General features: G+C 41.9%; 2 protein-coding genes across 5 annotated transcripts; both read right to left on the bottom strand.

Annotated features, from left to right (window-relative positions):
• Positions 1 to 21,404: 21,404 nt before the first annotated feature.
• Positions 21,405 to 38,241, bottom strand: ttpal.S (tocopherol (alpha) transfer protein-like S homeolog). Of its 3 annotated transcripts, none has more exons than XM_041577898.1 (5): positions 38,158 to 38,241; positions 26,661 to 27,110; positions 25,249 to 25,442; positions 24,615 to 24,725; positions 21,405 to 21,952 (listed from the first exon to the last, which is right to left on the bottom strand). In XM_041577898.1, exons 2-5 carry the CDS (start codon positions 27,094 to 27,096, stop codon positions 21,677 to 21,679), a joined length of 1,017 nt encoding a protein of 338 aa, XP_041433832.1. In that variant the 5' UTR covers positions 27,097 to 27,110; positions 38,158 to 38,241; the 3' UTR covers positions 21,405 to 21,676. The 3 variants fall into 3 exon arrangements, with proteins under 3 accessions (XP_041433832.1, XP_018093620.1, XP_018093619.1); XM_018238131.2 differs by lacking the exon at positions 38,158 to 38,241 and adding an exon at positions 32,565 to 33,536 and having other exon boundaries at positions 26,661 to 27,112; XM_018238130.2 differs by lacking the exon at positions 38,158 to 38,241 and adding an exon at positions 32,561 to 33,534.
• Positions 38,242 to 40,369: 2,128 nt separating this feature from the next.
• hnf4a.S (hepatocyte nuclear factor 4 alpha S homeolog) lies at positions 40,370 to 104,240 on the bottom strand. 2 transcript variants are annotated; one of them, NM_001086601.1, is given in 10 exon segments: positions 40,370 to 43,195; positions 43,618 to 43,743; positions 43,902 to 44,138; positions 44,707 to 44,859; positions 45,101 to 45,188; positions 46,158 to 46,313; positions 47,273 to 47,379; positions 50,672 to 50,766; positions 52,937 to 53,111; positions 58,275 to 58,485. In NM_001086601.1, coding segments are annotated over 10 exon segments (1,395 nt in total). In that variant the 5' UTR covers positions 58,390 to 58,485; the 3' UTR covers positions 40,370 to 43,052.
• Positions 104,241 to 142,205: the final 37,965 nt, after the last annotated feature.

Raw genomic sequence — 142,205 nt, 5'->3', positions numbered from 1 at the left:
ACACGGGCCAATAAACTGCCGACTTGGTCTGTCGGCAGCTCTTATCAGCCCGTGTATGGCCACCTTTAGAGTAATATCACCCCTCCCCCCCAGCAGCCTAACAACAGAACAATGGGAAGGTAACCAGATAACAGATCCCTGACACAAGATAACAGTTCTCTGGTAGATTAGAGAACAGCACTCAATATTAAAAATCTTTACTACTACTACTACTTCCTATGCACCTGGGCTGATGCAGTGGTTCCGGGGGTAGGCAAGAAAGGGGCTGATTAGTGGCATGTCCCTGTGATTATCCACAAGCCAATAATCGCCACGTCTGGCATTATACAAATACTGCACTTGTAGGTACAGGTATGGGACCTGTTATCCAGATTGCTTGGGACCTGGAGTTTTACAGATCATGAATCTTACTTTAATTTGGATCTTTATAACTTAAATCTACTAGAAAATCATAGAAACATTAAATAAACCCAATAGGCTGGTTTTGCTTCCAATAAGGATTAATTATATCTTAGTTGGGATCAAGTACAAGCGACTGTTTTATTATTACACAGAAAAAGCAAATCATTTTTTTAAAATTTGGATTACTTGGATAAAATGGAGTCTATGGGAGACGGCCTTTCCATAATTTGGATCTTTCTGGATAACGGAATGCCATACCTGTATAGACTTTAAAATCAGATCACATGGCGGTTCCTATTTGCCATAGCCATGCAATAAATGGCCAATCCATAAACCCCGCGGCAACAAGACCTAGAGAAATGAGTGAGGAGTCAAAATGAGTTTCTGAATTTAGATCACGACTAATCTCTTTTATCTCTTTCCATTGTTGTGCTGAGGTAGATTAAGAGATTACAGAGGTTATAACGAGACTGGAAGTAAAATAAACCCGTTGGCTCGCTCGCTGCCCAGAAAATGTTGTAAATCAAGGGATCTGTCTCTTTGTGCTGTTAACCCCTGCACAGCACGCTGCCCAACACCACAGTGGCACATCAAAAGTTACTGAACTGCATTTACCTGTACCTTAACTGTGGGACTGGCCCCAAAGAGGGGGGCAAAGCAGTGGGAGCTGGGGCCTCGTCTGGAGGCTAGGTAGGGTGAGATTTGGGGTGAGTGCTTATTTGTACCCTGGGTACCCCTGGAACTATAGCAGGGTGACTGTTACCCCAATGTTTCTATGTATCTGTAACCTTGTTATGAGCTAAGTGGGCCCAGTCTGAAGGTCAGTTAGGGGGAGATTTGGGGTGAGTGCTTATTTGTGCCCTGGGTACCCCTGGAACTATAGCAGGGTGACACCCCAATGTTTCTATATATCTGTAACCTTGTTATGAGCTAAGGGGGCCCAGCCTGAAGGCCAGTTAGGGGGAGATTTGGGGAGAGAGCTTATTTGTACCCTGGGTACCCCTGGAACTATAGCAGAGTGACTGTTACCCCAATGTTTCTATATATCTGTAACCTTGTTCTGAGCTAAGGGGGCCCAGTCTCAAGGCCAGTTAGGGGGAGATTTGGGGTGAGTGCTTATTTGTACCCTGGGTACCCCTGGAACTATAGCAGGGTGACTGTTACCCCAATGTTTCTATATATCTGTAACCTTGTTATGAGCTAAGGGGACCCAGCCTGAAGGCCAGTTAGGGGGAGATTTGGGGTGAGTGTTTATTTGTGCCCTGGGTACCCCTGGAACTATAGCAGGGTGACTGTTACCCCAATGTTTCTATATATCTGTAACCTTGTTATGAGCTAAGGGGACCCAGCCTGAAAGCCAGTTAGGGGGAGATTTGGGGTGAGTGTTTATTTGTGCCCTGGGTACCCCTGGAACTATAGCAGGGTGACTGTTACCCCAATGTTTCTATATATCTGTAACCTTGTTATGAGCTAAGGGGACCCAGCCTGAAGGCCAGTTAGGGGGAGATTTGGGGTGAGTTTATTTGTACCCTGGGTACCCCTGGAACTATAGCAGGGTGACACCCCAATGTTTCTATATATCTGTAACCTTGTTATGAGCTAAGGGGGCCCAGCCTGAAGGCCAGTTAGTGGGAGATTTGGGGTGAGTGCTTATTTGTACCCTGGGTACCCCTGGAACTATAGCAGGATGACACCCCAATGTTTCTATATATCTGTAACCTTGTTATGAGCTAAGGGGGCCCAGCCTGAAGACCAGTTAAGGGGAGATTTGGGGTGAGTGCTTATTTGTGCCTGGCACCCCTGGATCTATATACAGTAGCTTAAGTTTGAGTCTGTTGGTTTTTTAATGCTGTTGGTTGGCTATAATACTAGCGATGTGAATGCCCTGATTGGGGAGATAGTGAGGTGCCATGCTTTTTTTCGGATCCCCTTCTCCTGGTCATTATGGAGAACTCTTTGCTTTGGCCGCTGTGATTCCACCACAAGAAAACCCTCTTAGACACATCCATTCCATAAGGGACATTCTAAATTTCACCTTTTACCTTCCAAGTAAATAATCAAGACAAATCTTTCCCCCAAGGAAGGAGAAACACAAATGGAAAAGCAAATCATCAAGTATTTATTTGCCTTAAACCCGGGCTGAGGAATTTTGTGCACAATAAGCTTTTGAGTGATCATTTCCAGATCACCACTGGAGATCCCAATCTAATGTCTTCCCTCATGTAGGACTTCAGTGAGACGGAGTCTGGTGGGAGGTTGAGCCAAGGATGAGCGGATTCCGGCTTGGTATAATATGCATGGAAATGGTAATGTATGGAAGTTAAAGGCAGAAGATCCTCAGGGTCTGCCTCTCATTTATTCTTTGAATAGACAGTCAAGTAAAGTAGACATGGCCTATAGAGTGCATCCAGTAAGGCAAACATGCATGTAAGGAATATTCTGTGTGTGCAATATGCAAATATGCTCAGCGAAACATGGCAGCTAACACGCATCTATATAGAATATATAGATAAACTGATAGATATAGATATGTTATTTTATATAATTTACAGAGACATAAAGATATATATTCCCATGCCCCAAACACAATTTAGCAGGAACCAGGGTCGGACTGGGCTGGCGGAACACTGGGAAAAACCTAACGGGCCCGGCCCCGCTCCGATCCCCCCCGGAGCTACCTCAGGCCACTAGGGTGGGTGTCGGCAGCCCCTGTAGGGGATGTGGGGGCCCCTAGGGGCGCATGGACCTACAAGTCCGACCCTTGCAGGAACAGTCCCTGAAGTTTGCTCACAGCTATTTCTTACAGTCAGGGCACACAGGCAGAATCTGGGAAATTAGTCGCCCAACGACAAATCTCCTCTTCTTCGGGGCGACTAATCTCCCCGATTTTTCTCCCCTCGGAATCGCTCCGAGTTCCATCCCGCCGGCGATTTACAATTTAGCCAGCGGGAAGGCAGGGGAGGCAGTTCGGGGAGATTAGTCGCCCAGAAGAAAAGGAGATTTGTCGCCAGACAGCAGGCAAAATCATTGTAGTTTTGGAGCTAGAGCAGCCTAAATAAACAGCCCCAAAACATTATGGGGACAACCTGAATACTGAAGCTCATTAAACAGTAAAACCTGGACTCTGTATTGATAAGGAGATCATTTTTAGGATATAAGAAACACTCAGGCTGCATTCATGGTGAACTGAACCACATTAATGCAAAAGGTTTGTTTCCCCTATCTATATCTATCTATATATATATCTATCTATATATATATCTATCTCTATCTATCTATATATATATATATATATATATAATGTGAGCCTTTGAGGATGAGTAATGAAGGCTTTTGCTTCTGTTTCTGTTTAACCTTAACCAGACTTACAGAGCCATCCATTTACTGTAGACAGAATCCATACGGATCCCTCTCCTGCTCAGTGTCACCCTCAACTCTAAACACTCGACCCGTTTGTTTGCGGAAAGAAACAAGGAATTCCGAGCGAGACAGGCAGCTTCTATACGAACACTGGAGCACAATCGGCACAGTTACCGACAGAAAACCGGCACATGCCGCACATATTTACTCCATATTGGCTGGTGCACCTTCAGGTTTACATTTAGTATGTTGACCTAATGGTTCATTCTTTGCAACTTTTCCACTCGATTTCATTTTTTCATTTTTTCATTTTAATTTTTGTATTATTTTTGAAATATTTCACTTCCTCTCCTGGCTCTTCCCAGCTTTTGCATGGGGGTCACTGACCCCCCCCCCCCCTGCAGCCAGAAAAAGATTGCTCTGTGAGTCTACAGTTGTATTGTTACTTGTTTATTACTTATTTCTAAGGCACTCCACTGTGTTCCTGCCTCTCTGGTTCCAACCTTAAATTGGACCCTAGCAACCCCATAGCTGCTGAAATTGCAGGAGGGCTGCTGCACAAAAAGGTAAATCATTCAAATAAAAAATGAAGACCAATCGCAAATTGTCTCTAAATCATGCTTTCAATTTAAAAGTTAATTCAAAGGTGAACGACCCCCTTTATCTGCTCTTTGGTGGCTATAGGATAATACACGGGGCACAGTTACTGCATTAGTCTGGGTACAAAGTGCTTTTTAAGTCGTAAAACACAAGCAGGGGTTCAGTTACTGTCAATTAAACAGTGGGACTAGTGCTGGGAGTCTCAATATAAAATGCAACGAGGTCCCTGCCCAGAAGAGTTTACAAATATTCCCAATTTTTGGGAAATAAAATCTCGTACCTGCGGTGAAATGGATAATTTCATCCCCATCTTTATTGGGAGAAATATAGAGGCGTTAGCTCTTGAACACAAACCAATCAGTGAATATTCCTCTTAACGATTTACATGTTTAATTCCCTTCCCTGAGCCCCAGTCAATAACACGAGTATCACTTTAGTATCTTCTAGAGTCTTCTAATCCACCTTATTATTTATTCATAGAGCGGCTCATTATCCTGTTAGTGTTTTTGATTCCTTGGATGGGGTTTATATTGTAAATGGGCTTCACTGTCACACTCGGCTGCTGTCATTTTATTGCCGCGCGTTTTCTGCCACCACCGAATTTCCGACTGGTAAAGGGGAATGTCGATTTCTTACTCTCTCTCTGTGGTCTGGTGCAGAGGCAACACGTGCCATTATATTCCATGTAACACAATTAAACAGTGAGGCAGAGCAGAATAGGTCCAGCTTCCACGAAGGCAAACACTTTAATAGCTTGTATACAGTTTAGGTTCTATATATACAGTAAGGATAACAATGGCAGATTTCTTTAAAACAATCAATCCTTTGATGGAATCAAAAAAACATAAATACCTTTGAAAATATATTATTATTATATTGGAAGCTTAATTTCACATGATTCACCTCCTGTATTGATACATGAATTCCATGATCTGCATTAAAGTACTCAGGAAATGGTCACAAAACCCCTCACTGAATTCTTATATCCTTATCATTTACAGTAGGGGGTACATTATCCCTTATAATACATGAGTGATACTCAGAGTTCCCTGTATAACTCAGCCTGCAGCCTTGTGCCATTATATGGTCACAGAACAACGCCTCAGTGACTTCTAATATCCTTATCATTTACAGTAGGGGGTACATTATCCCTTATAATACATGAGTGATACTCAGAGTTCCCTGTATAACTCAGCCTGCAGCCTTGTGCCTTTATATGGTCACAGAACAACCCCTCAGTGACTTCTAATATCCTTAGCCCATACCCATACACTGGCAGATATGCCAAAAGATCGATATCAGCAGCTTTTGAAGGCCCTCATGGAAGGCACAAGTTTATTATAAGGAAACCCTTCCAATGTTATTGGTGATAATCTTTGTTACCTCCAATCTCAGTGGATGCATTGTTCTGGGAGCTTCAAAACAAAACTGCTTTCCCCATAGAGGGTGGATTCTATAGGCTTTGCTGTAATCTCTAAATAAAGGAGAACTCAAGCCTAACTAAAGAAGTAGCTATAAATGTTGTACATTATGTTTTGTGCTTCTGTACCAGCCCAAGGCAACCACAGCCCTTTAGCAGTAAAGATCTGTGTCTCCAAAGATGCCCCAGTAGCTCCCCATCTTCTTTTCTGCTGATTCACTGCACATGCTCTGTGCTGCTGTCACTTACTGAGCTTAGGGACCCACTCACAATATACAGTACACATAGAATAGAAATGTCACAATATAAGGCTGATTAGTAATTAATACACATAATTACTACATGGCAGCACAGAAACCAGAGCAATTAGCATCAGAATTCAATAATCAGCAAACCTGTAGCATCAGCTTATATTACAGGGGAAGCTCATTTTTGCTGGATAATTAGTGACGACCCCTAAGCTTTGCTTCTCAACAGCTGCTCAAGAGTTGCCTTTTTTCTTGCCAGTTCCTTTGAAATATCCCTTGAATTTCCCCTTGAACGGCTCCTGCTATGACTTCAGGATGCTTCAGCAAATACAAAACAAGCCAAAAAGTGTCGGGCCGTAATTGCCCTACATAAGAATAAATACAACAGACACAACTAGAACTCTTGTCTGCAGAACTGTCAATCAAGAATACGTCTTAAACAGCAAGTACAACCGTTTGCTGCGGTTTATAGGCTTGTATAGGAGATACTTTGTTTAGAGTTACTGCATTCCAAATACCTAATTGCTGTCTTCAGCTTAACCACAGGCGGTGGCTCTGTTCTATTGTTTCTAATGGAAATGATGTGCCTCCCCACAGCAGGTGACTAGTGGTACTGCAGGTGCCACAACCAATGAAGTGCTCCCTATAGTTTGATTGAGATAGAACTAGGTACCCCTAGTGGTTATTGTCCCAAAAATGGATGAGGATACATCGGGTGATCTCGGAGCAGCAGGTGAGGATCAGGGGTTTTTGATTGGGAATAACGGTATATTTGTGGGTGTTTGTGTGGTTTGATTGAGGACCTAGGATTTAATTTCAGGAAGCTCAGTAAAACCTCATAATATATTGCTAGTGATGTTATACACTGAGACATGAATATGTTAATACATTATTAATAAGAGCTGGGTCCTCTCCAAAAATATAGAATGTGGCCTGATTGTTTGCTGTGCACCCGAGCAATGGATTCCTACATGAGCTCCTGTTCTGCGTCTTTATACAAAAATAAGTGTTATAGGATTTCAAAGCTTGTTGATTAAAGGGGGTGCAAAGGCAAAAAAATAAAATCCCATTTTTACTTCTTAATTTAATTAAAAAATCTGTACCAGTTTTTATAAGAAATCTGACTGTATGCAGTGAAATTTTCCCTTTGTTTAACTTGCTCTGACTGCTGTGGATATAGAAAACTTCAGACAGTCCCTAACTGCTCTGCAGGGAAACGATCTTACATATGAACAGCAGGGGGACCTTACTTCCCCGACCTTGGGTAGCTTTGTTTGTTTCCCTGTAGAGCAGTCGGCGACTGTGTAGAGATTTGTATTGGATTTTATTTTTGCCTTTACATCCCCTTTACTGTTTCCAACTCCAGCTGCAGGGACAAAGATCATGGAGCCAGATTTAAACAGATAAACTGGGATTCTATTTGGAGGATTATTTTGCTGCAGCCACTGGTTCTGCAGAGTTGGAGAAAGTTTGTATTAAACAATACAAAAACGATAAAATCCACATTAGATTACATGACAACACAGGAGCCAGTGCAGTCTGTATATTCTGATTATTAATCAGTCTTGCTGTATCGGCTTCTGGCAGATATTATTTGACTTGTGCTCTTTTGATCATTTATGACGATCCCTAAGCAGCCCAGACCACACTGAGCATGTGCACAGTCTTGGTCTTGCAAAGATGTATAACAAAGTTACAAGATGGTGACCCCCTGTGGCCAACTTTGAAAGCAGAAATCATTTGTTTGATTAGGCTTGTGGTGCAGTAAGTTCATGTTTATGTTTAGTATACAAAATACAACATTTCTAGTCTTATTCTATTTTAGACTTAAGTTCCACTTTAAAGGGGAGACGTGACAAGCCTAAAGTGTCCAGTGGCTCAGTTCTGCTGGGCAGCAGTTTAGGATCTAGAATGGGCATGGGGGCAAAGTTTACACCATAAACCTCATGTCAGTGATAATTTCATAAAGGTTTTGTGCACCTTGCCTGAAAGAATTGCTGAGGGTCTATGGGCAGACCCGGAATCTGGGGGTCCTGGCAAATGCCAGAGGGGCTGCTGTAAGTTGCCATCGACAGTTACTATTTATTAGGGATGCGTCCAATCCACTATTTTGGATTCGGCCGAACCCCCGAATCCTTCGTGAAAGTTTCGGCCAAATACCGAACCGAATCCTGCATATGCAAATTAGAGGTGGGAAGGGGATAAAATTTTTTTACTTCCTTGCATATGCAAATTAGGATTCGGATTCGGCTGGGCAGAAGGATTCGGCCGAATCCAAATCCTGCTGAAAAAGGCTGCGAACCGAATCCCTTATTCGTTGCATCCCTACTATTTATTGGTCTGGTGGTGGACTCTTTGGTCCCCTGTTTGGGTTGTATGCGCCTCTGTGAACATCAATTGCCAGGAATTATTTTGATTCTCAGTCCTGACCTGTCTATGGGTGTTGTTTCGGGGAGAACCCCCTATGGCAGGTGGAAAAGACACTGCTCTACACTTTATGGCACTTCTCTGTTACCCAATACAAGGTGCAGCGAAAACCAAGGAAGAGTTGCTTGTAGCAAATGTACCACCTCCCATCAGTGCCAGCCTCCCGCACACAAAAACACCATTAATGACCTCATTAACTGCCACAAACCAAAACCCATTTGACAGGGAATATTAATCATTCAGCATAACCTGCAAAATCCCTTTCCGGTAAGAACAGGCCATTATACTTCCAGAAAGACGGTCTGTGCCAACACATTTCACTCTTGTTAATTAAGGGGATGACGGGGAACAGATCGTGCAGCTTCTATTAAACATTATTTATCGACTACTTCAGCTGAATTTCCCTGTTTTACCCTGTACAGGTATGGGATCTGTTATCCGGAAAACCCGTTATCCAGAAAGATCCGAATTACAGAAAGGACGCCCCCCATAGATTTCATTATAATCAAATAATCCACATTTTAAAAATAATGTATCCATTAAGAGATGGGCATGAAAACAAATGTGAAATAGCAGTTCTGACAGATCTATTTTATCAATATATACAGGTAGGGGATCCGTTATCCAGAAAGATCTGAATTATGGAAAGGCCGCCTCCCATAGACTCCATTTTTATCCATCTTTGTAATAATGAAACAAATACTCTGTAAGGCTACACATGTTTAGTCATTATTACTCCTGTTTCTATTCAGGCCTCTCCTATTCATATCCCAGTCTCTTGTTCATATCAATGGATGGTTTCTAGGGTAGTTTGGACCCTAGCAACCGGATGGCTGAAATTGCAAACTGGAGAGCTGCTGAATCAAAAAGCTAAATAATAAAAAATGAAAACCAATTGCAAATTGTCTCAGAATATCCCTTTCTACATCATACTAACAGTTCATTTAAAGGTAAACACCCCCTTTAAACCAATTGCTACGTGCCCTGGACTATGTATAAGGTGCTTTCAGTCACCCAGAAATGGAATGGCTCATCTATAAAGAGAAGGGCATGAAAACTGTGAAATAGCAGTTCTGACAGATCTATTTTATCGATATATATAGAGGTAGGGGATCCGTTATTCAGAAAGCTCTGAATTACGGAAAGGCCGTCTCCCATAGACTCCATTTTTATCAAATTAAAAAATGATTTCCTTTTTCTCTGTAATAATAAAACAGCTTTTACTTGATCCGAACTAAAATATAATTAATTCATATTGGAGGCAAAACCAGCCTATTGGGTTTATTTAATGTTTACATGATTTTCTAGTAGATTTAAGGTATGAAGATCCAAATTACAGAAAGATCTGTTAACCGGAAAACCCCAGGTCTCAAGCATTCTGGATAACATACCATCAGATCCTGTGCTATATGTATTAGTCTGGGTAACCTGATCCTGATAAAAAAAATAAAAGGCATCCATCCCTTCCTTAAAACTATCAAGGGGGTCCGGCTAATTTGAAAAGTGCAGCACAGCCCCCCGATAGCAGCCCTGCTGCTGAGCATTGCAGACCTCGGGTTTGTGAGCCCCGGTGGATCCCGGGAGATTTAACCCACCGCAGCTTTCATTAAACTCTGACCTTTTCGGTCCCGTTGCTGCTGGCCAAAGGCTTGCAGTGAATTGATAAGGTTTTTACTTGACCTTTACTAAGTGACACTTGTGTTCTGAGCCTTCAGTCTTCAATTTTAAGGGGGCTGGAAATGACAGACTGAACCAATTCTCCCCAATACTAAAGACGAAAACAATTTTTTTTATCTTTTAATGGGCAAATATATCCCTTTTAAAGGGGAAGTTCACTTTGAGAATCATTTGCATTTTTAAATCTACTAGAAATCATTTACTTTCTGATGTGGCCTCTATCTCTGCACCGTCCTCCAAACAAGATGTTGTGTTTATATCATATGCTTCCCAGATGTCTGTATGACCCTTGTTATGACTATACTGCTAATATTTATTCCCTATAACAGTGTGTAAGGGCAAAATTTTTTGCAAGCACCAGGAGGGGTGGGGGTTTGGGAGGGGGTTGGGGGGGCCAGAGGCAACTGCGCGTCCGGGAGTGCTGGTGTCCAATTCGGTGAGCCACCTTAATTCTGGGCTAGGCTCGGTGCCCCAGTTCAGGACTGTCTGCGGCCCAGCAGTTGGGGACCCCTGCCCTATAATACTAAAGCTGCCTCCTAGAATATTTGGTTGCTGGGGGTAGTTCACTTAGCAACCAGGCACAGGTTAGAGACAGGAAGAATTTAAGGTTAATTATAAGAAAAAAACGGAAATATAGCAAAAAATAAAGGCCAACAGCAACATTGCTTGTGTGTACAAGAAGTGAACCTTGGGTGAGTCACAATGTGGATAAGAAGAGTCACAATTAGGGTCTGTGTTCTGGAAAGTGCCGGAAGCTGTGCAAGGCCTGACGCTGAACTCCCAGCAGCCTGTATATAATTGGGTTGTGTCTCAGACAGGAGCAGTAGAGGTGCCACAAGACCCGTATGACGTGGTTAGTAGCAGTAAATAGTGTGAGTTATATTGCGGGTCATTTATACCGTAGTCTGATAAACCGCCGTCACTGTGGGCCCGGCCAGGCTGCAATATGTTCTTATGGACCCCGTGAACTGGATTAGAAATCTAAAGCACCTTACAGGGGGAGGGGCACAGAGTCTGTGACTCAGGCAGTGGGTGGGACTAGGATACTGTAATGGAAGCTTACAGGTGGGGGGGACAAGGAATCCTTTCACCATAGCCAGCCTTTCCATAGAGAACAATAAAACTGCGCCACCAGTGTCTCTATATAGTGAACGATGTCTCTATATAGTGAACGGTTTCTGGTGCAGTTGAAGAAGGCAGCTACTGGTTTGATCTGAGTGGGGTTAGAGCGGTTGCATACGTTGCCCATAGCCCGGGTGATAAATAAAATATGTTTAAAATATGTTTATTAAGTCCTCCTACCTGGATAGCCCATAGGTGTAACACCAATGCTCTGCACTGCATGTCTTCGGTCGTTTTTATTTCATCCAGGTGCTGCTGGTAATACTCAAACCAAGAACTTTTACAGTATTTTCCTTTGTGGCTCTTCATGGAAAGGGGCTGTTCCTGCTGAATTGTGCTTAGTACAGAGGAATACCTATACTGCCATAGTTTTATGGGATCTCTCTGTACAGACTATGAGCAAACTTAGGGGGCTATTCCTGCTGAATTGTGCTTAGTACAGAGGAATACCCATGCTGCCATAGTTTTATGGGATCCCTCTGTACAGACTATGAGTAAACTTAGGGGCTGTTCCTGCCGAATTGTGCTTAATACAGGCGAATACCCATAGTTTTATGGGATCTCTCTGTACAGGCTATGAGCAAACTTAGGGGCTGTTCCTGCTGAATTGTGCTTAGTACAGAAGAATACCTATGCTGCCATAGTTTTATGGGATCTCTCTGTACAGGGTATGAGCAAACTTAGGGGCTGTTCCTGCTGAATTGTGCTTAGTACAGGGGAATACCTATGCTGCCATAGTTTTATGGGATCTCTCTGTACAGGATATGAGCAAACTTAGGGGCTGTTCCTGCTGAATTGTGCTTAGTACAGAAGAATACCTATGCTGCCATAGTTTTATGGGATCTCTCTGTACAGGATATGAGCAAACTTAGGGGACTGTTCCTGCTGAATTGTGCTTAGTACAGGGAATACCTATGCTGTTATAATTTTATGGTATCTCTTTGTACAGACTATGCGTAAACTTAGGGGCTGTTCCTGCTGAATTGTGCTTAGTACAGAGGAATATCTATACTGCCATTGTTTATGGGATCTCTCTGTACAGGGTATGAGCAAACTTAGGGGCTGTTCCTGCTGAATTGTGCTTAGTACAGGGGAATACCTACAGTATGCTGTTATAGTTTTATAGGAATTCTCTTTTATAGCTATGAAAGCCAAGGAAAAACACATTATTAATGTTTGATGAAAACTTTTATTAAACATATTGAATTTTTCAGCCGTCATTGCTCCTTAAATATTGAGCCCAGAAAAGGAAAGCAGAGTTCCGCCAACAAACAGATGGCAAATAGCAAAACACAGAACTCTGTAAACAGAATATTTCAGGAGCGGCTAGAATAGAACAGCGTGAACATGGGATAACAGAGACACCTACAGGCCCTTGATATTAGTGCAACAATCGTAACTTTATTAAAGGATATTAAAGGATAAGTAAAGCGTTAAAGCTATTCTAATCACTTTTGTAATTTACATTCAGTATTTATTTTCTTTTTATTCGAAGATATGAAGGGATAAATGTTCTTCTGCTTAGGAAAGATGTGAGAAAGGTTTCTGATTTTTTTCCTAAGCAGAAGAACATCAGAGCAGCCTCTTTCTTTCTCCTGACAACTTCCTTGACTACTTGCTGGTCAGACTGGTGGGAAACTGACCAGCAGGTGGCGCTGTTGGAACAAAATTCATTCATATTAACAGTATATGTATCCCTTAATATCTTGGAAGAAAAAGAAAATAAACACTGAATGTAAATTACAATAGCCCCCTCATCAATTTTACATTCACTTATTTTAAAGGTTTACTTATCCTTATAAAAATGATAAAGTGACGGAACTAGAAATTAGAGGGTGAAAAAAAAACATTTCCAGATCTCCCCTAATCTTGGAGGAGATGATCACCTTTACGTTACTTTTCTTGTTATTTGGTCATCACTTATTATAGTTTTTCAATTATTTCCCAAACTGTATATGTTCTGCCCTGATGGCTGGGGCAGCGAGAGGCTTTGATAGGGCAGAGATAATGGTTACACTGGTACTCCAGCCTATCAGAGCTTCTCTCCAGCCCCGAGGGATGACCCCTGGTCTGTTCCTATGGAATGTTGTGGGTCTGTATAAAGATGGGACATTCCTGAAATACTTGCCCTTATCATGTGAGTGGGGTTAATGAAGATGGATTAGGAAGGGGGTCAGACATATAAATCTCTCCCTCTCAGGTTGAGGCCTAAGGTTGGCTACAACTTTACCTGTACAGGTATGGGACCTGTTATCCAGAATGCTCAGGATCTGGGGTTTTCTGGATAATGGATCTTTCCATATTTTGGATCTTCATACCTTAAATCTACTAGAAAATCATGTAAACATGAAATAAACCCAATAGGCTGGTTTTGCTTCCAATAAGGATTAATTATATCTTAGTTGGGATCAAGTACAAAAGCTACTGTTTTATTATTACAGAGAAAAAGGAAATCATTTTTAAAAAGATAGATTATTTGGTTGAATTGAGTCTATGGGAGACAGCCTTTTCCGTAATGGGAAGCTTTCTGGATAATGGGTATCTGGTTAATGGATCTTAGGAAAAATTCATTTTTTTCGGGTTTATATCCCGTTTAAGTGAATATCAGCTGGATTTCATTGCACACAGAATCTGTTAAAACCAACGCAAATAAGAAGTAACCATCCAATAAAGTTTCCCGATATACTGTACCTCACTTCTAAGGGGAAGTAAAGCGTAAAATAGAATAAGGCTAGAAATGCAGTATTTTGTATATTAAACATAAACATGAACTTACATCACCATAAGCCTAATCAAACAAATGATTTATGCTTTCAAAGTTGGCCACAGGGGGTCACCATGTTGTAACTTTGTTATACATCTTTGCAAGACCAAGACTGTGCACATGCTCAGTGTGATCTGGGCTGCTTAGGGATCGTCATAAATTATCAAAACAGCACAAGTCAAATAATATCTGCCAGAAGCCGATACAGCAAGACTGATTAATAATCAGAATATACAGACTGCACTGGGTCCTGTGTTGTCATGTAATCTAATGTGGATTTTATAGTTTTTGTATTGTTTAATATAAACTTTCTCCAACTCTGCAGAACCAGTGGCTGCATCAAAATAATCCTCCAAATAGAATCCCAGTTTATCTGTTTAAATCTGGCTCCATGATCTTTGTCCCTGCAGCTGGAGTTGGAAACAGTAAAGGGGATGTAAAGGCAAAAATAAAATCCAATACAAATCTCTACACAGTCGCCGACTGCTCTACAGGGAAACAAACAAAGCTGCTTGAGTTCTGCATGGCTGGGAAGTAAGGCGGGGGCTCCCCCTGCTGTACATAAGTATGATTGTTTCCCTGCAGAGCAGTTAGGGACCGTCTGACAATTCCTATCCATAGCAGTAAATGAAGGGAGAATTTCACTGCATACAGTCAGGTTTCTTATAAAAACAGTATACATTTTTTAATTAAAGTATATTGGAGATAGGTTTCTTTTTCATTAAAGAAAGTAAAAATGGGATTTTATTTTTTTGCCTTTACATGCCCTTTTAGCAAATAAACGCTTATTTATAATGTTCCTGCTTTCACATCCCAGCAGAAGGGCCGATCCTGAGATGTCGGGTAAAGAAGTTTACATGGAAACATAGAAACACAGAATAAAAACAACTTGACCTTGAATCGTTACTGTTCCTTTATGGTGGAAGCTGCTGGACCTACCTGGTTCTGTGCAGAAAGTGGTGGCAACGGAAGGCAATAAAGAGAATAAGGAGCAGCAGGAGGAAGGCACCGGTCCATATTATCCTGTCGGAGATGGGGAGGGGATCCTGCTGAACTATGCACCCTGGTTGGGAATCTCCTTGGCTAAATAAAGGCATTGGAAGGGAAGGGGCTGCAACACTATTTAAAGGGGTTCACCTGGAGAACTGATAAGCTGAAGCTTCATCCTCCTCAATCTTATGTCAGTGAAATTATATCCTGTATGCCGGAAATGCATTCAAGTTCTAAAAAATGCTGGCGTTTTTTTCATATTTTAAAGTGGGATTGCCTTCAAAAGTCCTAAATAATAAAGATTTTAATGTTTACATTTTCTTTAACCAATTTGAGGGTCATGCCCCATTTGTTTTAGGGTGGGCTCATGTCTAGGGCATGTCTTTATTTTGCTTCCTTGGACACGTGTAATAATAAGCAGCCACTTCAAGCATTTTGCACCAACATCTCTAATAAAGACATTTATATGACCTATATGTACCCGCCCTATTCAAACTGACCTAAGCGTAAGTGTATTAACGAAGTTTCGCTAGGCAGAAATGAACATTGGCAAAAGTTGGCTATGAAATAACCAATAACCGCATAACGAATTAACGCTAGAGAAACTTCGCCAGCGTTCGGCTACAGAGACACAAGTTTGCATTTTAGTAAATTTGTGTAGTGGTAGCAAAGTTTGGTGGAGCCTTCTAAGGTGAAAATTTGTCCTTTAGTGAACTTGCCCCTAGGGCTCATCTATGAAGTGCAAACAATGGGTCCCCAGATACAGGGGCGCTCCACCAATGAGGCGAGTTGAGACACTCGCCTCAGGTGGCAGCACCCCCCTGGTTACCAGGGGCGGCAAAAATGTCGCTCCTGGTAACTAAGATCCGAATTTCCGGTTTTCAACCTGGAAATTCGGCTCTTCTAGTGCAGAGAGCGCAATTGCACTCTCTGCACTAGCGTCGTGCAGCGCCCCGACCCCCTCCTGCGCAGAAAATGTGAGCGCCGTGAGGAGGGGTCGGGGCGGCAACGGAAGGTCGCCTCAGCATAAAGGTGCGGATCGGCGCTGCCCAGATAATGGGGCAGCCACCATTAGTGCGGCACTGGGGGGACAATCGTCCCGGGCCCGATGGCTTCTGTATGTTAAGGGAGGCCAGCTGTGCTGAATTTCCCTTGAGCTGCTGAAGTAGAAGGAGAGTTGCGGTGAAATAGGAGCTGAGTTGCAGAGAAGCAGGGGTTGTGTTGCGGAGAAGTAGGAGCTGAGTTTCGGAGAAGCAGGAGCTGAGTTGCGGAGAAGTAGGAGCTGAGTTGCGGAGGAGCAGGAGCTATGTTTCAGAGAAGTAGGAAATGAGTTGTGGAGAAGTAGGAGCTGAGTTGCGAAGAAGTAGGAGCTGAGTTGCGAAGAAGTAGGAGCTGAGTTGCGGAGAAGTAGGAGCTGAGTTGCAGAGAAGTAGGAGTGGAGTTGCGGAGAAGTAGGAGCTGAGTTGCGGAGAAGTAGGAGCTGAATTGCGGAGAAGTAGGAGCTGAATTGCGGAAAAGTAGGAGCTGAGTTGCGGAGAAGTAGGAGCTGAATTGCGGAAAAGTAGGAGCTGAGTTGCGGAGAAGTAGGAACTGAGCCAAAAGCCGATGAAAGCCACAGAAAGAGGAAGAAACGTACTTTCCACTGAACACCAATGGGTTTTTTTTGGGCACTAATTTGGTCACCAATGTTTTTTTTTAACCTTGTAGGGGGGCCACGCCATCAATGTTTTTCTTTACTTGTAGGGGGACCCCATGAATTCTGCTGGCGGCCCTGCTCAATAATCTATAAATATGAACACCACTGAATGGAGAGACTTTCCCAACATGACTTCTACCCACCGAGGGGCACTACTATATAGTCCTTGTACCACAGCTAAGCCACATCAAGTGAAACAGCCTGAGAATAAACATATAGATTTTTATTGTATTGACCCATGCATATAAACTGACATTTGAAAGAGACCAATTGCCACTTTTGTATATAAAATGTCGATGGATAAACCAGGGTAGAAAAATAAACATTTCATTAAGTCTAAAACAATGTCCTGTTTGTTGCGTGTTAAACTACTACTAGCAACCTGTACATATTGCTCAAGGGCCACTCCACAACCGAAGGCAGATCTCATTATACAGTATGGGACCTGTTATCCAGAATGCTGGGGACCTGGGGTTTTCCGAATAATGGATCTTTTCATAATTTAGATCTTCATGCCTTAAGTCTACTAGAAAATCATGTAAACATGAAATAAACCCAATAGGCTGATTTTGCTTCCAATAAGGATTAATTATATCTTAGTTGGGATCAAGTACAAGCGACTGTTTTATTATTACACAGAAAAAGGAAATTGTTTTTAAAAATGTGGATTATTTGGATAAAATGGAGTCTATGGGAGACGGCCTTTCCTGGTTTCTGGATTACGGGGTTTCCGGATAATGGATCCCACGCCTGTACTACATTTAGATGTTCCTGTTTCCCCTCTGTTTTCTTCTATTGAGGTTTGAAAGGGGAAATGTAACTTAACAAGCAGTAGGTGAAGTGATAACATCAGCCTCTTGCCTTATTGTACAGTTACAGCTCTATTCATCATCCTCCTTTTCTATACATATGGAGCTCAACATTCAATAAACCTTAATAGAAATACAGTATGAGTTTTATTTCCCCTTTAAAACAAAAATGAACTATGTCCAACCTGCCATAAAGTATATAAAGATAAGACAAACACCGATTGCTGAATAAAGCTTGCTTTCCCTTTAATCACAGATACATTACAGTCCATATTCCATATTGCCCCATTCCATGCCAGTTCATGTACTATACAGTTATGGCACCGACCCCTATACTTGTATGGAGTCTCCTAGTAACTGGACATTCTATAAAGTTCTCTATTTTTTTTTTTTATTGAACTACAACTCCCAGAAATGTGCTGGGAGTTGCAGCTTAACCACTGGACGGTTACTGATTTAAGTATTTTCTCCCACAATTCCGTGTGGCTATAGATCATAAAGTGGAGGTGCCAAGAACAGCACAGCCAACTCTTTGTGCTTCATCCACCTTTATGCTGGGGGCAGGGGATATAAATGAAGGTCCTACACCTTATTCCTAGGGAGCCAGGCCTCTCTCTCTCTCTACCCTTATAAATAGGTCTGAATAAATTATAAGGATCCCCTCATTATTATTCTTTCTTATAAAACATCTACCAAATACACCCTCCCCAATATTATTTGTGCTTCACACTCAGTGATATCCCTTCCTACAATTTCAACTGAATTTACAAAGACCGTCAGGTTCTGGGGTGCAGCATGTTCCCCAGTTCTGAGCAAGTACCCCCCTCCTTTGCCTTGCCCCGTGTTGAAGTGATGGATTCTGAGACTTGAAGTCCCTTTAATTCCCAAAACCCACTTAATAGTATGCTATAACGTTAAAAGCAGAATGTGTTGGGCACCACCCAAGTAGGGTTGCCACCTTTTCTGGAAAAAAATACCGGCCTTCCTATATATTTATCTTTTTTCCCTATTAATAACATTGGGATCAGCCATCATTTTTACTGGCCAGGCCGATAAATTAGGGTGTAGGGTGGCAACCCTACACCCAAGTGACTTTGATCGTAGCCAGTAGTGATGCACATGCAGGGGGGTCTACGGTCTATTTTATGGGTCAGGTTTCCTTCCCACAAACCCTCTCTAATAAATTGCTCTGGCCATACATATTTAATTAATTTACTTGCTTCAGCCCGCCCCTTTCAGTGACATCAGAGGCGGGGCAAGTATGTGTGTGTGTGTGTGATGGCCTGGGTTGGTAGAGGCCAGTTTAGGGTCAACTATCTTCCTAGGCAAACGAAACCAATATATATATATATATCTATACCCTATAGACTTAATAACTGTACAAACAACTAAAACATATTTATTTGATATGTACAAGTACCAAAGTGCCTCCCTGTAGTGATGTGCGGGTTGGGATTTCCCTGACCCACACCCGACCCTAAACCGCATCCGACTTCTGGGTTGCTTTAATAGACCCACGCCGGCCGGGCCCGCCAATGATGTCACAAAAGGGGCGGAGCGAGCAGGCACAGCGCCTATAGAAGACGAACCCGGAAGCCGGCATTTGACGGTTGCGGGCGGGGAGAGCTAGAGAAGAGCTTAACCCGCACCCGTGAAGAAAAGTGTGAGGTCGGCCTGAACCTGCGGGTATTGGCCCGACCCACACATCACTACCCCCTTAGAATTGCCACTGGTGGGACGGGGGGTAAACTAAGCCATAGAACGATCAGCAATAATGCGGAAATGGTAATTGCATTCGTCTGAATGTTGGTCCCAAACTATGAAAAATGATATATAAAAACATACACTTGCCACTGACTGTTCCCATAATACACAAGTCCCCAACCTTTTTTTACCCGTGAGCAACATTCAGATCTAAAAGGAGTTGGAGAACAACACAAGCATGAAAGTCCATGGGGATGCCAAATAAGGGCTGTGATTGGTTGTTTGGTAGCCCCTATGTGGACTGGCAGCCTATAGGAGTCTCTGTTTGGCAGTACATCTGGTTTTTATGCAACTAAAATTGCCTCCAAGCCTGAAATTCAAAAATAAGCTCCTGCTTTGAGGCCACAAAGGGTTGGTGAGGAACATGTAGTGGGGAGCACTACTATAATCTGAGATGTTCAGGCTTAATGCAACTAGTGGTAGTTAAACAGCCCTGTTGGGGCTTAATACGTATAATGCAAGCATTAATCAAGCAAAGCATCTGATGCCCTCAATTTGTCACCAAAAAGCAACAACCAATCAGACTTCTGCATTGTAATAAAGCAACCCGGCATTCTCCCTATGCCCTGAGATATTCGCGTAAGAAGGAATCTGCCTCTTCTTTGTGCTTTGTACAGTAAAAGCTGCTCAGTATCAATCAACAGGGCGCACACAGTAATAACACTTCCCCAGCAGACTTGCATGGGTCGCCCTGAAAATATTAAACTTCGGGGGGCCCTTAGGGCAGTTAACAGGAGAGCTCCTACTTGCTGTTTCTCTAAGAGGAGGAATGTGACAGCACTTCCCTTCATTTCCAAGGGAGCCATGGCAGCTTGTTAGATAGGCTTTACAGCACTGATATGGCTGATAACATTAATCATGGAATTAAAAATTAAACTTTTTTAAAAAAAATTGTGTAATAATAGGGTGGAGGTTAAAAAGCACCAACAATCAAGCCAATGACATGGGCAGGGTCTTTCACACTGTCAGAGCATAAATAAGAACATGGGCACATGAGTATGAAATGTTGCTGCACTGTAACTCCCAGCAATCTCCACCATATTACCAAGGGTTCATACATGCCAGGAGCTGGAGTTTAGCAACAACAGGGATCAATTCATAACTCAATCCTGTTCAGAAACAGCATCTCTTCCCTTGTGGTAATACTGATACGATCCTATTAATAATGCAAAACAATCCTCCAATGAGAATTCAGACTGCTCTGCGTACTGCAGGCTTTCTGTTCCTTGTGTATGCCATTATTGCTCATGGCTTTCTCTACCTCCCCACAACTACAAGCACTACATTAAATTCTGATGTTCGATTCCAGGCTGATATCAGCTGCAGAGTGATCTCCCTAAGTTAGATGGCAGCAAGGTTAAGTGATCTCCCTATGTTTTAGATAGCAGCAAGGTTGCTGGATTCGGACTGGAGCATCCTCAGCTGCAGAGTGATCTCCCTAAGTTAGATGGCAGCAAGGTGGCTGGATTCTGATTGGAGCATTCTCAGCTACAGAGTGATCTCCCTATGTTAGATGGCAGCAAGGTTGCTGGATTCGGATTGGAGCATCCTCAGCTGCAGAGTGATCTCCCTAAGTTAGATGGCAGCAAGGTGGCTGGATTCTGATTGGAGCATCCTCAGCTACAGAGTTATCTCCCTATGTTAGATGGCAGCAAGGTTGCTGGATTCGGATTGGAGCATCCTCAGCTGCAGAGTGATCTCCCTAAGTTAGATGGCAGCAAGGTGGCTGGATTCTGATTGGAGCATCCTCAGCTGCAGAGTGATCTCCCTAAGTTAGATGGCAGCAAGGTTAAGTGATCTCCCTATGTTAGATGGCAGCAAGGTTGCTGGATTCTGATTGGAGCATCCTTAGCTGCAGCGTGATCTGCCTAAGTTAGATGGCAGCAAGGTTGCTGGATTCGGATTGGAGCATCCTCAGCTGCAGAGTGATCTGCCTAAGTTAGATGGCAGCAAGGTGGCTGGATTCTGATTGGAGCATCCTTAGCTGCAGAGTGCTCTCCCTAAGTTAGATGGCAGCAAGGTTGCTGGATTCTGATTGGAGCATCCTCAGCTGCAGAGTGATCTCCCTAACTTAGATGGCAGCAAGGTGACTGGATTCTGATTGGAGCATCCTTTTGCATCTGTAATTAAGTATAGACCACCAGCTTTGGAGACTTGTCTTTCAATGGTCGCCCTACAACTAAAGCCTAATTTCTGTTAAATGTTAAAAGGAGAAGGAGGGTTGCTTTTTGCATTAGGGTTGAGGGCCGGCTATTGCTCTGTTGTGGCATATAAGCAGCACAAGGAACATGGATGCATGGGGAGGGGGAGGCAGGTGCAAATGAATGATGAGTGGCTATAACCGAGACATTGGCCAATCAAGCACTAGCAAAATATACTCTTGAGATCATATACAAATCAGTAACAATAAAGCTGGGATTTCACGCCCCGCGCGGACTCCTCGAACTGCAGCGAATCAGATTCCGTATCGTTCATGAGAAAGCCCTGCAGGGATCCTTCCCGCGTGGGATGCGCCGGGCCGAAGCGTTTGGCAAAGTCTTCCTCGGAATTCAGTAATATCTGATTCCAAGCAGAGGTGTCCAGCTTTCCGGCAGTGCCGCCATATTCCTCCGGTAAGATGGACTTTGGTATGTTGGCATGAAGGGAACTCAAGTCTGATCCGTGGAGAAAGAACTAGAAAAGGATGGGAGAGAATACAATAATTAAAGGGTATGATAGGAGGTTTATACATAGTAACAATGTGATTATTTTATCCATCTTTTTTATGATTCCTGATTGACCAATGAGAAGCCTCCACCCTTCCCATAGGTCCGAAACATGATTAAAGTGGGTGGTTCACCTTTCAGTTAACTTTAAGTATGTTATAGTTCTAAGCAACTTCTCTTGGTCTTCATTAATTATTTGTTATAGTTTTTGAATTATTTGTCTTCTTCTTCTGCTGACTCTTTCCAGCTTTCAAATGAGGGTCACTGACCCCATCTCAAAAACAAATGCTCTGTAATGTTACAAATGTATTGTTACTTTTTATACTTCGTCTTTCTATCCAGGCCTCTCCTATTCATATTCTAGTTTCTTATTCAAGTCTATACATGGTTGCTAGGATCATTTTAGACCCTAGTAACCAGATGGCTGAAATTGCAAACTGCTGAGCTGCTGAATAAAAAGCTAAATAAACATAAAACCACAAATAATAAAAAATGAAAACCAATTGCAAATTGTCTCAGAATATCCCTCTCTACATCATACTAGAATGTAAATCAAAGGTGAACAAACCCTTTAAGATGAGTGGGTCCCAGTTTGAGAAGGAGCTAAAAACCTGCAACCTGCACTTGACCCTAATCCTACCTGAGCTGCTGCCCCATCACTATTTATATACCCACGCCCAGAAATCTCTGACATCCCTCGGGGCAGTTTTGTGCACAGTAATGTCAGGGGTGGGGTGGGCAGGGTGTGCTGAGCCGGTCTAAACTGCTATAGAGACAGATCAATAAATGGAGGGGCGGTGGCCACTAAAATAGGTACAATTTTCAACAAAGAGGAAGACTGGCCTTGGGTATGAGTGATTACAACCACTAGGGGGTGCCTTACTAAATACTACCTCCAGTAATTACCATTTGCTTCTCCTTTAATATCACTTCCAAAGGCGAAAACCAATGCCAGCTTTTAGTTTCCAGTTCCCACAATACATTGCATTTAGCCAGTAATGCGTGCTTTGCATATAGCCAGTAATGCATGCGTTGCATGTAGCCAGTAATGAGTGAGGTGCATGTAGCCAGTAATGCGTGTTCTGCACATAGCCAGTAATGTGTGTTCTGCACATAGCCAGTAATGCGTGTTCTGCACATAGCCAGTAATGCGTGCGTTGCATGTAGCCAATAATGCGTGCGCTACATGTAGCCAGTAATGCGCGTGTTGCATGTAGCCATTAATGAGTGCGGTGCATGTAGCCAGTAATGAGTGCGGTGCATGTAGCCATTAATGCGTGTGGTGCATGTAGCCAGTAATGAGTGTGGTGCATGTAGCCAGTAATGTGTGCGCTGAATGTAGCCAGTAATGTGTGTGTTGCATGTAGCCTGTAATGTGTGTGTTGCATGTAGCCAGTAATGCGTGTGTTACATGCAGCCAGTAATGCGTGTGTTGCATGTAGCCAATAATGCACGCGCTGCATATAGCCAGTTAGCCAATAATGCATGCGCTGCATGTAGCCCGTAATGTGTGCGTTGTATGTAGCCAATAATGCGTGCGCTACATATAGCCAGTAATGCATGCATTGCATGTAGCCAGTAATGTGTGCGTTCCATGTAGCCAGTAATGTGTGCTTTGCATGTAGCCGGTAATGCGTGCGGTGCATGTAGCCAGTAATGCGTGCGGTGCATGTAGCCAGTAATAAGTGGGGTGCATGTAGCCAGTAATGTGTGCGCTGAATGTAGCCAGTAATGCGTGTGTTGCATGTAGCCAGTAATGTGTGCGCTGAATGTAGCCAGTAATGTGTGCGTTGCATGTAGCCTGTAATGTGTGTGTTGCATGTAGCCAGTAATGCGTGTGTTACATGCAGCCAGTAATGCGTGTGTTGCATGTAGCCAATAATGCACGCGCTGCATATAGCCAGTTAGCCAATAATGCATGCGCTGCATGTAGCCCGTAATGTGTGTGTTGTATGTAGCCAATAATGCGTGCGCTACATATAGCCAGTAATGCATGCGTTGCATGTAGCCAGTAATGTGTGCGTTCCATGTAGCCAGTAATGTGTGCGTTCCATGTAGCCAGTAATGTGTGCTTTGCATGTAGCCGGTAATGCGTGCGGTGCATGTAGCCAGTAATGCGTGCGGTGCATGTAGCCAGTAATAAGTGGGGTGCATGTAGCCAGTAATGTGTGCGCTGAATGTAGCCAGTAATGCGTGCGTTGCATGTAGCCTGTAATGTGTGTTCCATGTAGCCAGTAATGCGTGTGTCGTATGCAGCCAGTAATGCGTGTGTTGTATGCAGCTAGTAATGTGTGTGTTGCATGTAGCCAGTAATGTGTGTGTTGTATGTGGCCAGTAATGCGTACATTGCATGTAGACAGCAATGTGCGAATTGCATGTAGCCAGTAATGCATTCATTATGAACAGGGTGAACACAAACTGCTTTTTAAGTCAGTTGGTTAATATTTCACCATTTTATAAACATGTTACAATTCTGCCTTAAAAAATGAGGAAATACTGTCCTCCGGCGAATCCGACCCTTCAACTCTTGCATCAGCTTTTAGGGTTGTTACATCACTACCAGGATTTCCCAATGTAGCCGGCACCAACCCCACAAAAACTAAAATATAGAGCAAAATCCCAGCACTTACCCTTTTTACTATTTTTTCTTTCAGGAACGGTTTGAGGATTGCAAAAATGCCTTTAAATATTCTCGGCTCGTTGATGACGTTGACAGCCTTGATTCTGATGGGGAAGCCGTCCTGCGTGCAAGGGACACAGTCAAATCAATCTGGGTGGAAAATACTGAACTGAATCCGAACCCTAATTTGCATATGCAAATGAGGAGGGGGAAAATTTATTTTTTTACTTCTTGTTTTGTGACAAAAAGTCACATGATTTTAAGGATTCGGGTTCGGCCAGGCACAAGGATGCGGCTGAATCTGAATCCTGCTGAGAAAGGTCGAATCCTGGAGTCGGTGCATTCCTACTAAATACAGCGATTCCTACTCTGTAAATTACCTTCATATTCACAATGATATTGCTTTTCATAAAAGTCTTAAAGGGAAGTTGCAGCTTCCAACCACAACAGGCCAATTTAACTCTAAATGGATATAATACATGAGGTCAGCGATTTGCCATTTGGCTGCTCAATAACACTGGAGATGGAGCTCAGTGGACTCGAGACAGTTCTGTATCCATTAGTGATGTGTGGGGCGACCCGTGGGTTAGGGTCCAGATATTCTCGACCTGCACATCACTAGTATCCATGGAGAAATCACCTACCTGGAGAATTCCAATGACTTTTTTGGCAATAAAGGGCCCGAAGTGAGAAGCGTGCGTCAACCCCACCCCATTGTAGTCGGCTAAGATGACAATGCCATTAACTTGGGTCTCCTCAGACTCCACAAGCTTCTCCAGCGTGAGGTATATGGCACGAATGTTCTCGGTGATTGGATAATCTCTGGGAATCCAGCAGCCTGCAGGAAACAGCCAATAGGAAGACGGAAATAAGTAGACAGATTTTTTTGTATATGGTGCCTATATCAAAATATTCAAAGGTACCATCTCCCTGCCCGCGGTGCAACATTCTAGGACCTGCACACAATCATCAAAGGGGAAGTAAACCACTCACCTATCTTAAAATTGTTGGCCTAGTACAGAGGACCCTAGACCCTGTTCCCATTTTCATCTGTAACCCCCCAATCATCTTCAGCTGTTCACAGAGCACACATCCTGAAAAGCAGCACTGCAATGTTTGCGCTGCATTTTGGGAGGCGCAACAGTTACGGTGGGGGTCCTCTGCACCAAAGAATAAAACAACAACAAAGAAAAGGAGAGTGTTTACTTCTCCTTTAAAAGAGAAAATACTGCTCTGTTGAGACTGCCCTTGCTACAGGTGATAGAGACAAGAACAAGGCAATTGTGCTTCACTGTTGCCGCAGAGCTGCTGTATATCATGGCTTTATACAACAGCTCGATGTGAAGAGTTGAAGCCTCTTATAGGAGCACCTCAATTTCAGGTAAAAGTTACATTTTTTGCATTTTGACAATAGCATTGAGCAAACCCAGCCTTCCTGAAAAAAAACGATTATCATTGTGACCTTGACGTAACTAATGGCAGAATTTCCTCCTAAACAACCTGTTCGGCTGGATATTGCAAATGCCACCGCCCATCACATTAAGTGCTATTTTTTGTTTTCTTTTAAAGGAGAACAAAAGCTTAACAAAGAAGTAGGATAGAAATGCTACACCTTCTGTTCTGGGTTTGGTACCAGCCCAAGTCATCACAGCCCATTAGATCTGTGCTTCTGAAAATCCCCCGGTAGCCCCCCATCTTCTTTTCTGCTTCACATACTCTGGGCTGCTGTTACTCACCTGAGCTTAGGGGCTGACTCACAATAAACACTCCTTGGTGATTTACAGCAACCCCTAAGCTAAGCTTCTCAGCAGCCCAGAGCCCACTGAGCATGTGCAGTGCCACTGACACACAAACAATGGCCTAACAAGATCCAAGTTGTGGAGCTGCTGGGGGAAACATTGAAGGCCTGGCTCATTACTGTTATGGGGCTGCTGAACCTCTAGTCTGGTAGTATATAAAATACAACATTTCTAGTTCTCTCTTTTAGTAATGTATATTAGTACTTGGTTCTGCACCCACTCTCACTTTATAAATTAATCTCATGGTCACTACCTACCAGGACGGATACAGACAATGCGGCGCCCCTCTGTGTCCGTGTGAGGCAGGACTGTAAGAAACCCAGAGTCCAAGACGGGCTTAACAGCCGAGGGTCTCAAATCGGTAAAAACCTCCGGCCAACCCTTCCGGCAGCTGTAATAGTTAACCAGCAACTGCAGGGCCCGGTCATAATCAAACTTCCTGGCTCTGAGGAATCGAAGCAAGAATGAATCGTCCACTCGAGTCTTTAGGTGGGGGTAATCCTTCCATATCATGTCCCTTAGGGCCTGGACATCACGTAGCCTCCATTCTGGCTTTTCTTGTAATTCCTCCCGAGCTTTCAGGACAAGCTCTGGGCTCAGACTGCAGACGTAACCCTGCTGGGGAGCAGTGTGGTCCTCAAGTGGTGTGGACACAGACGAACTTCCTAAGGATGTCTCATTGTCTTCTGCCATTGAGTAGAGGACAACTATCAAGCAAAATGAACAGAAAGAGTCAGATCTTCACCAGAAGCCCACAGCATAACCAGGCACCCAGAGCCAGATAATGCCTGCCATTGGGTCATTTCATACACTAAGGAGTAATGCCACAGACTGCTCAATATCACTTATGTATCATGATGGATTATATAGCCCCTACTGTAAAATGATAAGGATATGAGAAGTCACTGGGGGGTTCTGTGACCATATAAAGGCACAAGGCTGCAGGTTGAGTTATACAGGAAACTCTGAGTTTTACTCATGTATTATAAGGGATAATGTACCCCCTACTGTAAATGATAAGGATATTAGAAGTCACTGGGGGGTTGTTCTGTGACCATATAAAGGCACAAGGCTGCAGGCTGAGTTATACAGGGAACTCTGAGTATCACTCATGTATTATAAGGGATAATGTACCCCCTACTGTAAATGATAAGGATATTAGAAGTCACTGAGGGGTTGTTCTGTGACCATATAAAGGCGCAAGGCTGCAGGCTGAGTTATACAGGGAACTCTGAGTATCACTCATGTATTATAAGGGATAATGTACCCCCTACTGTAAATGATAAGGATATTAGAAGTCACTGAGGGGTTGTTCTGTGACCATATAAAGGCACAAGGCTGCAGGCTGAGTTATACAGGGAACTCTAAGTATCACTCATGTATTATAAGGGATAATGTACCCCCTACTGTAAATGATAAGGATATTAGAAGTCACTGAGGGGTTATTCTGTGACCATATAAAGACACAAGGCTGCAGGCTGAGTTATACAGGGAACTCTGAGTATCACTCATGTATTTAAAGGGATAATGTACCCCCTACTGTAAATGATAAGGATATTAGAAGTCACTGAGGGGTTGTTCTGTGACCATATAAAGACACAAGGCTGCAGGCTGAGTTATACAGGGAACTCTAAGTATCACTCATGTATTATAAGGGATAATGTACCCCCTACTGTAAATGATAAGGATATTAGAAGTCACTGAGGGGTTGTTCTGTGACCATATAAAGGCACAGGGCTGCAGGCTGAGTTATAAAGGGAACTCTGAGTATCACTCATGTATTATAAGGGATAATGTACCCCCTACTGTAAATGATAAGGATATTAGAAGTCACTGAGGGGTTGTTCTGTGACCATATAAAGGCACAAGGCTGCAGGCTGAGTTATATAGGGAACTCTGAGTATCACTCATGTATTATACTTCATTTTTTTTTTTAGCATGTTGTGAGTTATTATTTCTTATATTTATTTTTATCTAGAGACAAACAAACAGGAAACATGAGAATGTTGCCTTTGGGCTTGTCAGTGAAACAGGAATCTTATCATATGACTATGGTGCAGCCGGGATACTGTTTGGCCTGTTCTACATGAAGATGATCATCCCATGCATGGGACAGGCAGCACATATACACACACAACTTCTTCTTGCCGACATCATTGCCTGCTGCATTTTCTGCATTTCTACAACATGAAAAATTTCATTACACCTGAGACCAAATATGCCCATCCAGACCACAATCACATTTGTAAGACCAAGTTTTACACCATAAGTGTGCTCCACAGTCTGCTATTTTGACCAAAAGTTAAAAGAGCGGCAAATGCACTTAACTGCCCATGTGTGGGGGCAACCGTCAGGTGTCCCCGATCGAAATCTGGCCAAAAATCAGCTTGAATTGTTCAGGCAGGTTTGAAAGTTGATGGGTCCTACGACCCTTCAGAGTAAATTTTCTTTGTATAATCTGATCGTTTGCCGTAGGGCCGAATGTTCGGATTAACCCGATATCGCCCTGCCATTGGTGGGCATATGAGGTTGAGATCCGCTCATTTGGTGACCTCGCCAAACGAGCGGATCTTATAGTGTATGGCCACCTTTAGAAAATAGAAAGCTAAACATTGTACATTCATAACTACAATAACAAATAATCTGTATGTTTGAAAACATGTCCTCCAAAAGTAACAAAGAAATGGGTTTTCTATTATCAAATGTTCTTTTATGGGCTGGCAAACCTCACTTAGAAACTTCGGGCAACTTTGGAAATCCGATTCGTATGCCATCCCACCGGTGATTCGTATTCTTGCCGGCGGGAAGGCATTTTGGGGAGATTAGTCGTCCGCAGTAGAGAACATTTGTCGCTGGGCGACTAATCTCCCCGTCTGCCACCACCCTTAAGACTGGAGTAAAAAGGAAACATTTAGTAAAATCCTCCAACCCTTGCAATTTAAGACAAAAGGATAGACCTGCAAGTTCCTTTTTAAGTGTAGTATGGTATAATTGGGCTTAATTGTTTAAGGGCATAATAAAACATTAAATCCTTGTCCTCTAAACTGAACTGTAACCCCTCTTGAACTCCTGCCATTTCCACCAGCTTATGATGTAGGATCGCCAAGTTGAGTCTATTAAGGATTGATTCAGCAATTATATAAATAATTTGTATAGTGCTTTAAGCTCCAAATTGTAAATTTTGTGAGGGTTTAACTTACCCAGTACATTGGGGGATCCAGGTGCTCACACCTTAAAGCCTTCAGCTCAGGAAGGCACTGTGACAGAATATCAAATGAAAAAGGTTGGCACAAACTGGATCACTCTCCACGATGTAGTTAAAAAATGTATTTATTTAGAACAACAACATCCCAAATGCCTTACGCGTTTCGTGCCTTTTGGGCACTTAATCATAGCTGATTCAGCAATTGCCTTGCTCTGAAAAAACTAGTTTCCACAGGTGATCCGGGCGCTGCTCTCCTTGCGTATCTGGGCAACCTGCCAACTTCCAAAACCTGTCGAACTGCAGGCGAGATAAGGCATCTGCAATGTTGTTCTGTTTGCCTGGTATGTGCTTCGCTCTCTCATCCAAATATTGTGTTTTAAGGCCCTAAGCCTCAATACAGGAAGAGAGTTAGAAGACAAATAATTTATAACTTGTACAACCCCACCGTTGTCACAATTCCAAATAATGCACCTTTTGGCTAATAATTCAAATTTCTAGCACCAATAGAAGGGAAAAATTCCAACAATAACATGTTTTTCACCAAGTCTTGCTCCACCCAACTGACAGGCTAGGTGTCCGCACACCATTGACCGTGAAAGAAAGCACCAAAGCCAATTGTAGCTGCGGCATCAGTGAACAAGTTGAGATTAGAACTCTTGTGAAATTGCTCCAGCCATAATGTGCGACCATTAAAGTCATCTAGGAACGGCTTCCAGATAACTAAATCGTCCTTTACTCCTTGAGGGATTCTGACATGCCAGTTGGGATTGGACAAGCCTCCTGTGATTGCCACCAACCTCCTGTTCAAAACTCAGCCAATTGGAATTCTCAGTAGCGAAATTGAGATGGCCAATTAAGAGACTGTTTATGCCGAATTCACAAGACTTTTGAAACGGGTTAGTTTTTCAGCTGGGAGTGAATTCCAGACTCTATTCAGGCCTCTCCTATTCATATTCCAGTCTATTTTATAAATAAATGCATGGTTGCTAGGGGAATTTGGACCCTAGCAACCAGACTGCTGAAATTGCAAACTGGAGAGTGGCTGAATAAAAAGCTAAATAACTCAAAAAATCACAAATAATAAAAAAATGAAAACCAATTGCAAATTGTCTCAGAATATCATTCCATACATCACACTAAAAGGTGAACACCACCTTTAAGGTCTAAATGTCACAGTATCTTTGGGACAGAGGTCGATATCCTTGGCTCCTCAAGGGATCGCCGTCTGAATGGCCATTTGTTTTGGCAAAATCAATCATCATAATAGAACTAGGATAAGCAACCATATGACTTGTACGACTCTAACACTGTACAATATGTTTGAAGAGGCTGGGACCCAGATGAGGATGTTTGGAGCTTAGGATATTAGAATAAATACAAAAAGCCTTTAGCCAGTTGGTGAGAGTCCTGGCTACAGGTCTTCTACACTTCTTACATTAATCATCCCTACGTATCTTAAAGGGGAAGGAAACCTTGTTGGCGCAAAAAACCCTCCCGTGTGTTGCCCACCCTCCCTCCTCCCCCTGGCCTACCCGTCCCGCTGGGCAAATGCCCCTAACTTGTTACTTACCCTTCTGCGCAGGTCCAGTCCAGGGAGTTCACCGACGACATCTTCTTCCACGCGATCTTCTTCCTGCTTTGACCGGCGCATGCGCAGTAGGAGCATTTCACCGGTACGATCTACTGCACATGCGCCAAAAGTACTTTGTGACTTTTGGCGTATGCGCAGTAGATCCGTACTGGTGAAAAGCTCCTACTGCGCATGCGCCAAAACGCGGTTCAAAGCAGGAAGAAGATCGCGAGGAAGAAGATGTCGTCTGTGAACTCCCTGGACTGGACCTGTGTACAAGGGTAAGTTAACAAGTTAGGGGCATTTGCCCAGCGGGACGGGTAGGCCAGGGGGGAGGTGGGAGGGTGGGCAACACACACTTTTTGCGCCAACTAGGTTTCCTTCCCCTTTAAAGCAGGGGTCCCCAATCCAGAAGCGGGCCGCGGACACTCCTGCACTGGGCCGCCGAGCCCAGCGCACAAAAACGCGGCTCGCCGAATTGGATGCCGGCACGTCCCAAATTGGACACCGGCGCACCAAAATTGGACGCCTGCGCGTCCAAACTTGCTACCGACTCCAGCCGACACCATCCCGACCCCACCCCCAGTCTTTACAAAAAAAATGTTTTTGCACCGGTCCACTGTGTTAAAGAAGCCACCAAGTGATTGTTTGACTTATCTGAAACTCCGGCTAGTGCTCCTATCAGCAGAAAACTGCCTGGGGTTACACCACTGAGCACCACGGAGCGATCCTCTTCCATCTTCCTCTTTCTTCTCGCGGCAGCGCATGCGCAGTAGAATGAAAAGCTGAACTTTAACTAAAAAGTCGCTATTTCGTTCAACTGCACATGCATTTGCCCCGGGAGATTCGAAGAAAGAAGACGCCGGAAGAGGATTGCTCCGTGATGCATGCTGGTTTCAGGTAAGCCAATACAATCACTTGGGGGTGCCTAACATTTGGCAATTCCAAGTGTACAAAGCCTTTCCTTCTCCTTTAAGGTGGCCGATAAAAGCTGCTGACAGACCGTGTATGGAGACCACCGAGATAGATATCTGGCCAACAGTTGTGCAGATGTCGATCGGACTGGACTAAAAATCCTGTTGGATCGCGGACCGCATCTGTTCGTTGATGTGGTCACACGATCGGATCCGTCAGATATCGCCGATATCGGGAGAGATCCGCTAGTTTGGCAACATCGCTAAATGAGGGGATCTCTCTGTGTGTGGTCACCTTTATCCTTAACAGCAATAGGAAGATGCAGACCCAATGGGGTAGTCTCACATAGAATAGAATCTTTAAAACTACATTCAGACACCCCTGCGCTTGTTTGCACGGCCGCCACACCAGGGGTGATAATACTTATAGCTACTTTTTAAGAAATTCTTCATTGGAATCGTACTCACCTCTCTCTCCTGCGCTGTTGTAGACTCAGCTGGTATCAGGCTGGTATCCTGGAGAGATTGCTGAGCCTTAGGCTGAGGAAAGGGAGAAGATGGAGGCAGCTGAGGAAGAGAGGGAAGAGGAGGCTACTGCCCTGAAGGTGCCCACACTGCTTTTTGCTGCAGCTGAAGGGGTAATAGTGTTAGAGCTCTTTTTGGCATCCGCTGTCATACTGGTGCTAGGAGCAGCATCAGATCATTAGGCCCATGCACTGGAGGTGATAAGGAAGGACAGTCATCTGACGAAAAGCCTTCCCTCTGTGTCCTGATTGGTTCCTGAGGAAAGCTGGAGAAGCTGCTTTATTTCTTTGGCCGTGGTCTGGGAGCCAGAGGTCTCCTTGTCAGATCTGCAGCTTTTAGCTTTGCATTCTTTGCCTTTAGGCCCCTGGCAGCTGCCGTCTTCCTCCTGATCACAGGAACAGTGGGAGGAGAGGCTGGCTGCTCAGAGAGAGGGGGAGGAGAAGATGAAAGGGAGGCGATTGTCTGTCACACTGAAGCAGCAGCAATGATTGGCTGCCTCGTGGGCGCCCCGCCTCTTGAATCACCGGATGATGCAGCTAGTGAAGGAGAGGCGGCTCCTCCTGTGCTCCAGGGTTGCCGGGACTAATTTTCAAAACCAGTCAAAGTCAGCTACATAACCAGCCGAGAGGCACTTCAGAAGTAACCCAAAATAGCTACCATTACAAATTGACATTGCCGGTAAATTTGTAATACCTGTCCCGGCAGGACTTTTACCAGCCAGGCCAATAAAATACCGGGCAGGTGGCAACCCTAAGTGTGCTCTGATGCTGAGGAGAGCGGGGCTGTAATTCACAGGGGACTCAAGTCTTGTCGGCTCCTTCGTCTGTGCCAGAAGCCTCGCTCCTTCTTATGGTGACAGACATACCGAGCTGCTCCTCTTCACACACGGCTCCAGGACGACTGACAGATGAGTGCAGAGGCCCCTTTTTTTATAGGCGGATTTTCCCGCCTTGCCACTATCACTGGGGGATTGCTGCTCTGCCCACCAATGACACCTCACCTGTGCAGGTCAGCTGGCCAATCCGATTATTTATATCTACAGCCAATCAGCTGACCATCTCCACAGCTGTTGCTATGTCACCTGATCAATCTGATATAATCTGTGTGCAGTGCTAGTCTTCCCATATCCGGAAGAGCCTAGTTTCATTCTCATACAGAGCAGATTACAGGCTACACAGGACACCCCTAGTCTGAAGCGGGAGCTGCCATACTGCTTGTCTGAGCCCTTCCCCATTGAGAGCCTAAGCAACAGCATTATTCATTTTGTCCACTAGGGGCGTCACTGACCTCTCCCCATCTCTGCCCTGTCAGAAGTACAGACACCTGCCTCTGTGTGAGACAAATCAGGGTCTAATTTTCAAAACCAGTCAAAGTCAGCTACAAAACCAGCCCAAAACTAGCCGAGAGGCACTTTAACAGTAGCCCAAAATAGCACAATATGTGCAGTGAAAAAAGTCTAAAAAAAATGTTTTCAAATTTTTCCATGAAGCAAAAAGGGACATATTGGTCTGTCACCAGGGGTGTAACAACGGAGGGGGGCCCTAATATTTCAATAAATATTAGTAAAACAGCTCAATCTCTAGATATTTTGGTGGCCAGCAGATTTTTGCCCCAAAATTGTCTGAAATTGAGGAAAGTCTCCGGAAAATGCGAAAATGCTTAAGGGTTGGGAGACTGGGGTACAGAGCCCAAAATCTGGTAACTCTCGACTTCTACACAAGTCAGTCCCGTTGCACGCTGGGTATTGTAGTCTTACATTCAACTTGGCAGTTGGTAAATTGTTAGACAAAAACTACATTACCCAACATGCATTTGGGGAGACACAGGCTTGGCACATTAGGTCTAGAAAAAAACGTTGGCTGGTTTCCAAAGTAAAAATCAGCCAAAGGTCCAAAAAGTAGCCCAAATCCGCACCTTGGCTAGTTTGTTCTTTCAAAACCCACCTGGGCTTTACATTAGTAGCCCAATTTGGCTGGAAAACAGGCAACCTGGCAACCCTAAATCAGGTATGTGAGCTCAACGCTATACCCAGGGCATATAAAGGTGCTGCTGCCAAAGGATCAAACCAACTCACCTCCTGGAGAGGGCGGTGCCGCTAGGGTTGCCATCTTTTCTGGAAAAAAATACCGGCCTCCCTATATATTTATCTTTATTCCCTATTAATAACATTGGGATCACTGACCTTCCTATATATTTATCTTTATTCCCTATTAATAACATTGGGATCACTGACCTTCCTATATATTTATCTTTATTCCCTATTAATAACATTGGGATCACTGACCTTCCTATATATTTATCTTTATTCCCTATTAATAACATTGGGATCACTGGCCTTCCTATATATTTATCTTTATTCCCTATTAATAACATTGGGATCACTGGCCTTCCTATATATTTATCTTTATTCCCTATTAATAACATTGGGACCACTGACCTTCCTATATATTTATCTTTATTCCCTATTAATAACATTGGGACCACTGACCTTCCTATATATTTATCTTTATTCCCTATTAATAACATTGGGATCACTGACCTTCCTATATATTTATCTTTATTCCCTATTAATAACATTGGGATCACTGGCCTTCCTATATATTTATCTTTATTCCCTATTAATAACATTGGGATCACTGACCTTCCTATATATTTATCTTTATTCCCTATTAATAACATTGGGATCACTGACCTTCCTATATATTTATCTTTATTCCCTATTAATAACATTGGGATCACTGACCTTCCTATATATTTATCTTTATTCCCTATTAATAACATTGGGATCACTGACCTTCCTATATATTTATCTTTATTCCCTATTAATAACATTGGGATCACTGACCTTCCTATATATTTATCTTTATTCCCTATTAATAACATTGGGATCACTGACCTTCCTATATATTTATCTTTATTCCCTATTAATAACATTGGGATCACTGACCTTCCTATATATTTATCTTTATTCCCTATTAATAACATTGGGATCACTGGCCTTCCTATATATTTATCTTTATTCCCTATTAATAACATTGGGACCACTGACCTTCCTATATATTTATCTTTATTCCCTATTAATAACATTGGGATCACTGACCTTCCTATATATTTATCTTTATTCCCTATTAATAACATTGGGATCACTGACCTTCCTATATATTTATCTTTATTCCCTATTAATAACATTGGGATCACTGGCCTTCCTATATATTTATCTTTATTCCCTATTAATAACATTGGGATCACTGACCTTCCTATATATTTATCTTTATTCCCTATTAATAACATTGGGATCACTGACCTTCCTATATATTTATCTTTATTCCCTATTAATAACATTGGGATCACTGACCTTCCTATATATTTATCTTTATTCCCTATTAATAACATTGGGATCACTGACCTTCCTATATATTTATCTTTATTCCCTATTAATAACATTGGGATCACTGGCCTTCCTATATATTTATCTTTATTCCCTATTAATAACATTGGGATCACTGGCCTTCCTATATATTTATCTTTATTCCCTATTAATAACATTGGGACCACTGACCTTCCTATATATTTATCTTTATTCCCTATTAATAACATTGGGATCACTGACCTTCCTATATATTTATCTTTATTCCCTATTAATAACATTGGGATCACTGGCCTTCCTATATATTTATCTTTATTCCCTATTAATAACATTGGGATCACTGGCCTTCCTATATATTTATCTTTATTCCCTATTAATAACATTGGGATCACTGACCTTCCTATATATTTATCTTTATTCCCTATTAATAACATTGGGATCACTGACCTTCCTATATATTTATCTTTATTCCCTATTAATAACATTGGGATCACTGACCTTCCTATATATTTATCTTTATTCCCTATTAATAACATTGGGATCAACCATCATTTAAAATACCGGCCGGGTGGCAACCCTAGGTGCCGCTGGGAGTAGAGGATGCTGCAGCATCAGGCGGAAAGGGTCACCTCTTGACCACCCCCCTTAGCCAGAGTTGTGGCTGGTTCCAAGTGGCAATTTTCCCTCCAGTGATGTCACTCACGCATCACGCACGCACAGTGTCATCATCACGTGGTATACATTAAACACTTAAAGTGGAAGTGCCTGCAGAGTGGCTAATCAATGAGTATGTCATGCCTTCTGCTGAGAGCTGGATGCCAACTCAAGCTTCACCTGCGCCCTCCTGCCATTGGCTCCTGTGGGTCACATGCATCATGACCCATGATAGCTAATGCGCAGGTGCATTTCAGATGGAAGGGAGCTCCACCTGCTATAAAGTATACTATATGTCCCATGACTGCATGTTCCTTTAGCAATCCTATGGCTGGAGCTCCCTCTGCTGGTCATTTGAAGAAGAGGCCTAATTATAAAACAAAAGGAGTGCGTAAAATAACCAGCAGAGGGAGACGAAAAGTAATTGGCTTTCCAGCTTTCAAATGGGGGTCACTGGCCCCATCTTTAATGATCTTTAATTAAAGGCTACAAATGTATTGTTACTGCTACTTTTTATTACTCATCTTTCTATTCAGGCTTCTCCTATTCATATTCCAGTCTCTAATTCAAATCAATGCATGGTTGCTAGGGGGATTTGGACTCTAGCAACCAGATGGCTGAAATTGTAAACTGGAGAGCTGTTGCATAAAAAGCTAAATAACTCAGAAGCCACAAATAATAAAAAATGGAAACCGAAGTCAAATTGTCAGAATGTCCCTCAAAACATCATAATAAAAGTTTTTAGGCTAAGGTTGGACTGGGCCAGCAGGTTAGTGGAAGAATAAGGGGACCTTGAGGTTGGGGCACCGGAAACCCCATTCCAACCCTGCTTAAAGGGTTGGTTCACCTTTAAGTTAACTTTTAGCATGTTATGGAATGACCAGTCCTAAGCAACTTTTTTAAATTATTTACTTTCTTCAGATTCTCTCCAGTTTTAAATGGGGGGGGGGGTCACTGACCCCCATCTAAAAATCGAATGCTCTGTAAGGCTACACATTTATTGTTATTGGCACTTTTTATTACTCATCTTTCTATTCAGGCCTCTCCTGTTCATATTCCAGTCTCTTGTTCAAAGCAGTACATGGTTGCTAGGGGAGTTTGGGCCCTAGCAACCAGATTTGAAATTGTAAACCGGAGAGCTGCTGAATAGAAAGCTAAACAACTAAAAAACCACAAAAGAATATCCCTCTCTACATCATACTAAAAGTTAACTCAAAAGGCGAAGAACCCCTTAAAGGTCTAAATGCAACAACATCTTTGGGACAGAATTGGGCAGTATTGGCGTTTTCCCTTCTCATGGAGGACATACCTGTGATAATGACCTACCTTGTCCTTCAGTCATTCCTCTCTATACAATTATACATATGCAGGAGCTGCCATTGTTTCCCTTTTTTCAGGATGAAAGTATAGCTTATTCTGTGCTTGGACTATTCCTTCTCGTGCCTAAATTATAACTGGATGTATATTTCCCCTTTAACAATAGAGCAGCATGCCGTAAGCAAGAAATAATTGCCCTTACCTAGTGATCCTGTGATTGATGGAACGTTCCGGCCTTGCTGCGCGCCTGCTCCTGGTTACACATCTATCCGCCAGCCGGTTAATACTTGTGCTAAAAACTGACAGTTTGGCTGTTTATTCAGGGAAAAGTTAATACAAACTGTACTCGACTTAGTGACCTTGCGTGAGTCAGCACTATTGCTTGTCCCCGGGTGCCAGCAACATTGGGTCTGTCTCCCCCCCAAGGTCACTTACGGGTCTGGACTGAGAATCAAAATAGGCCCTGGCATTTAGGGCAGAGATACTCGCAGATTCGGGAGATTTAGTTGCCCGGCGATAGATTGCCTCTTTGTTGGAGCGACTAATCTCCCTGAACTGCCTCCCGCCTGGTAGAATCGAAATCGCCGGCTGGATGGCACTTGGAACGCTTAATTTTCCAAAGTCGCCGAAGTTTCCTCATGAGGCAACTTCGGATAACGAACCGCTCAGATTTGAGGAGATTTAGTCCCCCAGCGACAAATTTCCTCTTCTTCAGGGCGACTAATCTCCCCGAACTGCCTCCCGCCGGCTAGAATGTAAATCGCCAGCACGATCGCACTCGGAGCACTTTGTTTTCCGAAGTCACCCGAAGTTTCCTTGTGAGGCAACTTCAGGCGACTACGGATAACGAAGCGATCAGATTCGAGGAGATTTAGTTGCCCAGCGGAGACTAATCTCTTCCACCGGCTAGAATGTAAATCGCCGGCGGGAGGCAGTTCGGGGAGATTAGTCGCCCCTGGCATTTTCCAGAACCCACAGATTGCCAGTCCGGGCCTGGTCACTTACAGCTCCGACAAACTTTATAGTCCCGGAGGCAAGACTGATATACTGTATATATGGGGGACTGTCAGTGAATATAATCCAGTAGTAAGTATCGGACTCTCGGGGAATATAACACAACACACGGTATTTAGTGCCCTTAGTACCATGCCGGTGTGGGCACCTTTGCCCCAGTAATTTATCAGTATCCATGCCAACTAGGCAGAGATTATCACCCCTTACCCGTGCTTATCCTTCGTGGGGTAGTAACACCCTGGCACAGAACCAGTCTAAAGTGCCACGTCTCAGTTTTACAGCCGCGTTCCTGCGGGACCGATAATTTATGGCTGCAATATTTACTCGCGTCTGATATGTCCCCTGGGCTGTAAAGATAATGATTTGCGCACAAGCGCCAGGAACCTACGGTTATACACCAGCACCCAGGAATAGAAGTGGCGAATAGGGACAAGGATGGGGAAAAGGCTAGCGAATATTTTTGTTGCCCATATAAGGTAAACAAATAAGCACAAATTGATTCTCTATCTAGTGTCCTATCTGATCCCCATTGTAAGCAGCAGTCCTGTCCTGCTTTATGGCAGCTGAGATTCTAGCTATCTGTATAACAGAACATTCTGTCCCAGTGGCTGCACAGATCCTATCTGATCCCCATTGTAAGCAGCAGTTCTGCCCTGCTTTATGGCAGCTGAGATTCTAGCTATCTGTATAACAGAACATTCTGTCCCAGTGGCTGCACAGATCCTATCTGATCCCCATTGTAAGCAGCAGTCCTGTCCTGCTTTATGGCTGAGATTCTAGCTATCTGTATAACAGAACATTCTGTCCCAGTGGCTGCACAGATCCTATCTGAAACCCATTGTAAGCAGCAGTCCTGTCCTACTTTATGGCAGCTGAGATTCTAGCTATCTGTATAACAGAGCATTCTGTCCCAGTGGCTGCACAGATCCTATCTGATCCCCATTGTAAGCAGCAGTCCTGTCCTGCTTTATGGCTGAGATTCTAGCTATCTGTATAATAGAACATTCTGTCCCAGTGGCTGCACAGATCCTATCTGAAACCCATTGTAAGCAGCAGTCCTGTCCTGCTTTATGGCAGCTGAGATTCTAGCTATCTGTATAACAGAACATTCTGTCCCAGTGGCTGCACAGATCCTATCTGAAACCCATTGTAAGCAGCAGTCCTGTCCTGCTTTATGGCAGCTGAGATTCTAGCTATCTGTATAACAGAGCATTCTGTCCTAGTCGCTGCACAGATCCTATCTGATCCCCTTTGTAAACAGCAGTACTGTCCTGCTTTATGGCAGCTGAGATTCTATCTGTATATTAGAGCATTCTGTCACAAATTCAAACAGCCCCTTCACCCCGGGTGGAACCACCCTCTTATAACCTACAGGTGTCAAGAATAAAAACCACAGATACTTAAAGTTATAAAATAATGAGTTTATTTTCATAATAAACTATAGGCAGGAATATTTTCTTCCATTTAAAAATTAGCCAAACAGCTACTTGTGTAATATACCATTTTTTTCCTATAAAGACAAATATTTGAAAGCATGGGTAATAATAATATTACCTAATGCAGACAGTACATGATGAGGGCAGGGCTTATTAGTCTCATTTGCATAACTGTTGCTATATTAAAATCAGCTAGGGCACTTAGGAAGTCATGCCTCTAACGAGGCAAGCAATATGGTGGCTCCCACCTTTATATATAAAAATGTAGAGAGGAAAAGTAGGCTTAAAATAAACAATACTTGTGTACTATGTGTGTGTGTGGGGGGATAGAAACCACAAACCCTACTAATAGAGGAGGTATATTTCCAAGAAAGGCAAGGCATGATATTGCAACGCAAAACACTTTAAACAATAAAAAAAAGCTGTCAATTTGCAGGAATCATCACAATTTACAAAATAATTTAAGCAGTGCACTCATCGGAGAATAAATTACTGAAAATATCACATTTCTATTTACAGAACAGTAAACAGCACTAAGGTTCCGGCAGTGGTACATTCTGTGCATCTGTTTAGTTATCCCTGACATTTCCCATTTGGGCCACATGGGACGGTCTCACATGTATGACCGCCCACACCCTGATCCGACTAAACCACACCCATATTCCCGTAAGACCCGCCCCTTTCAGGTTCACCAATCAGGACTCTTCAACCTGATGAGGGGATGTAAGGTTTAATGGCAGTGAACAATCAAGAATTTAATGGGCAGTTATGAAACCACATTCGAAATTCCGTGAGGGAAGTGTACGATGGAAGAATATTTTGTAACATTCACAAATATTCACAAAATGATCTCACCAAAATATATTTTGTTAAGTATACTTAGTAGGATTGCACCAAATCTGGCCAGAATCCTCCATATGAAAAAATATGCTGTGTTCAGCTCTTCAGTGCTCGTAAGTCACGTGACTTTTAAAGTTAGTATTTGGTTCTGCCAAAAATGAAGGATTTGGCTAAATCCTGCTAAAAGTGCTGGCTAGTGTTGGACGAATCTGACCCGCTTCACGGAAATTCGCGGAACAGTGAAAAATTTGCCAATTGCATTGAAGTCAATGGGCGAGAAATTTATTTTTTTACGCCAAAACCTGGCAAAAAATTATAGCCCGTTTTTTAATAAAAACTTAGAAAAGCTAAGTCCCCCCAAACCTGCATCAATAAATCTGCTACACAAAGAGAATGGAGGTGGTATATATGGCACTATTATTTATACAATTGGCCCTGTATTTATCCTGCCACGTATTCTGGGATTGTAGTACATTATATTGCTTCTGCATTTATCCTCCCATGTTTCTGGGTTTCTTAGCAAACATTTAACCTCCTGTGTAACAGAGAACAGTGCTCGAATATTACATACATGAATAAATTGTTTAGGGAAATGAATGGTCTCATTTCTTCTAAGACAGTAAAGCATTTTCAGAAATATTTATACTTTTTAATGGGAACAATCAAATATTAGGGCAGAGCTCTTTTTGTTCCTGGTATAGCTACGATATATTGATGACATTTTTGGACTCCAGTTAGGGCCGTATTTCCTGCATGGGGTCCTAGTGCCCATCAGCAACCCCCGCGACATACTATAGTACAGTATAGCTACAATATATTGATAATAACTTTGGACTCCAGCATAGCTACGATATATTGATGACATTTTTGGACTCTAGTTGAGCTACAACATATTGATAACATTTTCTGACTATAGTACAGCCACAATATATTGATGACATATTTTGACTCTAGCAGAGCTATGATATATCGGACATTTTTTGGCACTAGGGTAGCTACGACATATTGGTGTCGTTTTTTTACTCTAGTATAGCCATGATTTATTGATGACATATTTTGACTCTAGTAGAGCTACAATATATCGATGACATTTTTCCCATTTCAGTTATAATGATCAAGGTTATAACATAAAAAGCAAATTTGTGGGTTGGAATAATAGCCTGAAATCTAACCTCCGGTCATGATGCTTTCTTAGCAAACATTTAGAAATGCCAACTGCGCTGTACATCAGATTCTATAGCAGGACTCCAATCAGTAAGATAATTATACCTATTTTTTTTAACCACTCCAAATTAAATTTATGAAAGTTTTTGAAAAAGAAAATTTAAACGACAGAAGACATAAATACAATAGCAACTCCTTTAGCCTTACTTTTAACACCCTGCACTTAGATGTCCTTCCTTCTACAGGAGATGTATTGACCTGGTTATAGGTCTAATGGCAGCTCATACAATCTACCTGTTGGTATATGTCATATATTTCCCTACTTTAAATGTATTATACATATCCAGTTACAGCTGAATGTACAAAAAAACCTGACTATACAAAAAAACAACAAAAAAACTTGACTATACAAAATAAATCTATATCACAAATAAACTGTAAAAAAAATCCTGGCAGCTGGGACCGGAACTTGCATTCCTCATCTCATTAAATCTTCTTCAGTAATTCCCACGCTTTCCCAAAGAGGCAACTTTTTAGAAGTTTGTTGTGGGATGTGGCATTTTAACAAGGTTTTTGGTTTTCCTTTGCTGCTGATGAATTAGCCACAGCCACTAAGTCTTTCCATCTGGACAATGACCAGTTCCTACATAGCTTCCTGTTTGGTGATGGTCGATTGTGGAATGGAGGTTGGTTGTTTGTTGATAGATGCAATGGTTCCGTGTACAATTTTATACTGCTCTGCCCCTGAGCCAGCAGGTGGAGATGGTTGGGGAGTCTCTGGTGTAGCTGAAAAAATATATAAAGAAAATAGTTTATTTTTTCTATATCATTCATAAACCTAGTTATTCTGCTCTCCACAGCAACATTTAGCTTGAATATGTTACAGAAAAGGACCACTAAATATGGGGTCCACCTATTATTCTATATATACTCCTTTTTAGAACTTCAAGGTTTGAGTTGTCCATAGGACATATGTTACCCCAAGCTGTTCTCTACCAGCTTCAGTATTTTCAACTCTATTGTCTGTCAAACACTGTACTTGACCAAGCTCCAACTGTAGGCTTCAACAGATTAGTATGGAATCGTATGGAAGTATGCCTTTTCCACAGTGCCCAGGCACATGTTATCTAATCGCATTGAGGTTGTTGAGTCAACGTAGTGACCAGTGGTCATTGGCCGTTGAAAGGAAATGTAAAAAAAATACTTACACATCTGTCCATTGTGAAGTTGGGATGGCAGAGTGTTGTTGGCTACAATAACGTTTGTTGCTAGATGATCTTGAACCAGATGCGGGTGCAAATGGTGATGGGTGTGTGAAGCTTCATTTGCAGAACCTTATGGAAAATTAAATGGATATATTAGTCCAAAGAAGGATCCTCTGACTGCAGTAAGTCAACAGAAAAAGACCAGGCTAGGTTATGGGCATCTCAATGGTGCACTAGTGGGACTGGGATGGATTTGTATAAGACTAAACCAAAGGTGTCATACTCACCCCCAAGGAGCATCTCTTGCAGCAGGTTGTCAATCTTGGCCATACCAAAGAGCTTAACAAACTGGATTTGCTCGATCATCTGCCATGTGATGCTCTGCAGCGTAGGGAGCAAGAGAAGGAGATCCCCAAACCTTCCTCTTGAGTCATACTGACGATCATTGATGTAATCCTCCAGGCTGACCTGCACCTGGTACCTCATTCTCTTGATCTTGGTTGGATCGCTTAAACCTTTGGCATCTAAAAGATCACGGATATTCTATTATTGCTCATGTTTTATTCTTCATCTTATCCATTTTGACATATAGAATGTAGGGAATGTTATAAGTCTAGATATGTGCCACTTCTAGGGTGGGGTGAGAAGAAAGGGGAATAGTGTGTTAGAAGCTTAGTTAAAGCCCATAGGTCAACAGAATGGGTAAATGGGGAACAACATAAAATACAAGATGTCACTGGAGAAGACTGGGGCTGACATACAGTGTGGAATTCATGCTGGTGCAAATATGGTGCCTGTTCCAGGATGATGCTAGAACTACTTTACTCATTTTGGTGCAGGAACAAAGCCAACATCACTTATATAAAGCATGCTCCTTGGGAAAGGTACAATGTCTCATGTGCTCTGATTTCTTAGGTGGAGAATAAGGAAGAATTTGTAAGTATCCTTTCAAATGCTCCTGGAGCCCAACCTATAGGTCCATCAGAATGAAATTCGAGGTTAAAATGTCTTTGTCTCTGCTACTATATTTGTAAACTTATTAGAGCTACATGGAGGCCCTGAGCAAACATTGGACTTCAAAGTCATCCATACCAGGGTCAAAAAATATGATAGCTTTCAGGCACGCGTATTCATTGTCATCGATCTGAAGCTCTTGGAAGGGAAGAACCAGTTCATCCAGTATTCTCACTGCCACGCGGCCCACTTCGAGTTCTGGACAATTCCGTGGAATGAGTCGGTCATTTCCTATTGAGAAGAAACAAAAAAAAGGGTGTTTGGATTTTGAGATTTATTTATGGTGGGCTGGTTAAGTATTCTGTAAGGCAACTGCTAAACAGATTAATCACTGCTTAAAATCTATGCAATTTCCAGTTCAGCGCCACATCAGAACTGCTGGCGCCTAATACCCATGAGAGCACCAACTGATGATGGTCTAGGTGTGCCAACTGGAATGACTTGGTAAAAATCATTTATATCAATGTCTTACCGAGAAGCAATATGTCTTTAAACATCATTGACCTCTTTGTAGCCCCAAGAAGCAAGTGTTCCCCTGCGTGTGCCCGTAACAGAGCCACCTGTCAAAATAAGAGAAACTTTTAACTACAGGGAAGGAATGCTCTGGGCACACAATTATTGTATGTTAGGGATTTAGTTACATGTTATCTCCCCACCTTGATTAAAAAGTCTTTTCTTATAGTGTCTGTGCATATTTAAAAAAAGGCAAATTATGGGCAAGATGGCCAATAAAAATAAAAGGCAACATGAAAACTCTGAGAAATGGAAGCATCTCATGATTGGACAGACACAAAGGTTAACGATTCGACAAATTAAGTTTGGCTAAAAATAAATAAATAAATCAATGAACCACAAAAGGTTTAATCATTAGTCCCTCAAACAATGGCATTCGGAATCTTGTTACTTGTCTGGACTACAAATAGTGAGATTAGGGGACTGTACACATTGGCCTCTTTATTTTTCTACATTTAGGGTCAGTCCACACGAGCAGATTCGGGGAGATTTAGTTTCCACTTACGGCGAATTCAGAAAACGAAGCACCGCATGTGCTTTAGCACAGTTGACTTTTCATTACATCGGACGGGAAGACACGTAAAGGCAGTTTGGGGAGATTGTCGCCCAGAAGAAGAGGCTATTAGTCGCCAGGTGACTAAATCTCCCCAAATCTGCTCGTGTGGACTGACCCTTAAGATGTAGGTTTAAAGGGGAAGTCTACCGCCAAAACGTTTGTCATAATAAAAAAAATTAGTGGGTTCTAAGATATAAATAATCGTTATTGGAGGCAGAACAATTTTGTATGGCTTAGTTAATATTTAATTAATGTTTAAATTATTTTCTAGTAGACTTCAGATATGGAGATCCAATTTACTGAAAGATCCCTTATCTGAAAAAAAACCCAGAATAACAGGTCCTATACCTATACCTTACTAATTTATTATTGCAGTATTTTCCTGTATAAAAAACCCAAGTGTCCCACCAGGCTTAGACACACCCTGAATATCCAGTTGTGCATGACGAGGGTAACCCACCTGGTCATCCAGTGGAAGTTCACAGAAAGCCGGGATATACTTTGCCCACTCCACCAAGACCAGCAGCTGCTGTTTCATGGAATCACACACGTCTATGATGCAGGCGATCTTCTTGCCTCTTATGTCTGTGTTCAACACCCCAACTGAGGAGGTTATCTGTGGGGAACACATGTACACATAATCAGAGTGAAAATAGACAGTTTCCATTAAATGTTTGGCACAACTGCTGCTGAGCCATTTTCTTTGCCTTGCTAAGCTTCCTGATCTCATGAACTCTGCTCTGAAATACTTTTAAGGGCTCCAAATCCTGCAGTTAATCTGTAGCCTCATACTGTACTGTCTAACAATATGGCAACCCTTCCCATATGTATAAATACAAATATACAGAGAAGGAATGTTCTGGGCACACAATAAGCTATACCCTCACACTGTACTGTCTAAGGGAATCAATATGGCTCCTCCTTCCCATATGTATAAATACAAATATACAGAGAAGGAATGTTCTGGGCACACAATAAGCTATACCCTCATACTGTACTGTCTAAGGGAATCAATATGGCACCTCCTTCCCATATGTATAAATACAAATATACAGAGTAGGAATGTTCTGGGCACACAATAAGCTATACCCTCATACTGTACTGTCTAAGGGAAACAATATGGCACCTCCTCCTCCCATATGTATAAATACAAATATACAGAGAAGGAATGTTCTGGGCACACAATAAGCTATACCCTCATACTGTACTGTCTAAGGGAATCAATATGGCTCCTCCTTCCCATTTGTATAAATACAAATATACAGAGAAGGAATGTTCTGGGCACACAATAAGCTATACCCTCATACTGTACTGTCTAAGGGAAACAATATGGCACCTCCTCCCATATGTATAAATACAAATATACAGAGAAGGAATGTTCTGGGCACACAATAAGCTATACCCTCATACTGTACTGTCTAAGGGAAACAATATGGCACCTCCTTCCTATATGTATAAATACAAATATAGAGCTGGGTATTTAATAAACTAGACCTTTATACTTTACTCTCATGAAAAGGGAAAAAGAGACCATTGTGCCTGAAGTTTTTAAAACATCTAAGAATGTGCCGTTACCTGTTGGGAAAGAACTTCTGCTTGAATTAAGACATTAATGGACGGTAAACTGCTGTCTTCATAACTCGACCTCCTCGTACTTATCCTGTCCCGCTCATTCTGTACAGCTGAAAGACAGAAAGAAAAATCAGACTTCAAAAAACTAAAAAATTTATTTGCACCAAGCTGAGAATTCTCTCTCTCTCTCTCTCTATCGCCTTTTATTTCAGTTGTTTTTTAAATACTATATTGCCTTAGATTATTCTGCCCGGGGAACCTGCACAAGTGTGTTTAGTTATAAGGAAACAGCCACGATTGCTCTGATTAGGAAAGCTCATTCCTATGCCTTAATGAAACAGCGCCGCCTGCTGTCCAAAATATCATAAACCATGGAAGGCTGCTTGCTGCGCTTTATAAAAGCCACACAAGTGTTTTAGTAGAAGCTATCCTGCAAAACGTACTGGGAAAGAATTATTTGGCCCGTTTCATAGCCATTCACTATTTCTTTATGGGGAAAAAAATGCTTAAAGGGATTCTGTTATGGGAAAACACATCAGTTAATAGTGCTGCTCCAGCAGAATTCTACACTGAAAGCTGTTTCTCAAAAGAGCAAACAGATTTTTTTATATTTAATTTTGAAATCTGACATGATGCTAGACATATTGTCAGTTTCCCAGCTTCCCCAGTCATGTGACTTGTGCTCTGATAAACTTCGGTCAATCTTTACTGCTGTACTGCAAATTGGAGTGAGAAAAATTGGAGGTAAAAGCTCCCTAAGGGCAGAGACACATGGTCAGATTCGGGGAGATTAGTCGCCCGGGGACAAATCTCCTCTTCTTCAGGGCGACTAATCTCCCCGAACTGCCTTCCCGCCAGGTAGAATGTAAATCGCAGGAGGTATGGCAATCAGAGCTCTTTGTTTTTTGATGTCGCCCAAAGTTTCCTCGTGAGGCAACTTTGGAAAATGAAGCCCTCCGAGTGCCATTGCACCAGTGATTTCCATTCTAGCTGGCGGGAAGGCCGGGGAGGTAGTTCGGGGAGATTAGTCACCCCCGAAGAAGAGGAAATTTGTCGCCGGGCGACTAATCTCCCTGAATCTGAACATGTGTCTCTGCCCTAACACAATATAACAGCTGCCTGGTAGATCTAAGAACAACACTCAATAGTAAAATCCAGGTCCCACTGAGACACATTCAGTTACATTGAGTAGGAGAAACACCAGCCTGCCAGAAAGCAGTTCCATCCTAAAGTGCTGGCTCTTTCTGAAAGCACATGACCAGGCAAAATGACCTGAGATGCACCTACACACCAATATTACAACTAAATACACTTGCTGGTTCAGGAATGACATTTTATATTGTAGAGTGAATAATTTGCAGTGTAAACAGTGTAATATAGAAATAAAAACGACATCATAAAAATCATGACAGAATCCCTTTATAAATGGGAGAATATAGTAAGTGGATTTAAAAGACTAGGAGAATTAAGAGGTTGAGTGAGGAGAGGAGGAAGAATAGTGGGCCTATGGTCTAAGGTTTTCTGGTATCCCAATCCAACACTGACTACAACTCCCAGCATCCTCTATCAGTTATAGCCCTCTGAGATAATATGAGAATGACTATATGGGTCACAGGGTGTCAGTGATACTCAGCAGAGCAGTATAGGGATCTTCCCCAAGGTCAGGCTGTATTATCAGCAGAGCTGCAGAGTTCAGACTCTCTGTGATGTTCCCTGTATGTGTTTGCTCAGTATTAGTTGGCTACGGCACTAATTCCCCATCTAATTAACAGAGAGTGGGGAGGGATTCTGGGAAAGAGTATGCAGCTCTGCAAGAGGATAAACATCTTAAATCAATGCAAAATATATCGGTAAAGTTTATTATCTGTTCATTGTTCCATAACTAGAGTACGGAGCGCTTACTGCACAGGATTAAAGGGCATGGATTAAAGGGCAGGAAAAAACTAAAATCCTATTTTTACATTCTTTTATGAAAAAGAAACCTATCTCCAATATACTTTAATTAAACAATGTGTACCGTATTTATAAGAAACCTGACTGTATGCAGTGAAATTCTCCCTTCATTTACTGCTGTGGATAGAAATTGTCAGACGGTCCCTAACTGCTCTGCAGGGAAACAATCATACTTATGAACAGCAGGGGGAGCCCCCGCCTTACTTCCCAGCCATGCAGAACTCAAGCAGCTTTGTTTGTTTCCCTGTAGAGCAGTCGGCGACTGTGTAGAGATTTGTATTGGATTTTATTTTTGCCTTTACATCCCCTTTACTGTTTCCAACTCCAGCTGCAGGGACAAAGATCATGGAGCCAGATTTAAACAGATAAACTGGGATTCTATTTGGAGGATTATTTTGCTGCAGCCACTGGTTCTGCAGAGTTGGAGAAAGTTTGTATTAAACAATACAAAAACTATAAAATCCACATTAGATTACATGACAACACAGGACCCAGTGCAGTCTGTATATTCTGATTATTAATCAGTCTTGCTGTATCGGCTTCTGGCAGATATTATTTGACTTGTGCTGTTTTGATCATTTATGACGATCCCTAAGCAGACCAGACCACACTGAGCATGTGCACAGTCTTGGTCTTGCAAAGATGTATAACAAAGTTACAAGATGGTGACCCCCTGTGGCCAACTTTGAAAGCATAAATCATTAGTTTGATTAGGTTTGTGGTGCAGTGAGTTCATGTTTATGTTTAATATACAAAATACAGCATTTCTAGCCATATTCTATTTTAGATTTTACTTCCCCTTTAAAGTACAGAACAGTCCTGCTGCGATTAACAACCACAAGGGGCGCTTTTTGTATCCTGGTTTAAAGAGAGAGTCATTTACTCCCTTTTATGATCCCGTGTAATATTTTTACACCGCTTTTAATAGCCCTGCGTTATTTTTCAAGGCGGTTTTTCCATCAGCGGAAAAATAAAAAGTTTAACAGCAGCAAAAATGCACATTTCGATGTCAGATGGGACGTGTGTTCAAAGCCTCTATTTACTGTGCTTCAGCCAAGCCTACTTATCTCTCTTCCTCCAGTTTTTGAACCAGCCATAGGTATTCCAAGCAATAATTATAAATTGTCTCCCTGCCGGCCCCTCGATCGACAGCAAAAATAAACACCCCATGACTGCGATCTTTATTTTTAAATTCAAATTTTCATAATCTGGAATTTTTGCGTTTTAGTGCGGAAAAAATGCTTCAGTAAAATTCAGCGGGATATGTATTTTCGGAATTCCCTGGGCGCCGTAAATTAAAAGCTGAATGTGCTTGACTTTACAAGTGACTAACGAATTTAAATCTAACAATTCTGCCCTGTTCCAATTGTCTGCCAGAATCAAACAACGCCAGGGTTAATGACCAATAAAGCAATTTCACTGCATTCCACTCGGGTTTTACAGCCTCACCTTCTTTCTTCATTCCAGCCCTGAAACACTTCTTCAGCCGGCAGTACCGACACTGGTTTCTTTTGTCCTTATCCACAACACATTGTCTGCTGAACCTGCAACGGGAGGGAAACAACAGTGAGAATATATTGCTCCATAGGGGCTCATTTACTAACAGAGGTGCTAAACTGCACCGGGGAAGTTACCCATTGCTCCCCACTAGATCTGTCCTTGCTGATTGGACACTCTAGGGAACTGCGGCACCTTGTTTTGTACAATATGGTAAAAAAGCATTTTTATTATTAAGGGGTCAATTCTGATGGTTCACTAATAATTCTGGGATGATAAAACCCTACCACCAACTGGAATCCATTCACTACAAGTCAGAATAACTATAGGCCAAAATGCAATCATATATCCCAGACCATTCATTCTGACAATTTCTGTTTTTTGGCTCCCTGGTAGGGATCGCCAGCCAGAAATATGCACATTGGGACCTGGGCACAGACAAGTGTCGGACTGGGTGTCTGAAGGCCACTGGGTCTGCTGTCCCAGGGGCCCCACACCCCTCAGGGGCTCCTGCCGCCAACTCACTCCCCTCTGAGTGCAACTAGATTTCTCCAATCGGGGGAGGAAACCTTGTTATGAGCTAAGGGGGCCCAGCTTGAAGGCCAGTTAGGGGGAGATTTGGGGTGAGTGTTTATTTGTGCCCTGAGTACCCCTGGAACTATAGCAGGGTGACTGTTACCCCAATATTTCTATATATCTGTAACCTTGTTATGAGCTAAGGGGGGCACAGCCTGAAGGCCAGTTAGGGGGAGATTTGGGGTGAGAGATTATTTGTGCCCTAGGTACCCCTGGAACTATAGCAGGGTGACTGTTACCCCAATGTTTCTATATATCTGTAACCTTGTTATGAGCTAAGGGGGCCCAGTCTGAAGGCCAGTTAGGGGGAGATTTGGGGTGAGTGCTTATTTGTACCCTGGGTACCCCTGGAACTATAGCAGGGTGACTGTTACCCCAATGTTTCTATATATCTGTAACCTTGTTATGAGCTAAGGGGGCCCAGCCTGAAGGCCAGTTAGGGGGAGATTTGGGGTGAGTGCTTATTTGTACCCTGGGTACCCCTGGAACTATAGCAGGGTGACTGTTACCCCAATGTTTCTATATATCTGTAACCTTGTTATGAGCTAAGAAGGCCCAGCCTGAAGGCCAGTTAGGGGGAGATTTGGGGTGAGTGCTTATTTGTACCCTGGGTACCCCTGGAACTATAGCAGGGTGACACCCCAATGTTTCTATATATCTGTAACCTTGTTATGAGCTAAGGGGCCCAGTCTGAAGGTCAGTTAGGGGGAGATTTGGGGTGAGTGCTTATTTGTACCCTGGGTACCCCTGGAACTATAGCAGGGTGACACCCCAATATTTCTATATATCTGTAACCTTGTTATGAGCTAAGGGAGCCCAGCATGAAGACCAGTTAGGGGGAGATTTGGGGTGAGTGCTTATTTGTGCCCTGGGTGAGTGGGTGTTAGTTGTCCTTTAAAGGTAAATAATTATGTTTTTCATTTAGCTTTGCACCTAAACACAGGGCTGTATTTTCGTCTGGAGTCACCCTATGTACAGAACTTTAGCCTCACCCCCAGGCTGCAGAGTGCATGACGTCACCCTCATCCCCCTCCAGCTCTGCTGATGGATTTACAAACGGAATTTTATTTATTTCAAGAAAAAAATCATATAGGCACCCGAGGGCCTCCCCCTAAACCTGCCGCACTAGGCCCATGCCCTTTTCGGGTGCCTTTATATAAATATGCCCCCTTAGACTGAATGAAGAGCTGATTAATATCTCAGTAATAGTAAACTTTCCCTTTAATTTGCAAATATGAATCCATGAAAACAGAGCCAGTGATTAGAACGGGGGGGGGGGCTGCAGGTCTAACCACATGGTTGCTAGGATTACTGACCCTATAAACCAGATCCCAATCAAAAAGCTGCAGAAGACCCTAAATCCTTCTGGAAACTACAGGAAAGTACATTGTGTTTATCTAGACCCAGCCCATTGTGTGTTGGAATTACTCAGTGTGAGTATCTCAAGTGAGAAATAAATCATCTAATCTCTGGAGTGAGAAAAGTCTCTTGTAAAATGTCTCCGAAGCCAAGAGACCCATCACTTCACTTTCTGTTTGTTGGAGTTTTGGAGCAAACGTGGGAGGCAGAAAAGATCACCCCAAATAAGCTTTGTATAGCACCCAGGTGATCCTCTTACATAACTTATAGGTCCAATCTCACCTGCATGAGTACATGTGGTTTTTCCTAACACTCCTCCTGAAGAAGCCCTTGCAGCCGTCGCAGCTGGAAGCCCCATAGTGTTTGCCAGTCGCTCTGTCCCCACAAATGGCGCACAAAGAGTTAATGCCGATACTGTTTGAGGCACTGAGACTTGTCACATCTGAAGTGGAGGTGTCTGTTGGATGGAAGGGATCATAAAGAGAATTAGTATGTAAAAAAATACCTGAACTAGTATTAGATGTACAAAAACAAAAAGCTAAGAGTCATATCACAAATATACCGCAAAAAGCATCACAAAATCATCTTTTGTAGCAGTGGGATAATAGTCTCTGGGAAGGGAGTGTGACTGTGGGATAGCAGGTATAGTAGGGAGAGATGGTGCCTATAGTAACAGTGGATAATAGTCTCTGGGAAGGGAGTGTGACTGTGGGATAGCAGGTATAGTAGGGAGAGATGGTGCCTATAGTAACAGTGGATAATAGTCTCTGGGAAGGGAGTGTGACTGTGGGATAGCAGGTATAGTAGGGAGAGATGGTGTCTATAGTAACAGTGGATAATAGTCTCTGGGAAGGGAGTGTGACTGTGGGATAGCAGGTATAGTAGGGAGAGATGGTGCCTATAGTAACAGTGGGGATAATAGTCTCTGGGAAGGGAGTGTGACTGTGGGATAGCAGGTATAGTAGGGAGAGATGGTGCCTATAGTAACAGTGGATAATAGTCTCTGGGAAGGGAGTGTGACTGTGGGATAGCAGGTATAGTAGGGAGAGATGGTGTCTATAGTAACAGTGGATAATAGTCTCTGGGAAGGGAGTGTGACTGTGGGATAGCAGGTATAGTAAGGAGAGATGGTGCCTATAGTAACAGTGGGATAATAGTCTCTGGGAAGGGAGTGTGACTGTGGGATAGTAGGGAGAGATGGTGCCTATAGTAACAGTGGATAATAGTCTCTGGGAAGGGAGTGTGACTGTGGGATAGCAGGTATAGTAGGGAGAGATGATGTCTATAGTAACAGTGGATAATAGTCTCTGGGAAGGGAGTGTGACTGTGGGATAGCAGGTATAGTAGGGAGAGATGGTGTCTATAGTGACAGTGGGATAATAGTCTCTGGGAAGGGAGTGTGACTGTGGGACAGCAGGTATAGTAGGGAGAGATGGTGTCTATAGTGACAGTGGGATAATAGTCTCTGGGAAGGGAGTGTGACTGTGGGATAGCAGGTATAGTAGGGAGAGATGGTGCCTATAGTAACAGTGGATAATAGTCTCTGGGAAGGGAGTGTGACTGTGGGATAGCAGGTATAGTAGGGAGAGATGGTGCCTATAGTAACAGTGGATAATAGTCTCTGGGAAGGGAGTGTGACTGTGGGATAGCAGGTATAGTAGGGAGAGATGATGTCTATAGTAACAGTGGATAATAGTCTCGGGGAAGGGAGTGTGACTGTGGGATAGCAGGTATAGTAGGGAGAGATGGTGTCTATAGTAACAGTGGATAATAGTCTCTGGGAAGGGAGTGTGACTGTGGGATAGCAGGTATAGTAGGGAGAGATGGTGTCTATAGTAACAGTGGATAATAGTCTCTGGGAAGGGAGTGTGACTGTGGGATAGCAGGTATAGTAGGGAGAGATGGTGCCTATAGTAACAGTGGATAATAGTCTCTGGGAAGGGAGTGTGACTGTGGGATAGCAGGTATAGTAGGCAGAGATGGTGTCTATAGTAACAGTGGATAATAGTCTCTGGGAAGGGAGTGTGACTGTGGGATAGCAGGTATAGTAGGGAGAGATGGTGCCTATAGTAACAGTGGATAATAGTCTCTGGGAAGGGAGTGTGACTGTGGGATAGCAGGTATAGTAGGGAGAGATGGTGTCTATAGTAACAGTGGGATAATAGTCTCTGGGAAGGGAGTGTGACTGTGGGATAGCAGGTATAGTAGGGAGAGATGGTGCCTATAGTAACAGTGGATAATAGTCTCTGGGAAGGGAGTGTGACTGTGGGATAGCAGGTATAGTAGGGAGAGATGGTGCCTATAGTAACAGTGGATAATAGTCTCTGGGAAGGGAGTGTGACTTTGGGATAGCAGGTATAGTAAGGAGAGATGGTGCCTATAGTAACAGTGGATAATATTCTCTGGAAAGGGAGTGTGACTGTGGGATAGCAGGTATAGTAGGCAGAGATGGTGTCTATAGTAACAGTGGATAATAGTCTCTGGGAAGGGAGTGTGACTGTGGGATAGCAGGTATAGTAGGGAGAGATGGTGCCTATAGTAACAGTGGATAATAGTCTCTGGGAAGGGAGTGTGACTGTGGGATAGCAGGTATAGTAGGGAGAGATGGTGTCTATAGTAACAGTGGATAATAGTCTCTGGGAAGGGAGTGTGACTGTGGGATAGCAGGTATAGTAGGGAGAGATGGTGCCTATAGTAACAGTGGATAATAGTCTCTGGGAAGGGAGTGTGACTGTGGGATAGCAGGTATAGTAGGGAGAGATGGTGTCTATAGTAACAGTGGATAATAGTCTCTGGGAAGGGAGTGTGACTGTGGGATAGCAGGTATAGTAGGGAGAGATGGTGCCTATAGTAACAGTGGATAATAGTCTCTGGGAAGGGAGTGTGACTGTGGGATAGAAGTAACCGCCTCTTAGATTTCTCTCAAGTATAGGGCGATTATGTGAATTGTAGAAGAACTGGAGGGCCACAGGAACAGGTATATCCACTTTAGTAAAGAATCAGGGCCTGACAACATCCATTGTGTATGACATTACAAGCAGGTGCAGAAACAGTGACAGTTTTATTGCATTGGACAGTTTATATGCCTTTAGAAACACAACAACCCTAACACAACTTGCTGTTTACTGAATGGAGATTATATTGTGATTGCCTCTTGTATCACAATTATTAACCTCTTAATTACAACGGGTAAATTTCTGCTTTGATATTTCTTTATTTGCTTATTAATGTTCAGTAAAACATTTCACCACAAAGAGACTTCGTTATCTGCATATTTTTGTTGATAGAAATGAGAGCAGCCGATTGCTCTGATGAGGTGACAGTGAAAACTGCTAAAATCTCTATTTGCCTTTTGTAGAGAATGGTATCTGTTATCCGGAAACCCATTATCCAGAAAGCTCCGGATTACAGGAAGGCCTCCATTTTATCCAAAAAATCCGCATTTTTAAAAAATGATTTCCTTTTTCTGTGTAATAATAAAACAGTCGCTTGTACTTGATCCCAACTAAGATATAATTAATCCTTATTGGAAGCAAAACCAGCCTATTGGGTTTATTTAATGTTTAAATGATTTTCTAGTAGACTTAAGGTATGAAGATCCAAATTATGAAAGGATCCATTATCTGGGAAAACCCCAGTTCCCGAGCATTCTGGATAACATGTCCCATTAATGTAAAATATGTAGATTGGTGATGTAGCGACACCTACAACAGAAACTGTCCCGAGGAACTTGTCTTTGTAGAGTCAGGAATGTTTGACTTGCCGTGCATTCTGGGAGTTGTATGCCAGGCAGAGCTAAGAAGCTACCTGTTTGTTTTTATTGCACTAGTGTAAACATGGTGCAAGATTCACCCAAAATCATTTCAGGTGAAGATACTGATGGCTTGGCGCCTTCCCCTTCTATATCTGGCCCATGGAATATCCATACAAATGCCAATATGGTGCCAATGCCCACCCTTTTGTTACGCAGTGCTGGACATTTCATTATCCTAAAACTTGTTTCTGACAAGAGCCATGAGAGGTTGAGATTCACTTTCCTTGTGCTTTCTTGTAAAAGATAGGCCTTATCTGCTTGCTTACACACAAGGCACTTAAAGTAAAGTACATAGCATGCAATACTAGTGTTTCCCAGAGACTATTATCCACTGTTACTATAGGCACCATCTCTCCCTACTATACCTGCTATCCCACAGTCACACTCCCTTCCCAGAGACTATTATCCACTGTTACTATAGGCACCATCTCTCCCTACTATACCTGCTATCCCACAGTCACACTCCCTTCCCAGAGACTATTATCCACTGTTACTATAGGCACCATCTCTCCCTACTATACCTGCTATCCCACAGTCACACTCCCTTCCCAGAGACTATTATCCACTGTTACTATAGGCACCATCTCTCCCTACTATACCTGCTATCCCACAGTCACACTCCCTTCCCAGAGACTATTATCCACTGTTACTATAGGCACCATCTCTCCCTACTATACCTGCTATCCCACAGTCACACTCCCTTCCCAGAGACTATTATCCACTGTTACTATAGACACCATCTCTCCCTACTATACCTGCTATCCCACAGTCACACTCCCTTCCCAGAGACTATTATCCACTGTTACTATAGACACCATCTCTCCCTACTATACCTGCTATCCCACAGTCACACTCCCTTCCCAGAGACTATTATCCACTGTTACTATAGGCACCATCTCTCCCTACTATACCTGCTATCCCACAGTCACACTCCCTTCCCAGAGACTATTATCCACTGTTACTATAGACACCATCTCTCCCTACTATACCTGTTATCCCACAGTCACACTCCCTTCCCAGAGACTATTATCCACTGTTACTATAGACACCATCTCTCCCTACTATACCTGCTATCTCACAGTCACACTCCCTTCCCAGAGACTATTATCCCACTGTTACTATAGACACCATCTCTCCCTACTATACCTGCTATCCCACAGTCACACTCCCTTCCCAGAGACTATTATCTACTGTTACTATAGACACCATCTCTCCCTACTATACCTGCTATCCCACAGTCACACTCCCTTCCCAGAGACTATTATCCCACTGTTACTATAGACACCATCTCTCCCTACTATACCTGCTATCCCACAGTCACACTCCCTTCCCAGAGACTATTATCCCACTGTTACTATAGACACCATCTCTCCCTACTATACCTGCTATCCCACAGTCACACTCCCTTCCCAGAGACTATTATCCACTGTTACTATAGGCACCATCTCTCCCTACTATACCTGCTATCCCACAGTCACACTCCCTTCCCAGAGACTATTATCCCACTGTTACTATAGACACCATCTCTCCCTACTATACCTGCTATCCCACAGTCACACTCCCTTCCCAGAGACTATTATCCCACTGTTACTATAGACACCATCTCTCCCTACTATACCTGCTATCCCACAGTCACACTCCCTTCCCAGAGACTATTATCCATTGTTACTATAGGCACCATATCTCCCTACTATATGTTGATCTGCAAATTCCCATTATAAGCCTATGACAGTCACCGGCGCTGCTTGGACCACCAAAACACAGGTTATAAAATAATGTCTTTCCCTCCTTCTCTTCTAACCTTACCAGTTCCAATAGACAAAACTTGCATATTTTCAAATTCCAGGGTGGTGTAAGCAGGATCCAATGCTTCTGTATAATCCGCCATATCCATGTCTATCAAAGCTTTGGACAGTCTCATTATCATCTGAAAACAGCGGCTTGATTCCAGCAGACCCCCCACTTTGAGTTTATTGGCCCCTAACGCCTCAGCTGCATTGATTCCTCTGAATCACCGCTGCAATGGATTTACAATAGAGTGACTTGGGACGGGATGAGTTTATCTCCAAGGCCTATAGTGTTCTAGGGTGGAGTCCCCAGAGTTAATTTTTAATCAACCCACCTCTAGATGGATAACCCATCCCTCGCTCCCCCTCTCCTTCCAGATAGTGCCTCTCTCTGATTTCATTACCTCTGTCTATAGTTTAATTGACTAATAGTTTTACCTCCCACTTAGCTACTGCAGCAGCCAATCAACAAACAGCGTTACAATCAAGTGAAAGCATTTGCCTATTCAGCACCCTTGTTACCATGGAAAAGTGATGGAACAAATAATGGAAAAATAAACCATTTTTTTAAGATGTTGTCTTCCATTTATTGGAAGTCTGAAGGTATACATTAATTTGTAAGCAAGCAGCTCCCAGAGGTGCAGTATCTTATGCACCCAATAACCAAAACAATATGGCAGCTCTCATCACATTTATCAATAAAATATATACCAGAGAAGGAATGTTCTGGGCACACAAGGAAACACGAGGAAACTTCGGGCGACTTCGGAAAACGAAGGGATCTGAGTGTCATCCCGCTGGCGATTTAGATTCTAGCTGGCGGGAAGGCATTGCGGGGAGATTAGTCGCCCGAAGCAGAGGCGATTAATCTCCCCGAATCTCCACGTGTGTCTCTGCCCTAAGATGATATCACACATAGTGTCAGACATGGGGCAAGCACAGACATGCAAGTCCCATGATTCACTTCTCCGGTCTCACTATCTTATAAAGATAAAGGCCATTTCAAGTGTAACGTTTACAATGTTTGCATGAAGTTCTTTGCATTTATGGGCATGTTTTCCAGTTTTGGCCCAAAACAAACTTTGTTTAGGACTTTTCTATAACAATGGGGAGAAGCAGATTTGTTCTAGTAAAGAAAATCTAATTTTGTTCTTACACCAATCAGAGGGTAAGCTCCTATAGGCGTGGGGTGGGGGTGTTATGGGAATTATAGGTGGGAGTATCATTGGCTGCTGGACGAGGTATAACCTCCAATCATGAGCTTAGTATTGATGGGGTTCACTATAAGCTGCAATACTATTATTAGTATAAGGCAGAATGCTTGGGTCCCCATTTCCACCAGTATAAGGCAGAATGTTTGGGTTCCCAAAATCACCAGTATAAGGCAGAATGCTTGGGTCTCCATTATCACCAATATAAGGCAGAATGCTTGGGTCCCCATTATTATCAGTATAAGGCAGAATGTTTGGGTTCCCAAAATCACCAATATAAGGCAGAATGCTTGGGTCCCCATTATTACCAATATAAGGCAGAATGCTTGGGTCCCCATTATTACCAATATAAGGCAGAATGCTTGGGTCCCCATTATTATTAGTATAAGGCAGAATGCTTGGGTCCCCAAAATCACCATTATAAGGCAGAATGCTTGGGTCCCCATTATTATCAGTATAAGGCAGAATGCTTGGGTCCCCATTATCCCCAATATAAGGCAGAATGCTTGGGTCCCCATTATTATTAGTATAAGCAGAATGCTTGGGTCCCCATTATCCCCAATAAAAGGCAGAATGCTTGGGCCCCCATTATTATTAGTATAAGGCAGAATGCTTGGGTCCCCATTATCACCAGTATAATGCTTGGATCCCTATTATTACCAGTATAAGCCACAATGCTTGGGTCCCCATTTCCACCAGTATAAGGCAGAATGTTTGGGTTCCCAAAATCACCAATATAAGGCAGAATGCTTGGGTCCCCATTATTATTAGTATAAGGCAGAATGCTTGGGTCCCCATTATTATTAGTATAAGGCAGAATGCTTAGGTCCACATTGTCACCAATATAAGGCAGAATGCTTGGGTCCCAATTATTATCAATATAAGGCAGAATGCTTGGGTCCTCAAAATCACCAGTATAAGGCAGAATGCTTGGGTCCCCATTATTACCAGTATAAGGCAGAATGCTTGGGTCCCCATTATTAATAGTATAAGGCAGAATGGTTGGGTCCCCATTATTATCAGTATAAGGCAGAATGTTTGGGTCCCCATTATCACCAGCATAATGCTTGGGTCCCTATTATTACCAGTATAAGCCACAATGCTTGGGTCCCCATTTTCACCAAGTAAGGTATAATGCTTGGGTTCCCATTATTAACAGAATGTTTGGGTCCCTATTATCACCAGTATAAGGCAGAAGGTTTGGGGTCTTTTTGGAGCTAGTTGTCCAGAACCAGTAAAAAGTGATTCTCTACCATCTCCCAATCCGTATTTAAAGCACTAAGTTAGAATAAGGCTAAAATCATCAGTTTGTGGCATGGATTTGGTTAAGCCGCTCACAGTCAGATGGCTTGTAATGTTCTCAGGTGTGTATACTGGCAGTGCTGGGGTAAACATTCACTGGCTCCCTTACAAGGACAGATGGGCTGTGGGAAGAGGACACAGTTGACTGACAAACATTCCAAATCAGGGATGAAGATAAGAAACAAACCTCAAATATTTCATTAGCTGAGATGGATCATACCATAAAAACATACTTTTCAAGCAAAATAACAACCAGTTGAAAACCAGAACTACATTTTTCAACAATTGCCTGGAATTTAAAACTAGAAATCTAGAAATCTGATTGTTTGTTAGGGTTTATGCCTAGTGTCATTTGCCACAACTCTCTCAATCTCTCTATATAAAGAATAATCATTATTTAGCACCCTGGCATTGATTCCAAAAGCAACCAATCAGCTGGAACCCTATTTGCAAGAACAATTCAGTTTTGTCTGGTGCATTTTTAGTTCCCTATGGCAGATGGCAAGGACACAGCTATCTAACGTCTACTACAAGTTGCAGACCCTCAACACAAATGCTTCTTGAATGAACTCTAAAGGTGCATCTAGGGTCTGGGGTTTCTATAATTGACCCCCTATATGTCTAGTGCAAGTGCCAGTGCCACCTGATACTCAGCCGTCTTTCATGTATACTTCAGATTAACACGACTAGGTTGCATTTAAAATATCTTCATCCATATGATGTTGAGAATCTAGCTGGTGCCATATTGGATTTAATACATTCTAAATGTGGTCCAATCAATTTACTATCAATTTGCCTGTTTCCAAAAGAACTTGGCCGACCAGCAACCAACTGATCTCCCAAAAGAAGCTGAAAGAAGTCAGACCAAAGTTTTTGAATTAAACAAATCAATCACCCCAACAGCCATCAGAACAGTGAAACTTGGCCATTCCCACCCGAGTGTGACCGAATTGAATGAAATCAGATCAGATCAGCCGGTGCTCCTGTTAAATGGATAGGCCACTTAAAGGAAGTTTAGTCAAAGTGCTGCACAGGTCAGTCTTGAAATTTCTGGTAGTGCTCCCTCCTTGATCAATGCGCCAAAAGCCAAGGGATGTGACTATCATTGACCCCCATTGACCCCCATTGACCCCATCAGCATTCGACCATTACAACAGGAAACAGTGTCTTCCTCTGAGTATCAGATCAATGTCTCCTTACCAACATACACAATACAAAGTGCAATAGGAACTGGGCTGAATGATCTACAGGGGACCTTAAACATTTTAAACAAGTAGATTTTAGTTTGAGGAGAAGACGAAACTGAAGATGATCACTACCAAACAAATAGTTTCACTTTATCTGAAAGCAAAAAATAAGTAATAAAAATAAATGTTCTTTCAAACGGAGTATATTTTTCCATTAAAAGTCCCCTTAGGACATCCCAGAACGATAATCATTGGCCTAAATTCTCTAAATAAGTGATGGTGCCCCCGACTGATCTTCATATCTAGTCAAGCAAGTTAATGGAGCATAACGTTTGTCGGCGTGAAAACGAGATACTTTCTAATTGAGAAGAGCCGTAGTGTTGATAAGTAAACTATTAGCCCTTTAATCTCTCAAAGCCTGTGCATAGGGGGTTTCACACGAGGGAAGGGGTGTTCTGGTGGTAGGGTTACATTGAGCATTGAGCCCAAAGGCGGCACAGATTGATGTTCCATTTAATTCATCTTTACCGTAGACATATTTCTGCCCATAGTGTCTCGTATCGATTTGGCATGCCATGAGCCCAGCCATAATTCAATGGCACAACTGGAGATTTTCAACTTTTTGCATCAGGTGGCAAAATTTTGGTTATCTTCCCTCCACTGACTATTATATCACCATGCTGGACATCAAACAATTATCTCACATAAATGCTCCCTGCTGTGTTCCCAATCTATAATAACCTGACCCCAAAGGGTACCGGCAGGTCCAGGCAATTAAAGTCAATGGAAGGAGATGCCCATCATTTTGACACTGGTCTGCTGATAAGGAAATCTGATAGACGGCACAGTTAGCTTCAATGATCTTCAGTCATTAATAGATAATATCATTGTGCGCTTTCTTCTATTATCTAATAATGCTAATTTTCAGCTCCATGTGGCATTAGACTGTAAGCTCTCTGGGACAGGGACTGCCTTCCTCTTGACTCTTAATACATCATGCAAGTTACTATCAGATATGATCTTTGCCACTACAAGAGAGTGCTCTACAAGAGAGAACTAAATGGACATATAATTGTGTGTTCAAGTATCTAAGTCATACCAACTTTGCAATAGACAATGCCACCATTCAGGGGTTCCAGTGGGAGTTGTCAGCCAGTACAGTACAGACAGTACAGCTTTCTGGGTCCCCAAAAAGGATGGAGCTTGCAATGAAGAGTGTAGAGCAATATAGCTATCCCAATATTGTGTGAAGGGTTGATATACTCACAAACCTGCTGCTATTCCAGTAGAATGTGTGTGAAGCCACAAAGGTGGAGTCATTTTACTACTGAATGAGAATTTCCTTTTCATTCTCAGTAGTGATGGCGTGTGTATAGTCTGGCTGGGCTGTGTTTGGAGATTCTTTATCATATGGCCTCTCCTCATAAAGAGATAAGGGTGTGGCTGTGTGTTACAGTTATATACATGCGTTGCTATGCATGACTGTGTTACTGTATAATTCTTATTTTTAGTACAAAGATGAAGGCTATAATAGCCATTAAACACTCTTGCTATAAACATACATTACCATCAGGTCCCATAGAACTGATGTTCATCTTCAAACATGGCCAGTAACTAACTCTAATTTTGTGGACTCATTTAGGAGTGGCTATGTTGGCCTTGTTTGTCCACCAATAGTCTCTCCAGAAGAAGCAATATAAGCTGGGGCTGAAGAAGACACCAGGAGATCAACAGCAACAGCAAAAGATCCAGAGGAAAGGGCAAAGACTGGCCACATTGGGACTGTTTACACTGGAGATTTGATGCTTAATGGCAGATATGATAACTGTATTATTAAATGTATTAATAAATAAAGGGGCCATACAATAAACTCTGAAGCTCTGTTCACCAGTAGATCCCACCAATAGGTGTGAAGGAGGTTCCATCTTAATATGCAAAAAGGGTCTGTTACAGCAAGAGATGGAAATCTTTTCCTGAAGCAGTTGCACTGGCACGTACATTCAAGAAAGGGTTGGATGAATATAAAGGAATTGAAAAAATACTGGTCTGAATACCCTCTTGGAGTTCGGAAGAAATCCCCTTCATTGAGGAAAACTGGAAACAGCTTCAGATGGAGTTTGATGGAGATCAAGCATCAGACAGGTTGATCTTGATGGATGTGTCTCTTTCCAACCTTACGGTGTAACCATGTGGATCTACTGTGATTGGATTTGCCAGGACATTACTGGTAACATCAGCCAAGCACCATTCTGATGATTTGCTCATGTGACATGTTATTAGGCCTACCATGACTGGTTAACCACTTCTGGTTAATGTCACCATTTTTATTCCTGTAGATCCACCAAGATCTCTTGAATGATGTCACCAGTAGAGTCGTAGCAGCGGGGCCACCATCGGGAATCATACTGCTAAGTTACAAGCTCCTTCTCCAACCTGAACCAAAGGATACCAATGACGTTCACATAAGGGTGGCAGCTTCTTCCCTTGGGTGTAATGGTAAAACGTCTTCTTTGGGGTTTGTGTATTTTATTGTGTTGCTGAGATACAACAAACAAAACCCACACTGTAAGTCAGGCTATTTAGGAACATTCCATGTTGCAATAAAAGTGTTTGATTTCTAGGATAGAAAAGGTGTGCAGTTTATGGCTTGATAAAATTATTAGCAAGAAGCGTAAAAATCCTTGAGCTATAGGATCCAGAACAGGTTGTTCCTGCCATGATATACCTATCCCTAAACCCTGCAGGGGGCTGGATCCGGACTTGCAGGTGGCTTTAGCCTTTTTATAATACTACTTAAGAGAGTGCAGTCAAATGAAAATGTCTCTTCTCTTTCACTCAAGAAGCAGCATTTCTGCTCTACTTTACGGCTATCTAGCTACTGGGATTTAAGACTGGGTCAGACTTGAGCATTGGGGGCCCACCGGGTTCCAAACTTCCGGGGGCCCCCATGTGCATGTGCGGACGCCGCATATCATTGTTTTTTTAAGGGGGCCGGCAGATCAGGGTTGTGTGTCTGGGCCAGCAGGGCCATGATGGCAGGGGCCCAGTCCGACCCTGATTCAAGATATAACTCAGCAGCAAACTGCCCAGAGCAGGGGATAACAAATGAAAAGGAAAGATATTTTGGGATGAATTTTTTGTTATAGAGAGGCTATATATTTAGCTGTAGTAATCAATGCCAGTCTGCAGCAGCAAAAGCCTTGATATAAGTTTCACTTATGACACTTCCCTGATAGAATGTTCTCTGAATTCCTCTGTGCAATAATAATGGCTGATAGGAGTGAACTTCTGTCTAAAACACATCCACACCTGCTACGAAATGGTACCCAATGTGATGGAAATGTTCCAGACATTAGTGGCTGTTCATGGGTCACCCAAAGCATTGGATGTAAGTTCTAACGTGAAGGCCAACATAAACTATAATATTTATGTGTAACATTATTTTATGGCTTAAGTGGCCCTGGCCATATATTTATTTAAAGGGATCCTGTCATCAGAAAACATGTTTTTTTCAAAACGCATCAGTTAATAGTGCTACTCCAGCAGAATTCTGCACTGAAATCCATTTCTCAAAAGAACAAACAGATTTTTTTATATTCAATTTTGAAATCTGACATGGGGCTAGACATTTTGTCAATTTCCCAGCTGCCCCTGGTCATGTGACTTGTGCCAGCACTTTAGGAGAGAAATGCTTTCTGGCAGTCTGCTGTTTTTCCTTCTCAATGTAACTGAATGTGTCTCAGTGGGACATGGGTTTTTACTATTGATTGTTATTCTTAGATCTGCCAGGCTGCTGTTATCTTGTGTTAGGGAGCTGTTATCCTGTTACCTTCCCATTGTTCTTTTATTTGGCTGCTGGGGGGGGGGGGGGGGGAAAGGGAGAGGGTGATATCACTCCAACTTGCAGTACAGCAGTAAAGAGTTATTGAAGTTTATCAGAGCACAAGTCACATGACTTGGGGCAGCTGGGAAATTGATAATGTGTCTAGCCCCATGTCAGATTTCAAAATTGAATATAAAAAAAAACTGTTTGCTCTTTTGAGAAATGGATTTCAGTGCAGAATTCTGCTGGAGACGCACTATTAACCGATTCATTTTGAAAAAAAAAAAAAATTTCCATGACAGTATCCCTTTAAGTGTTGTTTTAACCCAAACTGTCTGGAAACCTCTACCCTTAAAACTCCTGGAGGAGTGTTTTTTCCAAATAATGATGCCTCTTAGCTCAAAGAAGAGCACCATACATGGAATCCTCCATGGATACACAGTCTAAAAAAATATATTTACAGGCACACAGGTATGAGTAGGCATAATGCACAAGCAGATAAGATACTTTTTTATATATAAGCAGGTTAGCTTTGAAAGATACTCTTCATATTGACGTAAGTCATTGAGTTTACAATATCCCAAACAACCTACTATCAGGGCTCAGTGAATGGCTATTGATAGGTGGCAATTGCAGATAAGGTGTTTCTGGGGCTAAACCTGTAGGTACTGGTGCTAGAGTGAAATGTACGGCTGTAAGGTACCTTTTTCCACATACCCCGTTACATAAGTGTATCAATGGCTGGGCAGGAGGGAGTTCTGTTTTATCTGTTAACAAGCTGATTTAACTAAAGGTGAAGGGTTCATTTAATGGGGGCCTTAAAAACAGGTAATGATTAAAGACAATTGACATGTGGGGGAAGAATGTGTATAGCTTGCACTTTCTAGTTGTGCTTCGACTTGGAATCTAAGGCTGCTTGCATGTTATCTTGTTTGAGGACTACAGCTTAAAATATTTCCATATTTGGACTGACACAACCTACATATATTTATAATATATAAGGATGATATAAAGATTTTCTTTAGTATGCTTCTACAGTCAGTAAGAAAACAGCAGTGGTCATCATAGGGAATGTATGACTGTTCTGCCTGGACAACCTATAGCTCTGTGTATGGGCTGCTTGGGGGTTATTTTTGAAGACTATCTTGCAGTTCCATTGGTTCACACTTGGGCAATCCAAACAAACATTCCCCCATGCTTATACGTCCTGTCTTGGCCCTCAAAGACTTTTTAAACCTTTCATAGACCTAAAAATACTCATATTGTTCATCAGCCAGAACCTTACTGGGCTCCCAGACACCTTGACCCCCAGGTTCTTCTTCAGCTAATGATGGTAGAGGTGCTTTGATAGAAACATAGAACAAAATATGTTCTTATCTATGTCAGCTAGGTGTTGCTCTAGTTTAAAGGGATACTGCCATGGGGAAAAAAAATTTTTTCAAAATGAATCAGTTAATAGTGCTGCTCCAGCAGAATTCTGCACTGAAATCCATTTCTCAAAAGAGAATATTTTTATATTCAATTTTGAAATCTGACATGGGGCTAGACATTTTGTCAATTTCCCAGCTGCCCCTGGTCATGTGACTTGTGCCAGCACTTTAGGAGAGAAATGCTTTCTGGCAGGCTGCTGTTTTTGCTTCTCAATGTAACTGAATGTGTCTCAGTGGGACATGGGTTTTTACTATTGAGTGTTGTTCTTAGATCTACCAGGCAGCTGTTATCTTGTGTTAGGGAGCTGTTATCTGGTTACCTTCCCATTGTTGGCTGCTGGGGGGGAAAGGGGAGGGGGTGATATCACTCCAACTTGCAGTACAGCAGTAAAGAGTGATTGAAGTTTATCAGAGCACAAGTCACATGACTTGGGACAGTAGGGAAATTGACAATATATCTAGCCCCATGTCAGATTTCAAAATTGAATATAAAAATATCTGTGTGCTCTTTTGAGAAATGGATTTCAGTGCAGAATTCTGCTGGAGCAGCACTATTAACTGATTCATTTTGAAAATTTTATTTTTTCCTATGACAGTATCCCTTTAAGATAAAGGGGTCATAAATGACATCCCAAGATTCCAAGTTGTCTCTAGATAGGCTGGTGGAAGCTTCTAAAATACCCTAAGGCTAATTGTACATGTGGTCGGTTCTTTGTAATTAATTCTGATTCCGCCTCCCACAGAACATTTCAGCTCAGAAAAGCAATGGGGACCAGTTTTGGGTGGAAAAGCTCTCACATCTGCACTGTTGCATGATTCCCTCTGAAGCTAGTAACGGTTCTCAAGCATTTCTCTACCGGCCAAGATATATTACACGTTGCGTTAGTATATGACTGGCTGTGAACAGAAAATGGATACACCCAGACCCTTTTACAAGTGGGGAGCGATTGCCATGACTGCCTAATGCTTCTAAAATGAGGGTGCTCAACCTCTTTTACCCACGAGCCACATTCAAAAGTAAAAAGAGTCGGTGAGTAACACAAGCATGAAAACATTTCCTGGAGGTGCCAAATAAGAGCTGTGATTGGTTATTTGGTAACCTTTATGTGGGTGGTGCAGCCTACAGGAGGCACTAATTGGCAGTAAAACTGTTTTTTATGCAACAAAAACTCCTCAAAGGCTGGAATTCAAAATAAGCACCTACTGTGAGGTCAATGGAAGCAACATGCAAGGGGTTGGTGAACAGCATGTTGCCCACGAGCCACTGCTTGGGGACCTCAGTGATTTAGAACTCCTCAACACATGGATCTAGCTGGTTCTTGTTTATTGAGTCTTATACAATGCTTTAAATTACTACACCTATGCAGTAAGGTTGAGTTAAAAGAGCAGCCATATTGTTTTCTGACACACTAGAACAACAGATCCCAACAGTCTCTTCTACCCATGTAGGAATACCTTAGAGCACATGCCCCCAAATGAACCCCTGTCCTAAATAACCCAACAGGCCCAGTTATTTAATTAAACTATGCATGATGAATGTTGGCCCACAATGAGGGCTATCAGCAATTACATTTTTTGGTGGGGAGATGACCCTTGTTCCAGTGGAAAACTGAGGGCTACTACTGTATATAATACTTGCTATTGAAATTAAATTGTGGTAGACAACTTCAGAATTGGTTGCCGTCACTTGTGGGGTGCCAGCATGGCATCAATAAGTCAGTTGGAAGGATAACCCTGGAATTACCACCAGCCCTCAGATCTGATCTTGCAAAATGAGTGCAACAAGGCAAAGCAGGAAGTATAACTGAAGATCCTCTCCTGTGATACGCAGCCGAAGGACTCCTTACTTGATAAAGAAAAGGGCTATTTATAATGTAATTGCCCTAATAAAAGATATGTGTTAAGAAAAACAGAATGCAAGGTTGAAAAATACATGCCCCTCTGCCGGGCAGATCATGTTCTGTGCAAATACCTGACTAGAGTAAAAATATAACTTGTGCAAACAACGGCAAGGTCACTGAACTTCTCTGATATGAGGCACATTGACAAACAGATAATGTAAAAAAAAAAGTTTGAAAGCAGATAAAACTGTAAAAAATCTTTTTTTTTTAACATTTAAGTTCTATGAGACTTTTCACCACCGTGGTGCCTTCAACAAGAAAACGATGATGATCCGAATTCTCCTTCCCCGCTCCCAACCTGCAGCTGCTTCAGATTCATGGAAGAAGCAGTCGCTGTATTGGCCACTGCACATTCTGATAAGATTTTTGGTACGTGAAAGTTGGCCAGGCAATCCTCAGCTGACAACTGAAAGTGGTTATAGATGTTAAGATTTTTTAAAGATCTTTTCGTTATCGTAAGACCAAGCTTATCCTGAAACGATCGCTTAAATTACGTACGATTTGTCCATCAACCAAAAAGACCATTTCAAGGGATATAGTCCAGTTGAAGAAAAGAAAACTATGGCCACCTTTAGATATCCATGGATATTTTTTGGTTTGTAGATTGGACATGATTCATTTGCTGATCTGTGCTTGGTGCATGGACAGAAGAGGTAGTCATAATTGTTAGAAAGTCCTTTCAAAAGTCTATTATCCCCCAGTGAATGACATGGCTTCACCCAGCTGTACTATACATCAAATATATGTGAAAAGCTCTTTAAAAATATATTCTTATGTTAAAGTGTTCCATGTTTCAACACAGTAGCAACGTGTACTGGACTGTTGCTTCAATCCCTATAAAAAAAGGATCATGCGTCTTTCATAACTGTCTCTAGCTTTTCTTTTAATCGGATCCACTAGAATGACTCAACATAATGTTGCCTAGTTTTGAAGGCTGTGATCATGAACTTCTTCAGGTTAAACAAGGTTAGGTTTTTACTTGCCTCACCTCCTAATTAATAATTGGTGTTCACCAAGTAATTGACAGATCATTTCTGATACAGAAACCATTGATAAGGAACAGTATGAAAACTTACTGATAAGGTTGGACGCCCATCAGCCCATCAATTCCAGCTAATATTTAACCTCTTTATATTTATAATTTAGAAGGTGTTTTTATAACTGCAGAGGACTTCTCTTGAATGAATTGTGCATACTGACATCCTACACACCATAATTTAATATACTGTATTTTGTAGCTGTAGCACCTGTAGTTGTAGTGAAAATAAAAGACTCTGGGAAGAGACTGTGGGATAGCAGGTATAGTAGGGAGAGATGGTGTCTATAGTAACAGTGGGATAATAGTCTCTGGGAAGGGAGTGTGACTGTGGGATAGCAGGTATAGTAGGGAGAGATGGTGCCTATAGTAACAGTGGATAATAGTCTCTGGGAAGGGAGTGTGACTGTGGGATAGCAGATATAGTAGGGAGGGATGGTGCCTATAGTAACAGTGGATAATAGTCTCTGGGAAGGGAGTGTGACTGTGGGATAGCAGGTATAGTAGGGAGAGATGGTGCCTATAGTAACAGTGGGATAATAGTCTCTGGGAAGGGAGTGTGACTGTGGGATAGCAGGTATAGTAGGGAGAGATGGTGCCTATAGTAACAGTGGGGATAATAGTCTCTAGGAAGGGAGTGTGACTGTGGGATAGCAGGTATAGTAGGGAGAGATGGTGTCTATAGTAACAGTGGATAATAGTCTCTGGGAAGGGAGTGTGACTGTGGGATAGCAGGTATAGTAGGGAGAGATGGTGTCTATAGTAACAGTGGATAATAGTCTCTGGGAAGGGAGTGTGACTGTGGGATAGCAGGTATAGTAGGGAGAGATGGTGTCTATAGTAACAGTGGATAATAGTCTCTGGGAAGGGAGTGTGGCTGTGGGATAGCAGGTATAGTAGGGAGAGATGGTGTCTATAGTAACAGTGGATAATAGTCTCTGGGAAGGGAGTGTGACTGTGGGATAGCCGGTATAGTAGGGAGAGATGGTGTCTATAGTAACAGTGGATAATAGTCTCTGGGAAGGGAGTGTGACTGTGGGATTGCAGGTATAGTAGGGAGAGATGGTGCCTATAGTAACAGTGGATAATAGTCTCTGGGAAGGGAGTGTGACTGTGGGATAGCAGGTATAGTAGGGAGAGATGGTGTCTATAGTAACAGTGGATAATAGTCTCTGGGAAGGGAGTGTGACTGTGGGATAGCAGGTATAGTAGGGAGAGATGGTGCCTATAGTAACAATGGGATAATAGTCTCTGGGAAGGGAGTGTGACTGTGGGATAGCAGGTATAGTAGGGAGAGATGGTGTCTATAGTAACAGTGGATAATAGTCTCTGGGAAGGGAGTGTGACTGTGGGATAGCAGGTATAGTAGGGAGAGATGGTGTCTATAGTAACAGTGGATAATAGTCTCTGGGAAGGGAGTGTGACTGTGGGATAGCAGGTATAGTAGGGAGAGATGGTGTCTATAGTAACAGTGGATAATAGTCTCTGGGAAGGGAGTGTGACTGTGGGATAGCAGGTATAGTAGGGAGAGATGGTGCCTATAGTAACAATGGGATAATAGTCTCTGGGAAGGGAGTGTGACTGTGGGATAGCAGGTATAGTAGGGAGAGATGGTGCCTATAGTAACAATGGGATAATAGTCTCTGGGAAGGGAGTGTGACTGTGGGATAGCAGGTATAGTAGGGAGAGATGGTGCCTATAGTAACAGTGGATAATAGTCTCTGGGAAGGGAGTGTGACTGTGGGATAGCAGGTATAGTAGGGAGAGATGGTGTCTATAGTAACAGTGGGATAATAGTCTCTGGGAAGGGAGTGTGACTGTGGGATAGCAGGTATAGTAGGGAGAGATGGTGTCTATAGTAACAGTGGGATAATAGTCTCTGGGAAGGGAGTGTGACTGTGGGATAGCAGGTATAGTAGGGAGAGATGTGCCTATAGTAACAGTGGGATAATAGTCTCTGGGAAGGGAGTGTGACTGTGGGATAGCAGGTATAGTAGGGAGAGATGTGCCTATAGTAACAGTGGGATAATAGTCTCTGGGAAGGGAGTGTGACTGTGGGATAGCAGGTATAGTAGGGAGAGATGTGCCTATAGTAACAGTGGGATAATAGTCTCTGGGAAGGGAGTGTGACTGTGGGATAGCAGGTATAGTAGGGAGAGATGGTGCCTATAGTAACAGTGGGATAATAGTCTCTGGGAAGGGAGTGTGACTGTGAGATAGCAGGTATAGTAGGGAGAGATGGTGTCTATAGTAACAGTGGATAATAGTCTCTGGGAAGGGAGTGTGACTGTGGGATAGCAGGTATAGTAGGGAGAGATGGTGCCTATAGTAACAGTGGATAATAGTCTCTGGGAAGGGAGTGTGACTGTGGGATAGCAGGGATAGTAGGGAGAGATGGTGCCTATAGTAACAGTGGGATAATAGTCTCTGGGAAGGGAGTGTGACTGTGGGATAGCAGGTATAGTAGGGAGAGATGGTGCCTATAGTAACAGTGGATAATAGTCTCTAGGAAGGGAGTGTGACTGTGGGATAGCAGGTGTAGTAGGGAGAGATGGTGCCTATAGTAACAGTGGATAATAGTCTCTGGGAAGGGAGTGTGACTGTGGGATAGCAGGTATAGTAGGGAGAGATGGTGCCTATATTTATAGTGGGATAATAGTCTCTGGAAGGGACTGTGGGATAGTGTAAATTAGAAATGATAAACTGGAACGTGACATCTTCGGTGCATTTTGGCAGTAACAATAAAATCTTATAAACTATATCTAATCTGCTTTTTATTGATTAAAAATGCCCTTTGCCTGCCTTTATTTTCCTACAATACTGATTAGCCAAGCAATGATTTAATTACGTAGGATTTGTTTGCTTTTACCATGTCTAATGGGAGAAGTTTCCTTTAACAAAAAATCAGGGCCCAGCTCCACCATGGGGGTACCTTGGCCGATGGGGTGTTGAGTAATTCACATCACTAGTGGTATATCACAGATTTTGTAGTTCAGACATTCAATGAGCTGTAGGATATAGTCACGCAACAGAACAAGCAAGCACATTTTAGTTCAGTTCCATTACTCTTAAGGTGGCAATAGATTACGACCGTTGGTTGCAAGAAAGATCTCCGTTTTCAATACTAACTGTTAGAGCTGAATTGTCAGAAATACAAGTAGGACAATAGAATATCTGACAGTTCAGCACCAAATGTTCTGGTAGCTGATGTTCAGGTGCCTTCAAAGGTGCCCAATCAAAATTTTCTGGCCAACCAGATCGACGAGCCAACCGATATACTGTACAAGTCTTTTGCCGATAATGGTTGGCTCATCTCCTGCCATACGTGCACCGAATATTGTTGCTTCCATGGCCACCAGTAGACACGACAAAGTACATACAACTCGTGGGATAACCAACTGGCCGACATGGAGCTTTGACATCCAAATCCAACTGAGATCATAGATATCGGGTGGGATCGCAGGCCACCATATATAAAATGGACCAGACCTAAGAGTTTAAGGGCTGTAGCAGATGAGGAGATTTGTCTCCTGCAACTATTTATGAGCGACTTCAGGAGTCCAAAGGTATGACCAAAATATTGCTAAGTCGCCCAATGTTTCCTCCAGAGGCAATTTCAGATGACTTCAAGATATGTTGGTCATTGCACCAGCGATTTCAATTATTTCCAATAGAGAGTCATTTTCGGGAGATTTGTCTCCCGCAGTTGCGGACAACATATCTCAGCCACTGCCACTGCGCTTACCATAGCAAAGCAGTATGGCCAACGCTACAAGGAAAAGAATGAGCAGTAGGCCTGCTACACAATGCTGCCAAATATGTTCCTTATAGAAATGGTAACTGGGGCAAAGGTAGCGCAATGTGAGGTTAATAAAGTGCAGACTCTGTGTGACTCTCTATCAAACTATTTGCTGAAGTGATGAGAGAGTCTGTTTAGAATCATTGATCAGCAAAGGGCTAGGTTATTACTAGAATTACTTCTTAGATAGCACCACTATTGCAGTGTCCTCAAACACATAGATAACACATTAACTGTTTGTTATTGCATTGCCTGAGATTCTTTCCTTAGGGCAGAGACAAATGTGAAGATTTTGGTAGATTTAGTCGCCCGGTGACTAATTACCTCTTCTTCGGGCGACTAATCTCCCCAAAAAGCCTTCCCGCCGGCTAGAATCTAAATCGCCGGTGGGATGGCACTCGGATCACTTCGTTTTCTGAGGGCCCAAAGTTTCCTCGTGAGGCAACTTCGGGAAACAAAGCGCTCCGAGTGCCATCCCACCGGCAAGCATCTGGCAATGCTTGACAAAGGGGTTTTACTCCCCGAAATGTTGCATTGCACTCCGCTTTGAAATAAAAATTTGAAGATTTCCTGCAGTCCTGTGTGCCATCGGATTTTTTTTGCTATATTCGGGGAGTCACCCATCGTCAAATCTCTTCTCACAAGGTAAACTTTGAGCGACTTCGGAAAACCGAAAACCTGACGGCGATTCCCAATCTAGCCAGCAGGAAGGCATTTCGGAAGATTAGTCGCCCGAAGAAGAGGAGATTTGTCACTGCCCGACTAAACTCCCCAAATAGCCACGTGTGCCACCTCCCTAATGCATAGCTCCGTGGGAGCTAGAACAACCCACCTACTCTTTTACAGGCAACGGTGAGATGTACTGTAGTTCTCCAAAGTAATTCTGTCCATTCTGCCCAAGGTCTCCATAGACTTTATGACATATGTGGGACAGGAGTGGACACTTAAGGGATGGTGGAATGATTTGGGGTTATCTAGGTGCAAAATTCATATAATAATGGAAATACGAGTATTTGGGAGGATAATGTACTTGATGTTCATTTCACAAGTCTGGCCCTTTTCTGCACATAACAGAGTGAATTCATGTATCCGATTAAGGTTGTTGGTAACCCTTAGACCTCCATATCATAAACCTCCATATTGAGGTTACAAAACCAGATCCCTGGCAGTTTAGGAAAGAGAGCATCCATTCCCCATGCCCTGTTAGTCCTTTAGTTAAGAATTCAACACAAAATTGTGAGTGACTCTCCTGACTCATAGCAGGAACATGGCTATCCCTAGAACAGGGATAACCAACCTTTTATATTCATGAGCCATATTCAAATATAAAAGAAGTTGGCGGTCAACATAAGCATGCAAATATTTTCTGGGGGTGCCAAATACGAGCTGTGATTGCCTGTTGGTAGCCTGCAGGAGGCTTTCAACCTTAAACCAGGAATTCAAAAATAGGCATCTGCTTTGGGGCCCCAGGGAGCAACATCCAAGGGGTTGGTGAACAGCATGTTGCTCACAAGTCACTGGTTGGGTATGACCCTATAGGATCCATCGATAAAGAGCACAGTGATGTTGAAGAATGTCTTTCTCATTCACGACTGGTATAGGAACAAGTCTTGGAGAGCTAAGAGGTGCAAAATTGCCTTTATGGTCCATGCATAGGGTTATTTGTGTCTGTACTTATGGCAAATACAGACTAAAGCTTTTTGTTAGGAAGTAAGTATTCCTTCCTCTAAGCCAGGGATCCCCAAACTTTTATAGCCATGAGCTACATTCAAATGTAAAAACATTTGGGGAGCAACACAAACATGAAAGAAGTCCCTGCGATGCCAAATAATGGCTGTGATTTGCTGCTTGCTAGTCCCTATGTGGACTGGTAGCCTACAGGAGGCTCTGTTCAACTAAAACTTGCCTACAAGACAATAATTAAAAAATAAGCACCTGCTTTGAGACCACTGGGAGCAACAGGCAAAGGTTTGGTGAGTAACATGTTGCTCATGAGCCACTGGTTGGGGATCACTGCTCTAGGCTTATCCTGAATGACAGGTAAGATGCCCATGTCCCACCCATCATTCACTGTATACAAGAAACAGTTGTGCCTATAGACACCACTAGCAAACAGAGGTGCAAGGAATACAGTGCAAAACCATAGCACTTTGCTGCATCATTCGAAACAAGCCTTTTAAATGAGATACCCGGTATCCCAAATACAAGCCAAAAAGAAAATAACGAAAATAAAATAAAACTTGCCTTTCTTTTAAAATAAGAGTTCACATCCTGCGCTTATATAATGCTCATTGTGTATCAGTTTTTTAAAGAAGGGTTTTGCTTCCCCTTTCTATGCCTATTTCTGTGCAGGTACCATTTGTCTAGAACTAATCTGGCTCCCCCGGCTCCGTGTAAACTCTGATCCCGCAGCTAAAAGTCTTATTCCCACGTATCAGTCTATCACACGATAAAGATCAAAAGTCAGGAAACTGTTAAACGAACAGCCAAGCTTTCTTAAAGCCGGGAGAGCGTTTTCCATGGCCCCGATGAACATTTCAAATTCCAGTTTGTGGACAAAGTCCTGTTCGCTTTAGAGTATGGATCTCCGACCACTGACCAAACTCCAGAGTTACTACCTATTTATCCATTGTGGAAGTTTGTACTTTCCTTAGTTTGGTTTCTGGACGTGGCAGGAACACATGCAGTCTTGTGCAGGACAACAATACAGAACGGGGATACGGATAATATTAAGGATTTGCTTTTTTGGGTCATGATAGGAGCGCAGGTGAGTTGTGGGTCTTGGAAAAGCGATCCTCTGCTAATAAATATAAAAGCACCTGTAAACCTTCAAACAAATCGGATTGGATTACTTAATCGGTTCCAAAAGCCTAATTTTGCTTTGCTATAGCACTTGGGATGCACAGTATATATAATTCTCTCTACTAATTATCTGTATCTAACAACAGGCGCAGCTGCTTGGGGCACAGAGGTATAAAAGGCCCAGAAATAGGCGGCCCAAAATGTTTTCCGAATGGCTGAATTATGTTACGATAATTAGGCAACATTTGATGCCCATTACGTGTTTTGTTCTATTGTGCGTGAACATTGTGTGATGAACAGAGGAGCAACTGACAAGATGGAGAACGGATTCTGAATTTATATACATCTAAGTGGGTCAGGCATGGGTACTGCATTTTTGCTGATGCTATGGCCTATCCAATGTCTTTTTCTCTAGATATCTTCCGCTGATTCTAGGAGCACACTCTGATGGGTATACCCATGTAAAAAACATATACTCTGGAGTTGATTCTGGTTGTACAGGTATAGGATACGTTATCCAAAAAGCTCCAAATTACGGGAAGGCCGTCTCCAATTTTTGGTGCTTGATGTGAGTGCTAACTTTCCAGTGCAACATACTACTACAGAGGCCTGAATATAAAGCTGCAGTGAGCCTAGGAAGGTGTTGCTTCAAAACAGACATATTTTTGGTGGATAAGTCTAGATTGTGGTGCCGCTCTGGGATCCCTTATCCAGACACCTGTTATCCAGAAAGCTATGTATTACGGGAAGGCCATCTCCCATAGAATAGATTTTTCTCTGTAATAGTAAACCAGTATCCTTCACATGATCCCAACTAAGCTGCATACATTCGTATGTGTGGCAGAACAATCCTATTGGGTTTATTTAATGATTAAATAATTTTTTAGCAGACTTAAAGGGGTGGTTCACTTTTGCGGAAACTTTTAGTGAGTTATAGAATATCCTAGCAACTTTGCAATTTGGTCTTCCTTATTTATGTGTTGTACTTTTCAAGTTATTTGCCTTTTTCTTCTCAACCTTTCCATTTTTCCAATGGGGATCACTGACCCCATCCAAGAAACAAATACTCTGTTAGGTTAAGGGCATATGCGAAGATTCGGAGGAGATTTAGTTGCCCGGCGTAAATCACCTCTTCTTCAGGACGACTTATCTCCCCAAACTGCCTCCCGCCATCAATCCTGCCAGCATTTTACATTCTGGCCGGCGGCAGGCAGTTTGGGGAGATTAGTCGCCCCGAAGAAATGGGGATTTGTCGCTGGGCATCTAATCTCCCCGAATCTGAATGTGTGTCTCTGCCCTTAAGCAATTAGATGGGGCAGTTTTTATCGGAAATCTAGTATAAAGAAAGTGATGGGGAAATCAGGTGTTTGTGCAATCTCTAGTTAAACATTCAGGGAATGCAAATAAAAATTAGCTAAGGTTGTTTACAAGGCAATTTTAAATTATTATGGCAGCGATTCTTTTTTTTTATTTTTTGACAGTTTGAAAAAATTCATAGACTATTTTAATATCCCAAGATATTAGCCTTGCTAAGCAGATTCAAGTTTGCTTATCCTATAGCTATGCCCAACCTCAAATTGTTAAAATGCAGGGCTATGAAACGAGGCAGCATGGCGGGCTTAATAGGTAGCACTGATGGCGTATTGTAATGGTATTGAAAACAGGTTCCCCAATTTTTAGTCTTAATTTAGGTGAATGTCTTTCAATGGTATTGTTTAAAGGGCCAGTAAACTTCTTGTTCAACAAAAGTTCAATAAATAGGATGTGTGCTCAACATACTTTTTTCTTATTGCTTTAATAGGGCCGAATAGGGCAGACAGGGAAAGTGAAGCTACTCCATGTACCAAATAATGCTCTTGCATACTGCTTATCTGCATGCCAAAGCAGCAAAGGGGTGAAGGGATGGGGGTTGTTTATACAGAGCTCATCATTTCTAGTTACATTAACACAGCTAATTGATGTAAGATAGTGAGTTTGAAAAAAATATGCAACTCAAATGGAAAACACAGGACTTCTGAGGAGTAGAAACCATGTGGCTGACCTGGGGGGCAAAGAGCCTTGGATAGGGGGCTTCATCTGAAGGACATTTAGGAAGATATTTAGATGTAAATTCCCTAGATACTCCTAGCTACCCAATTTGATTATGAGAGCGAGCTGTGGGATTGAAGAGCATAATGGGACATCATCATTAAAGTAGGGACACTCCTGAATTACAGTATTTGTTGTGATGTTTATTCATGTAACTATGGCTGTATTGTTGCACTAAGAGGGCCCAGTCCCAAAAAAGTCAGAGAACCTCTAGTCTGAGAGATCTAGAGATATTCTGCAGGACTAGAACAAGAGTCTGCAATACACACTACATTTGACATAAGAGCGTTTTCAGGGGCGTAACTATAGAGGAAGCAGACCCTGCGGCTGCAGGGGGGCCCAGGAGGTATAGGGGCCCCACGAGGCCCTAATTCATATACAGTTTCAATAAATATTGGAGAAACAAGTCAACCTCAACATTTTGGGGGCCTGAAAAATAATTTGCTGTGGGGCCCAGTAATATCTAGTTACGCCACTGAGCGTTTTTATCCTTGTGGTTCTACCTGAAAAGAGTGCAACAAAAAGACAAACTTGTAACATTTTACAGAATTGTACCTAATCTCCCTAATCTCTTCTAATACAATAGTAAAAGTCATTTTTTATTTTTACTATATTAAGGCAAGTGTTTTAGGGTGGTGACACACACTAAGATTCCGGGGAGATTGGTCGCCCAGCTTCTTTGGGCAACTAATCTCCCTGAAAAGCCTTCCCACCAGCTAGAATGCAAATCGCTGGCGGGATGGAACGAAGTGCTCCGAGTGTTATCCCACTGGCAATTTACATTCTGACCGGCGGGAAGGCTTTTTGACAAGATTAGTCACTAGAATGTAAATCGCTGGCAGAAAGGCTTTTCAGGGAGATTAGTCGCCCGAAGAAGAGGAGATTTGTTGCTGGGCGACTAATCTCCCCGGAATCGTAGCGTGTGTCACCACGATTAGTGGAAGGAATTACCTCTATAAAAGCAAGATACCCAAAATTGTGGTGCTGGTGTTCAGAAAAGAGAAGTAATTGAATTACCTAGGAACTGATGTTCCATGAAGTATCTGTTAAAACTGGGAATAATCTCCCAAATAGTCAAGTAGCGCGGTTAAATGGGTAACCGAGACCTAAAACTATGGTTGAAATCTGCCACTTTGCTAATGATTTCTTCAGGGTGATGGTTTCACGATGAAAAAATTAACAGAACTGGGTTGTTTTGTTGTGCTTTAACCTGGCAGGTAGACTTGTTTTCTTGTCATGTCTTCATTAGAGGGAAAGAAATAAAGAGTCGAGCAGCTTGGTGAATCTTTGCATAGTAAATAGCAATTTTTTATTTCTTTTATTCAGTTGACAACTGGAGTTTTGTTTGTAGGTGTAGTAAAGCCGTTGAGTTGTGACTGGTTGCTACAAGGTTTTGCTGTAGCCCCAAAACAACCATTCAAACCCTTAGGGCAAAGACAGATGGGTCAGATTCGGGGAGATTAGTCGTCCGGCGACAAATCTTCTTTTCTTTGGAGCGACTAATCTCCCCAAACTGCCTTCTGCTGGCTAGAATGTAAATCGCCGGCGGGATGGCACTTGGAGCGATTTGTTTTCTGAAGTTGCCCGAAGTTTCCTCGTGCGGCAACTTCGGGCGACTTTGGAAAACTAAGCACACTGATTGCAATCAACGGAGATTTACATTCTAGCTGAGGCAGTTCGGGCAGATAAGACGCCCCTGATGAAGAGGAGATTTGTTGCTGGACGACTAATTTCCCTGAATCTGAGCCTGTGTCTCTGCCCTTAAAATTAGCAAGTAAGGAGGCAAAGCTTATTGTATGCCCATTTCCCGGAATTTGTATACCTGTATATTGTTTCCATAGAACAGTAATCCCCAACCATTGGCTGAGGAGCAAAAATGTTGCTCCCCAAAATAAGGGGCTCATTTTTAAATTTCTGGGTTGGAGTAAAGTTTTGGAGGCATAAAGACAAAGGTTTACTACAAACAGGCTGCATTCTGGCAGTCTCCATATGGCTGCCCAATCTCGGTATGGGTGACCAACATTGGCCGCCACTTTTTTTGACAACGCAGAACTTGCTTCATGCTTACGTGGCTCCCTAAAACTTGTGAGTGTGGCTCATGGATATGAGAGAGGTTGGAGAGCCCTGCCACAAAGCATACATTATGATGACAGCTACCTACCTGTAACTGTGCTTCTTCTCGTGTTAACCAATCATTTAGGGAGGGGCTGGCACAGCAATTGAAAGGAGATAAAAGGAGATAAACAGCACACGTAGGCCAGGACTTGAGATTCACATGCTGAATGCAGCCTGCCTCTGAACACTTTGCCAGATCTGTTTGGCACTCTAACATGAATCTTTATCAAGATCCAGATATGTTAATTGCTTTTCAGAGTAAAGGTGGCCATACACGGATAGATCCGCTCGTTTGGCGATGTCGCCAAACGAGCGGATCTCCCTCCGATATGCCCACCTTGAGGTGAGCAATATCGGGCTGATCCGATCGTGGGCCCTAGGGCCCAACGATCGGATCCTAGCGTTCGCCAAACGGGCGGTCGGATCGCGGGACCGCATCAACGAACAGATGCGGCCGCGATCCGACGGGATTTTTAATCCCATCCGATCGAGATCTGGCCGACTTTCGGCCAGATCTCGATCGGGGAAGCCCGTCGGGGGCCCCCATACACGGGCCAATAAGCTGCCGACTCTGTCTGTCGGCAGCTTTTATCGGCCCGTGTATGGCCACCTTTACACACGGAGGCAGAAAAAAATAAATGGCACCTTTGTTTAGAGTGTATTAAAATGCAGCCAGATTCAGAAGGCCTTGGCTGTTAAATTATGACATGTATGCAAGGGCATGTGATGTCACACCATGATGTCACAATGTATAAATGGGCCCATGGCATTGCAAAAGGGAATGGGATACACTATGGAGGTTATGTATCAAAATCAGAATTTATCTCATATTTTAAATTAAAAAAGGCCAACCGAACTAGAATCCACGATTTACCCTTATTTATCATAAAAAAAACACGAAAAAATTAGATCAGGGAAAACCGTGACTTTTTCAGATTGTTGCACAGAAAATCCGTTTTTTTTTTTTTAAGTTGATGCCCTAAAATGTTCGGGTTATCATATGAAACCCAGCGCAGACCATAACGGCACACAAGTTTTCTTGCTGATTGGGGTGACCCAGAACATCTCAAGATTGAGTTTAAAAATGTCGGCAACTACGCATAGAAAAGCTCTGGCAACAGCTGCAGTCATCTAAAATCTCAACAGGATTGATATGAGGGTTGAACTTTATCTTTCATGATAATCTACACCTCCTCATCTAATACATTTTAACCTATAGGACGGCAGCACCCTTTTAATAACTGGGAAAATGATGGTAAACGTATCAATGTTTTCCAATGCATAATTATTTTAATGGTGCTTTTCATTAATATTTGTCTTTTTCCTCCCTGCATGGCAGGCTGCAAGAATAAACACAAACTGCCACGGGCTCTGTCGCAACAACGGGAAGCACAAATATTTGGTGCACATCTTTACGCAACATTTTATGTGCTCTGCAAAGTCACAGTGTAATATATTTGACCTCAGTGCTTTAAAGGGGAACATATACTACTGATATGTAGGCTTTCTATTCTAAACTATTCTGTTTGCCAAACATCTAAAGTCACTGTTTTATTACCCAAACACCAGGGCACATTAACAAGATGGTGGATAGCCCTGCATGCTGAATAAGACCGGAGAAACAGATTGCTATAGGGGTTGTTACTCAGGAAGATTTGTTGAGGCTACAGTGGCCATTTAGCTGGATCACACACCTCCAAAATGTACATATTTTGGTAGGGATATCACACAATGAGAACCTAGGGCAGTGTATTGCAAATATGCCACTTCCTGTCCTGATGACAAAGGCACATTACAAAAATGTCACTTCCTGTTGTGAAAAAAAGACATAAAACAGAGGCACATTAGAAAGATGTAATTTTCTGTCCTGAAGACAGGATGTAAACAAAGGCATATTACAAAGATGCCACTTCCTGTTGTGAAGACAGGATGTAAACAAAGGCATAATACAAAGATTGCACTTCCTGTTGTGAAGACAGGATGTAAACAAAGGCACATTACAAAGATGTCACTTCCTGTTGTGAAGATAGGATGTAAACAAAGGCATAATACAAAGATTTCACTTCCTGTTGTGAAGACAGGATGTAAACAAAGGCACATTACAAAGATGTCACTTCCTGTTGTGAAGATAGGATGTAAACAAAGGCATAATACAAAGATGTCACTTCCTGTTGTGAAGATAGGAAGTAAACAAAGGCATAATACAAAGATGTCACTTCCTGTTGTGAAGATAGGAAGTAAACAAAGGCATATTACAAAGTCAGAGCTGTCAACCTTACAAATGCAGAAGCTGGGGGATTGTGTGGCGTGGGCAGAGTGCTGCCAAAAAATTTCCGGGTTTGTTATATCACTGGGTGTAACGTCACTGAAAGTGATGCCCATGTACAAAACCTCACCTGACACCGCACTGTGCATGCGCACTTGGGTCTACTGACTTCTATTCACTGAAATGTTCTGCGCATAGGGTTGCCACCCTTTGGCCCGGTTGAATCCAGGCAGGGGGCGGGGCCGTGACGATTCAGGGGCGCGCCGTGATGTCAGTGGCGGGCTATGATGTGGGATCGGCCGTTCGCTGCGTCAATCATAGGGAGTCCTGCCCAGTTTTCCTAATTTGGTAAACCGGGCAGGCAATTCAAGAAACTGGGCTGTCCGGGTCAAAACCAGACAGGTGGCAACTCTATCTGCGCATGAGTTTTTGCCACAAATCATCAGAAAATGGGGGAATGCATTAGAATGAAGGGAGAGAGGGGGGACAGAGCTAAAAATCTGGTAACTCCTGAAAAATCAGGGAGAGTTCACAGCTCTGCAAAGATGCTAATTGCACTGGTTTCTGTGCTGCCATGTAGTAATTATGTGTATTAATTACTAATCAGCCTTATATTGTGACATTTCTATTCTATGTGTACTGTATATTGTGAGTGGGTCCCTAAGCTCAGTAAGCGACAGCAGCACAGAGCATGTGCAGTGAATCAGCAGAAAAGAAGATGGGGAGCTACTGGGGCATCTTTGGAGACACAGATCTTTACTGCAAAAGGGCTGTGGTTGCCTTGGGCTGGTACAGAAGCACAAAACATAATGGACAACATTTCTACCCTACTTCTTTAGTTAGGCTTTAGTTCTCCTTTAAGAACCTAAGGCCAACATGGGCAGGGAATTGTATGGCTGAATTCTAAAGGAGAATGATTACACAGGATGGTACAGGATTAAATGAAAGTATAATTTATTTTGTAATATTTTGCTGTCCTCTTCACCATAGTTTTATAAAGATAAAACATTGCGGTAAAAAATAAATAGATAAAAGTACTAAAATGTTAATTATTCTCATATTGATAAAATATCGCTTTCTTTTTATTTCACAAGAGTTGGGCACAATCACGGTAGAGGGGTTGGTTCATGAAACCCTCAGCACATATTTTCAGGCAAAGCAAGAAGAGGAATATTTATATGGATATCTGCACAGAGGTCTGCTTTCACCTCTCAGGCGCTGACCCCTCTGATATCTACTGATGACTCCAGATAAGGTATGTCAGGATGTGCTGCACCCAAGGTGAACATTCAGCATGTATGTCAGGTACACACATAGAATATATACATGAACCCTGTGGCCTATTCAGGTTGCTCATATGTCCAGTGCTGGATAAATATCTGACATTAGATATGCCCCCTTCTCTTCCCATTTGGCACATGCAAAATAAAGTCTATGCACTGTCTATTGCTAAGAGCCAAAAAGACCTATAAATATCTGGTAGGGAGCAAACCATTGGGATCCTTGAATTTACACCTGTCTTAGCAGGGTGAACCACACACTCAGCTGATTTGTGTCCAGTGAGGCACACGTTAATGCTGACATACACATATATATATTTATATATTATACATGGTATTAAGTAAGACAACCAGAAAATGGGGTCATTTACTAAAGGTGGCCATTCACGGGCCGATAAAAGCTGCTGACAGCCCCCCGTGTATGGGGCCCTCCGATGGGCTTCCCCGATCGATATCTGGCCGAAAGTTAGCCAGATGTCGATCGGATGGGACTAAAAATCCCGTCAGATTGCGGCCGCATCTATTCGTTGATGCATTGACCGCCCGTTACCCATCGTTAGGATTCCATCGTTGGGCCCTAGGGCCCACGATCGGATCAGCCCGATATTGCTCACCTCAAGGTGGGCATATCGGGGAGAGATCCGCTTGTTTGGCAACATTGCCAAACGAGCGGATCTCTCCGTGTATGGCCACCTTAAAACAGGGAGAAGAAGAGCAAGAGCATTACGGGACGCAAGATTTAGTGCTCACTCCACCCTTCCTCTAGTCCGGCTGTGGTTAACACCTTGTGCCGTTTTAAAACTAGTGATGGGCGAATTTATTCGCCAGGCGCGAATCTGAAAAATTCAGATTCGTAAAAAACGGGCGCCGACATCAAAAACGAGATGCCGGCGCCGTTTCGCGAATTTTTCGCCGTTTCGCAAATTTCGTGAATTTTACGCCGAAACAGCGCAAATTCGCCCATCACTAATTAAAACATTTGTCCTCTGCTGCTCCATAAGATACGTGTCTGAATAACATGAAAGTTGTTGGATACCCACCCCTCATGAATACAGCACTGCCAAAAGCAGACGTCTCTGTATTCATGGAGGTTGCCTCAAGTCTTGGCACTCGCAGCAAAAACTTGCGGCAATTCTCCAAATAAGAAAGAGCGATGCCATAAAACCATGCCAGTAAGGCATTTCCATAAACTGAGTACCAGTTAGTAGGAGCAGCCCCTGTATATTTACTGATCATCTTCCAATGTGAATTACCTTCTTCTGATCACTGTTCAGCAGGAACAGCCTCCCAAGTTTGATGATAACCTGTACAGAGAGATCCCATAAAACTATGGCAGCATAGGTATTCCCCTGTACTAAGCACAATTCAGCAGGAACAGCCCCCTAAGTTTGCTCATAGTCTGTACAGAGAGATCCCATAAAACTATGGCAGCATAGGTATTCCCCTGTACTAAGCACAATTCAGCAGGAACAGCCCCTAAGTTTGCTCCTAGTCTTTACAGAGAGATCCCATAAAACTATGACAGCATAGGTATTCCCTGTACTAAGCACAATTCAGCAGGAACAGCCCCTAAATTTGCTCCTAGTTTTTACAGAGAGATCCCATAAAACTATGACAGCATAGGTATTCCCTGTACTAAGCACAATTCAGCAGGAACAGCCCCCTAAGTGTGCTCATAGTCTGTACAGAGAGATCCCATAAAACTATGGCAGCATAGGTATTCCCCTGTACTAAGCACAATTCAGCAGAAACAGCCCCCTAAGTTTGCTCATAGTCTGTACAGAGTGATCCCATAAAACTATGGCAGCATAGGTATTCCCTGTACTAAGCACAATTCAGCAGGAACAGCCCCCTACGTTTGCTCATATTCTGTACAGAGGGATTCCATAAAACTATGGCAGCTCTGAGTAGAATTCTGCAGGGAAATGAGTGTTTAGTGGCTCCTTACCATGTTGGAGGCCTAGAAGTGCACACCAGCTAATGAGTTGGGACAACGTATCACTGAGTCCGCAAACAACTTGTGTCAGATGGTTATTTATTGCCACTTAGTTTATTATTTATCCAAGACACTCCACTCTCCAAAGGCAGCTGAACCCAGAGCCAGGGCTGAGGGATTAGTGAAGAGTTAACGTGTAACAGATTTTATTTAATGCATTATCTCTTTTTGTTGAAACTTGATTTGAGGCAAATCGGTGTTCAAATACTGAGCCACCAGCAGAGCCCACGGCAAATATTTTTGTTCCCTGTTACCTGCAATAATGTGTCTGGATAAATATTGTGTTACATTTTTTTTAGCCCTGTTATATGTATGTATCAAATGTTGTCTCTTTATTGTGCTCACCCTGATTTAAAGGCAAACTATACCCTATAAGTACCTTTCATTTAAAGGAAATGTAAACCCTAGAACATATACATGTAAAGTAGTGTTCCCTAGAGCACTTTATAATTTTTGTTGTTGTTAAAATATTGGCATTATTTACACTACAGGTATAGGATCTGTTATCTGGAAACCCGTTCAAATAATTCTAATTTTTAGAAAATAAATAATAATTGTTCTGTGTAAAAATAAAACAGTAGCTTGTACCTGATTCCAACTAAGATATAATTAATCCTTATTGGAAGCAAAACCAGCCTATTGGGTTTATTTAGGGGGTTATTTTACTCCGAATGCAAAAATCACAAAAAAATAGTGATTTTGTTTTATAAAATCGGACCTTTAAACCCCGAGGATGGAAAAGTCTGAATCAGAAAATCCGGGATCTCAGACCTGTCGAGGTTGCATATAACTTAATGGGAGAAGTCCCTATGATTTTTTGATGTGCGCTGGGTTTCGAGCAATACCCCTAAGTTTATTGGCAAAAAAAATTTGAAAATCAGATGAAAATTCTGAGAAAATCATAAAAATCTGATTTTTTTCCCGCAAATCAAATTTTTGGGAAAATGTAATAATAAATAAGCGCAAAAAACCCAAGCAGATTTGATCGGCGTTTGTAGCAGAAGATATTGAGATAAATTCGGACTTCGATAAATTACCCCCATAATGTTTATATGATTTTTGACCAGATTTGGAATTATGGAGATTCAAATTATGGAAAGACCCTTTATCCAGAGCATTCTGGATAACAGGTCCCATACCAGAAACACTATAATAAATAACGCAATAATAAATTATGTGAACAATTTTTTAAACTAATTTGAGGGGCATGCCACATTTGTTTAAGGGTGGGCTCATGTGTAGAGCATTATATGATCTCTTTTGTCTTCATTCAGGTTCCTTGAACATTTGTAAGAAAAAGTGGCCACTTCAAGCATTAACACCAACATCACTAATAAAGACGTCCCTACGACTTTTGGGAACTCACCCTATTCAAATTAACCGTAAGCGTAAGAGTGCTAGCGAAGTTTGCGATAGGCAGAACGCTAGCAAAAATCCGCTATGAAATGTTCGCCCAGCCAAAGTAACGCTAGCTAAAATTTTTGCCAGAGTTCGGCTGCTCAGACGCAACTTCGCATATTAGTGAATTAGCGTAGTGGTAACGAATTTGAGTTTTAGCAAAGTGAATTTTCCCCTGTGTTTAACTGACAGTTTTATCCTGTACAACTGAGAGCCCTTTTCTTTTTGTCCTCAATGCGCCACTGCCTCCTGCTGGTGGATTTTGAGAATGCTGTGTTAAAGTGCTTTTCTCCTGTGGGGCGCATATCACTTTTACAGAAATCATTTCATTTCATTCAGTCATTATAAGGGCACTCCACACTGAGAATTAAAATTGGCATTTTAGGTACACAGAGGCCCAATCAGCCCACATAGAGGCCCAAACAGCCCCCACCAGCCCACTAATAGTGACTTTCTATGGGACCTTATAGCAGCCCCTCTGGCATTTGCCAGAACTCACAGATTGCCAGTCCGGCCTGGGCACTATGGATGCTGGGACCGGTCCAGGCCCACAAAAAAACGAGTCTTTTGTATGCGATCCCACACCAAAGGCTAATTATTTAACAAAAATGTACATTTTAATCTGCAAAGCCGCATTTTTTCTATATACTCAGTATCGGACTGGGACACCAGGGGCCCACCCAAAAACCTTTTACCAGGGGCCCACCATAAAACCTAAGACCAGGGGCCACTCTCAGTATTATTATTATTCATCTCCACAATCTATTCTCCTAGTCTGTTTTCTTTACATACTATAATCTATTATTCCATCTATTTAGCCTCTTTGTTCTCAAAGAAATAGGGAATGACCATGAAATAGGCCAAATGTTTAGCAACATGAGGGGCCACTGACACCTGGGCCCACCGGGACTTTTCCTGATATCCTGGTGGGCCAGTCCAACACTGTATATACTCTACACTATATGCACCCATGGGCCGACACCTATGTTAATAACAACGCCTACAGGGGTGCCTTGCATAAGATCTCTGCAGCCACAAAACTTAAATTCATCCCTGGACTCCTGTCCCTGTTGTTATCAGAAGTATATCTCTGCCATAAGCCAGGTAAGTACCTGAATATCTGAGTTTATGGTTTCATTTTAAAGGGCAACACGTTCAGCTCATACTATAACAATCCACGAGTTGACTTAGCAGGTGGGTTTGATTCCCTGATAGGCCAGCGATCTGACGGCCAACGGAGGAAACATAAATGTAAAATAATCATTTATTGGCTCCTGCCTTCTATTTCTTTACTCCATTTGTCTCCGTACTGCATCACCTCCTTTTCCTATACAGGTATGGGACCTGTTATCCAGAGTGCTCGGGTTTTCCAGATATCAGATCTTTCTGTAATTTGGATCTTCATACCTTAAGTCTACTAAAAAAAATCATGTAAACATTAAGGGGCAGATTTATCAAGGGTCGAAGTGAATTTGAGGGAATTTTATGAGGTAAAAAAAGTAATTTTTTGGATACTTCGACCATCGAATAGCCTACTACGACTTTGAATTCGATTCAAAGTAAAATAGTTTGAATATTCGACCATTCGATAATCGAAGTACTGTCTCTTTAAAAAAAATTCGACTTCAATACTTCGCCAAATGAAACCTGCCGAAGTGCTATGTTAACCTATGGGGACCTTCTAGAGCAGTTTAATAAGTTTTTTGAATTCAACGAAAAATAGTTTGATCGATCACTGAAATCCTTCGAATCGTTCGATTCGAAGGATTTAATCGTTTGATTGAATGATTTTACTTTGACTGCAAATGGCCAAATTCCATGAAAAAAAACTTTGACTTCGATATTCAAAGTAATTCAATTCGATGGTCGAATTTCGAAGTATTTTCAAATTTGACCCTTGATAAATCTGCCCCTAAATAAACCCAATAGGTTTTGCTTCCAATTCCGATTAATTATATCTTAGTTGGGATCAAGTACAAGGTACAAGTATGGGACCCGTTATCCAGAAAACCATTATCCAGAAAGCTCAGAATTAAAGAAGGGATGCCTCTCATTGACTACATTTTAGCTTGTACTTGATCCCAACTAATATATAATTAATCCTTATTGGAGGCAAAACCAGCCTATTGGGTTTATTTAATGTTTATATGATTTTCTAGTAGACTTAAGGTATGAAGAGCCGAATTAGGGAAAGATCTGTTATACAGAGAGCCCCGGGTTCAGAGAATTCTGGATAACAGACCCCATACATGTACTGATTTATTATTACCGAGCAAAAGGAAATCATTTTTAACAATTTGGATTATTTGGTAAAATTGAGTCTATGGGAGACTTTCCGTAATTTGAAGCGGGTTTCTGGATAACGGATCTCATACCTGTATTTCCTACTTCCTTTATTTCTCTCTTCAGCTATATTATATAGATCTAATATTTTCCAAGCCTCCCAGTAATGGAGGAAAACTTTTGGAACTGGGTTGTAGGCTTGGGATTGTATGATTTATACAGAGGACCATTGGTGAGACTCCTGTAGAAGCCAAGAGTAAATGTGGAAACTGCAAGAAATTCAGTATTTGTATATAAACAAAGTACAAAGCAATGGCAATTATTATGATAATAGCTTTATTTTCTTATGCAGCTCTGTGAATCTCCAGCCATTGGGTCTCTTTCTCACTGAGGCTTCTGGTTGGTTTTCTTTGGGCCTATTTAAAGGAGAACTAAAGCCTAACTAAAGAAGTAGCTAGAAATGTTGTACATGATGTTTTGGGCTTCTGTTCCAGCCCAAGGCAACCACAGCCCTTTAGCAGTAAAGATCTGTGTCTCCAAAGATGCCCCAGTAGCTCCCCATCTTCTTTTCTGCTGATTCACTGCACATGCTCTGTGCTGCTGTCACTTACTGAGCTTAGGGAGCCACTCACAATATACAGTACACATAGAATAGAAATGTCACAATATAAGGCTGATTAGTAATTAATACACATAATTACTACATGGCAGCACAGAAACCAGTGCAATTAGCATCAGAATTGAATAATCAGCAAACCTGTAGCATCAGCTTATATTACAGACAGGGAAGGTCATTTTCTGCTGGATAATTAGTGACGAGCCCTAAGCTTAGCTTCTCAACAGCCAATCAGAGCCCACTGAGCATGTGAGTGTCACAGACACTTTCCAAGATGGTGACCCCCTGTGACAAGTTTGAAGTCCTGGATCATTGCTGCTATTGACAAGCTCAAACTTTAGCCTCGTGCAATAAATTCAGTGTATAAAATATGGCATTTTTAGCCACATTCATTTTTTAAGGTTTAGTTCTCCTTTAAGGGAGAGGTCGAACATGTATTCAAAGCAAACAGAGAACAAGTCTGAAATTGCTTTATTGCACCCGATATGAGATCTGCAGCAGGCGCACCCCTGACCCTTTCCCACTGAGAGCACGGGATAGGCAACCTCTAGTTCTCCGGATTCATCTGTTAAAGGCAACAATATTCAATTTGATCATTTCATTCTTATTTTAGATTGAAAACATTTAACACAATTCCCTTCCCGAAAATACAAAACTTTGGGACAGTATAAAAGAATATATCCTCCTAATGTCTTCATGTCCAAGGGGGTAGCGTTGGCTCAGTTACAAGGTCACTTGTTGCCTAGGAAAGGTCGTCCCTCATGACTTGAGGCTTATGAGCGAAGCCAATGATTCCTTTGAGGGAGCTAACGAGTTCCATATCTGAGGCTGGAGTAAAGGATCAGTCATATCAAGGCCTATGCTTAAAACTGGCCTGTGTTGGAATTGGCTCAAAAGGAGCCATTCTTCAAAACGGAGTTTGTCCGATGGTGGAACTTCTTATGGTCAGATGAGAACAAGATACACAAGTTTTATCTTTTAGATAAATCAAAAGTTCTAGAGATGGGAGACGTGGTTCATCAACCAACTTGGTCACCCAGATCAAACCACTCATTGGGATCTCAGGTAGAGTTGCCACCTGGCCGGTAAAAATGATGGTTGATCCCAATGTTATTAATAGGGAATAAAGATAAATATATAGGAAGGTCAGTGATCCCAATGTTATTAATAGGGAATAAAGATAAATATATAGGAAGGTCAGTGACCCCAATGTTATTAATAGGGAATAGAGATAAATATATAGGAAGGTCAGTGATCCCAATGTTATTAATAGGGAATAAAGATAAATATATAGGAAGGTCAGTGATCCCAATGTTATTAATAGGGAATAAAGATAAATATATAGGAAGGTCAGTGATCCCAATGTTATTAATAGGGAATAAAGATAAATATATAGGAAGGTCAGTGATCCCAATGTTATTAATAGGGAATAAAGATAAATATATAGGAAGGTCAGTGATCCCAATGTTATTAATAGGGAATAAAGATAAATATATAGGAAGGTCAGTGATCCCAATGTTATTAATAGGGAATAAAGATAAATATATAGGAAGGTCAGTGATCCCAATGTTATTAATAGGGAATAAAGATAAATATATAGGAAGGCCAGTGATCCCAATGTTATTAATAGGGAATAAAGATAAATATATAGGAAGGTCAGTGATCCCAATGTTATTAATAGGGAATAAAGATAAATATATAGGAAGGTCAGTGATATGATCCCAATGTATAGGGAAAAAAGATAAATACATAGGAAGGCCGGTATTTTTTTCCAGAAAAGGTGGCAACCCTAATCTCAGGTGAGGCCTGAGTAGACCCATAGTTGAGTCATAGATAATCCTGAATAACAATGGAATTATAGCGACTAATGTCATAATGCTTTTCTTAAACCTGTAATAAGCAAGGTGGTGGCAGTCTGAACAAATGCTGGTCCACAAAAGGGGTGCAGGATGTTTTGAAACCATTGGTCAGAGCCGAGTCCTCTCTAAAAACACCAGCGTCAGCATGGGAACATAAGAGGGCGAGGCAGAAAATCTATTCATTTACTCTCTTCCTATATATGCAGTTTTTATGTGACTGACGGGCAGGAAACAAAAAACAGAAGTTAATTGGGGAAGTGCAAGAGATAAGCTGTAGGTTTAGATATGGGATTTTTCTGATACTTATAGGGTGAATAGTTTTAGGGGGTTATTTATTAAAGTCCGAATGCCAAAAACTCACAGAATGTTCAGTGGAAAAAACAAACTTGAATTTTTTAGAATTAATTAAACTCCATGGGTGTCCGAATAAAAAAGTACTCCAACTCAGACCTGCCGACTGCCGAGTTCATGTAGAAGTCAATGGGAGAAGTCCCGAAGATATCCTGATCTACGCTGGTTTTCGTGCAATAATCTGAAGACAAAAATCTGAAAAATTTGTACAAATAGATTTTTTTTCACAAGTTTTTCGAGTATGTATTGATAAATAAGGGGAAAAAACCCATGCGGATTTGGTCGTAGTTAGCTCATTAGCTAATTGATAAGCGGGTTTTAACATTAACATTTCATATTGTATTTATTGACAATTTCCAACCAAATCAGATGATCCTCAGTTCTTCTATGGATTATAAATATCTATAGGTTTTTATAATGATTTTATTGGAATAATCTAAAGAGCTGCTCTGCATTCCACCATCATTTTATATCTTTTAAGAGGAATGTTGGAAATATCTGAGGCCCAGGGAATTAAGAAACCCAGGAAGCCTAAATGGAATCCATTCAACAACGTTCCTCTGTGTCACTATATTAGGGACTGGGTAATATAATCACAGGAGCTAAATCTTCTCCGGCACTACAAACACTTAGGGGCCAATTCACCAAGCTCGAGTGAAGGATTTGAAGTAAAAAAACTTCGAATTTCGAAGTGTTTTTTTGGCTACTTCGACCATCGAATGGGCTACTTCGACCTTCGACTACGACTTCGAATCGAAGGATTCGAACTAAAAATCGTTCGACTATTCGACCATTCGATAGTCGAAGTACTGTCTCTTTAAGAAAAAATTCGACCCCCTAGTTCGCCACCTAAAAGCTACTGAACCCAATGTTAGCCTATGGGGAAGGTCCCCATAAAATTTTTTTGGTCGAAGGATAATCCTTCGATCATTGGATTAAAATCCTTTGAATTGTTCGATTCAAAGGATTTAATCGTTCGATCGAACGATTATTCCTTCGATCGTTGGATCAAAGAATTTTGCGCAAAATCCTTCGACTTCGATATTCGAAGTCGAAGGATTTTAATTCCCAGTCGAATATCGAGGGTTAATTAACCCTCGATATTCGATCCTTGGTGAATTTGCCCCTAAGTAACCAGTTATTTGCTTTCAAACTAGGAATGCACTGAATCCACTTTTTTGGATTCGGCCGAACCCCCGAATCCCTGGCGAAAGATTCGACCTAATACCGAATCCTAATTTCCATATGCAAATTAAGGGTGGGAAAGGGAAAACATTTTTACTTCCTTGTTTTGTGACAAAAAGTCACGCGATTTCCCTCCCCACCCCTAGTTTGCATATGCAAATTCGGATTCAGTTTGGCCGGGCAGAAGGATTCGACCGAATCCGAATCTTGATGTAAAAGGCCGAAACCTGGCCGTATCCCGAACCAAATCCTGGATTCGGTGCATCCCTGTTTCAAACAGCACATGAGAAACTGTTGAGTTTAATTGGTTCCTATAGATTACTAGAACTGGAACAAACTGTAGACTTCTTGGATGTGAAAGAAATCCTTGTACAGGTATGGGATCCATTATCTGGAAACCTATTATCCAGAAAGCTCCAAATTACGTGAAGGCCATTTCTCATAGACTCCATATTATTCTCCCTTTTCTGTGTAATAATAAAACAGTAGCTTGTACTTGATCCCAACTAAGATATAATTAATTCTTATTGGAAGCAAAACCAACCTGTTGGGTTTGTTATTAAAATCCGAAATTATCTGATTATTTTAATAAACTAGAATCCTCGATTGGACCTTATTTATTATTAAAAAAGCACAATTTAATCGGATCGGGAGAAAACTTGATAAAATCGAGCGGAAACCCGAATCATATGATTTTTTGAAGGTTTTCCCGAATCGTACGTTTTTTTCCGGTTTTTCCAGAAAAGCCTGAATTTTTCAGATTTTTGCCCGAAATAGTCGGATTTTTGGGCTAATTCCTGAGCAGACCGCAAATAGAATAAGATCCTCTCCCACTGACTTATATATATATGAGATGGCGGATTTTTGCATTCAGACTTTTTGCAGCATCGGACAAAATCCTGGAAAAATTTGAGTTAAATAAAAGAAAATGAAAAAATCGAGTTTTGCACCAAAAAGCATGACCAGACTTTAGTAAATAACCCCTTAATGTATAAATAATTTTTTAGTAGATTTAGGGTATGGAGATCCAAACTACAAACTGGAAAAACCCAGGTCCCGAGCATTGTGGATAACAGGTCCCATACCTGTACTTTGGAATATGGGGTTTATATGACTAAGAGACTGCAGTAGAACAAAGTATCTTCAAGCTCAAGCAACCAAACAGCCTCTGAAGTAGTAGGTGGATTGATTCCACTTCCTTCAAACTTTTGCAGCATGACATAAAGCATTAAATAAAATGTCAGCCTTTAGATTTTGTCTTGATAACAGCATTTTGACCATCGTCCATAAGAATCTATATCTCCATTATGGGAATCAACGTGAATTCTACATCTCCAGCCTCCGTTGCAATAGCCGCTACGATGCGCCTTAGACAACGCGCATCAAACATTCTATAATACAAAAAGTCTGGCAGAGGATGAGGCAAAGCAGCTTTAGAAAAATATCATGTACGGATAAATGGGCAATGATTTACAAAAGAAGTGGATATAGTTTGGTTAATTTGGTTAACACCCAAGACGGTAAGAAACTCAATGCAAAAAGAGACAATGAAATATAGGCCCTTTTTCTTATTTTTAGCCTTTATTGACAGAGCATTAACATATTATAGAATTTTACAGAGAATGCTCTCATTGACATAACTCCCTGCCCCATAGGAGCTCACAATCTAATTTTTTTACTGTAAGCACAAAACCCCATATAGCTTTAATTTAATTAGAAGCCAAATATCCTACCAGTATGTTCTGGATTGTGGGACTGGGATAAAAACCCCCAAACCATACCAGTTTCGTTCCAATGGTGATGAGGTTAGAGCCAAACCAAAAAAAAAGTGCGTGGTGTCACCATTTATGTTGTTGTTTAGGTAAAACACATGTACTGGTGTATGTTGTCCGTGGAAATAAGAGGATGTGGTAGGTAACGCAAGGGATAGACTACATTTGAGAAAAGTAGGGTGAAATGCTTCTGTACTAGCCCAAGGCAACCAGAGCCCTTTAGCAGGGAAGATCTGTGCTTCTGAAGATGCCCCAGTAGCTTCTTATCTGATTCCAAGCACATGCTCTAGGGTGCTGGAGCTTAGGGACCTACTCACAATATACACTATATGGACAATAAAAAGCTTAAAATGCAGATTCTGCATCAGAAAGTAATCATTAGCCCTGTGACATATGAACCTCATTTTCTGCTTGACATCCTACGACCCCTAAGTTTAGTTTCTCAGCAGCAGCCCACTGAGCATGTGCAGTGCCACTGACACTCAAAAGATGGCCTAACAAGATCCAAGATGGTGAGCTCCTGGGAACAGCTTTGAAGGCCTGGATCATATCTTTTATAGGGCTGCTGAAGCCTGGGCTGGTGCTCTAAGTGCAGAGTACAAAATATAGTAATTCTAGCCAAATTCATTCTATGGCTTTAAGTCTGCACTTATCAATAACACATTACAGTCCTCCGGCCTGGTGGGAAGGCAGAATTGGCACCTCAAGCCCCTCGGAAAATATAAGAGGTTGATAAGAGTCATAGTTGTACAACACCCAGAGAGCTGACAGTCAGACGAATCCTTGTGAAATATGCCAGTTTGTTTGGCTGTAGAAACAGAGAGTATCAGTGACAGATGTAGAGCTGCAGGTCGGCTTATCGCTGTTCTATGTGGTGAAGGGTTGGTGCAAACCCTTAAAATACAGACGCACCTATTTATTTTAATGTCTTGTAAAAACTCTGCTGATATGGAATGTGCCTTTTGTAACGTGTATCTGCAATACCTCGTATGTGTACAATTGTGCAATAGAAAAATAAACTATTATTTCTATGTTACTATGTTTTCTATCATTTGAATTTCCTTTGCTTTAACAATATCCCCAATTTATGAATTAGCTTCCCACCCCCACATGGCCTGACGGGCTTGAGTCAGCGCAATATTTGTTTTGGAGCTACTGTAAATGGTAACTGTTTGGTAACTCACTGCTCACTCCCAGAATAGAATATAAAATAAATCTATGAAAAGCCTGTATAGCTAGAATCTCAGCTGCCATAAAGCAGGACAGGACTGCCGCTTCCAATGGGGATCAGATAGGATCTGTGCAGCCACTGGGACAGAATGTTCTGTTATACAGATAGCTAGAATCTCAGCCATAAAGCAGGACAGGACTGCTGCTTACAATGGGGATCATATAGGATCTGTGCAGTCACTGGGACAGAATGCTCTGTTATACAGATAGATAGAATCTCAGCTGCCATAAAGCAGGACAGGACTGCTGCTTACAATGGGGATCAGATAGGATCTGTGCAGCCACTGGGACAGAATGCTCTGTTATACAGATAGCTAGAATCTCAGCTGCCATAAAGCAGGGCAGGACCGTTGCTTCCAATAGGGATCAGATAGGATCTGTGCAGCCACTGGGACAGAATGTTCTGTTATACAGATAGCTAGAATCTCAGCTGCCATAAAGCAGGACAGGACTGCCGCTTCCAATGGGGATCAGATAGGATCTGTGCAGCCACTGGGACAGAATGTTCTGTTATACAGATAGCTAGAATCTCAGCTGCCATAAAGCAGGACAGGACTGCCGCTTCCAATGGGGATCAGATAGGATCTGTGCAGCCACTGGGACAGAATGTTCTGTTATACAGATAGCTAGAATCTCAGCTGCCATAAAGCAGGACAGGACTGCTGCTTACAATGGGGATCAGATAGGATCTGTGCAGCCACTGGGACAGAATGCTCTGTTATACAGATAGCTAGAATCTCATCTGCCATAAAGCAGGACAGGACTGCTGCTTACAATGGGGGTCAGATGCTAAGTTATGAAGACTGTCCCATGAGGCAACTCAGCATGTCGGTCACTAACGCATCCAAAAAAAAAAGAAAAAAAGCTTCTGCTTCCCACAATTTAAATAATGTGCAGAAGGAAAAGACACATTTGCTAAATTCTTAATGACAAAAATGACTGCAGAACGAATGTTTATGAGGGAAAATAGTTGCGGCCGATTTAATATTAGTAACGAATATGTTTTCCATGGGGCTGCGTGAAAATGTCATAAATTCCAGGAAAACATTAAATCCAGCAAAGATGAACGTTTGACTGTATGAGACTGGGAAAGTGTTAATTCCGGGAAATGTAAAACCTCACTGTATTTGCAACAGATGTTTGGAACCTCCTGCCCTAGAGAAGAATCAGTCCATTGGAACAACATTCTGAATCCTTTGATCCAACATTCATTTCCTTCCCAATGTCCCAAGTGTTGTCATTTCATGTGTAACCTCGGGAAGATTGGGAACATTGCTCCATGGCTATTTCTGGTGTTACCATCAGTGATTGTCAGCTCCTTGCGTTGGTTCTAAGGGAAACGATACACAGCGACAGCAGTAAATATCTATTTATGCAAATGTGCCGTGTGACTAATGTTTCCTCCTTCCAGATAATCAGAACAAACAGAACAGGGACCATTCAATGGGGGGTCATCTAAGGCCACAATGTAAAGCGCGAGCATAAAGGGAATTTCTCCTGAAGTGACCAAATAAAGGCACAGGGCTGCAGGCTGAGTTATACAGGGAACTCTGAGTATCACTCATGTATTATAAGGGATAATGTACCCCCTACTGTAATGGATAAGGATATTAGAAGTCACTGAGGGGTTCTGTGACCATATAAAGACACAAGGCTGCAGGCTGAGTTATACAGGGAACTCTGAGTATCACTCATGTATTATAAGGGATAATGTACCCCCTACTGTAAATGATAAGGATATTAGAAGTCACTGAGGGGTTGTTCTGTGACCATATAAAGGCAGAAGGCTGCAGGCTGAGTTATACAGGGAACTCTGAGTATCACTCATGTATTATAAGGGATAATGTACCCCCTACTGTAAATGATAAGGATATTAGAAGTCACTGAGGGGTTGTTCTGTGACCATATAAAGGCACAAGGCTGCAGGCTGAGTTATACAGGGAACTCTGAGTATCACTCATGTATTATAAGGGATAATGTACCCCCTACTGTAAATGATAAGGATATTAGAAGTCACTGAGGGTTTCTGTGACCATATAAAGGCACAAGGCTGCAGGCTGAGTTATACAGGGAACTCGGAGTATCACTCATGTATTATAAGGGATAATTTACCCCCTACTGTAAATGATAAGGATATTAGAAGTCACTGAGGGGTTGTTCTGTGACCATATAAAGGCACAAGGCTGCAGGCTGAGTTATACAGGGAACTCTGAGATCACTCATGTATTATAAGGGATAATGTACCCCCTACTGTAAATGATAAGGATATTAGAAGTCACTGAGGGGTTGTTCTGTGACCATATAAAGAAAGGCACAAGGCTGCAGGCTGAGTTATACAGGAAACTCTGAGTATCACTCATGTATTATAAGGGATAATGTACCCCCTACTGTAAATGATAAGGATATTAGAAGTCACTGAGGGGTTGTTCTGTGACCATATAAAGGCACAAGGCTGCAGGCAGATTTATACAGGGAACTCTGAGTATCATATCTCATGTATTTTAATGTAAATTATAAGGATATTAAGGGGGTTATTTACTAAACTATGAATGCAAAAATCACGAAAAATTTGTGATTTTTTTTTTATATAAATTTGGACTTTTAAAACATCACAAATTTTCCGTAATTTATTAAAGCCTGAGGATGGAAAAGTCAGAAAATCGGAAAATCCGGCATCTCAGACCTGTTGAGGTTGCATATAAGTCAATGGGAGAAGTTCCAATGATTTTCTGATGTGCGCTGGGTTTCGTGCAATACAAAAATTCCGAAAAAATCTTGAAATTCGTATGAAAAAATTGTGAAAATCTGATTTTTTTTCCACAAAGCTAATTTTCTGGAAAATGTAACAATAAATGAGGGTAAAAAACCAGAGCGGATTTGATCAGAGTTTGTAGCAGAAAATATTGTGATAAATTCGGACTTTGATAAATAACCCCCCAGAAGCCATTGATGGGTTCTGTGACCATATAAAGGAACAAGGTGCAGTTACATTTGTCCGCTGAGTCTCTTTCTTATATTATTGCCCAAAGAACAACAGAATGGGATCACTTATATATTCATTGGGAATTAGAGATAAAGAGATTATTTAGAAAAACACAAGAGCCCTATGTAAATATTGTTTTGATCAATCTCCAGTTCCATAGGGCAGAAATAGGCAACGAAATAAAGAATATGTTTAGGTATCGAGACCTGTATTTCTCTCTGCTTGACACGATATTTTTTATACTAAGGCCACAAATACATCGGAAGCCAAATGCTGAGCGCTACATCGACTGCGGTTTTGCAGCCCATTTTACCGTTGACTTTTACAAATATCCCTGACGAAAATCAACTAATGTCACAGACAGGGATTGACGAATTTGACCCGTTTCATTTCTCCAAAAATTCACTGCCGGCGAAATGACGCTGACGCCCATTAAAGAGGAATTTTTTTTTTGACGCGCATCTTTTTTCTTTTTTGTTGTCGCACAACGTCATACAAGTCTACGGGCGTCATTTCCGCAGCGAAACAAGGCGAAAAAATTCGCCCATCCCTAGTCACAAACATGGACGACTTTATACCAGTGCCTCTCACATTACAGTGCGGGGGAAACAAAACGCACAACAATATTTGGTTAACGTATCGCTAAATGAGCGAAAGCCATAAAATCCTCTGATAATGTCACTGTTCGCTCGAGCGCATAAATCACCCGCTGCCGATCGTTATTGAGCGAAGCGACTGTCAGGCTAATGATGCCTCGTTCATGTTTCCTCACCATTAATCCTGCCCTAAAGGCTTGTTTTATTACCTGAGAATGAGGCTCTGTTTGCTCTCAGGCTTTGCAAAATTAGGTGTGTACTTCCTTCATTCCCTGCTTCCCATTGTTGTTTTGTTAGGGACCCAGAAGCAAAAATAAAATGACTTCCTCAAAGATTAGCCAATTACATATTTTCTCTATTTGAAAAAACCCTTATAAATAATGTCAATATACAAAGCTTCTATATTTTAACTTAGGGGGTTATTTATTTAATTTTGAGGTTTTTTTTTTTTACAATATCCGAATATTTAATGAAAAAAAAAATGTAATTTTTTCGGGATTTACTATACCCCGAGGATGGAAAAAATCAGAATCCGAAAATTCAGCATCTGAAACCTGCCGAGGTTGTATATAAGTCAATGGGAGAGATCTCAAAGATATCCTGATCTGTGCTGGGTTTCGGGCAATAATCCGAAGATTTTAGGCAAAAATATGAAAAAAAAATTAAATTTTTTGGGCAGAAAACCCGAAAAATGTGTACGATTTGAATTTTCGTAAAATGTTCAAGTTTTTTTCCCGCATTGGAATTTTTCTAGAAAATGCATTTCATTAATAAGGGGAAATAACCCATGCGATTTGGTCAGAGTATATATACAGGTATAGGACCTGTTATCCAGAATGCTCGGGATCAGGGGTTTTCCGGAAAAAAGATCTTTCCATAATTTGGATCTTCATGCCTTAAGTCTTCTAGAAAATCACATAAACATGAAATAAACCCAATACGTTGTTTTTGCCTCCAATAAGGATTAATTATATCTCAGTTGGGATCAAGTACAAGCGACAGTTTTATTATTACACAGAAAAAGGAAATCATTGTTTAAAATTTGGATTATTTGGATAAAATGGAGTCTATGGGAGACCATTCCGTAATCTGGAGCATTCTGGATAACGGGTTTCCGGATAACGGATTTCCGGATAACGGATCCCATACCTGTATATCAGAAAATAATGAGATAAATTCAGCTTTTGATAACTAACCCCCTAAATGTAATTGTTATTTTAAAAATAATTTCATACAATACATTTCTGTGTGCAAATGAAAAAAAGGTTATTTATTGAACCTCAAATTTTTCTAGCCGAGTTTTCAAAGGCGAAAAACAAAACGAGAATTTTCCCGAGTTTATTATGCTACAAAGCTGCTAAAAATTCAAATCTGTAAAATGTAAAAGTCAATAACAGATGGTCCCTTTAATAATTGGAACATGGTTTGTACCTTCATGGTTCTACAAAGATTCAGGCTTTTAACGCTTTTTTAACGTTTTCCTTTGATAATCCGATAAATTTGTGTTTTTCAGATGACAGCTCGAATCGCACGATTCAATAGTTGCATGATTTTGTTGGGGTTTTCCGGATAATGGATCTTTCCGTAATTTGAATCTTCATACCTTAAGTCTACTAGAAAATCATATAAACATTAAATAAACCCAATAGGCTGGTTTTGCTTCCAATAAGGATTAATTCTATCTTAGTTGGGATCAAGTACAAGCGACTGTTTTATTATTACACAGAAAAAGGAAATAATTTTTAAAAATATGAATTATTTGGATAAAATGGAATCTATGGGAGACAGCTTTTCCGTAATTCCATGCTTTCTTTATAACAGGTTTCCAGATAACGGGTCCCGGATAGTAAAAAAAAAGTCGAGCAGACAGGCCTCCCTGTATTTTTTAAGTTTTTATGTTGTCCTAATAATTGAAGTATAACAAGGAAAAAAAATACACTTCCTTACAACGCCTCAATTTAGACTCTTTCTAAAAAAAAGCTTGAATACAATAAAAATATTTAACATACGATTGTAATTGTGACGTTATCATTTAATTGTGACATTGTAATTATTTGAGAATCTTTCAGTGGAAAAATTCTAAATGAGGATTTGAATGATTTTTCTTTGACCAAAAAAAAGCTGAGAAAGTCTATGGGGACCTTCCCCATAGGCTAACATTGAGGTTCGGTAGGTTTTAGGTGGCGAAGTAGGGGGTCGAATTTTTTTTAAAGAGACAGTACTTCGACTATCAAATGGTCGAATAGTCGAACGATTTTTAGTTCAAATCGTTCGATTCGAAGTCGAAGTCGTAGTCGAAGGTCGAAGTAGCCATTTCGATGGTCGAAGTAGCCAAAAAAAAACTTTCCAAATTCGAAGTTTTTTTTATTCTATTCCTTCACTCAAGCTAAGTAAATGTGCCCCTAAATTTTTTTTTTAACATTAAGGGGGTTATTTACTAAACTCAGGTTGTTTTTTTTTTTTTTAAAAACTCGATTTTTTCAAAATATATTAGTCCTATGCAGCAAAAAGCCAAAATCTGAAAATCCGCCATCTCAGACCTGCCGAGGTTGTGTAGAAGTCATTGGCAGAGGTCCCTTTCCTCTTTTGAAATTTCCGTGGTCTGCTCTGAAATTAGCCCAAAAATCTGACCTTTTCGGGCAAATATTTATATTGTTTTTGGGGGGAAAGACTGAAAAAAATCGAGTGATTCGGGAAAGAACTCCGACGTGCAATTCAGGTTTTTGCTCGATTATATTAAATTTTTACCCGAACCGATTAAATTGAGCTTTTATAAATAATATAATAATAAGGTCAAATCATGGATTTAGGTTTGGTTGGACTTTTTTTTATTTAAAAAATCTGAAAATTCGGATTTTGATAAATAACCCCCTAATTATAGTACGAGTTTTGTTTTCATTTCTTTTTCAGTGGCAACAGAATGTCCCACCTCCCCTGTTATAGTTCCTGCCACCATGTTGTGGTTCCAGAAGTGAATGGATACTTTGTGTTTGCGTCACACACCAAAATATTTACCCTCCGCAGGCGGCGTGTTGGAAAGATACAAAATTCCCCTTGAACGATTTAAAGTTCAAAGTCTGCCTGGCAACTTATTCTTAATAAAAACAAAACCCCGCCATCAGATTGGCCAAAGATGGATCATGTATTTTCAAGAGATTAAATTCTCCCAGACTAGGAAACAATGATCCAGTTAAAAGACTTCTATAATGGCACGTTCCTCTGTTATCTTCAGCTCACCGGTGAGAAAACATTTTATCCTGCGGTCAGACATTTTGTCCCAACACGAGTCAACAATCAACTAACGCTTCTCGTAAAGCAAACTGAAAAATAACTCGTGCCAGGGGGAATACGATAAAAACAAAAAAGAAACTTCTTACCGTACGCGATGTCCATGGTGGCGTTAATCTGCGTGTGGACATTGACCATATCTGTCTCCTCTCCAGTTTTTAAAATAATTGCAAAAAAGTGACACCTCTGAAGACCTCGGCTAAAGAAGGATCTACGTTAGAACAGCAAAGGTGTTGTAAAAAGAAGGGAGGGTTCTGTTCAGCCTCTGTTATCATATTGATTCTCCTAATCAGGACTAATGTAGGTGGAGATGTTAAATAGTAACTAGTCTCTTATGGAGACCGGTCTACAAGGCTTTTGTAACTATAGTAACAGTGAGAGGCCAGTTACTCAGACGGAAGTTTTTTTTTTTTTTTACTGCGCGGGGTTGACAAATACATTCACACCTTGACACAGTCCCATAAATACCTGTTCCAGGTAGAAGGCAGAGTTTCTCTTTACACGGAGCATGATGTATCTCATGGTAAAATCTTTGCTTTGCCGTTGATGATTTGAAGGCTATTGTGTGAAATATAGGCAATGTTTTTGTTTTTTTTATTATCCAAACCCAGCAATCCAAATATTAGTTAGTGGCACACTGTCCCTGGTAAACATGTGACTTCTAGCTAAAATACAGTGAGATTTTTTTTTTTTAACCCTAGTGCTAAAACTCTGCGAACATTTTAGGGCAGTGGTTTTCAGATCTTCTTTGAAGTCCTCCTTGAGGGCAAAGACACAAGTGGAGATTCGGGGAGATTAATCGCCTAGCGACAAATCACCTCTTCTTCGGGCGACTAATCTCCCCAAACTGCCTTCCCGCTGGCTAGAATCTAAATCCCGGCAGGATGGCACTGGGATCGCTTCATTTCCTCGTGAGGCAACTTCTGGCGACTTTGGAAAAGGAAGTCCTCCGAGTGCCATCCTGCCAGGATTTACATGGCAGTTAGGGGAGATTAGTCGCCCGACTAAACCGGGCGACTAAATCTCCCTGAATCTCCACGTGTGTCTCTGCCCTTAGGGCCGATCATCGGGTGAGGGACCCCCCTTAGCTCACAGCAGATCACATGTATCCAAACATTGCCTTACAGGTACTTCAGCCTGGACCATAATTAGCAATCATGGGGCACCTTATTACTAAGTAAGAAGGGCACTCCGCCCCTCAAATATTTTTGCATTGATCAACTGGGCCTCAGGGATGGTTGGCCATTCAAGAAACATGAATGGTGCCCAAAAGAAACAAAAATGCCTGATGCACACATGGTCAAACCTCTGATTTGCCCTGGACAGACCCCAGGATTCCAATACCCTGCTAAACTCCACCTACTACCCCCTACATTCAGGGATATGTTTCTCATTTCTTGGGCCCTCCTTCTCCTACACGGCCCCTAGCTGTACCCTTTGCAAAACCCTGTTGAGAGCCCTGACTTAAAGGGCACCTGCTGCCAAAACATATTATCCTAACCAAAGGTGCAGGCTAATAGAGCCCACACTCCAGTTGGGGGGTAACAGCAGGTTTTTTTAAATTGACCCCCGCCAGCGTTCGGACATGGCCATATTCGTCAGAGCACATGCACATAATTGGCTTCTGACATCACACGCATAATGAGCAAGTTGCGGTATTCGCTCATTATGCACATGTGTGTGCCCCAACATGGGCGCCAGAACCAGGAGCTAGGTTCTTCTAGCTACTTCAACCATCGAATAGGCTACTACAACCTTCGACTACGACTTCGACTTCGATTCGAACGTTTCAAACTAAAAATAGTTCGACTATTCGACCATTCGATAGTCGAAGTACTGTCTCTTTAAAAAAAACTTCGACTACCTACTTCGCCACTTTAAACCTACTGAGCTACAATGTTAGCCTATGGGGACCTTCCCCATACGTTTTCTAAGCTTTTTCTGATCGAAGGAAAATCTTTTGATCGATGGATTAAAATCCTTCGAATCGTTCGATCGAAGGATTTAATCGTTCGATCGAAGGATTTAATCGTTCGATCGAAGGATTTCATCGTTCGATCGAAGGATTTCATCGTTCGATCGAAGGATTTCATCGTTCGATCGAAGGATTTCATCGTTCGATCGAAGGATTTCATCGTTCGATCGAAGGATTTCATCGTTCGATCGAAGGATTTCATCGTTCGATCGAAGGATTTCATCGTTCGATCGAAGGATTTCATCGTTCGATCGAAGGATTTCATCGTTCGATCGAAGGATTTCATCGTTCGATCGAAGGATTTCATCGTTCGATCGAAGGATTTAATCGTTCCATCGAAGGATTTAATCGTTCCATCGAAGGATTTAATCGTTCCATCGAAGGATTTAATCGTTCGATCAAAGGATTTTTCCTTCGATCAAAGTATTTGCGGCAAATCCTTCAACTTCGATATTCGAAGTCGAAGGATTTTACTTCGAGGGTCGAATATTGAGGGTTAATTAACCCTCGATATTCAACCCTTAGTAAATGTGCCCTGAACTATTTAGCAGTGGGTTAAAATACAGCAAATGTCTTACTAATGATAATCCACCAGGTAAACCAAAGTAGGTAGGTAATCTCTCCAGAAGACAATGTACCTGTACCTATCCTCTGTAGGATGAAAAACTCTTTGGGATATTTAAGGATAATCCAGAATATTAACTGGCCACTTCAACAGAATATTAAATGTCAGTAAATGTACAAGGTATGGAACACATTACTGTCTCCCATCGATCCTTTCTTCCCATGGAATGCACAAAAGATCAATAAGGACCATTGTTCCAGTAGATCCTGCAACCTTATCGATCCCAAAGTGAGTCACTCCTCTCCATTCCATTCTTTTGTCAACTGATGCCAATTCGCCAGCAGGGTTGGGTATTCAACAAAACCAGCCTTTAGACCCCTACACATTCATGAATTAAAGATACTTTATTATCATAATCTATCTTTTGTTTGTGTCCATGAAAACAAACTTTGCCAAATTTAGAACTTTTGGGAAAAAATAATTCATCATTGACAATATTATTTAAATTATCATAGGGGGGATTTAGATGCAGACTGCCATGATTTTCACACCCTGTCATGCAAAGAGCCTATATTCCTCCCCAAGAATATAGCACTGTCAATCAGTAGCACTGTCTTATTCATGACGGGCGGGCGAGAGGAGACATAGATGTCCTTTGTCCTGTTCTCTAACTTTAGGGCAGGAGTGCCCATACTTTAATACTGCGAGGTCTACTTTTAGTGATGTTGTCCTATGATGGTCTACATCCATAAAAGCATTGTTAGCATTCTGTTCTTGGAAAATATTACTTAAACCCTCCTTATGAGAAAAGGGTGATTTGGAAGCTTTCTGTTGACAGTGTCTTGAGATCTACTGATCACCAACTAAAGGTCTACTGGTAGGTCCCAATCTACCTTTTTGGACACCCCTGCTTTAGGGCATCATTTAGACGTGCAAGCAAAAGCGAAGGCCAAGAAGGAGCCCAGTACTTGGTGCGGTGCTAGGTGCTGAGTGTAGCCAGACAAAGTGTTCTTTGCTCTAGCACTTGCATTCTAGGTCACAATGAATGGCCAACATGTGTGATGCTAGACAATCAACGAGGATACAGTTGCATATACTTGTAATAGTAAATATTTATAATTGATCAAACTGGCGTTTGAGAGAACACCGTTTTCTAATCTTTTCCTTTCTTATGCCTGAAATAATGACTTACTTCAGAATTAACATGGAGTGTGACCAAATATCAGTCTAAAAAGTGTTGTGTGGTCCTCAAAAAGTCTGAAAATCTATGGCAGGGGTCCCCAACCTTTTTTTTACCCGTGCCATATTCAATTGCAAAAAGAGTTAAGGAACAACGCAAGCGGGAAAAAAGTCCATGGGGGTGCCAAATAAGGGCTGTGATTGGCTATTTGGTAGCCCCAGTGTGGACTGGTAGCCTAGAGAAGGCTCTGTTTGGCAGCACATATGGTTTTTATGCAACTAAAACTTGCCTCCAAGCCTGGAATTCAAAAATAAGCTCCTGCTTTGAGGCCACTGAGAGCCACTGGTTGGGGATCACTGCTCTAAGGTTTTTTTTTCTGAGACCAGTGGACACAATAAACTTTGTGTGAAAATACAAACTTCTGTATTCATTCTGGCCTGAGCACACAGTTTTAAAAAAACTGTGCACGAGTTTAAAATATGCACACAAAATACATTTTTTTTGCACATAGCCGAGATGGATTTAGAGGGAACATTGGTAAACTAACAAAGAAGAAATCTCAAATATAGGGCCACATTGAATTCAGCGAGGAACAGGTTTAGCACATGAAAACGCATGGACAAGATTCAATTTGAAATGCAATTCAATTCAGAAAAACATATCTCACGGCTTATAATGTGAAAACTCTATTGAAGTCTATGGTGAAAAAATTGGAACCGAATCGAGCTCGTATGTCAAGAAGGCTTCAAATGGGTCACTGGACCTCTGCCATTGACTTCTACATGAACTCGGCAGGTTTTAGGTGGCGAATAGTTGAATTCGAGTTCTTCCCAAGGTCAAGGTATGATAAATCTAGAATTCGAATTTGGATTATTCAAAAATCCAACTCGAAAATTCAAATTTCAATTTATAATTTGAACCCTAATAAATCTGCCCCTAATAATCACCTCTAAACAAACATAATGCAACGAGGAGAAACAAATCATATTTATTTAATTTTACAAAATAAAGAACATACAGAAACAATGTTGAGCTCATACAGTACATACATATTTCATACAAAGTAGAAAAACAAACAAACAAACATGGTCATGGTCTAAAATCCATCACTTGTGACCTGGATCCTGTTCCAATGCATCTGATAAATTGTATTGATTTGATTGTACCCCAACATTGTGTAGTGCTCTCTTTGTGTAGGCATTCAGCAAGGGCTAATGACAAAGGCATTTGATAGAACAGTTTTTACTGGTGTTAAATTAGAGGAACCATTGTGAATTAGTAAGTTATTAGGGAGTTATTTATTAAAGTCCGGATGTCAAAAACCTGAAAAATGCAAGTTTTTTTTTTACTATAAAATCGAATTTTTTTGTGAAAATAATGCAAATTTGCCGAGATTTATAATACCCAGAGAATAAAAAAAGTCTGAATCCTAAAATTGCCCATCTCAGACCTGCCGAGGTTGTATATAAGTCAATAGGAGAGGTCCCTATCCTATTTGGTAGTTTCTGTGGTCTGTGCTGGAATTAGCCAGAAAGTCCAACTATTTCGGGCAAAAATCTGAAAAATTCAGGCTTTTTCGGAAAAAGCCTAAAAAAACCAAGCAATTCTGGAAAAAAACAATTGTTTCTCAATTTTATAGAGTGTTTCCCCCGACCGGATAAAATCTAGCTTTTTTAATAATAAATAAGGTCAAATCATGGATTCAAGTTTGGTCTGACTTTTTTTTCATAAAATAATTAGAAAAATTCGGATTTTGATAAATAACCAAAACTGCCACCCTCCGTCCCTATATATTTAAAACAATACCATATTAAAACCAGGAAAGCTTATTGGATTTCACCCCAGAGAAACACATGTTGTTGCTACAGACACCTCCGTAACTGGGGGGACAAGCAGAACAAGGTCGCCCTAATTTATAGGGGGCTTCTCCTATCCAGTTTCCCCTAGAAGAAGAACATTAGGATAAAGTTAGGGAAAATGCATTTCAAGCATACACCAACATCATTTTAATTTAACAAATGTTTCTGCAAAGCCAAATACAGGTATGGGATCTGTTATCCACAATGCTCAATACCTTGGGTTTTCTGTATAAGGGATCTTTCTGTAATTTGGATCTCCATAACTTAAGTCTAGAAAAAGTCCTTAAAGGAGAAGAAAAGCTACGGCAACATGTTATTGCCAATAAATAAGATGCAATAGTGTAAGATAGAATGCTATATTTATTCTGTAGAATGTAAACAGCTCTAGAAGCTCTCTGTTTGTTTAGGATAGCAGCTGTCATATTAGCTTGGTGTGACATCAATTTCTGCCTGAGTCTCTTCCTGCTCACTCATAGCTCTGGGCTCAGATTTCAGCAGGGAGGGGAGGAGGGAGAGAGGAGCAAACTGAGCATGCTCAAGCCCAAGCCCTGGAGGCTTAAGCTGAAAACAGGAAGTCTGATACAGAAGCCCATGAGTACACAATAGAAGGATAGAAATGTGCTGTTTCTTTTGACAGAGGACTCAGAGCAGCATTACTTTGAGGCTTTACTGGTATATTTCGGTGGACCTTTCTGAAAAGGCTTACTTAGTTTTAACCTTTCCTTCTCCTTTAAGTAAATCCGACAGGATTATAAATTAGGATCAATGGTTTATTAATACAAAGAAAAAAGTTTTTAAAAATTAGAATTATTTGATTAAAGTGGAGTCTATATGAGATGTGCTTTCTGCAATTCAAATCTTTCTGAATAATGGGTTTCCAGGTAACAGATCCCATACCTGTTATAACAACCCATCATCATCTTCCGAATCTAGACAAACAGTCATTCTATAGCCTTTGAATACAGTATTTCTTTGGCTTCTGGAATTCAACTGTCTTAAGGTTTTAGAGGTATTGGTGTCTTTACTGTTCCCACCGGTTTGTGGAGGCATCTCGATGACGTATTACTAGGATAAATATTACTGAAAGTTTTCAGTTTGCCCCGAGTATTGATTTCTTGGTAATTATGGAGATTTAATGAGTAAATACATACAAATTGTCACTTTTAATTGCTTAAAAATAAGCAAATGACTATTCTCCAAACAGGAGGAACAAATCCATGTGATGAGGAAGGCCCATGTTCTAAACCTACTATTGCTTCCTACAAAGGAGCAGCCGTGCATTTTGTTTCCCTTAGTAGGGCAGTCATGGTTCAATGCAGAGCAATCTAAGGAGGCCGTGTGCTATAGAACATTTACACTGTTTATTGATCTGACATTCCATCCTTCAGAAGACTGCTCCGCCAAAGCACTGATCTGATGCAAAAGGACAATCCTTGCACAGAAAGAATACAACCATCTAGTACTTAATTGAATGTGTCCATGGAAATTCTGTGCAAATGATGCATATGGAAAATCAGATTTTTTTATCAGACTTGGGTCATTAATAAAAATCCTATTTCCAAACAGTTCAATAGTAACCACTTTTCTAATGAAAAATGTACTAAATTGTAACTAAAATGTCAATGCAATTTGTGTTTTTCTCAATAGGCAGAGAAACACTTAAACAGGTATGTGACCTGTTATCTAGAATGTTCGGGATCTGGGGCTTTCCAGATTTTTGATCTTCATACCTTAAGTCTACTATAAAATCATGTAAAGTTAAACAAACCCAAATAGGTTGGTTTTGCTTCCAATAAGGATTAATTATATCTTAGTTGGGATCAAGTACAAGGTACTGATTTATTTTTGTAGAGAAATTATTTTTAAAAATCTGGATTATTTGGATACAATGCAGTCAATGGGAGATAGCCTTTCCATAATCTGGATCTTTCTGGATAATGGGTTTCCGGATAACTGATCCCATACCAGTATTTTTTTTTTTTTCGGTTGTGGTTATTCCCCCCTCCCCCCAAAAAATCCCAATCGTTTATAGCAATTAACTACCAATTCAGCATTGAAGTTAACAAGGTCCATGTTTAGATAAGGGTTTCTGTGTTCCAGTAATAGGGCACTTCCATTTATTAACAAATTACTGTTTTTGCACATTTGAAAGGACAAAGGAAAAATACTTACTTTATTGAATAATTGCACACTAGGTATGACGCTTGCCTCCACGTACTACCCCAGACGTTTATATTAGTGCAGATATTGACGGCACACCCTATTCTATTGGATGATGCCCATACCATCTGAAATAGAAAGTTGAACATATTAATGTAGTGTCTTCTGCATTGACCAAACTCTCTCCTTAAAACAAAAATCTCATGTCTGATTCGTTCCAGTAATATCTGATGGTGAATTTAATAGTTACAATAATTTGACCACTCAAGGTTCCTGCTGTCCTTGTGGGCAGAGAAAGTCTTCCTCTTGACCATTCTTAGAACTTATTCTTCATGTTATGATGAAGTTCAATTTATAGCAGTTAACTGTTCATACTCAAGATAATTTGGTGACTATCCACTGCCACCTCCAATTTTCTTGCTGATTATATGTGCAACATTCTTGGCAAACATGGTGGAATGTAAATATCGAGGTTCGACTGTATATTGTGTGGTAATTCAAATTAATAACTTTAGAAGGTATAAAGATGAGCTACCAATCATTTGTGAGATGATTATGAAATGCTGACTCATAAGATATGTACTACAAGTTCCAGATGTTTCCTTTCCACCCCCAGAAACCTCCACCTTCAGATGTTGCCTTCCATATCCAGTGGAGATAAATTTTTGATCAACGGGCCAAAATTAGAGTCTGTCATTGACAAGTGCTGTAGAATAACCTACTGTAAGTAGGGACTGGGCCAGGAGCCTGGACATGCACTGTTTGGCCAAAAGTACTTGCCAGTCCATCTCATGAGTGCAATACTGTTTCCCAAAACCCAGAACTCACACCAAGGTCCCTGGTTACGAAACACGCTTCTGCCTATAATAGCCACCATTCGCTTCAGGAGGAGCCCTCCAATACTCGGATCCTGCCAGTGTGAGGACCAAGGAGACAGTTCTGGGCAGACAACGGAACCAAACATTTACAGGTATGGGACCTGTTATCCAGGACCTGGGGTTTAATGGATCTTTCCGTAATTTGGATCTTCATGCCTTAAGTCTACTAGAAAGTCATGTAAACATTTAATAAACCCAATAGGCAGGTTCTGCTTCGAATAAGGGTTAATTATATCTTAGTTGGGATCAAGTACAAGCTACTGTTTTATTATCAGAGAGAAAAAGGAAATACGTTTTAAAAAATTTGGATTATTTGATTATAATGGAGTTTATGGGAGATGGCCCTTCCATAATTTGGAGCTTTTTGGATAAAGGGTTTCCGGATAATGGATCCCATACCTATACAGGCAGGACAGGGAACAGGCCACAGGACTACAGGACTATCAGAGTGCATTACAGGATTAGGAATATAAGGGTCAGTCCACACGAGCAGATTCAGGGAAATTAGTCGCCCCACAAGGAAACTTTGGGTGACCTCGGAAAACAAAGTGCGCGTGTGAATTGCCGTAGGCAATTTTCATTTTAGCCAGCGGAGGGCAGGGCAAAGGCAGTTTGGGGAGATTGTCGCCCTGAAGAAGAGGTGATTTGTAGCTGGGCTGACTAATCTCCCCAAATCTGCTAGTGTGGCCTGACCCTAAATAGGATAAACAGGCCAAGGTCAAACCAGACAGACAGTGCAGTACAAAATCAGGAGCCAAGGACTTAGTCGAGGTCACAGGCCAAAGTCAATACCAATCAGTAGCGCAGTACAAAGTTAGAAATCGAAGAATTATGAGTAAGAGGCAGGGGTCATACAGGCAGTGAATTAGCAGAAGTCAAGGGTCAAGAACAAAGATCAGAACTATGAGTGCACCCAGGAACTATTCGAAAATACACCTTTGTTGGGCAATGTGAATAGGGACATGGTACCTTTAAACATTTGAAATTCACAACTAAGTGCAATGATGTCAGGTGAGGTGCACGAATCATAACCCAGAAGTGGGACGAGCGTGCGTCATTCTCGAATGGTGCGCAGAAGGGGAGGTGGCAGGCGTCCCGCCACTCCACTAGACAGGTACTCTCACAAATACGTTGTTCTTTAATGCTTGATACTTTACCTGCACCCGAGCAAGCTCTATTCATCAGGTAGTGAATAGACAAATTATATGGCTGCCCCCCAGTAGGGAGAACAAAACAGTTGATATCTACCCAGCCTGAAAGAAGTTTGGGATAAAACTGATATGTTTGACTCTAAACAAGTTCCAAGCTGAAGTGTGTCGAAATCTGGCAGGGTTCTTTGCACACCCCTCCAGGAATTACAACATTCCTTGAAATGGGCTCTGAATACACAAAGTTATATACCCTAAAGCAGAAAAGAAGAAAAAAGGCAGCATCAATACCAAAAAAAAGTGAAATGAATCATCTCTGTGGTTAATTAGAAAGGCAAAGAAAAGAGATCATTACAAAGCTAGAACTGAATCTGAGCATGCAGCCAGCATTCCAGCTGTTGGAAAATGAACCGGCCAATATAAACGATGTCAGGATATGTCTGAATGAGATCTTTCACAAAATCCCTACAGAAGACGGGTACATCTACTACGTCAATGATTGGTTTCAATGTCTGTCTGTTGGCCAGAGATGATGCTGTAATGGTTTATTTGACATCCCAAGTTACACTGAATGCACATGGAAAAGACTGGACGGTCAGCAAATTTTGAGTTTTACTTTTTCCCCATGAAAGGATTTAAGACTGACTGCCAAGGACAACATGGGTTTTATCACAGTTAAGGATTTAGAGTGAGCAAAGTGTGGATCTCAGATGGCCTTTACCATCATAACCGGAATAAAAACCAAACCTCAAAACACCTTGTGGGCAGGTATGAAACAGATGTGCCGTTGAATAAAAGCCTTGTTTTATAGTTTGAGTTATGTGCACTGGTGTCTATGAACGGAGCTACAAGCAAGTCTACGGAGCAGTGGGTGCTCAGCCCAACTCATTCTCTAAGAGCATATACTGGGAGATATAGAAGGACATAATAAATTTTGTCGGCAACTGGAAAATAAGGGCGTTCCTATGTGTAAATTGTACACAGTTTACATGGGTACGGTCATGGGTATTTAATGTATTCAATAGACAAGGTACGCTTTGGCATCTGCTACTTTGTGTCCCCAAGTAACATTGTCCCGTCTATGTACTGGGAGAAGATAGGCTTTTATATAATATTGAACAAGAAGGAAGAGATTCAAACAGAGTATAGAGATATGTTTTGAACTGGGGTCTCTTGAAGGTTTGACACCATTGTATTAATATATTGCAACATCATTTACTTCTTGGCACCTATAGAAGTCTGACCATCAGTCCACCTGAACCTACTGGACCACTGGCAGTTTTACCCTTATCCAGACTGAAAAAATACCAACACACTTCCATGATGACACCAATTCACCAAAGCAGCTACAAAGGTGACCTTTTTATGGTGCCATACTTGGGCACCCTTAGATACATCTGTCTTCTGTGTTGGCTGGAAAATGTCACACTACACATATTTTTTCCTTTTTTTTTTATAATTCATTGATGTGAGGGGAGATCAAATTAGCAATACATCATTGAAACCAGTTAGTCACACTGGTGATAGAATCAACCTTAACTGTTTTCAATTAAGTTAAATTTAACTTCCCTAGACAGAAATTGAGCTGATGCCTTTGCTTATATCAACTGGTAGGTATACAGTTATAAACAGAATATTTCACTGGAACGGCTAATGGTTTCCCCAGCAGAGAGTAGGATCATGTTTTGAAGATAGCAGAAGAATCCTGAAGTTTGTAAGACCAGTAAACTATTTTTAATTTATCCTTTGGGTAAATAATGACTTTCCGGTTGGCGAGTGTCAGGGAGCCGGGAGCTCCCTCCAGGGAGGTTGTCTGGATCAAGGAGGAAGCCCTCTTGAGGGAACAAGGTCGCGGTATCCAAAGGGTTAAACGGGGAATAGTCAGGATCAGGCAAGAGTTCACAGGCAGGCAGAATACAATCAAAGTCCAAAGTCCAGGCAAAGGGTCAGGATACAAGGCAGGAACAATATTAGGCAATAAGGCACACAGGAAACCCAGGATATGCTTCAGGAAAGTAATCCTATTCTTGGGCGCCATTCTGGCGTCTAGTTGGAGTTTTTATATTCAAATTTGGCGCCATTCTGACGTCATTGACGCTCTTGCGCCGACGTCGGCGCGCTGACGTCATCGCCCGGCGCCGCTACCCACGTGGCGGCCATGGGCGCCGCCATTTTGGGAGCGACGCCGGCGAAGATGGACGCGCCGCCCGGAGCTCCTGGGCCTGCTCCGGGCGGCGATCGTTACAGTACCCCCCCCTCACGGGGGACCTCTGGACCACCAGGACTTGGCTTCTGGGGAAACTTGGAATGGAACTCCCTCACCAGACGAGGAGCGTGAACATCACGGTGTCCTTCCCAGGAGCATTCTTCAGGGCCAAAGCCCTTCCACTGAATGAGGTACTGAAGGGACCCTCTGGAGATTCTGGAGTCTAGGATTTTCTCCACCTCGTACTCGAGTTGACCCTCCACTGAGATGGCAGGAGGAGGAGACTGACCGCCAGAGAACCGGTTGGTGATGGCGGGTTTCACCAGAGACACGTGGAACACGTTGGGGATTCTCATCTCTGGTGGAAGCTGGAGTCTGACAGCCACAGGGTTGATTATCTCCAAGATGGGAAATGGTCCCACGAATTTTGGACCCAACTTGGGAGATGGTATCTTCAACCGGATATTCCTGGAAGAGAGCCAGACATTATCACCCACCTTGTAGAGAGGAGAGGATCTTCGACGACGATCCGCGAAAGTCTTATGAACAAGAGCACTCTTCTCTAGGTTCAACTTGGTCGCAGCCCAAATAGCAGACATATGGGCTGCGGAGTCGTCAGCAGCCGGGACGTCAGATAGCACAAAGTCTTGGGGAAAAGCTTGAGGATGCTGACCATACACCGACATGAACGGAGACCTTCCTGTAGAGGAATGACAAGCATTATTATGAGCGAATTCCGCCCATGGGAGGAGATCAGACCAGTCATCCTGGCAGAGGGATACGTGGTTCCTCAGGAACTGCTCCAGGGCTTGGTTGACACGTTCAGCTGCCCCATTCGTTTGCGGGTGGTATGCAGATGAAAACTGAAGAACAATTCCCAGGTCTTTGCATAAGGAACGCCAGAACTTGGCAGTAAACTGGGTGCCTCTATCGGAGACGATCTCCACCGGGAAACCATGCAGGCGGAAGATGTACTGGATAAAAAGCTGGGACAACTCCACCGCAGAGGGCAACTTCTTCAGAGGGATGAAATGGGCCATTTTGGAGAAGCGATCAATAACAACCCAGATCACAGTATTCCCACCGGAGGGAGGAAGTTCGACAATAAAGTCCATAGAGAGGTGCGTCCATGGACGAGAGGGTACCGGCAAAGGCTGTAACAACCCACTGGGGCGGGAATGGCTAGGCTTAGAAGTGGCGCAGACATTACAAGCAGCCACAAAGTCCTTTACATCCTTGCGGATATCAGGCCACCAGACTAGGCGCCTCAAGAGTTCAAGGGTCTTAGCCGAACCAGGATGTCCAGCTTGCCTGGAGCAGTGGGTTTGTTGCAGGATGGCCAGGCGAAGTTCTGGAGGGACGAAGGCCATGCCAATCGGAGTATCTTGAGGAGCCGAGGACTGCCCAGCCAGAATCTGGTCGGCAAATTGGGGATACAGAGAGGCAATGATCTTGACTGGTGGAATGATTGGTTCCTGTCTCTCAGGGTCACGGTCCACCGGAGTGAAGCTACGAGACAAGGCGTCGGCCTTCAGATTTTTGGAACCTGGGCGATAAGTCAAAACAAAGTTAAATCGGGAAAAGAAAAGGGCCCACCTGGCTTGTCTGGGATTTAGCCTCTTGAGGGACTGTATGAACTCCAGATTCTTGTGATCAGTGAAAATCTGGACAGGAATTTCAGAACCCTCCAGGAGGTGACGCCATTCTTCAAGGGCAAGCTTGACTGCCAAGAGTTCTCGATTCCCGACGTCATAGTTCTGCTCTGCGGATGAGAACTTCTTGGAGAAAAACGCACAGGGGTGCAATTTTCCATCAGAGGAATGTCTCTGAGACAGGATAGCTCCGGCTCCGACTTCAGAAGCATCAACTTCGATGCAGAAGGGTAGTGCAGGATTGGGATGTCGAAGAACAGGAGCGGACGTGAAGGCCTCTTTCAAGGACTGAAAGGCTTCTATAGCAGATGGAGGCCACAGGCTGGGTTTACCCCCTTTTCGGATGAGGGCCAGGATAGGTGCAATGCGGGAAGAGAACCCCCGGATGAACTGTCGATAATAATTAGCAAATCCGATGAATCTCTGGATTGCTTTGGTACTCAGTGGGAGAGGCCACTCCTGGATGGCCGACACTTTCACGGGGTCCATCTCAAATCCCTCTGGAGAGATAATGTATCCTAGGAAGGGGATCTTGGATACCTCGAAAACACACTTCTCCAACTTGGCGAAAAGAGAGTTCTTCCTCAGACGAGAGAGTACCTCCTTCACCTGGGAGCGATGACTTTCAAGGTCCTTGGAAAAGATCAGGATGTCGTCCAAGTATACGACTACGAACCTTCCTAGGAGATCTCGGAACACATCATTCACAAACTCCTGGAAGACGGCAGGGGCATTGCATAGGCCGAAGGGCATAACGAGATATTCATAGTGCCCATCCCGAGTGTTGAATGCCGTCTTCCATTCGTCACCCTCCCGGATGCGAATGAGGTTGTAGGCCCCCCGGAGATCCAACTTGGAGAAAATCTTGGCCCCTTTCAGCTGGTCAAAGAGCTCGGCAATCAGGGGCAGAGGGTATCTGTTTTTCACGGTGATCTTATTCAGACCCCGATAGTCTATACAAGGCCGAAGGCCTCCGTCCTTCTTCTCCACGAAGAAGAACCCAGCCCCTGCAGGAGAGGTAGAAGGGCGGATAAACCCCCGCTGGAGATTTTCTTGGATGTACTCCTTCATAGCGGTAGTCTCTGCAGGAGAGAGAGGGTAGGTGCGCCCTCTGGGGGGCATAGCTCCAGGCAGGAGTTCAACCGGACAGTCGTAGGAGCGATGTGGGGGAAGGAACTCTGCAGACTTTTTACAAAACACATCGGAAAATCCCTTGTAAGTGGAGGGCAAAGTCTTTAATTCCGCAGAGGAGACATTCACCTTCTCGAGGGGTTTTGGCGGAAGGCAATGTTGCAGGCAAAATAAACTCCAACGAGAGATCTGCCCAGTGGACCAGTCTATGGTGGGGTTATGCAGACGTAACCATGGAAGACCCAATATCACTGGAGTAGAAGGACAGGGGATGATGAAGAATGAAAGTTTTTCTTGATGCAGCGCCCCAACTTGTACAGATAGTTCCGCCGTGAACTTTGTGACGAATTCAAACTCCAAGGGTTTGTCATCTATGGCAGTAATTCGCAGGGGAGAAGACAATGGAAGCAGAGGAATCTTCATGCGTTCGGCAAAAAAGGCATCCATGAAATTGCCATCCGCTCCGGAGTCGAGGAAGGCCCTTTCGAAGATAGACTTACTTGCCAGGTGAATCTGCAAAGGAAGGAGAAGCCTGCGTGAATTTTCTTGATACTTCTCCAGAGAACCTCGAGTGATGCCCCCTACATAAGAAACCTGAGACATACCTCGGGGTACAAAACTCTTGGCTTTGGCAGGACAGGCGTTGGCAAAATGGGAATGCCCACCACAGTATAAACAGAGACCTGCCATACGTCTTCGGAGTCTTTCCTGCTCGGAGAGGCGAGTCTTTCCTACTTGCATGGGTTCCTCCAAGGGAGACGTCGACACATGGGTCACAGGAACAGCGGGTGTTTGCAGAATCGGCCTTTGAAAGCGAGGGGCCAACATGGGAGAAAATCGTCTACTGCGCTCTCTCTCCACCTGGTGCTCTCTGAGACGAGTGTCCACCTTAATGGATAGAGCGATCAACCCTTCCAGGGTGTCAGGAGTCTCTCTGGAGACGAGATCATCTTTGATGCGGATGGATAGGCCTTGGTAGTATACAGCCTTGTAAGCGTCATCACACCAGGAAGTCTCCGCCATCAGTGTTCGGAAGTCTATAGCATACTCATTGACACTGCGGCTTCCTTGCCGGAGCTGCAAGAGACGGGCAGGGGCGTTCGTAACCCGACCTGGAGCATCAAAGACTATACGAAAAGCTTGGAGAAAGTCTTTAACATCGAAAGTCAGCGGGGAATTCTTCTCCCAAAGAGACGTTGCCCACTCCAGTGGCTTGCCTTCCAATCGAGACATCACATACCCCACCTTGGAACGCTCGCTTGGAAACTGTGTGGGTTGGAACTCAAATTGAATTTGGCATTGCGTGGCAAATCCCCTGCAGGCTTGTGGGTCCCCACTGAAACGAGGGGGAGGAGGAATGCGAGGCTCACCTGTCGGGTAGCTTGTGTTCGTGGGGGCTGCCGCCATGGGGGGATCCCCAGTAGGTGGAGCAGTGGAGGACGCAGAAGGCACTTGAGCCAGCAGGACATCGAGTGCTTGCCCAATGCGAACCTGCTGGTTTTCGTAGTCCTCCATGCGGGATGCCAGTCCGCGGAGCGCTCGTCCGACATGAGGTGTGGCTTCCTCAGAAGGATCCATGGCCCAAGAATAATGTCAGGGAGCCGGGAGCTCCCTCCAGGGAGGTTGTCTGGATCAAGGAGGAAGCCCTCTTGAGGGAACAAGGTCGCGGTATCCAAAGGGTTAAACGGAGAATAGTCAGGATCAGGCAAGAGTTCACAGGCAGGCAGAATACAATCAAAGTCCAAAGTCCAGGCAAAGGGTCAGGATACAAGGCAGGAACAATATTAGGCAATAAGGCACACAGGAAACCCAGGATATGCTTCAGGAAAGTAATCCTATTCTTGGGCGCCATTCTGGCGTCTAGTTGGAGTTTTTATATTCAAATTTGGCGCCATTCTGACGTCATTGACGCTCTTGCGCCGACGTCGGCGCGCTGACGTCATCGCCCGGCGCCGCTACCCACGTGGCGGCCATGGGCGCCGCCATTTTGGGAGCGACGCCGGCGAAGATGGACGCGCCGCCCGGAGCTCCTGGGCCTGCTCCGGGCGGCGATCGTTACAGCGAGCTTCCCTAGATTAATAATGGTGTTATTGGCTCAGCTTGAAGAGCATCCCTTGCACAGTACTCCATTGTTTCTTAGGTTTTAAAAAAAACAAAACAAAAAAGCACCAAATAGTGTACAGGTATGGGGCCTCTTATCCAAAATGCTCAGGACCTGGGGTTTTAAAGTTAACAATATGCAGAATCAACTGCAATAATTGGGCCAAATGACTGATTTGTGATCTATTTGGCCAGTAACGTAACTAGAGGGGGACGGACCCTGGCCCAGTTGCACCACCTGCTCCCCCGGTAGTTACGCCACTGTATTTGGCACCAACCAGAAACTGAGATAATAACACTTTAGGGACCTTATAATTGCACTGAGAAAAGCTATGGGAATGGCCAAAAAGTATCTGATCAAATCACAGCAGATTGCCCAAAAACCATGAGAGCACACTATGAAGCATCAATAACATGAATTTCATTCATGGACTGCACATTGTAGGCAACCCCAGACAGAAGGGACTCATCTAGTACCTGGGTATAGTGAGTGCACACTGCACCAGTGCATTTGTTAGGGCAGCTGGGATTACACTCTCGAGGATGGGGAAAGGAATAATGTTGCCTCTCATCGTACCAACCTTTCACAAGATCCACTATTGACCGATATCTGGAAAACAAGAGGGTTAGTGAGCTCATTTTCTACCACTATTTTCCTATACCATTTGTACTGCCAGACCACTAAAGTGATGACTGAGTTACCTTCATCAGACTAAAAAATTGGTAACATTTTCTAAAAAAAATTGGCCATGTTGAATCAATAGTCTCATTTTCCTCTAAAGGGTCCATGTTGGAATCAGAGAAAAACATTACCTGCCAGAATGAACAGAGAGATTTTGCCCTATGTAGCGCATAAGTTGATTAGGTCCATGGTCCCACTTGCATTGATTTGCCCACGACTCTGCAGACTTTGCTAACCTCTCGTCCCACACCTAAAGAGAATCAGAAGAAAACTGGTTTAATATTCATTGCATTAGGGTTAAATACAGTTTCAGACTCACCTTGCCTCATGGCCTCGTGCTATGCACCAACCTTCCTTTTGCATTTTGGGAAAAAAAAATAATAGAAAAGTAATTTATTTTCCAAATGAGTAAAAAGAAAAAGATCAGGAGCTATCACAGAAAGGACCGAGAAAACCAACCTTTACCTGTGAGCTGCCAAGCCTTCTGCTCACTTTTGCTTCTCATATTAAAAAGATGAAAATGTTGGTTATGAGAAAGATTCTAGGACTGAGACTTCCAAGAAAATGGGGTTTGCTATTAGTTTAGAGACCTCATCTGCCATAAACTGTCACTTCATAAACTTATTTCAACACTTCTATCCAACCGTCAAATCATAAAACGGGTTACAACAATGTCCACTGCAAGTTTCCAAACTACAATCAAACTATTTTTTCCCCACAACTCTTTGGTTTTAGTTGTTCGTGTCATACAAGTCTCATGCAGTTCTATTCAACTACAGCAACCAATCAGCAGGTACACCTACGTGAAAGCACACATTAGATTTGTACTATGAGCTACTGGACCTGGGCCTTCTTTATGCCATTACTCCATTTAAGTGTTGCAGTCAGTGGTTTATCCTTAGAGAAGATTTTGGACAGGACCCAACTGTGCTTTCTTATGAGTAAAACATCTGGAAGATCTGCACAAAAACCCAGCTGAATATCAAGTCTCAATGACAAACACCACAAGCTTTCCAGTTCCTCTCAGTTGTGAGTCCAGCTGAAAGGAATAATATTTGGACTGTACTTAATATATATCCATCATGAAGAACGTTCAATGTACAGTCAAACCAAAAACAACAGAGCGTATCTAAAGCTTTCTCTAATTTCCTCGATATGTCAAAGTCAGTAGAGCTCATCATTCAGTGCTATATATTAAAACACTACGGGGCACATTTACTTAGCTCGAGTGAAGGATAAGAAGGAAAAAAACTTCGAATGTTTTTTTGGCTACTTCGACCATCGAATTGGCTACTTCGACCTTCGACTACGACTTCGATTCGAACTAAAAGTCGTTCGACTATTCGACCATTCGATAGTCAAAGTACTGTCTTTTTAAAAAAAATTCGACCTCCTACTTCGCCACCTAAAACCTACCGAGCATCAACGTTAGCCTATGGGGAAGGTCTTTCTATTGGCTTTCTAGCCAATTTCTGATCGAAGGAATTTCGTTAGATCGATGGATTAAAATCCTTCTAAATGTTCGATTCGAAGGATTTAATCGTTCGATCGAACGATTATTCCTTTGATCGTTCGATCTAACGAATATCGCTAAATCCTTCGACTTCGATATTCGAAGTAGAAGGATTTAACTTCGATAGTCGAATATCGAGGGTTAATTAACTCTCGACATTCGACCAATAGTAAATGCGCCCCCTAATTTCTGGCATGAAGGAAAGTCGGTTGAATATACCGTTTTGCAAATGAACCTTTATCTACGTCTGGGAAAATGTAATGGCTTTTTAGCAATGGTACAACTATCTACAAATCGTACTTTATTTTTGAAGTCCCTGTAAAAAAAAAAATTGCGATTTTAATTTTACATGGAACGATTGAGATAGAACAGGTCAAACAATAAACTTTATATATGGGAAATGTAAATGTTTTCAATGGGTAAAACGTGCAAAAGCCAAGGTGGAAATGAAGAGCGTATTTACAATTTCTAATCACAACAATTAACTGGGAATATGCACTGAAGCTTTATTCTAAAAAAGGATATTTATTCCCATAATACTGCATTTTTATATCTAAATTTAATTTTGTCCACATAATTCTCTTTTACTTACCGTACTGTATATCCAATTTTTTCTTTAAATTGATTGCACATACGTATATTTCTCTTTCTTTGCCTAAAGCGCACCTGTTGCATAAAAATTGGGACAACTTATAGAATGTCCCGACATCAGAAATACTTACTGTACTTAATAGTGATGGGCGAATTTGCGGTAAATTCTCGAATTTCGCGCAAAATTCGCGAAACGGCAAAAAATTCACGAATTCGCGCCGGCGTCTCGTTTTTGATGCCGGCGCCCGTTTTTCCGACGCCGGCGCCCGTTTTTTTGAAGCCGGCGAATTTTTGTGGGCGTTTTGCGAATTTATTCGCTGGAGGTGAATCGAGCAAATTCGCCGCGAATTCGCGCCTGCCGAATAAATTCGCCCATCACTAGTACTTAATGTTTGAATGCATATGCCCCAACATGGCTGTCAACACTAGTGGGGTTTGTGTACTAAAATCTCTTAAAATTTCTCACTGTTTTCTTAAAACCACTGTGACCAAAATCCCTTGCACATTTTTACTGTATTTATCAGTACATTTACTAGATAAAATCTGGTCTGGGAAAAGACTCTATAAAATCGTTTTAAAAAATCCAAATTTTTTGGAAAAAGTAACTGCAAATGGGACATCTGTCTTTGACTTTTACACGACTTTGAGATGGAGTATGTAACGTTAGTTGACAAGGAACCCAAGGAGACCGTCGGTAAGTACCTTTTGGAGAGCAAGGTCACCCCTGATGATACTGGTGTTCACCGATGCCCTTTTGGAGCCCTGGGCTTTTTAGGCAACCTGAACCCGTCAGTGGTACCAATAGTACAGACAAGGATAAGGTGTAGACCAATGGGAACAGAGAAACAAGATAGGCAGCAAGGAGAACCAATGGTGGGGAGACTTAAACAATCAGCGTCCAATTTGGATGCAGGCATTCGTTTATTGACGCACATGTGTCAAATATGGACGCGCTGAGCGAGAATTTGCCTGGCGTGTATGCGCCAAAGACAGCCTCAACGAGCGCGTAATCACTGAGCGCCTCTGACCTGGCGGTGAACATGCCACAGCTCGTAGGCGCCGGTCAGCATGTCAAGAGGTAAGCAAGGACAGGCAACCAGCAGGGCAGATTACAGAGTACTTTTTTAATTTGGAAAATTGTGTTTTTAAATCTCTGACCAGAAAAAAAATGGACTTTAATGAATAACTCCCTTGAAGTAAGAACTAATGTACCGATCACAGATGGGCTGAACAATGTCAGCCCCACACCTCCAGCAACATCAATCCACTATGATTCCTTGAGAGAGTGTGGGGAGGTTCTATCAGCCCCAGCTAAAGTCCTGTCCAGGAACAAAGTGATATAAAGAGGCGCAGGAACAGAAAAGAGGTAAGTACGTAGGAGTAAAAATCTTATAGCTCATGGAGGCACACGTTTTGCCCTCATCCTTTACAAGCCAGAGTCATTTAAATTTGGGGGGGGCAGAAGGTCCTCCTTACATGCAAAACTTCTTGGTGTGAAGTCCACTGAGACGTTCCCTACACTATTCATCATATTGGTACAGGTTCCCATTACAATGGTCCAATGTATTTCCTAGAATCTTTTTATAGTGCGCCCTTATTCAATGTAATATAATTTCATATATTTCAAAGATGTGGTCCACAAACCACACATTTTTTTTAATTCAAAATTGTACGAATGGCCCAATTGATTAGTCTTGGATTAGCTACAAAATCTCAGCGCCAACACGTTATGGCAGATTTCCCCAAAAAAAACTATAGATCATTGCCAGACAGAAAAGGAATATGTTCCCCAGATCCAAAAACATCAGCTAGGACTGCATTCTTGAGTATATAGTTACTTGATTAACACCAGGGTTATGTAATGGGGCAATCTTCCATTTTCTTCATGGGCCTTCTCTTCATCAAAGTGATTCTCACACAAAAAGAACTTTGCACTTCTTTCCAAAGTTTAACTTAAAAGACAAAGGATGATACCAGCAAATGGTGCTTGAATGTCATTGTCTATATGCTACTGACAGTTGTCTGTAAGGTAATCTTTCCTTTGCAAGGCATAATAAGAAAATAAGAAAAAGTATTATAAGTTTGGTTATGAAAATCAACCAAAAAGCAGGAGCATTTATGGTCCAGTGTCTTGGTTGCTATGGGTTACTAGATCTTCTTTGCATCTTATTGTTATTAACATGTATTTATATAGCGCCAACATATTGCGTAGCACTGTAAAGTAAATGTGATTATACAACTAAATGACATTAATTCTATAGATAGAACATATGTAGTTACATATATCACAATCAATAACATTACAAAAGGTGAGGAAGGCCCTATGCAGAAAGAGCTTACAGTCTAAAGGGAAGGGAGTAATACACAAGGTGTGGGAGTGGGCAAGATTGAATTAAGTGGGTGAGAAATATGGTACTGTATGTGGTGTTGCGTTTGGTAGTTAAGCAGAGTGAGGGTAGGCTTCTCGAAAGAAGTGCATTTTCAGAGATTTCTTGAAAGCAGAAAGGTTGGGAGAAAGTCGGCAGACCATGGGAGAGAATTCCAGAGGAGGGGTGCAGTCCTTGCAAAGTCTTGAATGCGAGCATGTGAGGAGGTAATGAGAGAAGAGTTGAGTAGGAGGTCAGTAGAGGAGTGTAGTAAGCGTTGAGTGAGTATATAGAGATGAGTTCAGAGATGTAGGGTGGGGCAGAGTTATGAAGTGCTTTGAATGTCAGGGTCATTAATTTGATTCTGAAAGGTAGCGGAAGCCAGTGCAGAGATTGACAGAATGGCGAGGCAGAGGAGGAGCGGTTGCTGAGGTGTATGAGCCTCGCAGGAGTGTTCATTATGGACTGGAGAGGTGACAGTCTCTGGAGGGGGAGGCCAATTAAAAGAGAGTTACAGTAGTCTAGACGTGATATAATGAGAGAGTGAATAAGAATTTTGGCAGCATCTTGGGTGATAAATGATCGTATTTTGGATATGTCATTTGGAGTGAATGACAGAGCAGAATCTAGGATAACCCCAAGGCACCGGGCCTGGGGAGAGGGGGTGATAGTGGAATTGTTACCTTTGATGGATACTTCCGGGATGTTACTGGTGTTAGTTGGAGGAAAGAGAACCATTTCAGTTTTAGAGAGGTTTAATTTAAGGACAGACAGGAGGAGACGCGAGTTAGGAGTTCTGGGTTGAGATCAGGAGATGAGAGATAGATCTGAGTATCGTCAGCATAGAGGTGGTAGTGGAAACCATAGGAGTTGATTAATTTGCGAGGGACGAAGTTTAGAGGGAGAATAGTAATGGTCCCAGGACAGAACCTTGAGGAACCCCAACAGAAAGAGGTAGGGGAGAAGATGCTACTCTGTTGTAGGAGACACTGAAGGAACGATTGTTGATGTAAGAAGAGAACCAGGACAGGGCTGTGTCACGAAGGCCAAGCGAATGGAGGGACTGGAGGAGGAGAGGGTGATCTACAGTGTCAAATGCAGCTGAGAGATCAAGCAGTATTATTGTTGGCTTTAGCAGTTAAAAGTCGGGTGAGGGCAGGTTCAGTGGAGTGTTGTGGTTTAAAACCAGATTATAGGGGGTCCAGCAGGTTATTGTCAGAGAGGAATGAGGTAAGTCGTTTGTAGACTAGGTGCTCAAGTATTAAATGCCTTATCTAGTAATAACCACTAGATGGTGATATTACTGCCTACAGAAAATGCTGAGTGAGTCTCTCCAACGAACATACTGACCAACAAAATTATTGACCACTTCTGAACTAGTGGTTTTAGAAAACACAAAAAAAATGAATGCCGAGTAATTTATTAAAACAACCTAATATAAAAAGCACAAACTAATAAAAATGCAGAACTTATCCACATACTAATATGAAAAAACCTCGAAATCCTTGAATTTTTCAGTGCAACTATAAACAAAATAAACCTGAAAAAATGTGAAAGCTTGAATTAAAAGATTCTACAATTGGAAAAGGACAATTTCCGTTGACTTCTAAATGGCCTCGCCAACTTATAGATGGCAAAGTTTTATATTAGTGTTTTTCGTGTTTTTTCCGTTTAATAAGTCAAATTTATTTTAGTTTAAAGTAATTAGTAAAATCCATGGTTTTTAAAAAATTCGATACTTGAAAACGAACAAAATATGAACTTTAATAAATTATCCCCTTAATGTATGGTAGAATGCACTTTGGAAATAAAATAAATCAAGAGATTCCTATTCAGTTGATCTTTTGCAAATGCTCCACTTCTCCAACATTTGATGGGGGGTCTTCTCTCAACTGCATTTTTCAGGTACCTCTGTAACTGTGTCAGGATTTTAATCTAGATCTAATGCACTTTAGATAAGTCTACTGTTTTATTTGGAACCATCCCTGGGGGCTTTTCTGAACAATGCTTTAAGTCATTGGGGCAGATTTACTAAAGGGCAGTCGATAGCGAATTTTTGCCAGAAATGCCACGCACAGGGACATCGCTAATTCACTAACAGGCGCAGATGACAACTCGCTAGCAAAGACCGCCGGTAGCGTTCGTTCGCACTCTATATCGACAGGCGACTTTTCGTTCTTGCGAATGGTCGTTGCTCGGCAAATTCCCTAAATTGCGGATTTTACGGAACATTACCTCTTTCCACAGAGTTTCAGACCAGGCAAACTACTGAAACAAAGCTACATCTTCCTCCATCTGATGTCAGTGACATCATATTCTGTACCCCGGAAAGTCATAAAAAGTGTAAAAAAACACGATTTTTCTATTTTTAAAGCGGATTTCAAAAATCCGAATTCGCGCCTGCCGAATAAATTCGCCCATCACTACTTTCAATTCCACATCCATTGGGCCCTGCTGTCCTTCTAGCCCGGAAAAACGAAATGACATCACTGAATGGATGGGACGGCAAGATGACACCATTGAAAGAGGTGGGATAGTGTGATGTCATTGTAATTGATAGGCCTGGTATAAATATGAGCTGTCATCTACCTGAACCCACATGTGCACCCTCATTTTTATTCAATCATCCTTATCCATGTAAGCAGGTCCCTTGACTTTCAAGTAACATCAAATGGGAAATCTCTAGTGCACCCCAAGAACATGACATTGGCACAGATTGGAATACTGCATGCCAGGGTATTGCTTTTCCCATTAACCATTCAATTGTTGGACATCAGAATGGAAGATCAACCGGGGAGTCCATGCAAGTAGAAAAAGATCAACAAAATGTAGCCTCATTTTTGGATTTCCAGTGTTGGTAAACCCGGCAACTAGAGAACCCTTTCAAACTACAAGAGAAGGTTGGAAAAGAAAGGCAAATAATTGAATTCCTGCCCCAACATCTAGGGGCCGATTCACTAAGGGTCAAATATCGAGGGTTAATTAACCCTCGATATTCGTCTAGGAATTAAAATCCTTCGACTTCGAATATCGAAGTCGAAGGATTTAGCGCAGATAGTTCGATCGAACGATCGAAGGATAATTCCTTCGATCGAACAATGAAATCCTTCGAATCGAACGATTCGAAGGATTTTAATCCAACGATCGAAGGAATATCCTTCAATCAAAAAAAGTTAGGCAAGCCTATTGGGACCTTCCCCATTGGCTAACATTGACTTCGGTAGCTTTTAGATGGTGAACTAGGGGGTCGAAGTTTTTATTAAAGAGACAGTACTTCGACTATCGAATGGTCGAATAGTCGAACGATTTTTACTACGAATCCTTCGATTTAAAGTCGTAGTTGAAGTAGCCCATTCGATGGTCGAAGTAGCCCAAAAAAAACTTCGAAATTCAAAGTTTTTTACCTTCGAATCCTTCACTTGAAGTAAGTGAATCGGCCCCTTAAACATTTGGGGGCCGATTCACTAACTTTGAGTGAAGGATTCGAAGTAAAAAAAACTTCGAATTTCAAAGTTTTTTTTGGGCTACTTCGACCATCGAATGGGCTACTTCGACCTTCGAAGGATTCAAACTAAAAATTGTTCGACTATTCGATTTAATCGTTCGATCGAAGGAATTATCGTTCGATCGTTCGATCGTTCGATCGTACTATCTGCGCTAAATCCTTCGAGTTTGATATTCGAAGTCGAAGGATTTTAGTTCCTAGTCGAATATCGAGGGTTAATTAACCCTCGATATTCGACCCTTAGTGAATCAGCCCCATGGTATTTATAGATCAATCATTTTTATTAAAAAAAGTAAACTTCCCCTTTATTATTATTAATTTTCCAATAAATAAACATAAAGTGACCGTTTAGCAAAGTTGTCCAAGCCACTGGCAGCTATTTCAGTAAGAGTCTGATATAATCACTAACAATCCTGGAAGATGAACTTACCATGTATTCCATATTAGCAGCTGGAGGAAATACTTTCGACCGCACTTGGTTATGATAGTCCAATAAAGCGCTCATGTCTCTGGGAGAAATGTAACGCTTCCGCCTGATTCTGGGAATCCCAGTGCCAAACATGTGCTCCGTTTGATTTCGGTTGGAGAGACTCAGCAGTTCAGTAGCTCTGTCCAAGAGAAAAGCGCTTGACAAGGGTGAAATCCATAGGAAAACTCCCGAGAAAAAGACTTGAAGGTGAATCGATGTCATTCTTTTAGCCGGCTGCTCTGTCTCGGATCGGCTTTCCTTTGGGAATCGAAAACAGAATCGTTAATGACATATTATCCAAATTAAATGAATATTCATTTAAAGAAAAAAAATCCATAGTCTGTTTCATTAAAATACACAAAAGATGTATTGAAAAATGCTGCTACATGTTATATAGTATTTCTTTGGTTAATAATAGAAATGAATAAAAAAAAAAATTAAGACAAAATACTCATGTAAAATATAACATTTTTAGGATTTTTTTTAATAGAGAAAAATTTAATTTTTTAAATTCCTATCTTTATACAATTAACAAGTTACAAACATTAAAAAGCTAATATTCCCTGGTATAGTGTTACCCGTTACTGGGGAAATACAGATTTCGTTTTCCAAGCTAAAACTATACAAATAAAATATTCATCCCAAGCAATTGCCAGAGGATCGTTCCTACTGTACCTGAAGCAACGGCTGAGACTCCGCTAGGAAATGAAAGCAGCAGATTGAGGACTGACCTCAGCAAGCAACCTGTCCTTCCACATGTGGCGGAGAGATTTACTTTGGGCTAATCCTGCGAGGATCTGATTGCATCTGGAGCAGAATTTGCATTTTAAACTCTTCCCAAGAGGAATGGCTGGAGATTGGAGAAGTGCTCTGCAAGGTAATTTAGTGCTGGCTCTGCGTTACCAAACAGTGAAGTCCAGCAAGTTCATGCTAATGTGTTTAGAAAGCTGAGATTTTCCTTCCAAATGTAGGAATAATTCTGCTAGAATAGAGTTAAACACGTCTATGATTTTGCCTGGAATGCTCCCTGCAGCTCTTTAAGTCTGTTTTTGATGTACGGCAACCCAAAGAACCCAACACAAAGACAGAAATACTGTATTTTGTATTTCTACATATGGGCGCCATATTGTTTCCCTTAGAAAGTAAAGTATGATACATAATAACAAGCTTTAAATCTCAGGAGATTAAAACAGATAATGAGTATATTAAGATACATTTACATAATATTTATAAATATAACCCCACATAACATCTTGCCAATTTCTGGCATTTGTTGTTGGGTATTCAGTCTTCCACACTATATGGCAGTGGTCCCCAACCAGTAGCCTGTGAGTAACATGTTGCTCTCCAACCCCTTGGATGTTGCTCCCAGTGGCCTCAAAGCAGGGGCTTTTTTTTAATTCCTGGCTTGGAGGCAATTTTCGGTTGCATAAAAGCCAGGTGTATTGCCAAACAGAGTCTCCCATAGGTTGCAAGTCCACCTAGGGGCTACCAAATAGCCAATCACAGTCCTTATTTGGCACCCCAGAGACTTTTTCATGCTTGTGTTGCTCCCCAATTCTTTTTACATCTGAATGTTGCTCATGGGTAAAAAAAAGGTTGGGGATTCCTGCTATATGGCAAACTGGAATTCTCTCCCCCACTCAATATTGCACACTGGAATACTCTAACCATTTTATAAACTGCCTGCACCAGATGGTTTACTATGAAAGTCTTTGGACTAGGTTAGGGCTGAAAATGCATAAAAACTCTCCAAAATAAGAAAAAATATACAACAATATATATATACAATGGGAACATGATGGAAAGAAGTGGGGTGCTTAAGAGTGATACATGCCAAGGTGTACCTCTGACAGTGTGAGAGTTTTGATGCAAGAATAACACCCACATTCCAATAGGTGAAAAAATTGTAACGTAACAAAACAAAAATGTTGACGCCCATAGACCAATGCATTTTGGTGAATTTTTTGCTGCTTTGAAAATCTTTGCCAAGGTGAAACGGGTCAGGTTCGCCCATCACTACTGACAAACCATGTTGCAGCTCAATACATCCAGTTCAAAATATGCAAAATATAAAGCAATTGTGGCCACGATGAATGTGCTAACGGAAAAACAACGGTGGCAGTAAATCCATTTAAATTGAGCAGCAGCAAAAAGCTTGATTCTTCTCGTAGGACTCAACAAGGACAAAAGAAATCTACTGGGCACACCTCAGTGCATTAAAACATCATCAGGTAAGTCATGTATGAAGGTTGCATAGTCAACAAAGGTTGACTATGTCAACAAAGACATGAAAGATGTATTGATGCTAATGGCAACACACAACCAATGTCTAAGGTGGCTATTGCTTGGTTTTAGAGAATCCAGCACCCCAAAGGCTGTAGTAGGGGTCAAAATGAGCATAACAAAGTTATGGGTATTTCATACTTCTAAGTCACTTTGAGCTGAAGCACAATAAAGTTTTAGTCCCAAAGTTACACAGAATGCAAAGAAATAAAACATGTATTAGGATGCTGGAAGTCAAAGTATGAGTGAGAGCCAACATTTTCATTCCTCTCCCACTTTATGTCCCTGTTGGTGGTGGTGAAACCTGTCCAATCAATAGTATTTTTCTCCAGATCTAGCTGTTGAATGTTGCTATCACAAATGACAGCTCTGAAGAAGTGCTGTGGGCACAAAACGCGTAGGCAGTTTTGCACGATCATTGCCACTGTATCACATTGATTGCAACAATAAAGCCGTTTATGGATGAAGATGAGACGCCTCTGAGAACTACTCCGGCTGAGCGCCTGTGTGATCACAGATGACACAAGTTGTGAATCTGCAATCCTGTCTGAGTGCGACTGCTGTCAGTTGAAATCTCCTCAACGGTTGGACTGGGGGTTTTCTAAACAAAAAGTACTTTTGAACCAAATGTTATTGACCACCTGCTGGATATGACAAAAGCAAAGCTACCGGCTTAGTCCTTGCCCAGGTTGTGGCACAGAAAATCTCAACTCAAATACCCTGCACTACCGAAACTTGTGACATCGCCATGTCACACCACCAAATTGATTGTAGAAAAGGAAGCACACATCCGGAAGCCCTTCAGTCTGTTGGAAGTGGTCGGAGAAGCATCCCGCCCTTGTACTTTGGTGGTGTGACATAACTATCTCAGAATTTTCGGTGGTTTGAGATATTTTACTTATGTTGCAGTTTTTCTGAATGCTTGCCGGAGTGGAGAATGGGTCTATATTCCCCTATTTGTTGAAGTTAAGGTGGCCATACACGGGCCGATAAAAGATGCTGACAGACCGAGTCGGCAGCTTATTGGCCCGTGTATGTGGCCCCCCGACGGGCTTCCCTGATCGAGATCTGGCCGAAAGTCTGGCAGATCTCGATCGGATGGGACTAAAAATCCCGTCGGATCGCGGCCGCATCTGTTCGTTGATGCAGTCCCACAATCCAACTGCCCGTTAGGCATCGTTAGGATCCATTCGTTGGGCCCTAGGGCCCACGATCGGATCAGCCCGATATTGCCCACCTCAAGGTGGGCATATCAGAGGGAGATCCGCTCGTTTGGCGACATCACCAAATGAGCGGATCTCTCCATGGATGGCCACCTTTAGGTAGGTAGCTCCTTGGGCAATGGTTGGAGTGAGGCTTATTTTACTTCTGCCATCCAAGTGCAACAAAATTCTGATGGTCTGCATAGTGGTGGCCCATTAACTTGATGGGGATCTGTAGAGTAATATTTGAAATTTTAAACTGACATTCTACAGTTATGTTTGATAATACGGTTAATAAAAGCTCTCTCGGTCTTTATTATAGAGTTATTAAGTGCATGAGGTTCAAGTAGGAACAACCGTTGGCCTTGACGTTGCCCAGGTCAAATATTATTACAAAGTGTTTTAGTCTTTGGCCGTAAAAACTCTCTAATGGCCCACAACTCACATTCTCTCTTAGAGAAAATTGAAACCACAGGTCTTCTCAGAAATGCTGGACGTTCCACAAAACCACATAACGACTCCTAATGGTATAATGAATGCAAAAATAACAGTTCCATTGTGTGTTGCTTAATTCTTTTCTAAATGTTAAAGTGGGATTGACCAAATCGGATGCATGTGTGCTTTATATCATAGTACTGCTCTTGTACTATACCTCTGGCTTCTGTATTGTAACGAGAAAAGACAAGAAAGCAAATGTGATTTGATGCATATAATAAAACTTTCAAACCGACTGAATGTTTTCAGTTCATAATGTGATTTTCAAGACATTTAAAGTTTTACTGTCAAGCAGCTTTGTCATAGAAAGATACACACCTATCAAGCTTAACATTTCACTCAAACTAACATTTAGGGCCCGATTCACTAACTTCGAGTGAAGGATTCGAAGGTAAAAGATTTTCGAAGTTTTTTTTGGGCTACTTCGACCATCGAATGGGCTACTCCGACCTTCGACTACGACTACGACTTCGAATCGAAGGATTCGAAGTAAAAATCGTTTGACTATTCGACCATTCGATAGTCGAAGTACTGTCTCTTTAAAAAAAACTTCGACCCCCTAGTTCGCCATCTAAAAGCTACCGAAGTCAATGTTAGCCTATGGGGAAGGTCCCCATAAGCTTGGCTAACTTGTTTGGATTCAAATCCTTCGAATCGTTCGATTCGAAGGATTTAATCGTTCGATCGAAGGAATTATCCTTCGATCGTTCGATCGAACTATCTGCGTTATTGAACTATCTGCGCTAAATCCTTCGACTACGATATTCGAAGTCGAAGGATTTTAATTCCTAGTCGAATATCAAGGGTTATTTAACCCTCGATATTCGACCCTTAGTGAATCGGCCCCTTAGCTAATCCAGGGGAAGCCCAATAATACAAATTACCCTTTGGTCTCTTGAGCACAGATCCAGCTATGAGTTTAGAGTGCTAAAATGGATGCAAAACTAACAACCGCTCTTAGTACTCCTTGGAAACTTGCAGTGTGGTTGCAATTGCACACAAGGATGCAAGGGAACCCTGGATCTGGTAATTCATTCCTTTGAAGGCACCATTGACTCAACTGATATATTTCAAGTCAATCCGATGATAATAGTGTGGATGCCATGCCTGGAAATTGATGCCAGTAGCAGTTTGAAAATTGTTTGCCACAACTCACCAAAATGACCACTCATTTGCTTTCGTATTGGTACTTCAAGCACAAATTACGGCAAATAATATTTAACGGGAGCCCACTTATGCTGGAGTTTGTAAAAACATGCTGAATTGATGGTACACAACATATCAATTTGTATGTTGGATTGTGTTGACAAATGAACCCTAGACACACTCAACTTCTCATCAGTGCAAGACAAAGGGTAGAGCTTGGAGAGTAACAATACAGAACAACCTATAAGATTTTTTTTTAAAAAAATCACTTTTGCTACACCCATAGCAGACGCGACATAAACCTTCCACGCAAGAGTTACTGGGCAACAAATCACAAAATAGTCCAACAAATCACATTTCAGTGGTGAACTCTTAAAGCAATGCTATTTAATAAATATTTTGAGGGCCAGTGGTCCATTTGATCCAACAGGATTCTTGAATCGTCCTTGTGTAGACCCACTCCCTGTTCTTTCTTCATATGATCATTTCAGAAGGCATTAAACATATTTCTTCTAGCCCCAAACATCCATAGGCCAAACTTGTACTTTCATAGAGCAGTAGTAGGCAGGATTCTCATTGTAAAGTCCTCTTGTATCTACAGTTAAAGCTGAGCCTACTTCCAAGCTAAGAGAGAGTTTTATGGGAAGGTCTTTGTTCCCATGGGCATCATAACTGTTCAAAATGTTTTGCACTCCTCAAGGTTATATGTATCCCTGGAAATATTTTGTGCTGCCTTCATCAGCAGTAATTAAGTAAAAAGAATCAAATTTCTTTCAGGAGGCCCACAGTAGCCACATTCTGTAATATATTTTTCCTAGCTTCTGGGAAAAGACATGCTTGGTTTGCATGGAGCCCTGGCTGTGATGGAAATTTAAGAGTTTTCATGACAGTTCCAGTACATTGTTATCCCGGTGCACTCTGAAACTTTACCTAATCAGCCCTTCTTCTAGTCAAATTTGAATTCCAAGAAGTGTTGGAGTTTTGTGTTTATGCCAGGTGTAATATCCTGCAGCCCAGACTGTGTTGGCTGCCAAAACATACAGTAACTGGTGAGAGCAGACCGCTAACAGTCAAAAAGGTCACTGCAATAAAAGCAGTTTATGGGAGGGATACAACGAATCGTATAACAGTGAAACAGGCACCGTTAATCCGAAATAAAAGGAAAGAACAGCTACCTGATTTAATTAAAGCAATAATATGAGCTGGTTCAACAGCCTAAGATTTTAGGTATTTCGGAAAGTAATCCAAGTTCCCTTTGAACAGATGAGGATTTCTGAAGCCAGAACTTGATCAAAAATTCCAAGAAAGCTAAAGAATATCCCTTATGTTTTACATTTGGTATAAAGGACCCTACTAATGAGGTAAGACAGTTGAGAAGGCTCAGCTTTTGCATTAGACTTTGAATTGAACAAGGTGAGAGGTGCATACAGAATGCCTAACCACCGATATACTCTGCCCAGACATAGGGCAGGGTGAGTAATAGAGAATGAGTAACCACCAATATACTCTGCCCAGACATAGGGCAGGGTGAGTAATAGAGAATGAGTAAACACAGATATACTCTGGCCAGACATAGGGCAGGGTGAGTAATAGAGAATGAGTAAACACAGATATACTCTGGCCAGACATAGGGCAGGGTGAGTAATAGAGAATGAGTAAACACAGATATACTCTGGCCAGACATAGGGCAGGGTGAGTAATAGAGAATGAGTAACCACAGATATACTCTGCCCAGACATAGGGCAGGGTGAGTAATAGAGAATGAGTAACCACCGATATACTCTGGCCAGACATAGGGCAGGGTGAGTAATAGAAAATGAGTAAACACAGATATACTCTGGCCAGACATAGGGCAGGGTGAGTAATAGAGAATGAGTAACCACAGATATACTCTGCCCAGACATAGGGCAGGGTGAGTAATAGAGAATGAGTAACCACCGATATACTCTGCCCAGACATAGGGCAGGGTCAGTAATAGAGAATGAGTAACCACAGATATACTCTGCCCAGACATAGGGCAGGGTGAGTAATAGAGAATGAGTAACCACAGATATACTCTGCCCAGACATAGGGCAGGGTGAGTAATAGAGAATGAGTAACCACAGATATACTCTGCCCAGACATAGGGCAGGGTGAGTAATAGAGAATGAGTAACCACCGATATACTCTGCCCAGACATAGGGCAGGGTGAGTAATAGAGAATGAGTAACCACAGATATACCCTGGCCAGACAGTGGGAAAAGTGATGGGGAATACAGAATTATCAACAGATGCACCCTGTCCAGGCAGAACAGCATGGCATAGACGTAAGCACATATGTACTCTACTAAGACATACTGTATAGGGGGTTATTTACTAAACTCCAAATGCAAAAATCCTGAAAAATTTGTGATTTTTTTAGTATTAAATCGGACTTTTAAAAATCACAACTTTTTCGGAATTTAGTATACCCCGAGGATGGAAACTAGGTTGCGTATAAGTCAATGGGAGAAGTCCTAATGATTTTTTTGATGTGCACTGTGTTTCGTGCATTACCCCAAAGACATCTGAGTTTTCGGGAAAAAAGCATGCAAAATCAGAGTTTTTCAGGTTGAAAATCAGAAAAAAAGCAAGAAATTCAATTTTTTTCCTGCAAACTACATTTTCGAGAAAATCGAATAATAAATAAGCGGAAAAAACTCTTTCGGATGTAATCTGAGTTTTTGTCAGAACATGTTCTGAGATAAATTCGGGCTTTTTGATAAATAACCCCCGTTATGTATGACCCTTCACTTAAAGGAGACACGTGCCAGTGTATTATACTCTTTTAAAATTAAATTATTTTACAAGCACATACTGTACACAATACAAGCACTTGATTTTCAGTCTGTGAACTGCAGTATAACAATGACTTTTAGGGGCTGATTCACTAAGGGTCGAATATCCAGGGTTAATTAACCCTGGATATTCGACTAGGAATTAAAATCCTTCCACTTCGAATATCGAAGTCGAAGGATTTAGCGCAAACAAAGGATTTTAATCCAACGATCGAAGGAATATCCTTCGATCAAAAAAACTTAGGAAAGCCAATGGGGACCTTCCCCATAGGCTAACATTGACTTTGGTAGCTTTTAGCTGCCGAAGTAGGGGGTCGAAGTTTTTTTTAAAGAGACAGTACTTCGACTATCGAATGGTCGAATAGTCGAACGATTTTTACTTCGAATCCTTCGATTCGAAGTCGTAGTCGAAGGTCGAAGTAGCCCATTCGATGGTTGAAGTAGCCCAAAAAATACTTCGAAATTCGAAGTTTTTTTACTTCGAATCCTTCACTCGAATTTAGTGAATCGGCCCCTTAACGTATACCAGTATACATACAGATAGATATATAGATATATACAGTATGTAGTAAGCTCAAACTATTGTGAACTATTAACTGGCTCTTTTTATGAATAAAAACATACCCAATACTTTGCCAGGCTACGAAAGCTCTTGTATACTCGTATTCATAAAGAACGTTGCACATTATAGGGATCATATCGGCAAACAACAAGTATTTATAATAACAAACGTGTACCTTCAGAAGTTTCTATTTTTACTGCTCTATTTAAATATTTTCCCCAAAAAATGTTACCACCAGTCAGCCATTCCACTCTACCTACGTCCCAAAATGGGATGAGAACTAGCGGCACCGGTATTTTGTACTGTCTAATGCCAGTCAGTCCCCATCTGCTAGGCAGAAGTTAGCTGGACCTGACAGGGGACTGCAGTATCTATTTCCCTATGTGATTGCAATTTTGGAATTGGCTATCCATATGTTTCTAGGGAAAGATGTGATCTGGCTCTAAGCCACCCCTCCGTACAACCGAGCCCAGTGGCACTTACTGCCAAAGGATGGAGTATTGTTTCCATCTGTAGTCCAGCCAATGGAAGAATCACACCACCTCCAGCCCAGTGGTGACTGCCAAAATCTAGTGCAACGGACAAATTCCTAGTGATTTCCCTCAAGATTTTAAATAATGCTGTGTGTTTTTTTTAACTACAGAGAAAAAAAACAAAGACTTCAATTGAGTTGTTGGTTTAACTCGTTGAATTTTCTACCAAGTGACCTAGCAATCAGTTTCTGTCAACTAATCTGGGATCTATGTGTTTCACAGTGACTTAACTCAAGTCTCTCTAAAGAGTAATGAAACTAGAGCACATTTATCAAGGAGAAGAAATAAATATTGAAGCAAATGATGACATGCAAGTGCTGGCCACCTTTCAAGGTTTTCCACATATGCTCTTCTAAGACTATGGACGTGGCTGCAAGAGCTGGATGAAGTTAGGTTTCTCTAGGTATATCCTTTACACAGCTTTGTACCCGGGGTTACTAAACCATTTAAGGACATTCTCTAACTAAATTTGTTCTAATTTTTAGAGTAACAATTTTATTGAAACCCAAAGGGAGTGACAAAAGTTAGGGGCAATAAGTTTAAAATACAAATTTCATATCATGGATCACTGGTTATAATTTCCAAGCGCCGTTTCGCTTCCCCGAAAAAGTCTCCGAAAAATTTGCGAATTTCCTGAACGCCTAAACGGCAATAAATTCGCAAAACGGTGCCTGCATCTCGTTTTTGACGCCGGCGTCCGTTTTTTTGACATTTTGACAGGCAACATTTTTTTTTAAACCGGCGAATTTTGACGCCCGTTTAGCGAATTTCTTCGCCTGCGGCAAATTGCGCTAATTCGCGCCTGGCGAATAAATTCACCCATCACTAACAATAAGGTATTCATAGTCGTGCTTTGTTACAGTTGTTTTCTCATTAACCATTCTAGACTTATATTCACCATTAATGTAAACCCATTCTCAATGCCCTCAACAACCAGCAAATTTGGGACTAATGACCCAACTCAGCTGCCACAGACAACAGACTGAAAGATATAGAAATCTGATGGTTTTACTAAAAGATAAAGAAAACTGATGGTTCTTCTAAATAATATAGAAAACTGATGGTTCTACTGAAAGAAATAGAAAACTGATGGTTCTACTAAATGATATAGAAAACTGATGGTTCTACTGAAAGAAATAGAAAACTGATGGTTCTATTGAAAAAAACTGAAAACTGATGGTTCTATTGGAACTGGCTGAGAAATCTTTGCAGCCAAAAAAACAAAGAAAGACAAATGAAACAAAACAGTAGCTCATGAAGAGCAAGAACTATTTAGAAAGAAAGAAGGAAAGGATAGGTCTAATCAACAGTACTCTGGGCAGCAAGGTATGTCTAATTCATAGTCATGGTTGACAAAGATAGAGCATATGAGAAGCCAACACACCAAGTCCTAGGGGCCTAGTAGCTATAAGGTCATTGATTGATAAGCAATAACCTCATTTAATTGCTAAGGTTAGGTGCTTCTAAAATTATTAGAAAACCAAAAAACCAAGATAGCGCTACAACAAAATGTGTAGAGAGAACCAACGGAACTTGCAATTGGCCCAGGTAAAAAAGAAATCTAACAACAAACGATTGGCCAGTCGCCTGGAATGGTTTAACTGTAATGTTATCTTGGAAGGCTCCCCAGACAGGTACATCAACCATGTGCCTCAAGAAGAGGCCACACAGTGAAAGAGAGAAGGTAGACAACTCCTTGGGCGAAGAAAAGAACAGCATCATGGTGCAAAAGCCTGGTATTAGTAGATTTTGTAGTGTCGTTAAAATAGGTAGAGTAATATAAAGCTACTACTGTGTTTTGAAAGTATCAGTTCAACTGAATCATTTAGGTTGGACCTCCCTAAATCTAGCCCTCTCCACCCTACAGCACTGCACTATGAAATCTGCAGAGTACATTAAAGCTGCATTTAGGAATAATAATTATGTCTTTAACATTTAACTTCTTTTCGATTTTTACCTCTTTTTGAACCACATACTTTATATGATGTCTAGACACATGTTTAGCCGAAACTAAATGGTTCTAAGGCTGGTCTTTCACTAATGGCTTAAGCTGTGGCAGCTGGAAGAGTCCAAGATAAACTTTATCCCCCCCACAGTCAAAAATAAAACCTACACGAAAAAGGTGAAATGTTATGTTCCAGTGCGGTTTTGAGGTTTACATCCCATGCAGGGTGGTATTCTGCTTCTCAATATTCACAGTCATTAGATGGTTTACCAAAATATGCTGTTAAAACATGAGCGACAACGGCAGAGCAGAGAAATATAATGGAAGTAACAGCATGAAGGGAGGCCTGGCACTACTTAATTGCTCACTAGTGGGTGATGTCACATGAAACTTATAGACACCCCATTACTCATCTGACTACATGAAGACCATTTTCAGCATTTTCAGCATATTTTTTTGCTCATTGTGCTCTTTATCTACTATGGGTTTTGTAGCATGGTCATCTCTACAATTTGAAAACCTGTGCTTTAGACCAGCAAGGTTTAACTTTTAGCAGACAGAGGACTGATTACTTGACACCGTGCATGTAAGGACCAGATCATATTAAAATACTTGATTAGGTTAGGGGCAGTTAAAGCCGCTCAATGGGTGGGACTCTGGCTCAAAATGTCACCCAGTTTACATCCCCATCATTGCAGGTGAAGGTTTTCTCTACTCTCCCCTCCACATAATTCTGAAGGCGTTAAAAAAAGAGAGAGAGAAAGGTACTCAAAGAGCAGTCTCTCAAACAGACGTATAAAATCAAATGGCAGGTTATTTAGGTAAACATGGAGGTAGCCTTATGTGTTTCATGTTCAACAAACAAAGGCTAATAGGCTATTAACAGTGATGGGCGAATTTATTCGGCAGGCGCAAATTCTTGGCGAATTTTCACCGCCAGCGAATATATATGCGAAACGCCCCCGAAAATTCGCCTGAAAAAATTAGTCGAAAAAAAAAATGGACGCCGGTGTCAAAAACGGCCGCCGGCATCAAAAAAACAGGCGCCGTCATCAAAATGATGTGTGGGTCGGGTTTTTCTCGAGCCGCATCCAATCTGCACTCACCCTTCCTCCACCTGCGCCTGCCAAAGCCCAACTGATGACATCACAAAGGGGCGGAGTGAGCAGGCGTGTGGCTATTAAGCTG

Source organism: Xenopus laevis, chromosome 9_10S (genome assembly GCF_017654675.1).
Source record: "Xenopus laevis strain J_2021 chromosome 9_10S, Xenopus_laevis_v10.1, whole genome shotgun sequence".
Taxonomy (NCBI): Eukaryota; Metazoa; Chordata; class Amphibia; order Anura; family Pipidae; genus Xenopus; species Xenopus laevis.
Note: the sequence above shows the minus strand (reverse complement) of the source record. Positions and strands in the feature narration are given on the sequence as shown.

Coding starts and splice junctions, on each gene's coding strand:
- ttpal.S (XM_041577898.1), bottom strand. CDS start 27,096: ATGGCAGAAGACAATGAGACATCCTTAGGAAGTTCGTCTGTGTCCACA. Junction 25,443..26,660: donor CATTGTCTGTATCCGTCCTG/GTAGGTAGTGAC, acceptor TGTTTCCTGCAG/GCTGCTGGATTCCCAGAGAT. Junction 24,726..25,248: donor AAGTCATTGGAATTCTCCAG/GTAGGTGATTTC, acceptor CCTTGCACGCAG/GACGGCTTCCCCATCAGAAT.
- hnf4a.S (XM_041577635.1), bottom strand. CDS start 104,190: ATGGTCAATGTCCACACGCAGATTAACGCCACCATGGACATCGCGTAC. Junction 50,767..52,936: donor AACCACATGTACTCATGCAG/GTGAGATTGGAC, acceptor CTCCCGTTGCAG/GTTCAGCAGACAATGTGTTG. Junction 47,380..50,671: donor GGCTGGAATGAAGAAAGAAG/GTGAGGCTGTAA, acceptor TCTGTCTTTCAG/CTGTACAGAATGAGCGGGAC.